General features: G+C 26.5%; 4 protein-coding genes and 1 long non-coding RNA gene across 7 annotated transcripts; 4 read left to right on the forward strand and 1 right to left on the reverse strand.

The window, feature by feature from the left end:
- Window positions 1-1,088: 1,088 nt before the first annotated feature.
- Window positions 1,089-2,133, reverse strand: LOC145828559 (uncharacterized). Its single transcript, XR_014369520.1, has 2 exons — window positions 2,007-2,133; window positions 1,089-1,271 (listed from the first exon to the last, which is right to left on the reverse strand). It is a non-coding gene; the product is annotated as an uncharacterized LOC145828559 (long non-coding RNA).
- A 12,278-nt stretch (window positions 2,134-14,411) lies between these two features.
- Window positions 14,412-15,407, forward strand: LOC145828560 (serine/threonine-protein phosphatase Pgam5, mitochondrial-like). Its single transcript, XM_082936315.1, has 2 exons — window positions 14,412-14,897; window positions 15,183-15,407. Exons 1-2 carry the CDS (start codon window positions 14,412-14,414, stop codon window positions 15,405-15,407), a joined length of 711 nt encoding a protein of 236 aa, XP_082792441.1.
- A 12,778-nt stretch (window positions 15,408-28,185) lies between these two features.
- Window positions 28,186-67,379, forward strand: LOC145830197 (TBC1 domain family member 12-like). 3 transcript variants are annotated; one of them, XM_082938113.1, is made up of 14 exons: window positions 28,186-28,942; window positions 29,370-29,765; window positions 37,933-38,034; window positions 44,962-45,033; window positions 50,849-50,931; window positions 51,087-51,204; window positions 52,934-53,040; window positions 53,135-53,209; window positions 53,600-53,703; window positions 60,675-60,746; window positions 61,690-61,818; window positions 62,178-62,287; window positions 64,082-64,185; window positions 66,723-67,379. In XM_082938113.1, exons 2-14 carry the CDS (start codon window positions 29,374-29,376, stop codon window positions 66,941-66,943), a joined length of 1,689 nt encoding a protein of 562 aa, XP_082794239.1. In that variant the 5' UTR covers window positions 28,186-28,942; window positions 29,370-29,373; the 3' UTR covers window positions 66,944-67,379. The 3 variants fall into 3 exon arrangements, with proteins under 3 accessions (XP_082794239.1, XP_082794238.1, XP_082794237.1); XM_082938112.1 differs by lacking the exon at window positions 28,186-28,942 and having other exon boundaries at window positions 29,226-29,765; window positions 53,135-53,212; XM_082938111.1 differs by lacking the exon at window positions 28,186-28,942 and having other exon boundaries at window positions 29,226-29,765.
- Window positions 67,380-87,355: 19,976 nt separating this feature from the next.
- LOC145828561 (disintegrin and metalloproteinase domain-containing protein 19-like) lies at window positions 87,356-106,481 on the forward strand. The gene is made up of 14 exons (XM_082936316.1): window positions 87,356-87,376; window positions 87,641-87,813; window positions 89,430-89,583; window positions 91,407-91,565; window positions 92,495-92,668; window positions 94,258-94,388; window positions 96,634-96,822; window positions 98,341-98,500; window positions 99,417-99,528; window positions 100,997-101,105; window positions 103,820-104,027; window positions 104,446-104,514; window positions 105,358-105,472; window positions 106,465-106,481. Exons 1-14 carry the CDS (start codon window positions 87,356-87,358, stop codon window positions 106,479-106,481), a joined length of 1,791 nt encoding a protein of 596 aa, XP_082792442.1.
- A 22,517-nt stretch (window positions 106,482-128,998) lies between these two features.
- LOC145830023 (14-3-3-like protein 2) lies at window positions 128,999-139,250 on the forward strand. Its single transcript, XM_082937918.1, has 6 exons — window positions 128,999-129,129; window positions 134,201-134,326; window positions 137,594-137,756; window positions 138,328-138,485; window positions 138,956-139,054; window positions 139,107-139,250. The coding sequence occupies exons 1-6, from the start codon at window positions 129,016-129,018 to the stop codon at window positions 139,149-139,151; spliced, it is 705 nt and encodes a 234-aa protein (XP_082794044.1). The 5' UTR covers window positions 128,999-129,015; the 3' UTR covers window positions 139,152-139,250.
- Window positions 139,251-144,179: the final 4,929 nt, after the last annotated feature.

Below are 144,179 nucleotides of genomic sequence, written 5' to 3' on the forward strand. Positions count from 1 at the left end.
CCTTCTTTATTCCAAAAAATTAAAATATATATTTTTGTAAAAAATGATTTTTTCAAAGTTACAGTTTGAAACACTTTAAGTAACACCTTATTTCACTGTAGTAACTGATTTCATATAGATTGCTTAGACTGTATTACTTAATTTTTAATTTTCTCTTACTTTTTAAGTTTTAATTAAATATCTTAAATATCTTTAAAATTAAAAAAGAATATTACAAACCAGCTTGAGGATTACTTTATATAAACAAATTAAAAGCAATAAAAAACAATTTAAGTTGATTTTAAGAAGTATTAAAGTTTTAGTCTTGAGACTATTCTACGTGCTACTTATAAAATCTTCAGTTTCCAGCTAGTAATTTCAAGGCTTTGCTTGAAAATATATAACAACTACTATGAATCTAGAAAATCTTAAATTATATCCTAATAAATAAGTAGTTCAAAATTTATTTATTATTAAAAACAAAGTATAAAACTGTTAGAAAACATCTAAAATATTTTAGAACTGTTATTTGCTTAGTATTGTTTTTGAGTTTTATATGACAGCTTAATTTTTTCGAAATAGGGAAGTAATATTTAAAATATTTTACAAATACACTACTATTTATGTTGCTAGAGAAAGCAAACAGTTATTACATTTTTGTTTAAACATAGTTTAGCTACTCAATGTTTAAACTACAAAAAAAAAACCTCAGAAGCTAAAAACTAAATTAATCCTATAAAAAATGTTTAAAAAAATTATTTAATCTTACCTAAGTCTCTATTGTAACGATTAAAAACAAAACAAAAAAATTGCTGAAGGTTATTGAAAAATATGTTCAAAATAAATTTTTGATAACAAACTATTATACAGAATTTTATTGTAATAAATTTACTCTAGTTTTATTTAATCATTAATATTAAGGTATACATTATTATAATAGAAACAATTAAGTACTCAAGAAGGTTAAAAAATCCTTTGAGTGTTGACCAATAACGTTTTTTTCTACTTATAAAACCTGGTAAGTATACACAACAGTCAAAAGCTAATAATCACAAGTACGCAGAATATACTCAAATCTTAAACAGTGTAAGAAATAAGCTCTAAAAGGCTCAGTAACAAACCAGTAACTGCTTAGAAACTGTACATTCACAGTACATGCAGGTATGTGGTTCCCAAGAATCCCCGTTTCCATATCGAATACCCGTGTTTCTATCGAGACAAGATGTTTCTGTAAAGGCCTGCGCATTACAAATACCCGAGTACAATGCTATTACAATAATCAACAGTACCTCCTGTTTCGAATATTAGTTTTACTACTAAAAACTTAAATTATTTGTTTTACTTTACATATCGAAAAAGTTACATTACCAACTGATTATTCAATTTTTATCAATTACTTTGTTTATCAATTAAATAAAAAAAAAATCTGTAAATTTGTTTTTATTAAATAAGTTTACCACTGAAAGAATTTTTTTATTGTATCAACTTTATAACGATAATATACAAAGTTTACCATTTATAAATTGTTAATTGAATATAATTAATAAATCGAATCTAAAAAATATGGCCAAAAGACCTGAAATATAGAATGATCTTTTGGTAATCTAAGCTAGACATAATTTTATTACTTTATTAATTATATTCTAACAATATAGATTTAGACTTTAATATTGATAATAATGAAAAATAAGATGAAATACACAATAAAATTAAAATAAAGTAGAACATTAAATTTAAAGTAATTTAGCTTGAAGAGTAAATTTTATTTAAGTGGTAGAAAAAAATGCTTTTAACAATAAATCAGACTTATTAACTTTCTATTATTTGTATTAAATAATTAATCTCTATAAAATTTTGTTTTAAGTTTTATTAGCTTTTTTTAAATATTCTTTTGTCTAATTATAAACAAAGTTTAAGCTTTTTTTACCTGAATTTATATTACGTCTTATACTAGCTTTAGAATTTATTTTAGTTTAATAGTTATAAACTTAATTTTTTCAATATCATATGAAAACTACTTATCTAACCTTCATGTTGGTAGTTCTTGATTTAGTCTTTGTAAGTAGAAGCAAAAAAAAGCTTTAACTAAGTTCGTGGAAGTAAGTTCGTTGACAAATTTGATTTTTTTTTAATGTTAACGAGGAATAAACTGCCAGTTTGCAAACAAAGGTGTTGTCGCAGACACAACAAGCTTTAAGTTTGTTTGCACTAGAAAAAGTTGTTGTAAAACTTTAAAAGATTGCCCGAATACTAATTTTTATTGCTAAAGAAAAGTTTAAGAAACTAATCTTAAACGTAATCTAAAACAACTTACTACACAAATTTCTAAAATATGATCTAAGCTAGATTTATTTATATTTCCATAACAAGTTTATTAAAATTATAGCTATAGTTTAAATATTAGTTTTTAAAATGTTTTACATGATTTAAAAAAGTATTTAATTAGTAAACAAAACCTGTCTAAAATTGTAATTAAGACCATATTAATCTTGTTTTTAAGGAAAAAAAAAAGTTTATGTTTTAAACTACGTATTAAAAAGTAATATAAAAGTTCTTTTTTTTTTTTTATAAAGTTTTAAAATTAATAATAAATTTCTAAAGAGAAAAAATTGTAAAAACTTAATAAAAGTAAATGTATACGAAAAACTAATAATCTGACTACTAATAAAACAAGCAACGTTATCTGACATTAATAATAATAAAATAAAAATTGTTACTTTTTTTCAAAATATATTAGTTACTTTATTTCTGTAAATTTCGATTTATAAAATTAATTTTGTAAAAGTATCGATGATTTTTACAATAGTTCTTAAGTGCTTTGAATCCACATTCATGCTTCTTTTGTTGTTTTAAAATAGTAATAAAATTTATTTAAACCTTAAAAATTTATTTAATTGCAATTTTTTTTACCCGATTAAAAAAAAGTCGTTTAGTAAATTTATTTTTAAACAAGTTATATATTTATTTACATAAATACACATTCTACATTTGACAGGTTTACGAAGTGTTTGGAACTGGTACGGCATGTTCTGTTGCCCCTGTAAAAGAAATAGTATATCAGGATAACAAACTAACATTTGTTGATAACCAGTTTCAATTAGCAACAATGCTTTACAAAAAACTGCAAGAAATTCAAGTAAGTTAATTTATACATATATATATCGTCTTGTCCAGGACTATGTATACATATATAGTCATGGACAAGACGACGTTAAAAGGTATCCGTGGTGTGCGATTCGATAACCGAAAAGTTCTTCATGCATCAGGTCCTACGTTGAGCGCTTTTCCGTCCTTCAATAAACTATAATAACTTTATTAGAAATGTTAGACAATGCAAGCTTGAAATATAGAAAACTTATACACCGATCAACTAAAGATTAACATAAAATTAAAGTATTTAAATTAGTTTGTAGAAAGTTTTATCGTGGTTTAATTTTGAATAAGTTGTATGAATTCGCACATTCAAAAAATCTAAATCACTACTTCTATTACTTAAGTATGCAATACCAATACTTTTATTCAATTTTTATACATATGACATAAAATTTAGTATTTCAAATCGCATAAATCTACTAAGTACAGTAATCTTACGGTTGAGTACGCTTTCAAACACAGCTAAAATCAACAAGTCTTTATCTAAGATTTCAAACACTAAACCTAAACTGAAGTTGTAAAAAAAACTGATGCTTACAGATAAATAAAAAAATACCTAAAACCCTCGCTATAAATATTCTTTCTCTTAAGTCTATTAAAAGTGTTAAATCATTTATTTAAAAATAAATTAAAGATAGACTTGACTTTGAGGAAAGCTTGGTGAATAAAGCATCAAGGCCGAAAACGTTTAACGTAGTGTCTGTTTTATGTGCATATATTCAAGTTATATATTTTTGTTGTTTATATAGCATCGCCTAAGTTATTTTATTATATATGCATAAGAAAAGCAGGCTGCTGTTAATGAAAATTATGAAAAGTTAAAACCTGCTTTTAAAAGCTTTCAAGTATTTTGAAAACACAATTTGCCAACAACAAAAAGAGTCTGCTATACTAAAACGAAAGATATGTTTCAATAATCTAGTTCTTAGTAATACCAGTTGTACTTTCCTATTTTTTCATTAAATTAATAGCTTTAATTTTCCTTAAATGTGGCATTATTATGTTTAAATCATTAAGTATATAAACATCATTTGCACTATTCGTTGTTTTGTTAAATATTTAAATAGTAATCTGTGTGTTTATTAGTACTTTTGAAAGTATTCTTTTTATTTTTCGTCCACTTTCTTTAAGTATGGGAAAATTAAAAAGTTAAAAAATGAACTTTTACCACAAAAATGTTTTGACTAAAAAGTTTATACTTAACCGAAAGTAAGTATTTAAGAGTTGCGTATTCTAAAATCTAAGTTGTTAATGATAAAAGTTGTAATTAAGCCACGGTTAAATTAACTGTTATTTTGCAAGTCTGATCACTTTATTAATAAAAAATAAGCTTTAAATTTCACCCTGCGATAAAAATAATATGTTTAGTGTTTGTTTTGTCAACTACATGTAGTTTTTAAATGTCTTTATTTTGTAATATATACTAAATTAAAAATTTAAAAAAAAATAATAACTTTATTGCACTGTTAGTTTATGAAAATGATAAGTTAATAGAATACCACTCTTCAGTACGCAAAAACTCAAAATGAATGGATTTATTATGTATGTAGATGAAAGCTAATTTCAATTCAATAGATGAACAAAAAAAGAAGAAAAATAAAATAGCAAATATTTGAAAAACAACTTTATTTGGTAAAACAAAACCTTATTTTAGTTTCTTTCTTAAAGAAATTCAAAATTAGTTTTTTTTTTACGTTTTTCAAAGTTAAATTTATAATTTTTTTCTAAATAATTATAGTAATATAAAATACTAATAATTTCATTAATTTTAAACGAACTTTGTTAAAGGATTAAATACAAAATAAGTATAATTGAATCAGATAGAATTGAAAATAGATCACTTATTAAGATTATTGGTTCAAGTTTTTAACATGTATTGCTTATATCGCATTAAAGCTTAAATTTTAAAAATTCTACTCAATATAATTTTTACGAAAGTACTTAGTAACTTAAATTATTAATTTAAGTATATAAAAAAATGACAAAAACGCCTTTAAGTATACCAAACCATGATTTTATTTTAGTTAAAACTTAACCGCTACCTTCAAGTAAGGAAATTAATAGTTTATAAAGCTATACCTACAATTAGTCTTGATTTTAACCTTAAAAATAACTTTTTTTTTTACTATTACTACCTGAATAAAAAAATCCGAACATTTGTTAAATTGAGCACATCTCTCTAAACCAGGGTTTCCCAAACGTTTTTTCAAAAGGCCCCCTTTAAAGAAATTTAAAAAGCTATGGCCCCCTCCAACAAGTTTACTCAAAAACCTACCATTAAAAAACGCCTAAGACCTTTTCTTTTGCTCTTCATCAGCAACTCCAGAATATTTAAAGTAAGTTTGAAATTATAACCTCATGGCCCACTTTAGAAAACCCTGCTGTAAACTATCAGAAAGACCGCAGTAATGACTATATAAATAAAAAACCTAGCTCTAGTGGATATTCCATACTATAATGAGTTGTGTTAAACTTTTTGTATAGTTTATACAACGAACTTAGCATAACACATTGCTATTTTTCTTTTTTTTTTTTCTAATTATATATCTTTTCTATTAAACTTTAGCTAAAATAAGTGTTTCAATATGTTTTTATTGTTACAAGGATATTTTTATTCTCTGCAACTGAAAAAACTTAAGTAATCTAAAAGAACACTTAATTGTTAAAGGTATATAATGCTACTGGTTATTGACGATAAAAACTTATAATTTAAATGTAAAATGTTCAAAATATTAAACTTTAAACAAAAATTTGTGTAAAAATATTATAAATACAAATATATAAAGGCTATAACAACAATAAAAAACAATAAATTAGTCTATGAAAAATAACTAGAATTCGGATAGTATACTGGTTAATGGTTGTATATATAAAGTAGTGATCAACCGGATCCGGATCATAAATTTAAAAGAAATTCGGATTCAGTTTATAGAGAAGAATTTGCTTTTCGCGATCAGCTTCTTTTAGTTAAATACTTAGATTATACTTTTTTGCTTAAAAAACGTGTTTTATATAAATCTTTACTGCTCGTTAGCGCTTTTCAAACTTTTAACAAAACTATTAAGGTTGTTGTTTTCGAAAGTTTTAGAATTATTTATTTATAAGCATTTATTTTAAAGAAGAATGCATATATGAAATAAAATTATATTTCAAAGCTTTGTTTAAATAATAAAAGGACGTATAATATTTAGAAAGTTATTCAAATTAAAATAAAAAAAAATTCTGTAAAATTTTTTAACTACTGATTTTATTAGAAAGAAAACAAAAAGAAATACTTTATGTTTAAGTAAATAGTTTAAAAATTTAATTTTACCTTAAATTTTGGTTTCTAAAAGACTAAAATAATTAAAAGAAAGTGTACCATGTGGATAACAAAAAATTTGATTCCAATTATATAATTTTCGGTATACTAACGTTTCCCTCCCGAGCGCAGTTCCCTCCCGCACGATTCCAACCCGAATCATTTCCCACCCGATTAATTCCCAACCGATCAATTCCAACCCGATTAATTCCCACCTAAATCTATTCCCAATCAATTATCAAGTTAAAATTAATTTATTGTTGTACGAGTTAAAAATTTAAAATGAAAGCAACTCACATCAAAATTGTAGTTTTTATTTTTTATAAAAACAGTTAAAGAATAAATTTAGTGGTGTAAAACACAATTTTTTGATTAAAGTTTTTGAAAATCAAACTGTTATTATTAGTAGTTTTATTGTATTTTTATTCTAATGCAGGTTTTCTTTGTTGATTAAGAACGGTAGTTTTAAATAATCGGGACACGTTTAAAATCCACCCGCGATCAAAATCCACCCGCGTTCAAAATCCACCCAGTCAAATTCAAGAACTGCTTACCGATCGCGCGTAAGGGTTAAGGGTAACACTTATAGTAAAAAAAATATAAAAAATAAATGAAAAAAATGCAAAAATTACATAAAATAAACTATTAAATAAAGAAAATATTTTTAAAAAATCGGGTGGATTTTGAACGCGGGTGGATTTTGATAGTATATAAAATAATCATGGCTCATGGTTAGCAGAAAATTGACTTGTTACTTGTAAAAGGCTTTTGTAGCTAGTAAAATTAAATCCAGAATTTATATAAAGCACATTTTAGTTTTTTAGTATCGAAACTATTTTTTTTAAACATTTACATTGATTTTAACATTGATTTTAAGTTATTGATGCCCACGGTCAATTTTTATAGGAAAAAGGTCTTTTACTAGTAAAAGGCTACCCTTGTTACTTAGGTTTAGCCCAGATCAAGCTAAAAATATATTTATTATTCAGAGAAGCATTTTTTTAAATCTTAGCTTTAAAAGTACCAATAAACTTCATGTGTACTATATTTAGAAAAAAATAAGCTTAATACTTCTATCAATGTAAAGATTGTTTTTTCTAAACAATATGTTTCATTATTTATGTGAAAATGAAGTAAGCTTGAAATAAATTTTAAACAACTAATAAAAACTTGCAGTTACACAAAGACTGTTGTTTCAGATGGTTTAAAAATAAAAGTACAAATACATTTGTGTGTCTTACTATATAATTTATAATAAATAAAACCTAAAAGATATAAATTTTGTTTAACGGCATGTTTATTAATTGTCTTCCATGCTATTTTACACGTCCTCTAAAAACTAATCTAACTTAACATTTACCGCTATCGAACTTTTAAATAGTATTTTTCTAAACATGTGTGTTTTAAAGTTATAACAATTAAGTTATTAACATCAATAATGTAGTTTGAAGTTTGCCGAAGCAAAAGATTTGAAGCTTCAGCTTCCTCTCCTACTGGCAAAAACGCAAGAGCTAAAACATGTTTTATAAACAACGCAAAAAAGCCATCTTCATACGTGAGCTAACTTTAAAAAACTACAGAACGTTTACTTCATTAATGTCAGTTATATAATTTCTGCCTCCAAGACAACAAACCGTACCTTATTTGACTTATTAAAAGTGAAATTTAAATTATGTATAAATTTTTGTCGGTTAAAAACTACCTAGTTTTATTAAAAATACGAATTGCCTTTAATAAATTACTTTCTACCAGTGTTGCAAAAGTTATATGTTTGTTATACCATCTGAAAACCAAGTACCTAATAAACGTTTGCCTATTTGTTTGTTTAAGTTAAAATTTCACGCTTAATTAGGTAATTTGCAAATTTAGAATTTTATTTCAAGAAATATGCACCTTAATATTTTAATGTGTACTGACCAGTTTAATTTATTATATATCATTACACTGATACACTTTATCATTTTAACAACTGTTTCATCTATTTTGATAACAAAAATTTTATTAATTTAATAAATTATTTCAACTATTGAAATAGTTTACCTCTAGTTTTATCAATTGTTATATCTAGTGTCATGGACAAAACGTTAAATTGTATCCAAGTGGTGTGCGACTCGATAACCGAAAAGTTCTTTGTGCACCAGTTCCTAGGACCAAATATTTTGTGCACTTTTTTGTCGTTCAATAAACAATAATTTGGTTGTTTAAGCGATTTTTATACTCGTTTTATTAACAATTAAAATTTTGGAAACAAAACACAAGCAAATCTGCTTAAACAAATAATTATATGTAAAGAACGTTTTTATTTAATAAAATCTTCCTTTTTGTCTTGTTTTCAGGGTCGCTCAGACTCCAGAAAGCCGGTCTAAGCACACCCCGGCGGTTGAGTACAGCTTATCGATATGAACTATAAAAAAATTAATTTAATTAATATTTCTACTTATTATAAGTTATTTGAAAAATATTTAAAAATTGAAAAACGTTATCAAAAAGAACTCATATGATCGAAAAAAGAAATGTGAATGAACTAGTATAAAAATTTTGATTTAAAATACAGTAATCAGCTAACTATGTTCGCACTTTAAACACTTCTCAAAAGTGTATGCCGAACCGGCAGTGTTTACCTATGAAGTTTTAGTCTTTTACTACTTAAGTTAAGCCTAATACAAATATGTTTAAATCTAGTTAAGTTTAAAAGTAATTACTAAAGCTAAATCCCACAAAACAAAAACTTTTATCTTAAAAACAAAACATATTTGCTGAAAATTTGTTAGAAGTTTTAAGTATTTATTTAGTATATGTATTTATAATTATATTAAGCCCATAAGATTTGTTAATCTATCTTATATTTTCTTAAACGCTAAAAATTTACATAGTAAATATAATTATTTACTAGTTTTAAACAAGTAAAGACTTATCGAAGTTTCGATCATGCTTTTATTAAATTGTGTTTATTCAAAAAAGCTAGTTTAGGGCTATAAAACTTTACTTCTGCTTACTTATTTTTTAGAATTTTTTTAATTTATTTTTTTTGTTTATGTTACAATTATGGGGTAAGTAAATGTTAACTGCACTGTTCATTCTGTTTTTATCTAAGTTTTATTAAACCTTTGTGCTAATCATTGGATATTTAGATATTTGCACTAATAGATATTTTTGTTAATCTAAAATTTGTAAGACTTTTTAACTATTTTTTATTCCTATGTTTTACTCATGGCGTATGTAAATTAAAATTGCACTGTTTGTTATTTCGTTTAATAAACTGTAACATGTTTATTTATAACATTTGATTTGATCTCAAATTTCTGAGTTCATAACTAATTTATGAATTCATTTTGTTGTAATTTATTAAAACTTTATGCAGTATAATACTTTTGTATTATGTACTACTTTTTTTTTTTAAGTAATCTATTGAACATAGCGTTTTTAGACTAAAAAGTGCGTACCATACTGTCAGTTCGTACCTAGAAAGTGCGTACCTAGTTAGCAGGTTACTGTATACAGAGCTTGACTTAAAATTAAAAATAACATTTCTTATAAACTCTATAAAAAATGTACAAAAATTTGACGGATTAAGCTAATGCGTAAACTATTGATTTGACTAAACGGATAACACATAAAAAGGTTGAAAGTGATTTGATTTGGAATTGATTCGAGTTTGAACGAATTGGGGTGAGAATCGATTCAGGTGGGAATTGTGCGCGGGTTGGAACTGAGCGGCTCCCATTATTTTATTACAGCTGAAGAGTTGCAACTTGTTAGCCACGCTTTTGAACTGCTTAAACCTTTTTACATAGTAAGGCAACAGTGTACTAGAAACAACGCATTGCTGTCAATTATACTTCCGCATTTTTAGTTTTAAAGCTAAAAGTCCACCACGCCAAAGTGGTTCTACAACTTTAGCAACCTTAGAAGAGAATATAGAAAAAATCATTCTAAAAACGGTTGTATACTACAAATAACAGCTGTTAGTCATAACAGATGTTGATCCAGGGTATAGACTTTACTTTTTTTTCTCATAATCTCAAACATGAGCTTGAAAGGTGGCAGAAATTAGAACTAAAATAGCAAAGTTATCGTGAGATTGGTCAAAATTGTTACTATCCTCTAGTACCGCCTAATTATTCTGAAACTCAATTATCTACTAATAATGTTCTCAATTATTTTTTTTTCGTTTAAATGCACGTTTAAAACAGAAACAAGTACAGCCACTCACGAAAGCCAGCAACAAGATTTAATTGATAAAGATATTGAGACAAAAATTAAGGTTTTTTTTTTGCTGAAGAAAACTTTGTTTAACAAATTAAATAATCTAAAGTCTTATCTTGGTGAATGTAAAACAAGAAAAGATACTAACGTCTTGCTAGGTTTGTAAAGAATTATCTTTCGGCACCTCTACCCTCTGTATATTCTGAAAGGTTATTTTCTGAAGCTAATAACTTGTATGGGCAAAATCAAAAACGATTGCTTCCAAAGACCAATGAAATTTTTTTATTTCTCCATCACAAGTTTAATAGGCTAGAATAGAATTCTTTATAGCTTAATATTGTTGAAATGTGTAAATTTTATTTACTAAGTTTCTTAATTTATTTTTACATATCTTAATAGTTGCTAACAAAGTTAATCTTCATATTTTAGTTCAAAATTTTGTATGTAAAAGTTTAATTTAAGCTTATTACAAATAAAATAAATTTAAGTTGTTTATTCTTTAATCATTTTAACATTTAAATTCTTTATCTTATATATCATACAAAATATAAAATTCAAGTTTAATCGTATAAGTAGCTTGAAATCATATCTTAAATTTTGAAATGTGATTTCGTATAGAAAATTTTTTTGTCGTTTTTTCACAATGTTATTTTTTTGTTAAGGTTGAACATAAAACAGTTTAACAATAACGTTGTGTTTCTTTTTCAAAACGATATACAATTGAACATTTTTTACTGTATTATAATAATTAATATTTATAAGTTTGTTATCTTCTAACACTACAGAAAACTTTAGATATTAGAATCTAGATCTGGATCCTAATTAAAAAAAAAAATTCGGATCTTGCCGGATCTTAATTAAAAATAAGATCTGGATTCTAATTAGTTGATCCGACAGACCACTAATAGAAAGTAAAAATATTAGTTACAAAATAAAAGTGTAAAGATCAAAACTCTAACATGTGTTTACAAACTTCGTTTATGTAGTTCTAATAAAATTAAAATATAAGTATAATGAATTATATTTATCTAATTATATAAAAACTATAATTTATACAGCTGTTTCATACATGAAATATAAAGTTTCATGTACTCCTCAGTAAGCTACAGTTTATTATCATAGTAAACAGAAATTTAGATTTTGAAAATTTTTATAATAATGGTGACGTAGTAACGATACAGTTTGTTGTACAGTTAGCTGAATTTGAAAATAATACGCTGTAGTTGTTAATTTATGCATTTTAGGAAAGTTTAGAAAGGTTATTTTAGAAAAATGTTTTAAGCTATTAGAAATTTGTTTTTGGACTGCTGGAAAAATGTTATAAAATACTCGTGTCTGCCGCTTAAATTTTATTTTGTTTTAATATTTAGTTGGTTCTAATTTTCTTAAAAAAGTATTTTTGATAATGGATGCATATGTTTTGTCTTTCGCTTTTCTTGTTTAGTGTTACGTTCTTGTCTGATTTTTCGATTTCTATTTTTTCTAAGTTACAAAGTTTGCAGCCGAATTTAGTATTGAATTTTGATTTTGTCTTGTTTAATATTTCCCATTTAATTTTGTAGTCTGTACTGTGATCTTTTAAATTCCATATGTAGATCGCTAGCTCTGTTGTGTGTCTTTTGTTAATATTGTTGAGTGATGATTTGTGGTTTCTGTATCTTTGTTTAAAAGTATTTCTTGTGAATCCTATATACTGCTTTGTTGTTTTTTTTTGATGTTACTGTTGCTTTATATATTATATTTGACACTAGGCATTCTTTATTTAAAGGGCAAGGTTCTTTACAGCAATCACAAAGTTTATCTTTTATGGTGCTTTTATCGTCTATATTGTTTTATCGTCTACTTGTACAAACCTTTTATTACTTATAACCTGAATAATTATTTACTTTTTTCACTTTTTGAGATCAATTTAAAAATGAGTAAAAAAGTTTTAAAAACTTAATTTTATGAAAGCATGAAATTTCGTTTCAATTCAAACAACAAATGGTATTTTTTAAAGCCATTCGATGGAGTATAATAAAAGCTGAATTATAAAATAGGGCTTCTATTTTTGCAATAAATGAGGGGTAGCCTGAGAAATATGCAAACATTTGCATAAAAGCAGCAAATAGTTTGCATATTTGCTCAGTAAGCATTTTTTAAAAACTTTTTTTTAATTTATACCTTTATCCCTAACCTACTTTACCCGAACATAAATAAAAAACTAAAAACTAAAGTTTTAATGAATGAAAATAAATATAACATAAAAAAAAGTTATTTTGCTGACTTATTAAATATGATGTGCTACTTTTTGATGGGTTTCACTTTTGCACGAGGGCACTATTGCACGGCGTCACTTTTGCACGAGGAGACACTTTTGCACGGCGGCTCTTTTGCACGAGCGTCACTTTTGCACGTCGTCACTTTTGCACGCAGGGCCACTTTTTCAGGAGTGAACAATTTGGCACGGCGACTGCACGAGAGTCACTTTAGCACGAGGGGACATTTATGAACGGCGACTTTTTTGCACTCAGGGTCACTTGTGCACGGCGTCATTTTGGCACAGCGTCACCTATTGCACGACGCTAAATTTGCGAGGCGACATTTTTGTAAAGCGTCACTTTTGCACGGCGTTATATTTTTACGAATATATTTATGCACTGCGAATAATTTTAAACAATCGGTCAGTTTTGAACGAAGCTTTACTTTTGCACGCTTCTAATTTTTAATTTCTATAACAAAAACAAAAATATATTAAATATAAAACTTTGCTTCATCAACTTAAATAAAATTTGCTATAAAACGCAAATTATTTTAGAATAAAACGTGATAATTTAAAAAAAAAGTTTTAACGTAAATTTTTTATTTATATTTTACTTAGAATAATATAACAACGGACTACGAATCACCTTAATGATATTTTTAATCGTAATTAAAAATAAAGTCGATAAGTACAATTTTTATTTTCTAATTAAAACAATTTTAAATACTTCAAGTAAAAATAAATTGAATTTCGTTAACTTTTAAACAGAAATATATACTTAATCTAGTAGGGCTTTAAAACAAGAATATTGAGACTATTTTTTTTACTTTTATTCTTTTGATGTTAAAGTTTTTTCTTTTTATCTTTGATATGAGTCTGTTATAAAAATTCAGTTTTGATTTTTTTTGTTACAGATTCAGTACTAGCAAGAATAATTTAATCGACTTGCATGCAAAAGTGATGTTCCGTGCAAAAAATTCATTGTGTAAAAATGTCATCGTAATAATGTTACGTCGTGTAAAACTATTGCTGTGAAAATTTTTTACGGTGAAAAAATGTCGCAGTGCAAAAGTGTCGCAGTGCAGAAGTGTCCCTTCGTGCAAAAGTTTCCCCTCGAGCTAAAGTGACTCTTCGTACAAAAGTGTCTCCGTGCAAAAGTAAGGCTCGTGCAAAAGTGATCCGTTCCCACTACTTCTGTGCTTATGAGTTAGCATATTTCTCGCTACCCAATGAGTGGAAAATATATAACTAGTTAAAATTACAACAAAATCTACGTCATAATTTGTTTAAAAACACAACTAACAACAAAACTGATTTTATCATGTAAATACTACGTTAACAAATAATTATTTATACACAAAAGCAAAACAAGCAAGTGTTTAATGATTGACCTAACTTGCAATGTAATGAAAAATACATTGATTTAAACTTCAAGAAGGAATATTTAGGATAATTAATTTGTGGTTTGTTGAATACAATTTTAAGAATATATAAAATAGATTATTTCGATTGAAATAATACTACCGACAAATGAATGGGAAAACTTTGGTGTTAGCTGCATCTGTAGCTTTATCAGGATTCAACAAACTTTTTGTCAATCAATCAAGAGCAAAAGGTGTTTCGAATAGTTTTAAATGTACGCAGAATAATCCAAATTCCGATTGTACATGGAATCGAAACTGGCAAATGAACAATACAAACAACTTTGAACGACATATTTACTTTATCAGAAATGCTCAGTACGAAAAAGTTTATGGCACTAGTATCTTAAGTGAAAAAGGTAAACAGCAAAGCATGAGCTTAAACACTTGGATCTCGCAGAAGGAAATAAAATTTGATAAAGTGATTGTTTCAGTGATGAAAAGAGCTAAAGACACTTGGAGTTTGATCAATACAAATAATGTTGTTGGCGATCAAGCTTCAATAGAAAACTCTGATGATATGAAAGAATGCTCAGTGTATTTTAAAACTTTGTTTTCCGGTGAAGGTATTGATATTGAAAAGAAACAAAATCAGGTAGCAGTTTCCAGTTTTGAAGCTGCATTTAGGTGGGTGTTTATTACAGTAGAAATAATGATATTCGTATTTTAAACATTAAGAGTATTAAAATTGAACTTATCGTTTACCACTATACAGAAGTGCTAATTTTTATCAATGTTATGTATATATTCTTGATTAATTAACAGTTTATCTCTTAACTACGTCTGACTTAATATTACTACATGACGAGTTAAAAACTTATAAATATGAAACTTTTACTTTATTTTTAGGCGTCAGTTTGTTAAAAAACAAACGGTAAAGCACGATGAAAGTAGACCTTACAACGAAATGTATGTTACTCATGGAAACACTCTCAAATTCATAATGTTCCGACTGCTTCAACTGCCAATCATGGATACATTCAAACCTGCGTTCCACGGCGGTATAGTCAAGCTGGTTATAAAAACTGACAGCACAGTTGAACTAGAGGCCTTTTCTGGAGTCCATGTCATGCCCTTTACTGAAGTAACTACAAGCAAAAATTAAATTTAAAACCTTTAAAAAAATCGGAAGTTTTTCTTATAATTACTTTTGTAAGATAGTTTAGATATATATCTCATTTTTGTTCGTAATTTTTGTTCGTTCTATTCTTAGAGCTTTTTGAGACTCCGTAGATCTGTTCTTAAATTTATTTGAGAGCAGTGAAACGCCGTTAGTTGAAATAAAGTTTTAGCACAAGAACATCTGTGATATCTCATTTTTGTTTAGTTAGAAACTTTTTTCAGTTTTAGAAATACTGATGATCCTTACTACCGAGGTTTAAGTAATGTAGCTTCACTTGGGTATCAAAGTTTAAAGAATTCTAAGTATACATTGTTTGGTAATTTCAAAAAAGTTATTTAATTGTAATGTGTTTTGTTTCATATGTATAAGTTTTATAACTTTAATTATAAAACAAGATTAATAGATTGGTTATAATACTCAATTCTATCCAGGATACTGTCACTGTTCGTTTGTGATTTTCTACGGCATCAAGTACAGTCACCTTTCGCGAATCTACGCACATTGTGTCCACATCAAAAGTGCTTAATTAAACGAGAGAATGTAACTAAACAAGAGGTAGTGATTATACCTACTATACTGGCTGTTTTCTTATAATGCATTTGATTAAATACGTTTTATTTTAAAGTGCACATATGTGTACAAAGTTTTCTAATAAAATTTTTTATGCTTTTAAAAAGTTTTTTTTTTACTTTGATCCCACCACTTGTCTTTCATGGTATTAACGAAATATATAAGGAAGGGCCAAGACATCTAAAATATAAAGAGCAAAGCGATAGATTTTAATAGCACCCTTATGGAAGGTACGAACTAAAATGAAAAATATTGAATTTATTTAAAGTCTTTCATCTCCTTTATTTTTCAGAATATCTACTTTTAATTTTCTTGAAATGTTGCTTTAATTATTTTGCCAAAAAAAATGAAATTCTGTAAAAACCTGGAAATACCTGAAATTTGATAATTTAGGCAAAAAAAACTGATAAAACCTAAAGTTTTAGAAAGTTTGAAGAAGTTAAATGTATTCTTAATTTAATACACACAATTAATTTACAACATAAAACATTTTTTAAATTGTTTTTATTTTGTATTTAAGAATTCTAAAATGCGTAACTAAACGAAAGTGTGTAACCAAAAAAGTGCGTCGGTTCGCAAGGATGACTGTAGATACAATAATCGAATGATTGTTTAGAAAAATATACAAATTTTTGATACACATACAAGTTCAAAACGCTTTCAGGAGTTATACTTCCTTTTTCAATAAACTTACAAAACGTTTTAAAATTATATGTTTGTTAAATATTTGTCGAATTTTTTAAACCATCATTCGATTATTTTATCAAGTTTTTAACTTATCTGAATTTTTTATAAGCAATGAAAAATATAAGGCTAATAACTTAAAAACTATAAAATAAAAGTTTTATAATTTTTTCATTAATGAACAGTTATGCACATGTTTTGATTTAAACTTTCTGAAATACGACAGTAAACTTGTTGACATACAAAACTAAGTTACATATTTCAAAGGCTAAAAAGTATTTAAGACATTTAGATATGCTGTTTTTTGATATTTTAAAAAAGTATAACTTAATACTTTTAATAGTTTAATTACAATATCAAAACGTAATTTCAATATTATTTGCTTGCAAAACAGAGATGAAGTACAACAACTATTTTCTTATAAAAATAAAATTAATGTGCTCTGTCTAACTACAATATTTTCTTTTTTCGGAATGTCACTATGTTATTTTTTGGTTGAGTAGTTGAAATGACATATTCACTTTTTGTAAGCTATAAGAATCAAATCTTAAATGTTATATTTAGAAATAATGTCATGATAAAGGACTTATGACAATCTGCTTTTGTATAATTCACATTTTAAATGCTTTAAAAATTTAATATTTATAAAGCTAAATACTTGATACATATAAAATCATTTTCTACAAGTAAATAAGTGCAGTTTACTTTAATTACTATGTAGTTTTTGAAGTAAAACTGCAAAATAAAGTTCAAAAGTTGTGCAAAGTTTAAGTTTGTGTACTTATACGATCATATTAATATATACATACGTTTATTCGATAATCATAATCAATTAAAAATAATATATTAAATTAGTTTTTAATTAGTTTATCCAGAAAAAGACTCATAAAAGTTATACAGACATAAAAAAGTTACTTTGATTTATACTAATTTCAGCTCTTTTTAAGTAGCGCACGGCACAAAAATTAAACTCTTTTGTGTTTACATAAAGGAATCACATGTTGTTATTGCGTTTGGTTATATATTTTATTGTTTTAAACACTAAGAGTTAAGAAAGAAAGCGAAAGCAAATCTACTAAAACAAGTAAAACTTATTTTAACTTGAGGTGTTGCGTGGGGCTGAGCATATAAAAAACTTTTTACATTATTATAAATATGCTAAAAATATTTTTCCGTAGATAAACTTGAGTTTACAAACAATTTGTTGTAACTTTTTTATATCTATCTTGCTGAATTATTTTTTTTGATAACAATTTAAGGGTCTTTCTTAAATGCTTGTAAATTTTCCACTCTCCCGAACAAAAATACCACGCGTCGCCACTGTTAAGGAAGTGTTTTACTAAAGGATATCCCAAAGCCTTTATAAAACTTAGGAATATTTTTAACTTCATTTCTGATTGAAATGATAAAATAAACTATATTTATTTTTCAGTAAAGTATGTTTAAATTAAAATAATTTGGTTACACAAGTTATTGAAAATAAATACAAAAAAATAGTTAGTCATGAATTATTATTTATTACTATCCTTTTTTTAAGTTTGATTATGTTTGAAGAGTACTTACTTGAGTAAATTAAGTTAAAACTTTTAATATAAATTAAAATATGTGGTAAGATTGTACCATCAAATTTCACTAGTTTTATATATATTTTCCTATATAAAATAAAATGTACAAGTACAGGCATCAAACAGAGATAAAATCGTTATCAATCCCTAATGCAGGGATCGGCAGATTCAGATTAAAAATTCCATTTGGTAAAAAGAAGCTATGCAAATAAAGGGATTTTTTAGAACAATATTGTTGATGAGGGATATTAGAATTGAAGTATACTAATCAGGATAGCCAGAACATCGGAAGTAAAGAAATCAGAATAGTAAAAATAAGTTAGCTTGTTTTACCTTAAAATTTTAAGCTCGAGTAATTTTTTGAAGTTTTTCGCATGATATCTGGCAACTTTGACCGAAAATCAGCAACATACTTACTAAAATGAATTGTTTTAACTAACTCTAGCATTCTCTTATAACTTAGCGCCAATAATTATTTAGTATAAAAGCATTATATTACTTATTAGCTTTTTTATATTTTATATCATTTCGGTTACATGCCAGTTCAAAACCCGACAATTTATATATTTTGAATACTTTTGAAGGGCCGTATCTTAAAAATAATAAATAAAAAATATATATAATGATAATAGTCAATAGGATGACACTGATGCAATTTGGTATACATGTTTATTGTAATTGCTTTATTTTTTTATTATCAGAATTTTATATTTCCAAGTTTTTAAATACTGTGGCTGAGGCTAACTATTATAATCAATAAATCAGTGGAGTTAGGTTATCTTGTGTCGGTATAAAAACTTTAGCTTTAGTTTTTATATTTTTAACTATTTATAAACATATTGGTAAACATATAGCTATTGGTAACCATCAACTGACTTACGAAAAAAATCATGTCAATGTAACAACCTTTGTTGTTATATCATTAATAAAAATTCTAAATATATTTGAACTATCACTTTACTTTGTGGTACTCCGTTGAAGATATTTTGATAATGTTCTGGATAAGATGTTAAACTTTTTAAAAGTAGTGTATAACTTGATAACCGAAATGATATTTTGTGCACCAGGTCCTTGGATTAAATCTTTTGAGCGCTTTTTTTTGTCAATAAACAATATCAATTCGGTTAACAAGTACTTTTTGTGATCTACTGTTTAAACTGTTTTTAAATCAATTTCATAAGCTTTCATTCAGTCTATTGTAAAATATAATTTTCATAAGTATTTAATGTAACACTAAATCAAATACTTAAAAAAATCAGCATACACTACTTTGATATATTTATTATCAAGGTATGTTATTAGCAAAAAATGTAGACAGGTCAATAGCTGAATGCATAAACAGCTGTTTGGAACAAACCCAAGTTGTTTAGGTTAAACAGTTGAATTAAAAAAATTATCAGGTTAAAGTAAAAAGTTGATTAAATATTTTTATAGATACAATATGTTCGAAAATTCGAGAAAAGCTATTAGTAAGAGATTTTGGTTTATGTTTTCATGGATTGTTCTTTGACCGTTTTATATTCACTCTAATGATGTTTTATATTTTCTACTATTTTGGGATGACAAATATTGCACGAAAAAATTACTTAATGACAAATGAAGCAAAAATGAAGAAATAGCATGGTTTCTAGATGCTCTGATTTTTTTTAAATAACAATACAATCACCTCTCGCTAATCTACGAATTCGTTTGGTTACGCACTTTCGTTTAGTTACGCATTTTGGATTTATCAAAAAAAAATTTGAAAAGTCTTCAGTATTGTAAGTTTATAGTATGTATTGACTTAAAATGTATCTAAATTTATATATTACTTTTACATGCTAACTATCTTCTATACTTGTTAAGACTTTTTTAAATTATGTTCGTTAATGGTTCGATAAACATTTAATATCGCCTGTGTAGTTTTATTAGTTAATAACAGTTTTATTTAAAGTTGTGAAAGAAACATCATTGACTAATAATCTGACTAACAAAAATGAAAGTTTACAATACAATGAATAATTATCTCAATACAGCAAAATATGGCAATAATATTAAATAAAAATAAAATATTTTTTTCTTATACCATGCGATACAAGTTTAATCTAAGGTAGACAAGCAATAAAATAGAAGAAAGCTTTGTTTACACAAACAGTAAAAATTAAAAAAAAAAAAACTTTCCACATATATGTACAACTGGAACAAAAACTATTTTTGTGAACAAAAAAGTAGATATCCCCAAATAGTATTTAATCAAATGCATTATAAGAAAGCAGCTAGTACAGTAGGTATATTTACTACCTCTCGTGTATTTACGCTCTCTCGTTTAATTACGAACTTTCACTGTGGACATAATGAGCTTAAAATTGCGTTGACTGAATAATAATATTTAAGTTTCTCAAAACTTCCTTTAGGTATGTCAATTATTCTTAGTGATTTTTATGCCTAAAATATACGATAAAAACACCATTTTTTATTCTATTTGCTTGTTGAGGATGCATTTGAAAGTACTTCAAGCAATATAATAAGTGTAAAATAAAAACTCCGTTAATTTTATAGTAGTATAATTATTTCTATCTATACGATTCTTTTAAATAACAAATTTTTATTGAATAAAGAGGCTATCTAAAATTCAGAACTAATGTACTGCTGTTATCCTTCTATAACTGAGATAATAAAACAAACTTAATCACATTTTGTTAAACTTTTATAAAGCTTTATCTTGACTACGTTTGCCAAGCGAGTATTAATGAGGACGAAGCCAGGTCGCAGACTGTCACAATTACTGTTTTTCATGGTTTTGCAGTTAAGTTTAATGCCAAAAAAAATCAATAAACATGTGTATAAGTTATCTACAACTCTGAAAATACTTGTTGACTATTTTTTTCAAACAAGTTATTATATGATTTTTAATCGTATTTTAGTACAGGTAGCGGCAAACTGCGGCCAAAAGTTTCTATAATTTTTGAATTTGCAAATATACAAAAATGTTTATCAAATACGTGGCTTTTAGCTGATTAAAACGTGGCAACTATTGCGACCCGCAAAGCAAAAAATTGCTGTCCAAAATGTACTTTAAAGCTAATACCATACTTTTCTAACAAAGAAAAAAAATGCTAAAAATTTATAGTTAAGCTACTAATATAAAATAATTAAGTCCTGTTTTTATTGACAATGTGAAAGTTTTGTCTTGCATTGTTGAGCTAACATGAATAACGAAATATTTTATACTTCAGAAAATTAAAAGAAAGAACTTATTAGATTACTAACTAACTTGCCTTAATTATAGAAAACCATATTCGATGATATGTAAAAAAAATACTTAGTCAAACAGTTCCACTTAAAGCAGTTTAGCTAAAATTTAATTTATAATAAGCAATAAATTTTATTTTATATAAAAAACAAATAGCAGACATTAAAAATTAGTTTACAACGAGATGAAACAAAAGAAAATTAAAACTACGGTTTTTCCAATGTTGTAAAAATAGAAACCATATTTTATTTATTCAAAAGGTTTTTAAGTTAAAAAAGAAACCCTTCGAGTTGTAAAATTATTCAAATACAGTTATAAAAACGCTTTTGATTGGTTAATTTTGAATAAAAAAGTTCCTAATTCAAGTTGTGTAACTTTCGTAATTATAAGATTTTTATTTAGTTTTTACATTTTTTCTGCAAAAAAAACTTACAAAACTACGTAGTTTTTTAAAAAATATGAACAAAACTATAGATTTAAATTTGAGGTTCTAAATTGAAAATTGAACAAAACTATAGTTGATATCAAGAAGTTTACATATAGTTTTTTAGTTTTATTAAACTATTTCAAACAAAAACCATATTAAATTTAATTTTATTACGTTTATTACAGTTATTTTAAGAAATTGCATAATAAACAGGAAAACAGTCAAAGCTCCTGCTATATACTAATTACTTCAATTTTTTTACAACTGCGGCTCGAAAAATACTTTTTTATTAACATTTTCAAGAAAAGTTGGCTCGCGTCTTTTATAAGGCTGCCGAGCCGGCATACCGATCCCTCAATTAGTAATACTACTTTTTTAGAATTAAATTTGTCTAAAACTACTAATTTCGTATGTTACTTTGGTATTCCAGATGCAATATAACATAATATTTAGCTTTATTGTTCATGGTTTTTTTATGCTTCTTCGGCTATATTAGCTTGAACATTTTTGAATGTTTTCAAAACAATGCGTTTGAGGGGCTAAGATTATTTTTACTAAACGCGTTTAAAAGAATCAATCAAAAAGTATTGCATCGCAGTGCGTGTTTACACTGGTTTCCTGTGCAATCCTTGAAAATACTTGAATTATTGTAAATAAAGCGATCCATTATGGTTTTATTTTAAAATGTTTTAATTAAATTTTATTTCAATATGATTTTTTTTTGTTATTAAGTTAAGTTTATATTTTTTAAAGAACTTTACCAAAAATAACGTAGTTTTATAAGTTTCTTTGTAGAATTTTTTTACAGACTATGAAAAAATGTATATTTATGAAAGTTTTACATTTGGAAAATTAAACTTTTCATTTAAAGTTAGCCGATCAAAAGTATTAAAAAAATTTTTTTGATTATTTTTACAATTTGAAGAGTTTCCTTTTTAACTTTGGAAACTTTTGACCAAATCAGTTTTTATTTTTACAACACTAGAAAAACCCTAATTTGTCATTTAAAAAAAAATCAAATTGTAGAAAAACTGTTCGAGTTTGCTATTAGTTTGTTTAAAAAACATAATTAATTCATGATTTAAACTTGATTTTTAGCTTAATTACATTAACTGGAACTGTTTGAATAAGTAAATTATTTACGTAATAATGCATATTTTTTTTGTTGGACAGACAATAACATCACTTTCACAAAGTTGGTGCTCGCATAGATATAATTGGAAAAACATTTATAAGAACGAGCTTAGCGATCGAGCTACACTTAAACTACATTACAATAAAATACATCTAACTACAATTAAAGGATTTGAAAAAGATTTCACATCAACTTTTTTGGATAGCTCAGACGATCAAGCAGAATTAGATTTTTTGGAAAGCAAATGGACAAATAAACTACAGGCTAGAATTAATATAAACAGAACAATACTACCTTTTTACAGATAAGCAATTAAAATATAAAAATATTTTTTATACACTTAAGCTAGTTTTTATATATTCAAATTTATGCACCTTATTTTTTCAAAAATAGTTTGAGTTCACCCTTTTTTATTTAAACCTCAATTTGAAAATTTCAATTAGTACACGCAACAGTTGCTTTATCTCAACAAAACTAATACAAATGGTATAAACTGTTATTTTTTACTAAAACATCGTAAAACTCAAAATGAATGTTACGTCACTACGTTATGTGTTTTCACTTTTTTACTAACTTAAAAATGCTCTGTTCTGAACATTAAACTCTACTTGAAGGTTATTATGAATTAAAATCGAAACTAGTCGTAGAAGTAAGCAAAAATAAGTATTGCAGATTTCATTTGTAATTTTTGAAGTGTAACTTCACAAAATAATTTAATACGACGAAATAAAAGAAATCTAACACAAAAAGATTATGCAAAAAGAAATAGATTTAAGGTAATTTTTACATTATTTCGTATTCTGTTTTATTATTTAGAAAATTTATTATTAGTTTTGATTACTATTTCGTTTTTAGTTTCTTATATATAAATTATTTCGTTGTTCATTTAGCTAAACAATGTAAGGCAAAACTTTTACATTGTCAATAAAAACAGGAATTTGGTTTATGGTTAAATTATTTTACTAAAAATTAAAGAACTGTACTACTTTTTAAAACTTTTCATTTTGTTTTAATGGTGTTTCCAAAATTTTTAGTTCTTTTAATTTTTTATGTACCCGAGAAATTTTAGGTAAATGCGTAGTACTTAGTTTATTGAACAAATGAAAAAACAAAAAGATGCTCAAAAATTATTTTCGGTTCAAGGACATGGGTATTCAAAAAGACCTCTAGGTCATTGAGTTGCATACCCAACTTTAATCACAATTATAATAAGCTTAAACAAAAAAAAAATCTTAACAGTTAAAACTAAACTCTAAAACAAAAATTTCTATGAAAAATGAGACTCTTAAACTTTAAAACATTAAATATTTTCTTAAAAAAATATATGTAATAGTGACTAACATTAAAGGCTTAAAAAATATATATGGGAAGGTAAAGTTTTAATCTTAAATGTTTTTGAATTCAAAGTTTATCGATAATTATAGCAAATAATTCAACCCTTTATACATTTTATATAATAAAATAACAAATAAATAAATAAAATAAGTTATAAGTTTTAAAAAGTATGTTAAGAATTTGGATTCTACTATGAATTTACTTTAACTTATCAAAAAATAAGTAATTATACAACAAAGCTATAAGATAAAAAAATATATAAAATGCAATATTAAAAAGTATAAATAAATATAATTATAGTAAAATAAAACTGTATCAAAAAAAAATACTATGCTTAAACCAAATAAGAAGAATAGAATAAATATAATTTTTTAAATAAAACTATCAGTTTTTACAAATTTAAATAAATATCTAAATATAAGAGTTTAACCAAACCAAAACAATAATGTAAACAAGCACAAAAACACTTGAAGTAGTAAATCAGTTTTCTTTGTATAAAAAAACAATAATAATCATAAAAAAAGTCAACCTATTACTAAGTTCAAATGTTGCTAGTAATTTTAGCTAATGATTTAAAAACTTAACTTTTTTTTTGGCAAAATATATATATAGATAAATAATTTTGTGTACACAGATGAAATGTAGACTATCTAATGAAACTGTTTACTAATACACTAACAAAGTATTAACGTAAAAAAAGATATTACAATTTATACAAACTAGATCAATGCTATTGAAACCCAATTAATATACTCAAAAATGCAAAAATAACTCAAATGAAAAATGAACAATAGTCTACTGTAAATAAAAAAAATCCTGTTTATTTTACGTATTTAACTAGTTGATAATTAGTTGATTTAATAAATTATCCTTCAGTTCAACCTGGAACATTCAAGATGGCTTTGGTCTTTTAAAAAAATACGTAGGTCTTTCCAAAGCTCACTACCCTGGTGAGCTAGTGATTTATGACCATTACTGTTTTTAAATCTTGGTAAGAAAAAAAATGTTTTTGAGGACCTTGTTGAATGGCTATGTACTATAGTTATACTTTTAAAGTAACACTTAAAATTTACTGGTAAAAAATTATTTACAAATTTGAACATGAAAACTCCCAACTCATATTTGAACAAATTTTCAGCATCTAGTATTTTTTTGTTATTTTCAAATTACTTACACTCTGGAGTCTGGTTGTACTTTTTATTGTGAGTAGTAGACAGGTATGTAATTTTCTAAAGTGTATTATTAAAGAAATCTACACAAAATACTCTTTTTTCTGACGAAAAATGTGCAACCCATTGAAAAAAGTCTAGAATCTAGACACGCTACTGTTGCATCGCTGTTTTGTATGTATGTTTTGTTTACTATAGTTTTGGATTACTTCTTTCTTAAAAAGCTACACCTTATATCTCTCCTGGGTATTTCCAAATTTGTTTACAAGACTAAACAAGTCTAAAAAGTTGTAAAGCTCCATTCTTAAAGTGATAATGCAAACAATAACAAATGAAATTCTACACTAAAAAAACAGGAGATCTGAAAAATGATTGTATTAGTCTAAAGTTTCTGTTTATAAATTTAAAAAAAATGTTCATTCACTGTCTAGTTCAGTTAGTAAAAAAGTTAGATAATTGAGAGGTATAACTGATAAAAACTGTGATAAGTTACAAAGAAAACATTTATCATTTCAAGGGGTAGAATTTGAGACTGATGTTTTTTACAAAAAAAAAAGAAAACAATTTAACAAATCAAATCTAAACTACTTATAGATGTTTTTAGGCTTTGTTTTTCTAAGCATCTATTTAGGCAAATTGTAGTGAAAACTTTGGGAATAGTAGAAAACTAAACACAAATATTGTTCAGTAGAATCATTTCTCATCTAGAAAATTGTCTATTATATAACTACATGAAAAATAAAGTTAACATTTTTTAGTTATAAACTAATATTTTAAAGTTTAATTTTCTTTGTTTTTACATTAAAAACTTTTTTAACAACCATAGAAAATAGTTTGAAAAACATGAATTCTTATGCATATTTTAAGAATATTCTCAGTTCACATTAAGTGCACACTGTCTTTAGAAATAGACTGTGAAGCTATTTTTTCAATTTTTATAAACTCAGGCTGTTTTAAATACACTTAGTCTCGTTTATGGTTACTCATTGTAAACTTATCTCTCAAGTAGTTTCAGACCTGTTTAAAATAATTCTTAGTTTGCTAATTTTTAATTTTATCATGATTATTTATTATTTTATATTTTTATTCAATAAAACACTAAAAATAGGAGTTTTTGTTAATCTCTATGTTGTTGATACATACAGACATGGATATGTACAGTATCCACAGTTTGAGTTTAAAACTAAAAAGAAATTAGTACAAAGATTTTAAATTAGAAAATTAAAACATTTAAACAAGCTAACCAGTTAAGTTTTAATAAATTTAAATGCATAATACTTTATAAACTTAATAATGTGAAAACAATAACATAATTACAGCTAAAAAAAATAATAAGGTAAATAATTATTTTTTAATTATGCAAAAACTTTTTATATTTAAACAATAAAGTTTTACTAACTTTAACAAATTTACATGCAGTTTCTATGATATATAGGTCTAGATCTTTTACTCTTATACAGGTACTCTCAATAATCATTATTTCTAATAATGGAAAATGATTTTAAAAGTGTTTTATGTCTATATCAACATGCAATTGAAATGACATTACATCAGTAATATATTTCCTGCTAGCTGACTCCACATATTTTACATTCAAAATCAAAAAAACTAAAAGTAAAAGCAGCAGAAGAATTTGCATTTTATATTAGAAAAAAAGAATGATTTTACAGACAAAATTTGCTTATTTTGTGTAATAATAATGTCATAATACATCACAGGCAGTTAAAATGTCTTTAAATGTGTGCTTATAATTATAAGCTTTCATTTAAAATATAAATTATAAGTCTAGGACATGTAAAAATTATTTTATTACTGTTTAAGCAGGGTTGCCACATGGTCAGGAAATCAGGAAAAGTCAGGATAAAATGGGGGGTTTAAAAAAAAAGTCAGGAAATTTGATAAAATTTAAGAAAAAGTCAGATTTTGTCAGTTTATATTTACAAAATTCCTTATATTCCAAGGCCTTCAAATGGTTAAAACCATTTAAAAATCCTTTAAAGTCAGTTGAATTGCAAAATTTTCCTAGAGATTTAACAAGTTAATTAATTTCCAATACCTTCATCTGGTATAAATTAGTAAATTATCCTTTATAAAACTGCAAAATTTTTCTATTAACATATTTAACAAGAACATTATTGTTTTAAGATTTTAGTTGTGAAAGTTCGTTATTAATTCAAGTTTTAATTGTAAAAGTTCCTTATATGTCGTTTTGTTTATTTACATACATGTATGCAAGGAAATGCTAAAAAATTGTGTCTTTTTTCAGACAAGCTGTGTTTATAAAGTAATAATACAAGTATTTTGCTGGTAGAGCTGTTTATTGAAAATACATCAATCATACACAGATGGTTAAGGTAATATAATGGAAGTTTGATGATTAAATTAAGCAAAAAAACTGTTGTTTAATCTGTATTAAAATTAGATTGAAAGCTTTATATAGTTTCAAAAGTTAGGTTAAGTATTTTAGAATAAGTTTAATTTAATAGTTTGATTTAGAAAAGTCGGGAAAATTTTGGTAAAAAGTCAGAAAAATGTCAGGAAAAGTCAGGAAATTTGTCTCAGCTTGATCTGTGGCAACCATGTTTAAGTCAAAAAATCAAAAATATGTTATTTTTGTGGTTAAAATTAGTGTTTTGGGCAGCAGTTTTTGTTTTTGCAATTTTTTTTTTTAAAATTCTTTTTAACAAAAAGACATCAGAATCATATGTACTCATATGAATTTTACCATATGACCAAAAAAATGTACTGTACTCCCTACCCCTAATTACATAAACACTCAAGATTTCTAGTAAATTTTCAACATATAATTTTTATTTTATGATGAAAATTTTTATTTTGGGGATTTTGCTTTAATAGTCGTTTGTAAACTTTAATGGCTTTTAACATGTTTGTACTAGGCTTAACGTATGTTATTAAAGACCCAAATTCCCAGGTACGCTCTGCCATTTGGGTACGCACTTTTGCGCTGTGTTCCAAGTAGGTACCTACTTTGTACAACAGATTTTAGTACTTTTAACTACTGTAACATTTTGTTTTTAAATCTATAGCTACTTAAGTAAAGTTAAGCCTTTTAAAAGCATTCAGAAAGCCTTTGATATCTTATCCTATGGTATTGATGCATTGAATGCTGCTTGTACACTTGTTTAACACTATAAATAGGATTTATATATACTATAAACTATATAAAATTTTCTCAAAAACTTTTTCAAAGAAAACTTTATGCTGTACTATTGCAAGTTTAAAATTCTGTGATGCCAAAAGTAAAACAATATCAACAAATAAGCTGCTATTAAATGTAGGTGAAAGATGTATATGAACAGAAGATTAATTCCATGGCATATCTCTTAAATTCTGTTAATAATAGAGTATTAAAAAAATCTTGTGCGTATTAAACTGTTAGGTAAGTACATTTATTAAATCAATAATATTTGTAATAATTTCTTACTAAAATCAACAATATTAATTCCTTATATCTCATTAGTTACATTGATTTTTGCTAGGTGGTTATCTCAGATAAAACTCTTTAAAACAAATCAACTTCTTAAAAACAAGGTTTGGCATAAATTTAATTAATCTTATTTATTATAAATGTTCAGTATTGTTTATTTTTAAAAGAAATTAAGTGGTTTTGTTGTGTAGAACTTATATTGTTAACAAAAGCAGTAAAGTACTTTTTCAGAATTTAGATTAATATAAACAAAAAGATCAAAGTTTGAAATTTCTCAAAAGTTGAATGGAGATATTAAGATAAAAAGTAGAAAAAGCATAAAATGAGTTAGTATAATAATGATTAAAGCTAGAATAATGAATCATGATCATATTTTTAGCCAGATGCCATCATCAACTATTAAAACTAGGTCGCTTCCAGACTTATTCCCAGAAGTAGAAAACACTAAAAAAAAACTTGCAACACTAGAAATTACCTGTGAAGAGGTTGAAACTCAAAACATTATGACAAAAAAAGAAAATACTGACAGAGTTGTTCATACAAGTGTACCATCTAGTCCAATAAAACTAAATGTTGGAATAACTACTAATGTATTACAAAAGAATGACATAGATGACTCAGAAAGTATTTACAAGTCTACAAACAAATTTTCAACCCAAAATAAATTTAATGAGTTCACTGACATATCTTTAAGTAATTCTTCAGATGAGGAAAAAAGTCCTAAAGAAGAAATTGGTTACAGAAGAGATTCTATTGTTGATTCAGTTTTCAACTGGTTAGAATTTAATATTAAAATATATAATTTCTTAAATAGAAGTATTTATTGATTGTTCTAGGTTTTTAAAAAACATATTCTTAGTGTTTTTTAAATAATATTTATATTTATAAAATTTTAATTTGTATTTCTGATGAAGAACATAGTTGCCACACATCTACATTAATTATAGCTATTTTGAGCATTTTAAAGCTTTTTGAAAAACACAGGGTAGTTTGTTGTCAAAACTTAAATAAGGTTTAGATGTTTTACTTAAATACATGTTTTTATGATTTATTTAACTAATTTTAGCTCTTTTCTACATTTTGGTTTTTGTAAAGTTTTTAGTTTTAATTCAGTTGTTAGGTAAATTTTTAGCTTTGCTGCTAGCTTAGTGTTGAACTTCAGACAACTTATATTGACTTTAAGTATATTTAATAAAAAAAAAGACTGAAATACTTGCTTAAAAACTGAAAAAGAAAATATATTCTTATTAAAAAAACTAACTTGTTAATAACTTTAGTTTCTTGTCAAATACATAATTAAAAATATGTAACAATGATAATTTTATTTAAATTAAATGCTTATACCTAGTATTTATTAAACATTTAACTTAGTTATTAAGAACTTTTAACCTTTATAGACTTTATCTTATTTTGTACTACATTTATTAATTTTACTCAGTCCAATTGCCAATAAATTCAGTTGCATATAGAGTTTTCTTTTTGTACCACTACTGATTTTGTGTTTCATAGTTCTTCTATTTTGTATTTTTGATTTGTTCAAATTTATTGGTAAGGTTTGTAAAACTTTTGCACTTATGTATATTAGACTTTAGAGTATGTATAGTATTTCTTTAGATTTATCTGTATATTTTTTTTTTATTCAGGAAATATCATAAAATCACCTAGTGCAAAGTTTGAGGTGATTTGAAGAAACTTTTAGGGACTCTTGGCTCAATTTTCTGAAATCAACTGAACTTGTAAACTGTATGGCACTTTATATATTTGACCTTCAAGTTTTTATCTAATTTACATTCTGTGTATATAAAAATTGCTCGAAAGACAGGTATTTCAGTGTCTATGTTAAGAAACCTTGAAGGTAGTATGATTAGAACAACAATGAGACTTATGGATGTTAATTATTATGGATATTAATTATTTAACTAAATGTGAAGAACTTGGTATAATTCCAGAATTTTTGAAATTCAAACCTCCAAAACTCCTGGTTTATGATAATGTTGATAGATTTTATAGACAAGTTCTGTTAGAACAATTGAAAATCTCTAGAACTCAGTATAATTTAGCTAAAAACAATAAAAATGAAATACTAAAATTCATCCGCAACAAAACAAGTATTAGTCAGTATCACCTTCTCTTGTGTTCTATTAAAGAAAAAAGTACTAAAGGAAAAATATTGGATAAAAAGCAGAGACATAAGAAGAAATTAGCTTCATTGTGGAACAACCAACGTAAAAGTAAAACTCCAAACTGTATTATAAACAATAGTAATCATGAGTTAACAATTAGTGAATCAAATGCTTTAATGTTTGGCCTCAAGCAGTCTATTTTACCAAAAACCATAGATGAAATTAATATTAAGGCTTCAGTCGAATGCCAAGTTAAACAAATTACTAAAAATGAAAACAAAAAATTATCTTATGATGTAACTGAGCAAATTAGAACTAACACTAATTTATTTCTGAAAGCAAGAAAGTTTGCTCAACAAGAAAAAATAAAGCTGTGCACAGAACACTGAAAAATTTATCACAAAATAAAAGCATTAAATGTCTTAAAATGGTTAAAGGAAATGGAATAGTTTTATTAAACACTACTGAATATATTAAAAAGATGAATGTTATTCTTGATAACACAAATAAGTTTGAAAAACTTGATTTTAATTTAAATGGAAATAGTTACAGTTATGAAAAAGCACCTTGGTATAAAAAAGAAAAAAGTATATATAGTTACATCAATAAATACATTAAACCAATTGTGGATGAAAAAGTTTACTCCAGTCTAATTCCTAAAGGTAGTCAACCAGGAAAAATGTATGGAATGGCCAAACATCACAAAGTTGACTGTTCACTTCGACCAGTCTTATCAGCTATAGGTACACCAGAATATAGTTTGTGCAATTGGTTAGAAATTCAACTTTTACCATTACTAAAAAGTTAATGTATTTTCAACTCAAATATTGAATTTATGGATTCTTTAAAAACCATAAAGCCAAAAAAAGCTGATGTTTGTAGGACCTTTGACATAAAAAGTCTATATACATGTGTTCCATTAGAGGAAACAATAAACATAGTAGCAGACGATGTATACTCAATTGAAAGTTTTTCAATATTCAAGTAATCAAAAATAACAAAAGAAGTATTCAAGAACATACTGAAAACTTGCTCACAGAGCATCTTCTGCTTCAATAATCAAGTATTCAAACAAGTAGATGCACTATCAATGGGATCGCTATTGGCCCCTCTTTTGGCCAATTGGTTCGCAAGCAAATTATAAACATGTCTGCTAAATGAAATTCAACCTAAAATGTACACGAGATATGTAGACGACATTTTTACTATATTCTCAAATAAAAAAATGGCAAATGAATTCAATCAAAAATTAAACACTCTTCATCAAGATCTTGTTTTCACAATGGAATCAAGTACATCAAATAAACTTCCATTTCTTGACACAAGTGTTAAACTGGAAGAGAACAGATTTACTACCTCAATTTACAAGAAACCATCAAACACAGATGTTTTTCTAAATTTTAACTTTTGTACCTTGCAATCATGGAAGAAAAAATTGAACAGACATTTGCTCATCAGAAACAAAAGACTAGTGTCAGAAGAATTACAGAACCTAGAAAAAGATAGAATAAAGGATCTTCTTCTAAGAAACGGTTATCCAATTAAATTCATAGCCAATGAAATAGAAAAAAAATCAAAATTTAGAAGATAAACCACAGCTTCCTAAACAACAGTATTTAACAGTTCCTTATTTAAAAAAGATTTCAGAAAAATTCAATAGAAATATAATAAAATTTGAAAACAATTGGCATTAATATTAAAGTAGCTTTCAGAACATCTAAAGTTGGAAACTATTTTTCATTAAAAGATAAGATCAATAAGTTCTACAGAAATTGCATCGTTTATAAGTTTCAATGTCCAGGTGACCTGGATACCCAATATATTGGAGAAACGGAGCGACAACTGTTCGTCAGAACTAAAGAACATACAAAGCCTACAAATAGTGCAGTAGTTTCACATATAGAACAAACTAAAGTCTGTCAAAATCATAGTGATATTTTTAATTGTTTTAAGGTAATTAAATTTTGTAGAAATAGAAAAATTTTACTTGAAGTAGAGGCTATTATGACCAAAAATTAAACCTAGACTTAACCATCAACTAGGTCCTGATAAAGAATCTAGAATTACACTTAACATTTTTAAATAGTCCATTTTTGTTGTAATTATCTATTTTAGTTTTTATGATTAGTTTTTTATTTTTTGATTAGTTTGATTAGTTTTATATTGATTGTTTCTTTAGTTTACTCGTATTTTCTCTGATTAATTAATTTTTGTGAGTATTTATTTTGTTTTGAAAAGGAAATTAGTTAAATTTTGAAAGTATTGCTCAATAAACTGTTTAAATGAAAAATATTTTATTATTAGCAATAAATTGGTACATAAAATCATGTAAACATCTTTTGCTACATTCTGTTTATCTAAAAAATATTTTAAGTGTGGCAACTATCACAAAAACTCCGAAATTTAAGACAACTTGAAGAAAGTTTCATTAGGTTTTTTTTGATATTCTGTAATTTTTTATCATTTTTATTTTTGAGAAAATCAAGAAGTATCGGTCTGAAACTTTCTTTAAATCATCTTAAGTTCTGCTTAATGTGTTTTTGTGAATGTGATAATTATCATATGTAAAACAATTCCAAGCTAAAAACTTGAATATCGAGTTTTAAGGTCCCACACAGTTTACATTGGGTTGTTTTCAGAAAAATTAGCTCAGTCTTTGTAAAGTTTCTTCACCTCAAAATATCATAAAATCACCTCAAAATGTGCATAAGGTGTTCTTATAATATTTCATGAACATTAAAAATTGTAGAGCTGTAAACTCAAAAATCTCATTTTTTATAAGCACCCTATTGTATATGTTTTAATGCTACATTGTTTTTACAATTCCTCTAGAAGTTTATTTTGCAATTTATTTTATTTTTTTTATTTGTAAAAAGATGTCCAGAAAAATTAGTACATAGAAATTTATCAACTATGTTTGCAATGAACAAATCTGAGTATCTCTTATTTTAGCTCAAATACTTTTAAAGTTGGTACTCTTGTTTAAAATGTTAGAAAAACTTAAGCCAACTGAAGCTTGTTTGAATTTTTTACAAAAATCTAGTTAGTTTGAATATTTCTTCTAAATTTCAGGCTATTTTTTATGACTTCAATATTTTTTTCCTAAAAGCTAAATATTTAATTAAAAAAATCATTAATTGCTCTTTTTAACTATTTAATTTTTGAAAGTATATATGTTAGTTAATATTAAAAAAAAAAAAGTTTAGGCTTTTACTACAATTTTTGTAGTAAATAGTAAGTAGTTTAGGTTTTTTTTTAATTATCTTTATGTTCACTAATAGTGATACGAAAGTATTTTTATTCAAAGCATTTTTTTTGTAATTTATTACTAAAACTTCAGGGTTCGTGCGCGTCAGGCTAAATCAGGCTAAGTCAGGCTAAATCAGTTTTTTTGAAAAAAGTTGGAAAACGTCAGGCTAAATCAGTTTTTTATTAAAAAACTTGAGAATCTCAGTTTTTCTCAGTTCAAATGCTTGAAAATTTTTGATTAAAAAAATTGAGAAATATTTTTAAGATTAAATTTAGATGTGAATTAATTCTAAATAAAGATTTAGTTATTAAATTCAAAATCAGTCAGTATTTGTAAAAATAAATGCTTAAAACCTTATCAGGGTTCGTGCGCGTCAGGCTAAATCAGGCTAAGTCAGGCTAAATCAGTTTTTTTTTTTTAAAGTTGAAAAACGTCAGGCTAAATCAGTTTTTTATTTAAAAATTTGAGAATATCAGTTTTTCTCAGTTCAAGTGCTTGAAAAATTTTGATTAAGAAAAATTGAGAAATGTTTTCAAGATCAAATGAGATGTGAATTTATTTCTAAATAAAGATTTAGTTATTAAAGAAAAAATCAGTTAGTATTTGTAAAAATAAACGCTTAAAACACTTGTTTAATCTCTAAAAAATTTTTAAGAGTCTTCATAATTTTGTTTTGAGTAGATTATATACGTCATAATTATAAAAATTTATCAAACTAATACAGTTTAAACATTACAGTTTAATTCAACAACTTAGCTGTTTGTTTGAATTTTAATACTCCTGTAAGCGTTTCATTTTGAATTTAAATAAAACACGACATTTCACGTCGTTTTAATGTAAATCTTCTGGTTATAATGTTTTTACTTAGTGATTAATTAAATTAAACAATTGTATTTAGTAATGTATATAAAGTTTTACACTAGTAATAGATTATATCTAACACTTATTTTAAAACTTATTACTGAATTTGTTATGTTAAGAGCATAGGGAGGGGTCAATCACCTTTTTAACAATTTAGTCTTATTTTATTGAGTTATAACTAAGCTATGAGTTGCTTTTTGCAAAGTTTTTAAGCTCAAAATATGTTTGAGATAAAGCTGACTGAAGTTGGAGACTATAATAGTACTAATCAAGACCCCCCAATACCTAAAATACTTCCAAAGGGGATTTTTTTTACTTTGAAAAAATGTCAGGCTAAATCTGTCTCAGTCAGGCTAAATGAAAAAAATTTTGCGCACGAACCCTGCCTTTTGTTGAATCTCTGAAAAATTTTTAAAAACATTCAATATATGTTTTGAGTAGATTATATACGTCATAATTATGAAAATTCATAAAAAAATACAGTTTAAACATTACAGTTTAGTTCAACAACTTAGCTGTTTGTTTGAATTTGTTTACATCAGCTATGTTTTTCAGAGCTTAGTTGGTTAAACTGTTTGATTTTCTAATTTAAAGGCTTTATACCAAATACTTTTTAGGTTAAAACTCTTAGCAGTTTATTCATATATTTTACTGTGTGTTTAAAGTTATTAGAGATATTCACAACACTAAAACTTAGCTTTAAGATATAAGTACTAGGTTTTGTAGGAGTACAAATTTTTAAATCTGATATGACATCAACAATCACTATATTTATTTCGAGTTTAGGATTTATAATTATGTATCAATTTTAAGTACTAGCCAAAATACTATAAAAAATATTTTTTTACTTAATTTTAATACTCGTGTAAGCATTTCATTTTAAATTTTACTAAATACGACAATGCACGTTGTTTTATTATAAGTCTTCTGTTTATAATGTTTTTACTTAGTGCTTAATTAAATTGAAAAATTGTGTTAAGTAATATATATTAAATTTTTACACTTGTAATAGATTAGATATAACACGTATTTTAAAACTTATCGCTGAATTTGTTAAGGGCATAGGGGGGTCTATTTAGTAATAGTCTTATTTTATTGAGTTGTAACTAAGCTATAAGTTGCTTTCAGCAGATTTTTAAAGCTCAAAATATTTTTGAGATAAAGCTGATTGAAGTCGGAGACTACAATAGTACTAATCAAGACCCTGCAATACCTAAAATGACTTATACAGGGGATTTTCCTTACTTTGAAAAAATGTCAGGCTAAATTGGTCTCAGTCAGGCTAAATGAAAAAAATTTCGCGCACGAACCCTGAAACTTGTTTCATATAATTCAAGGAATATTCTGGAAGTTGAATACCCTTATACTTTTTGTTTGACATGAAAATTCTCGTACTGTCTTTAAATCAAAAACTTTATACAGAACTAATTACAGTAACCTCTCGCATCGTTACGCACTCTCGTTTAGTTACTCATTTTAAAATTCTAAAAACTAATTTTTTTTTTTTAATATTTACTATTATTATTTTTAACATTGCAAAAATTAGGTTCATTGTATATTTTTAATTAAAAGTATGTTTTTAAATACTAACTCACCTCTCTATATATTTGGAATTTGTAAATTTATGTTCTTTGACTAATTGAAAACATTTAGTTATTAGTTTAACAGCAATTTTGTTAACAATAAGAGATTATATTAAGACTCTAAAAAAAACGACTGTGTTAAATAATGAAAGTATAATGAAATTTTAAAACACAAATAAACAATACAGCACTCTTGCCCTATATATGAATAAACATCTAAAAAAGAAAGCTAATGAAACCTCTAGCAAAAAGTATCACTGACACTTAATAAATATACAGCTTACAGTTAACACAAATATGAATTGTTTTTTTAGTTAAGTTCATCTTCTGTAACACAGCAAGCGTTAAAATTTTTCGCACGTTGCCTTCAATTCTTCGTAATGCTCACCAGCACCAGCACACCAAACATTTTTCTTACATTTTATATACTTTTGTTTAAAAGAAGAATCCATTACAGCACCAAATGCATATTTTTGTAAAAGGCTATAGAAACAAAATAAATATAGACACCTCACCATTTTTTGATTGTAAACAAATGCTGAATTATAAATTGAATTTGCTAACTAGAATACAATGTAAATGTTAAGTATCAAATAAGTCACATATAAATAACGAAAAAGATAAAATCTACTAATTATTAAAAATGTTCTACAAGTATCATTGTTTTAAATAAATCTAAACTCCTTTTTTTTAATATATGTATAGTTTTATCTTTTATTTCATATATATAAACCAAATAAACAAATTTTTAAAAGTGGAAAAGTTCCCAATATGCTTTTAACTAGAAGCATTATCACAAAACAGCCATTATAGTAAGTATATTTGGTACCTTTTGTATTTTTACGATCTCTCATATCTTTACGCACTTTTTCTGTGGACACAATGTGCGTAAATAAGCGAGAGGTTACTGTAATTTTGAAAAGTTAGTTGAGTCTTTTATTTTATAAAAAACTTGTAAATAAAAGCCATTGTTAGATTTTATGACCTACCTTATGGCCTTTACTACTAAATGAAATTATCATAATAAAAACTGCCTTTTTATGAGAATGAGAAAATTTAGTTACCATTTTGATACTTTTAAAATATATTATCTGTTAAATTGATTAATTTTTTTACCGTGTTTAGGATGTCACCAGCTATTGATATATCACCAGAAAATAAGGTTGTGACAAATAAAAGCTTTCCTAAAAAAGCACCAACTTCATTCAAACTAAATACTTTCATCAAGTTTGTTTTTTTGCATATGGTTTATTTTTTTATCATGAATTCTAATGTTATAAGTTTTAATTTTTATCATAGATTGTATTTAATCTTTTTTTTGGAAGTGTATATTTTTATGTCTACTAATATTTTTTGAGAAACAATTGTAACTGCATTTAATATCAGTTCTTTTCGTGGTCTGTTTTAAATTATGCAATTTACTGGTTTACAATAATCTAGGTTTCCATTAAGTTTTAATGTTTAACACCCTAGTTATTTTTAGTTTGATTATTAAGGTTAATGACACTTTTAAATTTATTGTCAGTTAGTTTTAAAATTTTATGTTTTTAAAATAACAATTTAAATAATTTTTTTGATTTTGAAAATATTTCTAATATTACATATCATAGTAACCAAGTTTCTATGAGAATTAGCCATACAAATACTCAAGCATGACGTTTAAAACAAAAAAATTTTTTTTTGATTACCCAGACTCATGACCGCACTGTAACATATAAAAAAGTATTTTTATGAACATCATCCTCAACTACAAACCAAACCATTTGGATTGCATTAAGTTCTGTGAAACGCAATTATGCTGCCTGAAGTTGACCCATTTTGTCTGAAGTACTTAAAAAACTAAATATCTTCAGTGTTCTTCACGAGGCCAGCTAAAAATAGTTTGCCCAATTGTATGTTTCACAGTAGGCCCGCTACTGGAGCTAGCAAAAAAAAAAGAATTTATCTTTGAAAATTTTTGGGTAGAAAGCCAAGGTTCTTGCGCATTTTGTGCTTCAAACAAAACTAAAAAATCCATCTATAACTGAAGTTATGTCACTTGGCGCGAGGCGATTTGAAGGGTTTTTGATCAGTTCAAATGTTGATGTTTATAAAAATATAAAATCAACAATAAAATAAAAAAACTTTTATTTTATTACTTTTTTCAGAGTTTAAAAAATACTTATAAGAGTTGTTTAACGAAAAAAATATCTTATGTTTAAAACTTTATTTTGTTAAACAAAAAAAAAATACTTTATTTTTATCAACACTTTAGTAAATTTTTAAAATAACAAAAGTTCTGGGTAGGTTGATAACTTGTATGAATAAATTTTAGAAACCTAAGATATAGTAGATTAAAAAAACACTAACAAAACATCATCCACCAACCCAGTTTTTTTGATAGGAAGCATTTTAAAAAGATTTAGCCAGCGATTTTTCCCAAAACACCGTATAAAATCTATTTGAAAATATTATTTAAATAATTTTAATTTCAAGAATTCTTTTTTATTATCAAAACTATATATTTAGTATCTATTAAACACCTACAAGATGTTAAAAAGCAAAATTCATTAAAAATATAAGTTTAATTTGCATTATTTAAGTTTTAAAATATTTATTATAAAAGTTATATAAGAGCTACTACCTAAAGTCCAATAAATTTTATTTTATTGAAATTATTTTAATTCAATTTTAAAAATTCAACAGATACAACATTAAACTACAATTAAATTTAGTATATGTAAAGATTTATAAATATTGATTTTTTAAGAAAATTTATATCCTATTTCCAGTTTAACGCGATCTGGGGCCATTGTGTGTCTTTTTAAAATACCTAGGGCATAGTTACTTTGAAGCTTAAACCTTTAAGCCTGGATTTATGACAGAATTCTTCAAATTACCTTCATACCCGTCTAAAGGTTGTGTGTCATAATTCAAATAGGTAGGAGCCCTTTTTGCACAAGGGGTCACTTTTGCTCGGATTGACATTTTGGCACAAAGGATCACTTTTGCTACGATTATATTTTTGCATGGCGCAGTTTAAGGCGGATTTGAAATTAGTTTTAGGTAGTTTTAAACATACTCCTGAATCTTACCCTAACTCATAAATCAACCGTAACCCTGACCCTAACATTGTGCAAAAGTTCAGTTACCAGTACATCTTTAATAATAATGTTTCCGTAGTCTATCACTTGATTGAACCCATCCTTTAAAACAGTTCAGGTGAAAAAGTATATTCTGGGTTGCTCTCTAAACAGGCAACAAACAATTAAGTATTCTGTAGTAAACTGTCTTGAACTGAAAAAAGTCTGAGTATCTAAAAAGGACCAAATCAGGAATCACTGCAACATGCTTAATTATGCATACAAGCTAACTTAAATTTACTATGTCTGTATTTACCTTTAAAATAGATTTGCCCAGGCCTTCATCGCAAAACTGGTACATACACATGACAACACTTTTCTCATTCTGATAAGTATTTGCTATCTTTAATCACTGTTTATATATGCATAAATGTATTACATACCTCTTCACTACAATCTCTCTACCTGAAGAAAGCTCATTTTAAGAGACTTTAGTTTTGTGGGTGGTAAGCTGATAACAATATCTAAATCTATGTGGATATGTAAATCTCTCTGTTTTGATTTTTACATTAGCCGTTTTGCATGATTTTTGACTGTTTTAAAATCATGTCATAATGTATTTATGCTTAAATTTTAAACTTTAATTTGAGTGTTTTGTTTTGTGCTTTGTTTTGAACTTGTTTTGCAGTTGAGGAGTGCGTAGACACAAAACTCAAGTTCTGCACGTTTTTACATCTTGTAATAAACTTATATATATAACTATAGATTCAATCTAGTAAGAACTTTTTTTTTGGATGTAGAGCTAGAACTTCGCAATGACACTTATGCACCGTACAGAAAACCAAATTTCCAAGCGACCTATGTCAAATCAAACCACCCTCGATATGTTGTCAACCAAGTACCTAAATCCATCAACAAAAGGTTGACGACCATATCTAAGAATGAGAGCTCCTTTAAAAGAGCGAAACAGCACTACCAGAAAGCGTAAATTAAAGGACACACAATCACGATTTAATTATAACGCTGGTAACAAGAAAAAAACCAAACGGAAAAGGAAAAATATTCTATATTTCACGCCATCATTTTGTTTGTCGATTGAGACAAAAATTGATAAACGGTTCCTGGAAATTGTTAGCCAAAACTTTGGCCCAACGCACCCGTACCATAAAATTTTCAATAGAAAACAGTTGAAAATTTTGTACTCGTGCATGCCAAACATAAAGAGCCAGATAATGTCTCATAATCGCAAAATTTTAGAAGATAAGACAGAGGAACAAAAGCAATGCAACTGCAGAAATAAATGCATGGTGGATGGCAATTGTTTATTAACAAATGTTATTTATAGAGCAACGGTAATAAAATCAGAGAAAAGTAAGCAGTATGTTGGCTCATCAGGTTTATCGTTTAAAAGTAGGTACACACGGCATAAATGTTCTTTTAAGAACACTAAATACAGACTAAAAACTACGTTTTCGAAATATATCTGGGATTTGAAAGATAGAAATAAAAATTTTAACATCAACTGGGAAATTTTAGCACGAACGAAAAATAAATTCAAATTAAAACATGGCTGCACTCTCTGCATTATGGAAAAACACGAGATCTCAAAATTAAACTCTAATCTAGCTTTAAATAAACGAAATGAACTTTTTAGTAATTGTAAACATTTTTGAAGCTTTTATTTGAACATATATGCAATCTTAGTCTCAGTCTTATATTTTTTAATGATTTACTTAGTGATGTAACAATCCTTAAAGTTTTTGCTTAATTTCATGTACACTTTGACTTGAAGGACTCGAGTTTTGTGCTTATGCACTCATCAGCTTCAAAACAAGTTCAAAATAAAGAACAAAACACACAAATGAAAGTTAGAAAATTTAGCATAAATAGATTATGACGTAATTTTGAAACTATCAAAAGTCATACAAAACGGCTTGTGCAAAAATTAATTTACCAATAGACAATAAACTAGGAACAATTCATAAAACTTCAGTGAGTATATATATATATTTGGACAGATAATTGAAAGTGATAAAAGTAAAATTAAGATAAAGAGTTAAATAAAAATTAAACATCTAAAATACACAAAAACCACAGTTAAGTGACCGTAAAATATTTTAAAATTCATTGTATTTCAAGGGGAGCTTTTTCATATGTCGTCAAGACGATATAAATTCACTCTTTTTACTAAGGGCATAGGGGGGTCGGACATTTTTTTTTCACTAAAAATTACATATGATCTTATATAAAAGCTTGAAGTACAATCTACAAGCCAGTTTTTATAGAATTAAAAATTTTTATAGAATTTTACTTTTGAAATACTGTAATTTTTATAAAAATTTTCTGATACAAATGTATGGACTGCAAATTTTTCAGGGTCAATTTTCTCGGAAATTTCAAAACTCACCAAAAATCTATCTTCTTCTTTATTTTTTGAGCTAGAGACCTCAAACTTTCAGGAAACGTTCCTTTCATAGTTTAAAAGACTTTGAATGTTGGAATTTTAAAAATATTAAAAAATGAAAGTTTTAGATAAAAAAACAAAAGAAATAGGTGGTTTTTTTAATAAAAATTTTATTTTTTAAAATTGAAAATTCCTTTATTCAATCTTTTTAAAATTCAGTAATACACTTTCTGTTAAAATTTGAAGAAGATTGGTTGAAAAATGAAGGAGAAGATAAATTTTTAGTGAAATGGTCTTTTTTCGCGTATTTAGGTTGCGCCTTCCATTAGGAACCTATTGAGGTCACCAACTTTGATCGCTCATATCTCGAATTAAAAAAAATTTTTTTAAGTGGTTAAGAATGTCTGAAAGCTCAGATAAAACTCTATAAAATAAGACCAACTTGTAAAAATCAAGGTGGACCCCCCCCCTCTATGCCCTTAAACAACTTTTCTTTTTAAACGCATACCCAACGGCTGTTGATTCTTTTAAGCACAGCCTACGAACAGGGTTATTATCATCTGCTGTTGGATGTGCTCCTTTATCACCTCCCAAATTAATTTAAAATCAATGTTTTTGCGCTTTAGGCCGCAAACATACTTTGAAAGCTCTTCTCATTTTCGTGTACACCACCTTTAAAAGATTTTTTTTTTGGCATACCGGAATCTAAACTGCGTCGAGCATAAGCCGATGTAGAACTTCTTTTCAAAGTCAGAATTAATTTTTGCCTTGTAAATAATGTTCTCCGAACGGCAATTGCCCCCTTTCAAATCATATTTACAGTCACTAGCGCAATTACACTGATATTTGATTAAACTACTTTTGTTTTCCTTTAATTGTGTGACTTGATTAATCTCTCCAAAATCGCCACACACGAATAACTATTTCACATATTATGTTTATTAAAGATCCTTGATTATGAGTTACTTTTGTGGAAGTGTTTTACTAGATTTATAAATTCTTTGCCGATATTTGTTTTGACTGAACTACAGAATCGAGAATTATACAGTTGTTTCAAAATTAAGTTTCTCATCGTAACCGAATTTTTTCATTATTAGTTCGTAATCGTGCTTTGTCTTCAAAAATTTTCTTCGTTACTTGATCTTTTGCTTAAACGTTGATTAATTATATTTGGTATTTGTTTTATATTATTTTTTGGGTGGCTAGAACATTTATTTACATAAATAAGTTTTGCGTTTTGCTTTTTATAAGGCATATATAGGGGAGATTATACAATTTGAGTTCACATCCAGGTATTCAGTCGTCAACATTGGTGATTCAACAGTGACTCGTAACACCATAGACTTGAAGAAGGCGTATGTTTGTTTTTTAGCCTTTCAACTTTAAATCCAGAAGAATTAAGCAGTACAGCTAGATCATCGTCCCTGTACAACCCAACTCTTTTTAAACCAAAAATATTTTTCAACCCGTCCAACAAAAAAAGTCCTACTAATTCACATAACTCTGCACCCATGAACGATCCCTGCGCTACATCAAAAAGAGAGCTGGTGTTATTTGCTCTCTTCTTTCGCCACAGGTTTCCTTGTTCATAAACTACTGATTTACATGCGTTTTTTATTAGACTTAAGTCTTCAGTAGATACGCTTGTATAATTACCGGCAATTTTTAATGATTTTATTACCAATTCTTCGCTGATAGAAGGAATAAAAATCAACTAGATCAAAATAAAAAAAGCTGTACGTTTGTTTTTCCAAACCAGTGAACCAATTTAAGACTTGGTCTGTATCAGTCCACTGCATAAGTTTAGATTTTAAACGTACAGCTTTATTGATGCAGTCAATCTTAACTTACACTCTACGACCTACATCTTAACAATATATATAAATATATTAATCATAAGTAGTGTCCTTACTTATTGACAGGTTATAATACGAACAAAAAAAGTATTTATGGCTGCATTCACAACAATTGACTTAATATGTAGCTACGCCAATAAATATACCATCTAAGGCTAATTGATAATGACAAAGGCCTGAATTTTTGGTTTTGACTGTCTGGTAATCTTGTATAGACTTATATTTCATGAATTCTTTTTTATTAAATTTTTGAAAATATGATTTGTTTATTTTAAAATTTATAGAAAAGGGCGACTATAAGCTTTACAACGTCCACACTTTTAATTTTATTACACTATTTTTAAATTATATTTGTAAAAATAAGTATAATTTTGTATTTAATTTATCATTTCAGAATTGCTCAATACAAGAAAAAATTTAAGTATTATAGTAAATAAAATACTTTCTAGGTATCTTTCTTTAAATGAAATGTATATTTGCTACTAATAAATGTAATAGATTTATAATGTTTCTAGTTTTTGGTTTATTAGAGTTTTAATAAGAATATATTTTGTAGTTTGAAAAATATTTAAAATAAGTTTAAAAAAAAGCTACATTTTTATAAAAGTCAAAACTACGTTTATCTAAAAGTTCTTATAATAAAAATAAAAAATTTAATATCTTAAACTGATAGAACATCGCAATTGAGTTATTTAGTTCAGAAATGCTTTCTAAAGAAAACAACAGCTCTTGTTAGATTTTACAATTATACAACATTAATATTTTTAGTATTTTTTTGAATTTTTTATACAATATCTTAAATGTATTATAACTCTTATAAAATGTTTTTTAGAAACAAAATATTCAAAACAAAGACAATTGAACCATTATCAACAACTGCATTGATTTTAGAAGATCGTCCAAGGTTTTTATACTTGCTTTTTTAATGTAACTCTTAGTTATTATGCTGGATTTTTATCTCCTCAGGCTTTTTATGTCCAGTTATAAATTTTAGCAAAAATATGGCTATTATATTCTCAATTTGTATACAAAGCACGAGTTAGTGCAGGGTTTTTACTGCCACAAGAGACTTGGAAAATCTCAAGTAAAAAACATGGTTACATGAAAGTTCTAATTTGGACAGTTCAAATTCCTAAAAAAAAATTGATGGTCACAACACAAAAAGTAACACAAATTCGAAAAAAATTAGTTGATTAATTTATGGTAGTAAAACAAAAATTTAAAAAAAATTGTTAAACGATAATTTCAAAAAGTAATAAAAACAACGTTATTTTTAAACTTATTTTAGCCATATCTCAAAATTTTTATAATTAAAAAAAAAAGCGTTTGTTGGTATAAATTAGACCTACAACCACTTTGAATTTTTTTTCAAATATGTATCAATGTTTGAGTTGTGGACCTTTAAACAGTTTTTAAAGAATTTGAATTGTCCGAACTTAAAATGTTTTTATAACTGTGTTTTTATTTTTGAGATTTTTCAAGTCTTTCGTGATGGTAAAAACTCTCAACAATAAACATATTTTTAGTAATTTGAATTAATCTATTTTGAATAGTCGTACACCCAAAAAACACAGTGGGAGATCACTTAACAACTTCAGGCTACTAAGATAACTCAGGCATATTTCTATATACACTGTGATTAAGTTGTCACATTTCTATGTTTTTCATGTTTGAAGCTGTATTAGTGTTTTGTGTAGCGATTCTTGAAAGATAGTCCAGTAGGGCCAACATAAAACTTTGTCTGGTTTTCAGTAATGACAGTAATATATATAATAAAACAAATGTTTATGTACTGCTTTGGTTTATTACCTGGTTTCGGTGAGCGTTAGCTGACCTTGTCAAATAAATTCAAAACAGTAAATAACATTTAGACATTGGCAGTAATGTGAATCTAAACTCATTGATGCGTAAAAAAATAAATAAACATTAATTATTCAAATTTTAATGAAAAATGCATAATTAGGTGAACTTAATATTGGTATTAATTTATAATTAAAAATAAAAAAGTTAAAAAAAACTAAATGCAATATAAACGAAAACACAACAAATTCTTAACAAAATTCTGAAAAAAAAACCCAAGAGATTATTAAAATGCTATTAATATTTAAATTTTTAGGTTTTAGATTCATTCCAATAAAATAATAAAAATTTGTTCCTGTGTCTGCAAGAACTCATTACTTCTGATCTTTTATTAATACAATTCTTATCTGCTTGAAGGATCTTTAATGCTTCTTTCAAGCACAACCTGCACGTTTCTACTCTAGGTCTTGATTTATATTCTTTTTCTAGTAATGTCCAAGTCAATTCAAAATTTTTATTTTCGTTCTTCAATGTGTGGATGTATTTTGATAGTTCAGTTGCTTGTTTGTATTGCATATAATTTAGTTATCAATAGGACAGTAATATATATATATATATATAATAAGGTTATTATTCAAATTTGAACACCTTCTACAGAGCCCACTTGAAGGGCTTTTAAATATTTTATTGGAAAAGTACGATTTTAAAAATACTGGTACATAATCATATGAATCATTAAGCTTTAATCATCAATTCGAAATACACCCAAAAGCACTGTATTAAACATAGATGCAAAAGTTATGCAAAAAAACAAAAAAAAGTATAATAGTTATTGTGCATTACAAAATTCAGTACAAAAATGGACCATCCATTTAACTAATCAAACAACTAAAATTCACAAAGACAACAGATAAATGACTATAAAATACTTCAAAGTTTATTGTATTTTAAGAGGAGCTTTTTCATATGTCGACAAGACAATATGAATTCGCTCCTCTTATTTAAACAACCATCCTATTTTTACCGCATACATAACGGCTGTTGATTCTTTTAAGCACAGCCTACAAAAACAGGGTTAATACCATCTGCTATTGGCTGCGCTCTTTTTATCACCTCCCAAATTAATTTAAATTCAATGTTTTTGGGCTTTAGGCCGCAATCATACTTCGAAAGCTCAGTCTCATTTTCGTATACACCACCTTTAAAATATTTTTTATGGCTAGCATACCGAAATCTGAACTGAGTGGAGCATAAGCCGATGTAGAACTTCTTTTCAAGGTCAGAATTAACTGTTGCCATGTAAATAATTTTCTTCGAACGGCAATTGCCCCCTTTCAAATCATATTTGCAGCCACTAGCGCAATTACACTGATATTTGATTAAACTACTTTTGTTTTCCTTTAATTGTGTGACTTGATTAATCTCTCCAAAATCGCCACACACGAATAACTATTTTACATATTATGTTTCTTAAAGATCTTTGATAATGAGTTACTTTTGTGGAAATGTTTTTTTACTAAATTTATAAATTCTCTGCCGATATTAGTTTTGACTGAACTACAGAATCGAGGATTGTACAGTTGTTTCAAAATTAAGTTTCTCATTGTAACCGCATTTTTTCATTATTAAATCATAATTGTATTTTGTCTTTAAAAACTTTTCTTCGTTACTTGATCTTTTGTTTAAACGTTGATTAATTGCGCTGGTGGCTTTAAATATGATTTGAAAGGGGGCAATTGCCGTTCAGAGAACATTGTTTACAAGGCAACAGTTAATTCTGACCTTGAAAAGAAGTTCTACGTCGGCTTATGCTCCACTCAGTTCAGATTTAGTATGCTAACCATAAAAAATATTTTAAAAATGATTTATACGAAAATGAGACTGAGCTTTCAAAGTATGTTTGCGGCCTAAAGCGCAAAAACATTGATTTTAAATTAATTTGGGAGGTGTAAAAAGAGCGCAGCCAATAGCAGATGGTAATACCCTGTTTGTAGGCTGAAACATATGATTATGTACCAGTATTTTTGAAATCGTACTTTTCCAATAAATTATATATATATATATAGAATTAAGTTATTTAACTTGATAAATCAAATCTTTCACACTGAGTCCACCTTAAGGGCTTTATTAATAAAAAAAGGTCTATTTCAAAATGTAAAACTCGAGTCCTTCAAGTTTTACATCTTGAAATAAACCTTTTATATATATTAAAGGTTTTATAAAAAGTTCTGGTCGATAGTGCTCGACAAATTAAATTGGAGCTAAATATTTATCTAATTATATAAAATCTATAATTTATACAGCTGGTTTCATACATGAAATATAAAGATTCATGTACTCCTCAGTAAGCTACAGTTTATTACAATAGTACTACATATGGAATTTAAAAGAAAGCAATACAGACTACAAAATTAAATAGGAAATATTAAACAGGACAAAATCGAAATTCAATACTAAATTCGGTTGCAAACTTTGTAACCTAGAAAAAATAGAAATCAAAAAATCAGGTAAGAACGTAACACTAAACAAGAAAAGCAAAAGACAAAACATATGCATCCATTATCAAAAATACTTTTTTAACAAAATTAGAACCAACTAAATATTAAAACGAAATAAAATTTAAGCGGCAAACACAAGTATTTTATAACATTTTTCCAACAGTCCAAAATATTTTTTTCTAATAGCTTAAATCATTTTTCTAAAATAGCCTTTTTAAACTTTCCTAAAATGCATAAATTAACAACTACAGCGTATTATTTCTAATTCAGCTAACTGTACAATAAACTATATCATTACTACGTCACAATTATTATAAAAATTTTCAAAATCTAAATTTCTGTTTACTATTGTAATAAACTGTAGCTTACTGAGGAGTACATGAAACTTTATATTTCATATATGAAACAGCTGTATAAATTATAGTTTTTATATAATTAGAAAAATATATAGTTATATACACATTGTTGTATATGTATCGATTTAAAACGAAAAAAGTAAATTTTTAATATCTTGATTTATAATACTAATCGTTAAGTAGGTTTTGAATAAAGGTAAAATATATTTATATAAAATTTATAACTGTTCAAAAATATAGGTTTAATCGTTTGCTAACAAAAGATCCTAGTGAAATAACTTCACTGGAATAAAAATAAAAACAAATTGTACAGTAATGTTCCTTTATTTCACCAACATATGTTTCTGTGTGTTAACGAATCAACACACTTAAACTGGGTTTTTAATGGAAAGAATAACTCTTTTTATTATTTCCATTATTATTCTTTATTCTTTCCATTAACAACCCAGTTGAAGTGTGTTGATTCGTTAACACACAGAAACATATGTTGGTACAAAAAAGGAAGATTACTGTACAGTTTCTTTTTATAAAACTTTTATAAATAAAACATATATCTGAGATTTTTTTAGAAGTTACTTGCAAAGAAATTAAAGATGTGATTATCAGTTTTGACTTTATTTAAATACTTATTTAATGTTTGTAATACGATGAAAACCTTGTAAGTAAAAAACTTTAATAAGATATTATCTAGATATACTAATACTTGAATTTTAAGCTTTAAAAAGCATAAAATATCTAAGAACTAAACTTTTGTTGAAACTATAACTTTAAATTTACTTATAAGCAGTGTTTCCACAAAACCTATAATCCTAGAAAAACCTGGAATTCGACAATTTTGGCTAAAAAACGTGGATTAACCTGGAATTTTAAACAATTTTTACATGTCAAGTAGTAAAATTTTGATTTGACACAAATATCTATCATATAGCAATTTTTATAGTCAGAGTCAATTATATTATTATTAAAAAACACATGTAAAGTAGCTTCGGAGTAATTTTTCAATGTTGATATACTATTTATCACAGTTTTTTACTTACACTAAATTTTAAACTGAAAATAGACCCAAAAGCGTGTACTTTTAAAAATTTGGGAGAAATTTTAAAAACTTTGAGAAACTTTGCCAAAAACCAGTGGCAACCCTGTATAAGTTGTTTTCTTTTTTTTTTTACACTTATTAATCTATATACTTTGATACTATTAAGTAGTACCAATAAAATACTAAAGTGATTAGTTTTGATTTTAGAACAGGCTTTGCTTAATTTAATCTATAAGCTTTAATGACTTTTTAAATTATAGATTATCTTTAAAAAGAAGCAAATAAAGTTCTTTATGATAAATGAAAAAATAAAACAATTAAATTTAGGTGTAATATACAATTTCATTATCCATAAAACATTATGACAAGGACTTGGAAGAACTTAGTTCAAAAAAAATTATACAGGCAACTTAGTAAAACACATTAAAAATATCCGTACAACACTTTAAAATTTTCAAAGTTTAGTTTTGTACTTGAATAAGGCAAAAAACTTATATTTTGAAAAGATCTGGAAGATATTCAGAAATCCTGGAAGAAATCTCCCAAAAGCTAGTGCTCAACCTACATCACACTCAATTATCCTTAGCTAGTAAAGAACTCAATTTTTTCAAATAAAAAAGTAAAAATATAGTAGTTAATCTTGTTAAAAAAACCGTTTAATTTTAACCTCGTTATTTTTTCAAAATCTTTGCATTTAGACGACTTGCTTTATGGATAACTGTAAATAATTTTTGCTTAAATCTTTAAAAAACTATTATGATAAAAAAGAGTTTTAAACCAAAAATAAAATCATATAGCTTTGAGTAAAACTTTTACTAAACTATTAAGTTGCTTTGGATTTTTATGTTAGTATAACAAACATAGTTGTTTTTGTCAGTTTTAAAATTAAATAAAAACACAATACTTATACATAAAAAAACAAATTTTTGTTGTATAGAATACAAAAATCTTAAAGGAAATATACTAAGTTGAAATTGAAATTTTGTTGAATTTTTTTTATTAAACTTACAAAATGTTATTTTTTTACAGAAATCTACCGAAAAAACCTTTACTTGAAAGTGAAAAGCACAAGATTGAGTATGAGAGAATGGTAGCGCTAGCTAGAAAAAATGGTTTATAAGCTTTTAGGCTGAACCTATAATTGTTACCTATTATAATAATTGAATATGTTTTGAATATAAATAATTGAAAAAAAAAGTTTTTATATTCAAACTAAAAGTTTTTCGACAGTAAAGAAATAAAAAGCATACCTTAGTTTTTTGTATAGAAATAAAAGAAGTCGAACAACGTCAAAAAAAGTTAAAAGAACAAATAAAGCAAGAAGAAAGTATAGCTCAGACAGGAGTTTACTGGCAAAATGAAATCCTACCTAATTGGAGTCAACTGTTTGTTAAATTTCTTACACATTTATCATAAGAATTATTTTGCCTGACTTTATTGATTTTCAAATAAATTTTATTATTTTTTAAAGTTTAATATAAATATTTAAAACACAGTTGTTTAAAATAAGTACTTAACATGTTGCTAATTAAATAATAGATATATTTGATTATTTGTATTAAAAGCAAGTAAAATTTTCTCACTAAACTTCTTAATTATAATATTTAATTTGTAAAAGTTTTTCATAAAATTTCTAAACTAATATAAGTTTAGCTCTTGTTTTTATAAAAACGTTCCTATTGTGCATTTAGAACAGGGGTCGGAAAACTGCGGCCCGCGGGCCACATTAAAATTTTTGTTCAACTAGTTTAATATACTAATATTTTCGAAAACACAAAAATAAAATTTTAGTATTATATTTAAAGGATATTCTATCGCCCAAATTTTTTTTTATTCAAAAAAATTGTCTTCAAATATGTTTTTAAAAGCACATAAAAAAACATCCCTTTTTGACCTGCCGACCCCTGATTTAAAATATTACTAGTTAATTCCATAGAAGAAAAGTTTTTTTTTAAACTTTATATTGGTTCTTATTTGAAAGTTCAAATTATATACTATAAAATAGTTTTTATAGAACAAGGGGAATTAGTGGTTGCAGGAAAATTTTCGAAAATAAAATTGTTTTTGGGCGCAGTTGTAGCTTTAGTTTTTACTTTTCATGGTAGACTCGAAATATTTAGTGTAATTTTTGATTTTCCCGTGAAATCTATCTAAGACCTTCTTTTTTAGTCTCTTCATTTCAAATCCCAGAATATCTAATGTAAGTTTAAAAATTTTCCTTCGCAGGCGAAATTTGCATACTTGCTGGCCGCAGGTTTAAACTTTCATGAGCTGCAGTTTTCCGACCCCTGTTATAGAACATTAAACTTTTATTAACTTTTGAGATAAAAAGTAAAGTAAAAAGTTTTCGATATAGAAATTTGAACAATAACTTTTTTTATTAACAACTTTCTCATAGTTTTGAAAAATTCAATACAAATTTATCTATCCTTAATTTCCTAAAATTTTCAGGAAATGTTCCATTAAATGTAAGCAATTGTGCAAAATTATAATTATTATATATTAAAAAAAATATATATATACTTGAAGTTTTATAAATGTCTACAATAAGGTTGTTTAATATTATCTTATGATTAGACTGAGAAAGTTTTAGAACAAATGAATTAAAGCTGTAAAGAAGATAGTTTTTTTATTAATTTTTCTAATTAGTTTTTTAATACGGAACATATTTAGTTCTTTTACTTTGTACACTACCTTTTAAACTAATTTGAGTTTTAAAAACCGTAAAAAGCTACTGCTAGCTAAGTTGAAGATCTTTTAAGTAATACCAATTTCCAAATAGGTGCTTAAATCTCTTTAATAAGCTTAAGGCATAAAAAAATTAATCTGTTGGAAATAATTAAAAACAGTCTCATCAAACTTTTAAAATTTTAGTTGTAAGACTTACTTTACAGATATAGTTTACATATTATATTTATGTTGTTATGCATCATTTTCTAAAAAAATTATTTTTTAAATTAGTTTATTTGAAATTATTACAACTATATTTAGATACAAGTTTTAGAAAAGTTAAAGCACAGTTCAAGCATACCTAAATAAACAGTTAATATAAAATAAATGTATATCTTTTAGTTAACTTTTAATAATTTTATAAAATAAACATTTTTTGTATAGATATCAAACAACTAAAGTCAAACTCTTATGGTGGAAAGGACTTCCTCCTAGCGTAAGGGGAAATGTTTGGAGGCTGACTATTGGAAACGACCTAAATATAACTAACGGTTTTTAGTTTAACTTTTACTTTTTTACTAAAAAAAAAAAAAAATTTTAAACAAATTTTAAAAATAAATACTTCTAACTGAGACTATTTGGCAGATTTGTACGACATTATGGTTTCACGGTCTCGAGAGAAACTGAAAATATTAAACAAAAGCTCTAATGAATCAGGAAGTAGTTTTTGTTTTTAATAAAAAAAAATTGATTGTTTTTCAAAATACTTTTCGAGATTAATTTATTTATCTGTATCACCAAATTAGATTTAATTTACACTTATTTTTTTAAGACAGACACCGGTATATAAAGGCAGTTTTTAAAGATATTTTTAGTTCTATACTTCAGATTGTTTGTTACTAACAAGTATTAATTTATGAAAATTATTTAAGTCGATTATAACCACCATTAAACTTTTTTCTGTAAATAATACATACATCATAGCTATAATTTGTACAGTCCATTTATTCGTTTATGATCGTAAACTAGTTGTTTTAAACGACTAATAACAAGTTATCTAAATTCCTAAATTTATTTAAAACTTATTACTGAAGTAGTTAAATTTACTAGTTAAGGCGGATTCTAAATGTCAAGTCTTTGATAGAGAAAACACAGTTGAATTAATACGACTTGATGTATCAAGAACATTTCCAAAACTTTGTATCTTTCAAAAAGTAAGTTTGAAATATTTTTGCTTTAAGTATATTACTTTAAAAAATCTGTTTTTTTTTATAACTTTTGTCAGTCGTTTTATAAAGAAATAAAAAATTCAAAGTATTGTTTTTTTATCAAGCTTTTTTTGATGTAATAACTTATTAATAACTTAATGCACTGCATATACTTTTACAGTGTTAGATTTTATTGTTCAGTATTTTACCTATTTTATTAAAATGAAAAACTGTTCCTGTTCGAAAATACTTTGTTCGACTAACAGCGTTTCGCTGCTTTTAAAATATTAAATAGTAATCTACCGGGTCCGGATCTTTTTTTAAATTAAGATTCGTCCCGATCGGGTTTTTTTAGTAAGGATCCTGAATATTTTAAGCTTTATGTAATGTCAATAAGAACCACCTTATATAAATTAGTTATTAAAATACCACTAAATAGTAAAAAAAATTTAATACAAATATCTTGTTAAAAACACAAAGTAGTTGTCTAACTATATAATTTGTATACTTAGAAAATAAACGTCGTAAAAAAAGACAAAAAATATATATCTATACGAAATCTCAGTTAAATTTTATGATATTATTTCAAGCTACGAATACGACTAAACTTGAATTTTGTACCTTGCATGATGTTCAAGAAAAATAAATTAGATGTTACAACGCTTGATAAAATAAAAAACCTAAATCGAAATTTTCGTGATAAGCTTAAGATTATACTTTATATACAAAAGTTGAAGAATAACTCCTTGTCAATTTAGTTTAATAATTTATTAACAATGTAAAATCTGAAACGAAAACAAGTATAAACATAAACACTAAAATGAGCTATAGTCTAATTATCCTACATCCCCTCCAGCTCATTAAAGATAATAACAATTTTAAGGCAATGACATAGCTCGTCAAGAGGGGATTTAAACAAGTAACAAAAATATTTTACTAAGATGAAACTAAATTTTATGCATTAAAAAAAAGCTCAATTGACTTAAATAAAAAAATCTTTAAACAAGGGATTTATTTGAAGAAAAACAAAACTGCAATAAAACGCACTAAATAAATCCAAAACAATTCAAATTCATGCAATTCCACGCTGAATCCTTCCTGGCTCAGCAATCATCACTATCAGCATCAATTGAACACTCAGCACAAACTTTTGTATAAAACTTTTGAACAAACAGACTTCACTTACTTTGGAGTACTCCACTCTCAAGCTTCCTTGGCGCATTGAAGTCTTTTAAACTACGCAAAGCAAGCGACACCTTATTTGTTTTTTGGGAACCATATGAGCAGGAATGTACCTCTTCATGATCCGCTTCAACCTCACTGGTTTTACCAGTATTGGTACCGTTGGAATCCTCTGTAATCTTTACAAAAGAATCAGGACGTTGATGACCAACATTGCACTCATGTGAGCTTGGTAGATTACTGCTCCAACCATGGGAAGTTTTTGCTTCAATGCTTGTTGAGGTTGGGTTTTACATCCTTAAAAATTTTCTGTTCCTCCGAGTAAGTCTCCGTGAACCATCAACTCTGACTACATACTGATCATGTGGAAGCACCTCCATTACCACTCCGCTTCTGTCCCTTCTACGTGGATTACTGCCGCTCTGGCTTTGCAGTAGACACCTACTGCCAACGTACAAAGGTCGCAACTTTCTAGCTTTGTGGTTGATAGCTCCACTGAAGTCTTGAAATCTATCACTATCTAAGCTGCCTGATTCATAAGAACTCCAAAAGCAATATCTATCTGGACCGTAATCTTCTATCAGATTTCTAACGGATCCCGTGCCACCGTTTCTTCGAACTGAGATCTGTGAATTCCCCAAACCGAAACGTAAAGTAAACTTGGAACGTTGGAAGTCGACACTTTCGAGTTGATTCAGACGGCTGTCTGAGAGTGAAGAATTCTGAAACTCAACCGAACGGACTGGAATTTCTGATGAAGAACTTGTTGCGATTACATAAGTTTCATCTTCATTAGTTTCCTCAGCAACATATTCGGAATTTTCAGCCTTAAACGGATGCTTGCATGGTTCATCATGGACTTTGCTTCCGGTTGGGCAACTGCAGTTATCTTTTTCACTCAAACTTGCAACAACTTTAGAATGCTTATAAAGCAGCTGAGAACCAACACTCGGAAAATCTCTATTTATAATTAGAAGATCAACCATCGTTTCATACGAGAGAAAAAACCCAGTCACTGAGTTACTGACATAAATAATACTGTTGCAGCTAATCACCTCATCCTTTGGAGACATTCCACTGATAGTAGCTCTAAAAGCGCCTATAATTTTTATTGGAATTTGATTAGCAGCCCGAACTTTGACTGATACGGGAAGTAAGTCATTCTTTCCAAAACCAGCATTGTGAAAGTCTTTCCAGCCCCAAAGGTTTGATTGTGCACCAGTATCAGCTAAAGCATTCACCCATGCAAACTTGTTTGTGCCATGTCTAGCAATCTTGACTGATGCACGAGGATGATCAGTCGTTGCCTTGGCTTTACGCAAGGAGTTCTTGCTGAATATGGTGTTATTCAAAATGATTCTTTTACTTGCGTGTAGTGACATTATTTGGGTATCTTGTTGCATAAAATCAGAATGATCAGCTTGGATTCGAACAGCGTTAACCTTTTTTGATTGACTACGCCAACAAGATAGACAATATCTGAAAGGCTTTTTATTTCGGTTATCATTTTCGTTGAAAGGATAGAAAAGCTTTTTACAGTTTTGGCAAGGAACATGGTGGGACTTATCTCCTATATTGACACGTCCCTTCTTCTGACGTTGAAAGGAAGAGACTGCAGATATATTCCGCGAATTCTCAGTTGCATGGCGTCCCATTTCTTTACTTTCAATAAAAGAAATTATATCAAATGATGACCTGGATAAGATATCTTCAGTACTGAGAACTTCTCTTCTTATGTCATCGTCCCCAACGCCAGCGAGCATCACGTCTTTTATTGCTTCTTCATTACTTTTCCCACAGTCACACTCACTGACTGTAGTGAAATTGCAGGTTTCTGCTTTGCTTCGTACACGTGTGGCAAACGTTCTAAACGGTTCATCATGGTCCTGATGTAGGTTCATAAGTTCTGCTCTCTTTACACCAATAGCAACTTTTATGACTGCAATCGATTCCATCAGTTTAGCAACGTAACTTTATGATTTGGCCATCAGTCGAGGATCATTTGCTAACATAAGATCGCCAAGCTTGTCCTGCGCACACTGAAAAAGCTGTATGCTTGCATTTTGATTGCTTATATTCGAACCAATCTTGAATGCCTCCCACCTCCGAATGAAAGCAAGCCATGTCTCTTGGCTGATTCCCCGGTCAACCCTTGGTCGAATCAATTGAGGTGCATTTGGCATTACTCCATTATTGGATAACCCAGAATCTTGCTGATGTTCCTTTTTGTGGAGGTTGAGAAGGCTACTCACTACATCACTGGATAGATCTGGCGTCTGGAATTCGCATCCACGGATTGGGCACTTTACTAAAACCATTTTACTTTTCTCAGATTGTTGATAAGATTTTACATGAAGAATAACTCCTTGTCAATTTAGTTTAATAATTTATTAACAATGTAAAATCTGAAACGAAAACAAGTATAAACATAAACACTAAAATGAGCTATAGTCTAATTATCCTACAAAAGTTTGAAAAAAAGATGAACATTTAGATATATAAAAGTCAGTAATTTAGTAAATAACATTTACTCATACCAACGCTTATGCTACAAAGAAACCTATTCTTGCTTTTTCAAGTTTTTATGACGATATAAAAAAATTTCGCCGGTCTTTGGAAGCAATCGATTCGGTTTTGTTCGTACAAGTTACCAGCTTCATAAAATAACCTTTCAGAATTTACAGAAGATGGTGGCGCCGAAAGATACCTTCTTGTAAACCTGGCGAGGTGTCAGTATCTTCTCTTGTTTGAGATCCACCAGAACAAGACTTCAGCGTCTTTTACTTCTTTAGGTAAATTTTCTTCAGCAAAAGACCTTTAATTTGTGTCTAAATCTCTTGATCAAATGAATCTCGTTGCTCACTTTCGTGAGTGTCTGCATTTGTTTCTGGTTTAAATGTTGAGTAGAAGACAAAACATATTTGGGAACATAATTTGTAGGTAGTTGAGCTTTAAGATTATTACGTGGTGCTAGAGGAACTTGACCACTCTGACCAGTCTCACTACAACTTTTATTTTTTGCTTCTAATTTCAGCAGGCATTACAACCTTCTGTTTGAGATTAGGAAGGAAAAAGTAAAGTCGATACCGTAAAGCTGTTGTGAGTAAAAACTAGTTTTTCTCATAAAGGTTTAGTTGTGTGTTGTTATTTGTTGTATAAAACCTTCTTTTGAAAGCCTTTTCTAAATTTTATGCCAATGTTGCTAAGGTTGTAGAACTACTTTGAGTTGGTGGACTATTCGCTTCATGATTTTACATTTAAAAATATTATTATTATTATAAATTTATTAAAATAATATTATTTATGCATGCGGGTGTAAACTTGACAATCCTTTGTTTCTACTATACTGCAGCGTTACTATGTAAAAAGGTTCGAACACTCACTTCATTAATTTGGCTAACAAGTTGCAATTCTTTAGCTGTAATAATATTATCGACACAAAATTTATTGTTGTGCTGGAAACTTGTTTTTAGTTTTTATAGTCTATTCAGCCTAAGGTAGCTTGAGTTCCACCTTGTTTCACCATCTTGCACAAGTAACCAGGATTTTTGCATTGTCAGTGTTGAATCTAATTCGACCTGAATTTTTAGTTTTTCCTACGCTGGAGAAAAATGACCTAAGTGGCCAACAGTTTATCAGACCTTGGCTATTAACACACTTATCTTAATATCTTTAAATAGTAAATATTTAATTATAAAAGAGTACTGAAGAGTAAACAGGGTACTGAAGAGGTTTTTAAAACAATATACCAACAGATATTAAGCAATCTTAAAACTATCTTGATATTTTTATTTAAAAAGAACTATCTACAGTCAGCCTGAGTTTAAAAAACAAAATCAAAATATCCTGTTTTATCCTGAGTTATTCTGAGATTTTCAAAAACTTCAAAATTTCCTGAATGATTTTAAGTATCCTCTGGCAACCCGGTATAAATCCTGTATGTACAAATGGTTGCATTGACTAAACTTTTATAAGTTATTTTTGCTTGAATAGTTTTATTTTTTCTCAATACTACTACAGTGCATATATTTCTAATTTTCAAATAACAAAGATGTCTTTGAAAATAAGATAAGAAAAACAGACAAGTAATATAGTATTTGACTATTGATTAATAAAATATTCTATGCTTTGACCGACTTAGATTTCAAAACTAATTACCTAATTGTTGAAAACTTTACTTTTTTTTTATTTCTAATGAAATCATTAATTAAAATTTTTTGTAGAAAATTTTGAAATTCTTAATTTTTAACTTTATTCTTAATGATTTGTTCTTTTTATTTTTACACAAATCTTTAAAATTTATTTTAATTTTATATACGCATTCTTCTTTATTAGAATTATTGATTATAAATAAGTAATTCTAAAACTGTCTTCATTGATTTGTTAGATATTTAAAAAGCACTAAAGAGCAGTAAAGAATTCTAAAATAAAAAATTCTAATTAAAACCACAATAATATAAGTATAAAACTGAAAGAAGCTGATTGCGGAAGCAAAGTCCTTCCAAATTAACTAAATCCGACCGGATCCAAATCTTTTTTCGAGTTAAGATCCGGCCGGATTCGGATCTTAGATCTATAGTATTAACTTAGAAATCAAAATGAAAAATCTCAATAGTCTACAAACAACTAAAAGTAGTTTTTATATAAAAAGCAAAAGATTACATAATAAATATGTTGAAACTCCCTAATAAAAATAACATAGAATTTGAAAAAATTTCGATGATATTCTAAAACCAAACACCTCAACGAAATTATGTGATACTAGAAAAAGTTTTCCCATGTATTTGAAAATTTATCATTTCGTTTGAAAAAAGTCTGTACATCACTTACATTAGTGAAATTAAAATACAAATTTTCAAACACAAACTTAAAAATCAAAGTTAATCAATTAAGTATCTAATCAATAAATAAGTGTTAATTCTTATAATGTAAGGTTTTTATTAACCTAGAACTTGAAACTATAAAACTAAAATCAAAGTATATTTTAGTAGTTGAAATAGGATCTCAATTAGTTAAAAAACCTAACATAAAAATAAAAAAACACATAAAAAGATTTCAGCATTTTTTTGATAGAGGTTATTAATAAAAAAACTATATTATTTAATCTACTTAAAAAATAATAGTTTGTTTTTAAATTTCTTTAAAAAGATAAGTTGTGTAACTGCAACATTTTTTAATATAAAATATAAAGATATTAACGTATAAGTATCTTACGTTTTAATTTTAATCAGTTTATATAACTTCTTCATATACTCAAATTGGTTAATTTTTTTATGAATCATAGTTTAATAGTATTAAAAGTTTTATAGTTTTAGAAATTTTCTCTAATAATAGCAATCGTGATTAGAATTCATTTCTAATTAAAAATAAGTTACATGCAGTTTTGTTAAATGTATTTCATAAAATTTTTAATTTTTGTTTAACTTTTTATAATTAAATGTTAATTTTAGCAATACTTAAAGTGATTTCTAATACTTTACATTTTTATTTTAAAGAAAGGAAATTACTAGAGGTAACTCAAATTTTTATTACTTATCAAAGACATAAGCTTTTTTTTTATAGAAACATAAACTTAACTAAGTAAAAATATTTAATAACAAAGCTTTAGTTCTCGTTGAATTAGTTTTTAATTAATTTATATAAGTTTGTTGAATTAAGAAATTAAAAAAAATACATCAGTGTTTACAACATTCTTAAATTAATATAAAATAAAATATCACTACTTAAAGAACTTTTTTTTTAAAGTTCTGTAAATTGTTTTTTTAGTTGTTTAATATTTAATTACTACATCACAGGGAGGTCCTTATTATGATGTATTACATGACATACTAGGAGCATATGTATGTTACCGTCCTGATGTTGGATATGTTAGTAGTATAAACTAATAGTTTCAATAAAAACTTTGTGTGGTTAAGAAAATTATAAGAAAAAAAGTACTTTTTTCTGGCTTTAGTTTTTATTTTTTGTTTTTTTAACACAATTTTTTTTTAATTATGCTATATCTGCTTAGCTCATAGATAAGTAACTTGTTAATTTTTTTTAGTTTTAAAATTTTTAAATGGTATTTTATAAATTTTTTTTAATGTCTCTTGATCTTTTTGTTAATTTTATTTACTTGAAAATAATTTATAATTTTTTTTCTAGATAAAATTTGAAATATCCTAATGATTTTAACCTTTAAAATCCTCTTATACCATCGTAAGCACTGATATTCGTTTTTGTTTTATTGATTTGTCTTTTAATAATTCTTAATTTTTTCTGATATTATAAAATGTCATACTTAAGTATTATAAATAACTTTTAATACAATACATAATTACAATACTAAAATCTTGTAAAATTTTTGAACTTTTTTGAAAATATTTGAAGATAAATAATTAAAAAGTATAACTTTAATTAGTATTATATATTTAATTATACTTAAAATAAAACGCAATTTTTTTGTGAAACAATTTTACCAAAAGTTAGCCAGATCCTAAGTCAATTAATAAATCAAAACATACATGTTTAAGCTAAAAACTTGTAAGCATTTTTACGTCATTTAATTAATCAATTTAATATTAGAGTTGCATAAACGTTCAAATTTATTTATTATAACAGTTTGAAAAAGTGTCGATAACTACTTTTGTTTAGTGGAAAGTTATTTCATTTAAAACTTATTATTTTCAATTAGTTTCACAACCTCGTTTTTTTCAATATTACAAAATATAATACAGTCATAAAGTCTTTGTCAAACTCAATTTTTATTTTGTGTTTACTATACTTCATAACTTTTTTTTATTTTCAGTTTAAAATACTACGATTTTTAAGGTTCAGGGGATGTCGTTTATAGCAGGCATGTTGCTACTAAACATGGAACCGTTTCAAGTTTTTAAAACTTTTGCTAATTTATTAAATCGACCGTGCCAACAAGCATTTTACAGACTGAATGAAGAAATGGTTTGTTTGTTTAGTTTATAATAATGGTTGCTAACAAGTAAATTGATTTTTGTTAGATTTAATTATGCTCATTTTTTTGTTAAACAAAGTTTTTTAATAGATTATTGCTATTTTTATTATTTCAGACTTTTTTACTTAAAATAAGTATATTTTGTACTTGATTAGTAGATTCACCACAGTTTTTTTTATTATGTTAGTAGATTAGATTAAAAAACTGATAATATTTCAAGTAGTACTTATGTATAAGGTATTTAAGTATTGTTGTTTATAGTAAATACAGTTGTAAGCACATGTTTCTGAATAGTTCTCGGTAGTCATTATATAGTTTTATACTCTATAAAAGCTTTTTAAATTTTCAGATGAAGTGTTATTTCGCAACATTCGAAATTTTTTTTGAAGAAAATATTCCGCAATTATTTGCACACTTTAAACATAACAATTTAACACCTGACATGTATCTTATAGACTGGTAAGAATTTTTTTATGTATCACTTTTGTTCAATAAAATTTGTTTTAGTTATAACAGTTTTAAAATTGCGTCAAAGCAGTTTTAGTTTTTAATTATATTTATATTGTGTATTTAATTTATTTTTTGTTAGTTCTGATTAAATTTTGGTTACTTAGTTTGTTAAACGTTTAATATACGTTTTAATTGCCTCAAAAAGTATTTATATTTCTATTAAAGTGTTTCGATCGATTGTAATGGTTTAAGACATTTTAAAAAACTTTTACAGACTAATCAAACATTAGTTTTTTTACAGAGTAATGTTTACTTAGATTTATACAATCAAATAAATTGCTGGCGTAAGCTTAACAGAGCCTAAGCCTGGACTTACATATGTTATAAGACTAGCTCTAGTTAACATGAAGGTTTCATCATACTATTTCAATCTGCAGACCAAAAGCTTTTGATATACTGGGACCCGGTTTCGGTTATAATGAATCTTATTATAATAAATCTTAACTTAATTTCCATGTTTTACCCCTTATTGAAAGGTTAATACCAAGTTTGCCCCTTTTTGGACGATAATTACTAAATTAAAAAATAATATTATATAAAATTACTAAATATAAAAGATCGTAAAGTTTTAAGAGTGTATTCAACTTAAAAAATTTAATTAAATACTAACATATAAATTGAAAAAAACAATCAATAAATATAAACTTACATAACTTGTAATAAAGAAAGTGTACTCCCTAAATCAAGGAAATTTTCTTCCAGGGGTAAATTTACCCTAGGTAAAGAATCGCTAGCTTATTTTGTTTTACCATAAAGTTACTGTTTGTTAGTATGATCAGTTACGTCAGCTTTGTCTCATTGCCATGCAGCGTTTAATACTATATCTACTTGGCAAGACACCTAGCACGCTCGTTTTAAATACGATCAGAGAAAACATCGGCGAAAGTCTGCAGAGCCTAAGCCTAGACTTACATATGCCGTGAGACAAGCTCAAGTTAACATAAGAGTTAGTAAGTTTTCTTTGAATACAATCAAAAAAACTTTAAACATTTTTGTTAACTTGAGCTTGAAAACTTGTCAAGGCTTAACATCTGTTAGACTTTCGCCGATGTTTTCTTTGATCGAATTCAAAAAGAGCGTACCAGCTGTCTTACCAAGTTGGAAATGTGTTAAATGTTGCACGGCAAAAGACAAAAATCTGACGTTGATGATCATGCCAGCAAACGGTAGCTTCATGATAAGTAATAATAAACCGTTTGTAGATATGAATGCGACTGAATTACAGACCGGGTCCCAGTTTGATGAAGGCTTATGGTCTGTTGATCGAGTTGGTATGGTCAAATCTTCATGATAATTTTGATTTATTTAAACTACACCTGCTAATTAAGATTTTTTTATTTGCTCATTATTAATAACCTAATTTGTGATCAATTGTTAATCACAGTAATTAAGAACTGTTAGTGATAACTTGTTTTTTTGGTATGTATAATTTACCTTTAAATTATTTTTTTAATTCATACAAAATTAAATTTATTTAGAAATTGAGGATATTTTTTCTCATTAATAAAGCTTTTAATCTTAAAAGTTAGGCTTTTTTTTAACATAATATTTTTAAAAGAAACATGTTAGTCTTAAACGTAAGTATATTTAACAAAAACATCGGCGAAAGTGTTTTGTTAAGTATATTTAATTTAAAAACTACCAAGTTTTTAAGTATTTTAAATTTTACATCTTCTGTTAAGACAAATTAAAAAGTAAATATATTAACTATAAATTGAAATAAAGCTTGATTTTTTTTTCAAGGATATTTACAATGTTCAGCAAATCCTTGTCTCTAGATACAACTTCTAGAATTTGGGATGTTTATTGTAGAGATGGTGAAGAATTTCTTTTTAAAACAGCTATAGGTTTGCTGCAAATAAATATTACAATAATTCTTCAAGATATGTATACAAGCTTTTGATTTTTTAAATTTTTTGTATATCATTCTTTTTCAATGAACCAATTTTCATTGATAACATCTTTATAAATTACGAAAGTTTTGAAAAACATTGTTTGGTACATTTCATTTTGAATAGTCTGTTTTAAAGCTTTAAAGCATGTAAAATATTAAGTACAAATTGTTTAAAAAAATTTAATTTAAAATATGTTTTTGACACTGACTTTATGGCTCTTTATACTATGTTTTTGTACAATTTAACGATTAAGCTAAGTAAGGGTATGTAGAGTGACTAATTTAAAAAAAAACTGCTTGAAACAACTACTTGTTTAGACTTTAGACTAAACTTGTAGTACTATATAGACATACGAACATTATTGAAAAGTTTAGGTTTATAGCTGCTTTAACTTTGTAAAATAAAAGTCAGTTATAAAATGGCAAAAAAATATATACAGATTAAGCTTCTGCTTAAATTCTAAGTAAATTGATGATGTCCTAATGTTATAGATTTTTATTTAAATTGTGTACTTTTTGATTTATGTTTTATTTTGTTAATAAAGTCACTGGGGGTCTGGTCTAATGGAGGTCAGTAAACATTTGTTTCAGATAAAACATAGTGTTTTGTTTAAACTATATACTGGCACCTATATTTTTTGTGGATTGTCTTTCTACTTTATAAATATATTTTTTATAAATGTATATTAAATCTTCAGCTACATTTTTTTTCATAAGCTAGTTTTCATTTAGTTATTTATATTGTGTTTTTGTATTTTTTATACAACAGTAGCTTAACTTTCTTATTAATTTTGTGTAATGTTTTGTTGGAATTGAAATGCTTAATTTATTTATTTAAAAGTAACTTATTGATGTTTTTTTTTCTTTTTTTGTTGACAAAAGTATTTTATGTTAAAATTTTTTTTTTATTGAAAATAAAAACTTCAGCTAGTTTGCTCACCTTTAATAGTAGTTTTAAACTTTTTTTTTGTTAGTTCAGATTAGTGTTTGTTTATAGTAGCTAAAATATACATTTTCTAAATTTACTTAAAAAAGCTATTAAACCTGTTTTTTATTTGCTAATAGTTTAGACCCCATTTATCAATTTAAAATTTTATCTTTTTGGTGTTACTTTTTTAGTTAAGTTTTATGGATTAGTCGACTAAAGTTTTATTATTTATTACAGCCAATGTTTTCAGATTTAAACTGAAATTAAATAAATACTTTTCAAATAAACAACTTAAGTACGTGTAAATCAACTGTATTGTTAGGCAAAAAAAAAGGTGATAAGTTTACATATATACTCAATCATCCAATTATTTCGTGCATGAAAATAAATAATTTTTTTGATTTAATCAAGTTTGTTGCGCTTCTAAAAAGTAAAGCTTGCTAATTTGTAAACAATTCGTAAATGTAATAAAATACTGAGAGTGTTCAGTCAAAACTTTAGTATGATGTGCAGTTCATTAGAGACCAAAAGTTAAGGGAATAGCGCTAAAAAAACAAATTGTTTTTTTTTTAATTTAGCTTAGGCAAGTTTGTATCAGTTGAAATGTTACCACTTTTGTACAAACACTTGTTTAATATATAATTTTTGATCCTCTGAATCAAAATTATATAGATGTTGAATTTTTTTTTTACAGAAAACTTAGGTTATTTTTTAGTTGGTTTAAAAATGGTAAGCCTGCTAATACTAAGATTACATTAATTTAAATTTAATAGAAAAGAGTTTTTTCTTTATATACACATATTTTAACTAAACTTTTTAATAACCTTTAGGAAGTTTTATATAATTTATTTTATTTAAAATCATGAAGGCATATCATACAGGTTTTTTGTTACGCCCTACGTATTCATAATTTATAAAAAATTTGCTAAAATTAACAAGTTAAGTCAAAACTAGTCTATGTAAGTTTTTTAAAGTACTTCGATTTGTTAACTTTCTTAATTTTCCAAATTGAACAAAATATTTGTTTGCATTTTATAGTAATTGTTACTTTAGGTATTGTTGAAAACTCTTAAGTTTTAAAAAGCTACTGAATCTTTATTTTTTCAAAAACATAGCTTAATACAGTTAATAATACTATTAATCGCAATAGTTATTTTTATATTAAAAATGACTTTTTTTGCATGAAGTTATGAAAAAAGTATTATTGTTTATACTTAAATAGTACTAGACAAGCTCACGTATGCCTATTATATTTATAAGATATTAATATCTTTAAAATAGTTTAAAGATAATTTTGTTTTAATATTTATTATTTTATTAAATATTTCAAACTAAACAGTATTTTTCGACTATTATGTTTAAATACCACTTTAATTACTATTTTTGCAGTTCTGATGTCTTATGTCCCTTAAGTTTGGTTTTTGTTTTTATTTACTTTAGAAAGTTATTTATTTTATTGTTTTTTATTTACTTTATTTTTTTTCTGAAACAAACGAATTAGGTTAAATTTAACGATTTAAAGTATATTTTTAAATGTTTCAAACAGTAATAATTATTATTAGGTTTATTACGACAACATCAATCCCAACTTCTTTGTATGGATTTTATTCAAGCAGCTCAATTTCTGGTCAGGATGCCGCCATCTTGCAATTCTGATGACACAATACTCTTTCACAACATCAATCAAATTTATATGACAACCTCGAGGAACAACAAGAACTGGAGTGACGTATTTAGTTTGATGACGTCATCACAAAAACCTTTCAAGAGTTCACTACGGTAGCGGAAATTTTGTGATTTTTATTTATTTTGCATTGAATTAAGATTACTGGTGTTTTCTATTTAGGTATTCAAATTGAAAATACCAAGTTTATTTTAACATAATTAAATTTCTTAAATTTAAAGTAAAGTTTGAATACCTAATATATTCCAATATAAAGTTAATATATGTTTAATTTTAAATCAATTAAAACACTATCTTAGAAAAATGTTAGGTTTTCAATTCAATGATAAAAAGTTTTGAATAGATATTTAGAAGTCCTAGTTTATTTTAGGTTTTTAGGCTGCTTTTAAAAAAGTACTACTTGAAATTTCTACCTTAATTAGTTTTTTACTAGCTTATTTTATTTCATTTACTGTATTTTTATAGAATATAACTTTTTGGTCGAAAACTAAATTGAAATAATAATAAGAATTAAGTGATTAAAAGTTTTTTAAAAAATAAGTTAAATTTTATACTGCATTTTTTAATACTACAAATTATAAATGCACGTGCTAATTTATATCATTAGACTTTGTACAAAATTTGTACACTTGAATAATTGTAGTCAACAGCTAAATTTTTATATCTTATTTTTCTTAAATTTTTTAATTTAATTTAGTAACTTACTTGCCCTTATAAGTATTTTCTAAATTCAAATATAATTTAAACCTAAAAGGTATTTTTTTATTGGTAAAATAATTACAAAAAAACTGTTTGTGTTTTTACTTTTTTTTTTTAATGTGTTTTCAGATTTATATTAAGTTATTAGTATTTATTGAAACATTTTTGTAAGTTTTAGTTCATCTTTTTTATAACAATAGCTTTTTGATACAGAAATTTCAAAACAGGTTTTTTACTTAACTGACAAAAGTCTAGTTCTTAATCATTTTACTCTTTATCCGTAATTATATTATGTTATTTAATGTTAAAAGGCGGAATATTTTACTACTTGTGCAATTTGAGTTGAATAAAGAATTATATAAAGTAGTTATTGAACTTGTACTTTCTATGATTAGTATAAAATATGTTGATGCAAAAATATTGTTATAAGCCATTAAGAATTGCTAGGACAAAGTTTACGCGTTAGTCTAAACTTACTTGTTTTTAGTGCTTTGTTGTTTAATTAATTTTACTTTTTTTAATTAGTTAACATATATTAAAACAAAACGCACAGTAATTAAATACAATAGAATATGAGAACGACCTTGGTTTTTTAATGAAATAAAAAAATAGACTTTTGAAAATAATGGGACACGTTCAAAATCCACCCGCGTTCAAAATCCACCCAATCATAATCCATCTACAGGGTTGCCACTTACCTGGAAACCTTAAAAAACCTGGAGTTTGACAATTTAGGCATAAAAAAACTGGAAAAACATGGAATTTGAGAAATTTTGAAAAAAACCTGGAATTTCGAACAAAAACCACTAAAAAACCTGGAATTTTAACAATTTTCAAATGTTCAGTAGTAAAATTTCGATTTGACTCAAAAAATCTATCATATAAATATAAAATTTTTGTCATTATCAAAAAATTTTTTAATTAAAAAACATATTTAAAGTAGCTTTACAGTATCTTTTAAATGTTTTTATACTATTTAACACAGTTTCTTACCTTAAACTTAACTCTAAACTATAAATAGACCCAAAAATGTGTACTTTTAAAAACCTGGAAGAAATTTGGAAAACCTGGAAAGAAATTTGAAAAAACGAGTAGCAACCCTGCATCTAGTCAAATTCGAGAACCGCTTACCGATCGAGGGTTAGGTGTAATAGTGATAGTGAAAAATAGATAAATAAATGCAAAAGATATATATAAAAAATTAATAAATAAAGAAAAAAAATCGGGTGGATTTTGCTAATATACCGAAAATGTCAGTTTTTCTAATAGACCCTAATTTTTTACTACTCTCACCTTTATAAGAGAACAAATACAATTGAAAGTAAGATTATGGTTCTAAAAAATTAACAAATTACATTGTAACATATTTAGAATGATAATAAAACTATGTTTGAAAAAAGCTGTATTTTATAAATGGTCCTGTTCAAACAAATACACTTAATTTTTAATATCAGGGTTTATACACGTTATGCTAAATAATTTATTTTTGGTAATATTAGTTGAAGTGTTTTAAATTTAATAATTGCTTTTTTTTTGAGTAGACTATTAAACTGTGAATTTCTAATTTAATATTCAAACCTTCTTTTTTCTTAGGTTAAGGCTCGTTGGCAAAGTATCAGGGTTTGTCAGTATAGTTGCTTAAATTTCTGAGATTAAAAAAGATGTTTTAGACTTGAAATTATTTTTAAATTGTGAATTTGTTTATAAAAAATCATTTGGTCTTTGTAATCTTAATTATCTAAAGCAGGGTTTCCCAAGCTTTCTTTTAAAAGCCCCATTTAAAGAAATTAAAAAGCGAAGGCCCCCTCTAACAAAATTTCTCAAAAAACTACCATTAAAAACGCCTAAGACCTTTTTTTGCTCATCATCATTAACTCCTGAATATCTCTTGTAAGTTTCAAACTATTGCCTTGTGGCTCCCCCTTTTTACGGCTTGATTCCCCTCTAAATTTTCCCACAATATCCAGTATAAGTTTAAAACGCCTAACACCTTTTTTTCGCTCTTCATCATCAACTCCAGAAAGTGTAGTATAAATTTAAAATTATTACCTCCTAGCCCCCTAAATTTCTATTATTTTCTAGCCCCCACTTGGCCCACTTTGGGAAACCCTGGTCTAAATCTTAAGCGTTATTGACAAAGTCTCAGGATCTGTTAGTACAAGTGCTAGAAAATTTTCGAACTACTAAAATAAACTTATTAAGAATAAGTTTGTTTTGAAAAAACTATTAAACTATAAAATTCCTAAAAAATATTTAAATTTTGTAGAAAAGTACTCTCTGGTCTAGCACATTGGTATAATAAGTTTTTAATTTTGAAGAAATAAATCCGAGATGTGAAATAAAAAAGATAAACTAAAACTTAGTAAAAAAACACGGTCCTAATTATCTGATTGTTTTTTTTTGCTAAGACTAAAACTTTTTTATTGAAGAATATATAGCGTTTTAGAGCTAAACAAAGAGATATATGCTCCTTTTTTTGTTAAAGTGCAGTAAAAATTTAGTGCCACAAATAAAACTAACATTTTTCACCTATATTATATAACCCGAGTTTTACTACTAACTTTACATGAGTACTATAGTAATTCTAAATTTGTTTATAAGTAATATTAAAAGGTTCTTTTGTTTCATAGAGTGTATAACTCAGTTAAGTAGTCTATTAACTTTAAAAATTAAGGTTAACAATCCGTAGTTTAATACAACTATAATTTTTTATGCATATTAATTGCAATAAAGTACTTTGTTATACAGCTGTAAAATAAGGAAGCAAAATACAGTTTTAGAATAGATAAAAAGTACATAAACACACGACTACATTTTACATTATTAATTTTAGAAAATATTTTTTAGGTAGAGACGTAAAAAAAAAAGATATTTAGTTCTTTTTGAGATTTAGAATAGTTAAACTGTACTTGCAAAGCTAGTTTTTAAAGCTTTTTTACAGGTTTTTTTTTCACTAAAAAAACATAATGTATTTTGAATTCTTAAATACTTTTTGTTCTTGTTTAACAAAAAGAAAAGTAGTTTATTTCAAATCTAACCAACCTATTTTAATACGTTTAAAATTTAACATCTCTTAGTTGTAAAGTTTAATATCTTCAAGATTTTTATTTTGCTTCACTTTAGTGATCTACCGAATCCGGCCTTTTTGGACTCGGATTCGGCCGAACCCTATTTTTAAAATGAGATTCGGGTTCAGATCCAACCGAATCTTAAATTTTGAAATAAGATTCGGATCCGGCCGAATCCTAATTTCAAAATAAGATTCGGATTCAGTAGACCACTTTAAAATTTTTGAATTTTCTTAACTGTTTATCAAAAATTAAATGAAGTGTAAAACTAGTTAACGATTTCACGCTTGAGTGGATGAAAAATGGTTTTTCACGCTTATAAAAGCCTTACTAATTTTGACTCAAAGTTTTGCATACAGTATAAATCTATGATATATTATTTTTGTTAGACTCTCAAAAAAAATTAAGAACATAGTTAAGGCGTTTAGTCTCAGCTTTTTGGTTAACCGCTCTTTATATTCAATCATATCAAACTCATCGTATGTTTAGTTGTTTATGTTTGCTCGTTGTAATGAGCTGCTGCATGCAACTCGATGACTGAGAGGTCTTTTTGCGTATCCAGGTCCTTGAAACTAAAAAATATTGAGCAACTTTTCGTTTTTGCTCAATAAACCTCTATACAAAAAAAATGCAACTTAGATATGTAAAATTAGAGCAGATGCTTGCATACTTTTAGCTATATACTTTTTGTTAATATTTTATTAATTATTTGATTGATAATTTTAACTTATGACATACATGTCATACTTCCAACACTTTAATATTTTATTTAAAAAACAATGTTCTAAAGATTGAAAAAATTGTTAACACAAAAATCTTAATTAAATTGTAATGAAGTGCTGCTGCAACTATTTGCATTGTTCATTTTTGAACTCTAAATATTTAGAGCTTGCTGCAATTATGAGAAATAAGGCTTAAAATCAATGATGATACATTTCATCAAAAAAATTTTGCCTAGTGATTTATAAAAGTTTTAAAAGCAGCTTATATTTTTTGAGTAAGAAATTTTGTAACATTATTGTGTTGTTCTTTTGTATAACAGATACATAACCAAACTATATTGCCTAATTTGTAAAAAGTAGTCGAGAATAGTCTTTAGTATTGATAAATAAAATTCACTTAAACAATATAATAAATTAGCATAAAAGCATTTTATATTTGTTATGTTCAATTTTAGAAAAACAAATACCAAGCTGCCTACAGAGGGTCCTAAGCACAAACGTGCTAGAAATTCACCCCGTCTGCAGGAAAAGTATGGGCTAGAACGTCAGGTTGACAATCTACCCACAGACAGTCAACCAGACCCAACTGACACTTTGTATGTTGACCCACTAATATCCGTAGCTCACAACTTTTTAACAAATCTTTATTTTAATTGGTGTTTTATTTTTTGGAGTCAAAGAATGTTATGAAAACAAAATTTTAAAGTAATTGAAGTTATATCATTATCTATACAGGGTTGCCAAAAAACCGGAGTTTGAAAATTAAGACTAAAAAACTTAGAAAATCTCGAATTTGAGAAATTTTGAAAAAAATAAACTGGTAAAAACTGAAATTTTGAACAAAAATCGCTAAAATTTTTTTACATGTTAAGTAGTAAAATTATGATTAGAAACGAAAAATCTATCATATATAAAAGTTTTATGTCATCATCACAATTTTTTTTAAGTAGCTTAAAAGTATTTCTTCAATGTTTTATACAATTTAGCACAGTTTTCACCTTAAACTAAACTTTAAACAAAACCAGACCCAAAATGTGTACTTTTTAAAACCTGGACAAATTTTTTAAAACTGGAGAAAATTTGCTAAAAAAATTTAGCAACCCTATCTTTAGCAATAAGTGAGACCGAAGACCTTTATTTGTTATATATCTTAAAAGAATACAATTTTAAATAAATGATTTGGCTAATTTTGACTTGTTTAAGTGCGGAAGTATAGTTTACAAAAACCATATATTTTTAATCAATTTGTTTATTAGCTTTTATTAATAATAGCAACCAATAGTTGCAAAATACTCAGGGTACCCAAAGAAACGAGGGTATTTTTAAATTTTAGAAAAGCTTAAATTAAATATTAAAAAGCATATCTGTTTCGAGGCTAACTAAGGTGGTTATTCTCCTATATTGCCACCAGAGAAACCAAAACCAAAACACTCTGTAAATTTTGATCCAAAAAAGGTTTCAAATTGCTATTCTTTCTTTAAAATAGAATCAAACGCAGCTACACAGGAGAACGAGCAACAGGATTCTATTGAAGAAGAAATTGAAGCAGAAATAAAGGGCTTTTTGTACAGAAAATTTGAATGCAAAAACTGAAGAGGATGAAGTCTTAAACTGGTGGAACTTGAATAGGACAAAATATCCACATCTTGCCAGATGCAAGGAAATATTTTTCTGCACCATCATCTTCTGTGTATACTGAAGGATTATTTCTGAAGCTAGGAATTTGTACGAGCAAAAGCGCAATCGATTGCTTCCAAAGACCGGCGAATTTTTTTTTATTTTATTACCACAACTTGAAAAAGCAAGAACAGTCTTTTGTAGTATAACAGAGACATCTTTTGCTATTGTAGTTCGTTTTATATTTTTAAACAGTTGCTTAAGTTAATCTATATTTCTTTTTTGTTGTGGTAATAGTTAAATCCTAAATGGAGTTTAAAAACTTTTTATTACAATTGTAATTTATATTCTTTTTTAAACCTTTACTACAGTTGGTATTATATTTCAATTTATTACGGCTCCATGTTTTTTCAATTACACTTTGTTTTATAAATATGAATATTTGCAAAAATTTATGTTCTAATTCGTTTATGGTCACAATAAGAACTAACTCTCAAGTTAAACGTAAATTTTTTTAATTTTTGCTTTAAGCATTTATTAAAGTCGATGATTTATTTATTTTGCATATCAAAAGTACTACTTAATTGTAAATGTTGCTTACATGGATATCAAAATGTTGATACTAAGTTTATGGTATGTAGCTCAATTTTTTACCTTGTTTAATTCATACGCTTCAGCTAGTGATTAAAAATTCATTGTTTTAGGACGATCGTATAAAATTGCTATTAACAAAGATAAAAAAGTTAGTTTGCCCTTTCAGTCATTCTTCTAAAGCTAGCAAATTGCTAAAAAAATCCAAATAGATTTTGAACACGCACAAACAAAACAAAAAAACCTTGCTTTTTGTTCAAAAGTTATATACAAGGTCGAACTCAACATATCTAACGCTAGAAATCTGGAAAAGCTAAAATCAAGTGTACGGTATTATGTGGCTAAGTATAAAATCAATCAATATTCGAATATTACACCTGAATAATGGCAATTGGTTTATCACATTATTCTACTTCCCAAACCTTTTTTTCGTAACGAGAAGTGTAGTAAAAACAATGTATTGCTCTCAAGCGTGATCCCGCATGCAAGATCACTGACGAAGTTTGTTAACACTAATGAAAGTTCATCAAAAGTATCAAATGTTTGTAAAACTTTAGCTAAAAATTTGAGGAGGCTAGCGAAAGAAGGTTCTAAACCGATCAGGGGCGTGTTTTGACTGGTTTCCTGTTTCCTGTAAACCCCCTGAAAAAAAAAATAAAAGAAAAAAGAAAAAAAAATCTTAGATTATCACTAAAAACGTTGTTTATTGACTTTGTTTTGGTTAATTGATAAACTTTGAATAATGAATGTTGAATTTATAACACTGAAAGATTGTAAGTTTCCGTAACAAAAAATGCTCGTTTTTGCCCAGCTGAAATAGATTTCAAATAAAGTTTTAATTGTGACGTCATAATAGGTAAAAGTTTTAAAGTAGCATTTTTTTTCTGTGAAACTTTTTACTAAGATGCTCTTAGTTCCCATTATAAATTGTTAATTAGTGTATTAACTTTTACTTAAATACTATTTTTTAACTAGTAAGTACAATTTTACTTAAGAAATGTCCAATATAGTCACTAAAGTTTTATTTTACTTAGTTGATTGTATATTTTAATGTTGTGTGAAGCTTTTAAACCTTTAAAAGTTCAACTCAGAGAGTTTTCAAAATCACTTTTAGACAACTACACCACATGGCAATTTATTCTTTTATCATTTAATGGTATTTTATAACTTTTATTTAAGTTATTTTATTTTTGTATATCTGTTGGCCACAAAGTTGATTCTTGATTTTTGAAATTTTCAACTCAGAGAGAATTCAAAACCATCATTAGAATCCCTGCACCACCAGGCAAAAATTTAATTACTATTTAAAGATATTTTAATTTAATTGTACAAGTCTAAACATTTTTTTAGTGAAATTTCAATTTTAATTAAGTTGTTTTACTTTTGTATATCTGTTGGCCATAAACTCGATTATTGATTTTTTGTAATATTCAACTCAGAGAGACTTCAAAACCATTTTAAAATCCCTGCACCATCAGGCAAACATCCAATTATAATTTAAAGATAGTTTAATTTAATTGTATAAATCTAAACATTTTTTTAATTGAAATTTAAATTTTTATTTAAGTTGTTTTATTTTAGTATATATGTATTGTGTTGGCCACAAAGTTGATTCTTGATTTTTTCAAATATTCAACTCAGAGAGATTTCAAAACCATCATTAGAATCCCTGCACCATCAGGAAAACATTTTATTATAATTTAAAGATATTTTAATTTAACTGTATAAGTCTAAACATTTTTTTAGTGAAATTTCAATTTTTATATATTAAACTACTTGAAAAGATTTTTTTTATTATATATAGATATATAAATGTAAAGAGTTTAAAATTTAAAAAAAGTTGTAAGAATTCCATCTACACTAGCATTTAAATCAAAATTTACAAGTTTATAAACTTTTTCTGGTTCTTTTAGTTTTAATTTATCTAAATTTATACAGTAAAATTAATAAAAAAATATAATACTTTTCTATTACTACTTATATGTTTTTTTATTTCTAAGAAGAAATAAGCATTTTAAACACAGAGCTTTTTTGGCTAAATATTGCGTACTTAACTGGCAGTGCCTACCTAAGAAATACGTACTTAAGCGGCAAATTAAGAATAAAAAAATTGTGAACCCCCTTTGAAAAAAGTCTAGACACGCCCCTGATACCGATAACAACAACTTAAACCTGAATGACAACTAATCATTATTTGTCACAACAGCTATTGATCCACGATATCGACTTTCCGCTTACTCTTCTTACCTCTAAAATAATGTTAAAAAGTAGCAAAAATTAAATGTTAAAATGCATATCTCTTTCGAGGCTGATCAAAGTCGTTATTCTCCTATATTGCCACCAGAGAAACCAAAACACTCTGTAAATTTTGATCCAAAAAAGTTTTCAACTTGCTATTCTTTGTTTAAAATAGAATCAAACGCACCTACACAGGAGAACGAGCAACAGGATTCTATTTAAGAAGAAATTGACGCAGAAATAAAAGGCTTTTTTGCTACAGAAAATTTTAACTGCTTAAACAGTTTTTTTGCTTGTGACCAACGCGTAAGCGAGAAACAGTTGTAAAGCAATAAATTCAATATAACTTTTGTTTTAATTATAGCAAAATTTAAATGCAGAAACTGAGGAGGATAAAGTCTTAAACTGGTGAAACTTGAACAAAACAAAATACTTACACTTTGCTAGCAAGGAAATATCTTGATGCACCATCATCTTCTGTGCATTCTTAGAATTTTTTTTTTGATGCTGGTAATTTGTACGAGCAAAAGCGTTAACGATTGCTTCCAAAGACCAGCAAAAAACTTTTATTTCTCTACCACAACTTGAAAAACAAGAATAGTCTTTATTAGTATAACAAAAACATCTTTTGCAATTGTAGTTCGTTTCATGTTTTAAAACAGTTGCAATTTTTTATTTCTTTTTTGCAATGGTAAAAGTGTCATCATAAATGAAATTTAAAAACTTTTTATTACAACTGTAAAAATTCCAATTCTTTTTTAGGCCTTTAGTGTTGTTGGTACTATATTTCAATTTAATACGGCTCCATGTTATTTTCAACTACACTTAGTTTTATTATTATGAACACTTGCAAAAGTTCATGTTCTTTTTCGTTTATTGTCACAATAAAAACTTACTCTTAAGTTAAACGTTTAATATTTTAATTTTTTTCATTTTTTGTCTTCTGCTTTAAGCATTTATTAAAGTCAATAATTTATCTATTTTCATTACAAAAGTACAAGTTAATTGTTGATGTTGCTTGCACACATATCAAAATACTGAAACTAAGTTCTTGTGTATGTAGCTTGACTTTTATTTTCAGCAAGACATTTGTTTTATTTTTTTGTTTTTAGAATAAGAATGTATTTATCTATTAACACGTTAAAAATCTTTTCAATTTTATCCGGCCGAATCCAAAATTTTTGGAATCGGTAGATCACTACTTCACTTCTATAATATCAAGTTCCTTTTAACTTTAACTTCATTTTTCTGCAAAAAATTCAAACATGTCTTATATGATCTAGTGATCTACCAAATTCAAGATTTTGACTCGGATTCAGCCGAACCCTATTTTAAAAATGATATTCGGATCCTGCCAAATCCTAATTTCAAAATAAGACTCGGATCTGACGAATCTTAATTCAAAACTAGATTCGGATTCGGCCGAGTCCGAAATTTCGGATTCGGTAGACCACTTTAAACTTTAATTTTTAAAAACTTAAATTGAATGTAAAACTAATTAGTTATTTCACGCTTGAGTTGATAAAACAGTGCTTTTTCACACTTATAAAAGCCTTCTCAACTCAGATTTAGAGTTTTGCACACAGTATAAAAACTATGATAAATTATTTATGTTATACTCTCAAACAAAGTTAAGTACATAGTTAAGGCATTTAATATCAGTTTATTGGATAACCGTTCTATTCATTCATCACATGCTTAGTTTTTAATGTTTGGTCATTATAATGAACTGCTGCAACTAAAAAAAAAAGCATCTTAAATATGTAACATTAAAGCAGATGCTTGCATACTTTTAGCTATACACTTGTTAATATTTTATAATTTGTTTAATTGATAATTTTAGTTTATGACATGAATGCTATAACTTCAAAGATTTTAGTATTTTATTTTAAAAACAAAGTTCTAAATAAAAAAATATTTTTACAATAAAATCTTAATTAATTTGTAATGATCTGATGCTGCAACTACTTGCACTATTCATTGATAAACGTTATGAGAAATAAGGCTTAAAATCAATGATGATACATTTCATCAAAAAAATTTTGCCTAGTGATTTATAAAATTTATAAAAGCAGCTTATATTTTTGAGTAAGAAATTTTGTAACATTATTGTGTTGTTCTTTTGTATAACAGATACATAACCAAACTATATTGCCTAATTTGTAAAAAGTAGTCGAGAATAGTCTTTAGTATTGATAAATAAAATTAACTGATACATTATAATAAGTTAGCATAAAAGCGTTTTATATTTATTATGTCCAATTTAAATAATACAAATACCAAGCTGCCCGCAGAGGATAATAAACACACCTACATCAATAGCTCACAAATTTTTAATAATTTTTTATCCTATTTAATGTTCAATTTTTTGGAGTGAAAGATTGTTATGAAAACATTAATTGAAAATACATCATTCTCTTTACAGAGCTGCCGAAAAATCTGAAACCATGGAATTTGACAATTGAGACTAAAAACCTGGAAAATTCTGAAATTTTAAAAACTTTGAAAAAAAACGTGGAATTTTGAACACAAACCACTAAAAACACTGGAACTTAAAACATTTTTTTATGTTAAGTAGTAAAATTGTTGTCATCATCACAATTTTTTTTATTTAAAAACAATTTTAAAGTAGATTTACAGTATCTTTTCAACGTTTTTAAACTTTGTTTTATAACCAGTTTTGTTAAGAACTTGAATTTTATTGATTTCAAAAAGATGTTAAATTTTTTCTGAAGATTTGAAAAATCTCGAGGTGACACAGGACAGTTTAAAGTCACACAGGGCAGTTTTTTGACTTAGAGAGTGACAACCCTGAATAGTGTAAATGTTGTTGGTAGTTTATTTATGATCTAGGTAGATTTTGATCACGCACAAACAAAACAAAAAACCTTGCTTCTTGTTCCAGATACTCAACATATCTTATGCTAGAGAGACTGAAAAAGCTAAACTGAAGTGTCCAGTATTATGTGGCTAAGTATAAAAACAATTAAGATTCGAATATTACACCTGAAGAATGGCAATTGGTTAATAAAACTATTCTACTGCCCAAACCTCTTTTTGTAACAAATAAGTGTAGTAAAAACTATGCATAGCTCTCAAGCGTGATCCCGCATGCAAAATCACTGACAAAGTTTGTTAACTTTTATGAAAATTCAGAAGAATTATCAAATGTTTGTAAAACTTAAGCAAAAATATAGAGAGGCTTGCGAAAGAAGGTTCTATACCAATAACAGAAACTTAAACCTGAATGACAACAAATTACTATTAGTTACAACAGCTGTTGATCCACAATATTGATTTTCCGCTTTCCCTTCCTACCTCAAAAATAATGTTAAAGAGCAGCTAAAATTAAATGCTAAAAAGCATATCTGTTTCGAGGCTAACCAAGGTGGTTATTCTCCTATATTGCCACCAGAGAAATAAAAACTACAGCACTCTGTAAATTTTGGTCCTAAAAAGTTTTTAACTTAGTATTCTTTGTTTAAAATAGAATCAAACACAGCTACACAGGAGGACAAGTAACATGATTCTATTGAAGAAGAAATTGAAGCAGAAATAAAGGGCTTTTTTGTACAGAAAATTTGAATGCAAAAACTGAAGAGGATGAAGTCTTACACTGGTGGAACTTAAACAAGACAAAAAACCCACATATTGCCAGTTTTGTAAGATAATATCTTGCTACACCATCATCTTCTGTGTATCTTGAAAGATTGTTTTCTGAAGCTGGATATTTGTGCGAGCAAAAGCGCAATCGATTGCTTCCAAAGACCAGCGACAAACTTTTATTTTATTATCACAAGTTGAAAAAATAAGAACAGTTTTTTGTTATATAACAGAGACATCTTTTGCAATTGTAGTTAGTTTTACATTTTTCAAAAGTTGCTCAAGTTAATCTATATTTCTTTTTTGTTATGGTAAAAGTGTAACCCTAAGAGGAATTTAAAAACTTTTTATTACAATTGTAATTCCATGTTTTTCAGGCTTTACTACAGTTGGTTTTATGTTTCAATTGATTACGGCTCTATGTTTTTTTCAATTGCACTTTGTTTTAAAAGTATGAGCACTTGCAAAAGTTTATGTTCTAATTCGTTTATGGTCACAATAAGAACTAACTCTCAAGTTAAACGTAAAATTTTTTAATTTTTGCTTTAAGCATTTATTAAAGTCGATGATTTATATATTTTGCATAACAAAAACACAAGTTAATTGTTAATGTTGTTTGCATGGATATCAAAATAGTAAAACTAAGTTCTTGTGTTTGTAGCTTGATTTTTGTTTCAGTAAAACATTCGTTTTTTTCTTCGCTTTTAAAATAAATTATTTTTTAACTAAATATGTATTTACTTATTAACACGTTAAAAATCTTGTTCAAACTTTTTTTACTAACTAAGTCAAAATATAATACGTAATTATTATTTTTAAACTTGTATTGTATTTACATTACAAACAGCTTAAATTTTTAGATTTCCAACTGTTAAAATATTTGGGTTCGATCTCAAGTTCGGATCCGGATTCGGCCGAATCCTAATTTGAAAATATGACTCGGATTCGGATCCGACAGATTTAATATAATAATTTATACTTATTAACTTTAAATCTAAGTAGTAATAATCCTCAGTTGTTGACCACTTATTAAAATTCTTTTTTTCTAACTAATTAATTTTTTTTAACAAATATTTTAACTTCTAACGTCTTATTTTAAAAAATAATATCAAGTTCATGCAATCAACCTTAAGTACTTTCACTAAAAAGTTTATAGTAGGGAAAAGATAAGAGTCACACAAAATTTCATTTTTGCCAGACTAAACATTGTGTTATTAAAATTTCATTTTTGCACTTAAAAAATTAGCCAAAAGTTTTTAAAGTTTTTTTAATTAAATATAATAAGCTAAATAAAAAAGTTACACTCAAGTACAGTAAAAAAATATTTTTTATCTTTTTAATCGTTTTTGTTCAATTTAGTTATTTATTTTTAATTTTTTTTTAATTGAACAAACTCATATTGTTTTAATTTTTGTTTTCAATTTTATCAACGTAGTGTTTAATTTTTTTAATTTATGTTAGAATTTAGAAAAAATTGATGACCATATTTTCAAACAAAGTAAATTTTTTTTAATTATATTTATAAGCAAGTGGGATACATATATTTTAGCTGAAATTTTTCTATTCGATAACTTAAAACATACGCATTAAAAAATTGTTATATTTTCTAACTGTTTTTCGTCAGCTTATACTTTCGCTGTACTAAAAACATTTTAGATGCAGTTAAAAAGTAGTTAAAATAGCTTTGAGGCTTGTATAAAACCTTATTAGACACAATTTGAATTTTAAAAGGTTAAGGCGCATTAGTATCGTTTTGCACAGTACTTAACCACTTATATATAAAAGGGATCTACAAGATTTTTTAGTTTTGGTACGTTTTCCATTTTTGTAAAAGTTTTTAAACAATAATTTTAATCTAAAACATCAAATACTTATACGATCTAAAAAAAAACAAGTACAGTGATATACTTTGTATACTGAATTTTTACTACATCTTATTAAGGAATAAAACCAAATCATCAGCTTTTGATCGTTTTTTCTACAAAGGCAAACACAAAAGTTAAAAAAAACTATGTACATAGAGACATGCTGTTTGCAGACGCTGCTCAAGTTTCAGCTCACCACCCATCAAAATTTTTATTTTTCAATGAATCAATTGCTAGTATATACACTACACAATATTGCCATCAATATAAAGATAGCAACAGTTAATGCACAGTTACAAAAATCGCTTTACATCACTAATAAGGGCTATCGATTAGAAATGGTTGTTAAGTTTACATGCGTGTGATTAAAAGTAAGCAGTAATCTGTTTAACGACAAAGACATAGGCTGCAGATTTGTCAAAATGCTAATAGTTGTTATGATAATTGAGCACTGAAGCGTATAAAATTTTGTTTTTTTTTAAGTTAATAATTTCACTCTCTAGTAAATGAAGCAATGTCTTTTTACAAGTATGATAGACACTTAAATATGTAAGGCACTGCTCATTTTGGAACATGTATTTCATACAAGCTGAATGCTTAAGATATCTTGGATAAAACACAGTTCTGCTGTCTAGATGTGTCATAGACTCTAACTATGTTTGCGATGCTTTATCAACGAAAACTTTCCTTGATTAGAAAATTATGTCGAATGAAGAAAGAAAAGTCATCGATATCCTGTACGGGGACTTAATTGCTACTAAACACAACATCAATCGTCCCTAAATGTGCAAGTAGGGCATAAAGGAGTTAAAAATTAACCTAAATAAATTGTTAGGATTGCTGTAAATGGAGAAATTTCTTGTAATCTAATTACTAAATTCAAAAAATCCATTATAAACTCAAGAAAAAGACTTAAAAGCTGCAAACCTGTTCTTGATAAGACGTTAACAGGTATCCGTGGTGTGCGACTCGATAAGCAAAAGGTTTTTCGTGCATTAGGTCCCAGGACCAAATACTTTGAGCGTCTTGTTTTGTCGTTCAACAAACTATAACAACCAATTATCTCAACAACTAACTACATTGTAACGAAAACTAACTAAGTAGCTTCATGTTAGCGAATAAAGCTTTATTACTGCTTTTGTTTTCAAACCTTGTCCTGAAAACTGTTTCCATTTTGTATTACTAAAGTCATTGACTTATTAATAATGTTAGATAAAAAAGCTTAAATTTAACTTTAATTTTTAACAAAAAACTTTTTTAAAGTGCAATTTTTATATGTCTAGATAAGATTATTGAAAATAAAAATTTAGGTCAAATGGTAGAATTCTATGTAAAACAGTTTAGATTTTATTAACAATGTAAATAGTTAAGAAATAATTTTTGAAATTACTTCAAACTAACTTTAAATAAAATGAAATATTTTTTATTGCATTTGCAACAACATTGTAATAATCTTTTAATTCTTGAATGGTAAGTCTAAATTTTACGTATGTTAAAAATAAATCAAAAATAACGAAATGTGATTTTTTGGGTGCTTGTATAAAAAAATATTTTCAATCAGAACAATTAACTTCTTAACGTTATTTAGCTTTATTCAAACATCTTTTTCCTTTTTGACAGGACTTCCATTCCCTTATTAAAGGTTAAAAAAACATGACATAAACATTTTTTGTTCATTTCATTTTTCTTTAAAATTTTATTGAACTTTATATATGACAATTACATTTTTTTCAACTTAAACTAATAAAGTTAAATTTTGTAAATATTTATTTTTATAGCAATGTAACAAGTTTTGTTGATAAAAAATTAATTTAAAATTTTGTATGCAGAAACATACTTATTTACACATATTACAATTTGCATAATAGTACTGCAGGTTGCTAAGTTGTAAATACAAAACATAACAAGTTTATACCCCATGGATTTTCAAAAGATTTTAATTGAACTTTTAATGATTTTTCTATGGCTACCATCAACAAGGTCTCATTATAGTGGTATGTTATGATAAAAAATTGAAACTGTTACATTATTTAAATAAGCTCCTTACTCTGTAAATCGAGCAATTTTGTATAGTCAACACAAATAGTTATGAAACTGTGACAAACATATTTATAAAAGAACAATTTTCAATTTTTAGAAACTAATAGTTGTTTTTGATTATATTTAAAGCTTTGTGGATTTCAAATTTTTATTGAAAAGTTTAGCTTTTTCATACTCATAGTAAACCAAAAACAGCTAGAAGTAACAATAGGTGATTATTATTATTATTATTTATTTTTATCATTATCTTAACTTATATTTTTGTAATTATGACTATTTGAATAATGCTATTAACAAGGATTTAATTAAAGTTTATAAACCGTTGTGTGCTAATAACTTTTTGATAACTATTAGAAAACATTTTTTTTGCATATCAATAAAACGTCAAAAAAAAAGAGAGAATTTAATGTAAAGATTATTGTTTTTTTAATTGAATAGAGTGATTATATAAAATGCTAGTTGTAGTTTTGGATAATGAGCAGAGTCAGAAAAAAAAAGCTTAAAATATTTGGTCCTAGGACCTAATGCACAAAGAACCTTTTGGTTATCGAGTTGTACACCATGTCTTGTCCAGGACAGTTTAGTTCTCCCAAATCAAAACTTGTCTAGTAGTTGTTATATTTTGACAAAACTGATATATTACGAAGCAGCAGGGGAACATCACCCTCAATTTGCAGAATATCACAGATTAAAAACTTTTGTTAAATTTTTCTCTTATAAATTCAATTATATAAAAAAATTAGTGTTTTAATAAAACAGTTTTAAAATGTCTGAGTGAAAGTTGTTTGAACCATATGCATTCCTTATTTGTTTTTTTTTTTTTTTTTGTTTAGTTTTATAATTATTAAGTTTCATAATGTTTGATACATAAATATTACTTGGATACAATTACACTTAAGTTGGCCTACTATAGTTTGTTTTATCAGCATATACAATTTTGTATACTTACTGGGGATGGTGCTGATAAATGTTATTAGAAACCAGTTGTTTATAAGAAAAATACTAATTTGATGTGCGTTGTCAAAAATGATAGTGGGTTATATCTGTTGGGAGTGATCACATGGTAGGAATGTTTGTGTTTTTTTTTGGTTTAGTGCTGTTGAACACTTCATGGTTACCTTGGCACTTAGGAAAACTCAGGATATTTTTAAATTCTATAAAATCTCAGGATAACTCAGGGTATTTTGACTTTTTTTTTTAAACTCAGGATGACTGATATCCAATTTCAATATTTTGTAATTTTATTTACCCAATTTTGTTCATGGACATGGTTTTAGTGACTTTGCAATGCTCATTATTTTTTTTTTCTAGCCATGCGGCTAGCTCTTCACAAACCTTAGAATTAATATAGTAGTTTTTGTTTTAAATCTGAAATTAATATTTATCATTATTAACTTTATTCATGCGACAATAGTACTTTATGTGGTAAGATTAAAATTAGTCAAATAAAGTTAAAAAAATTCAAGCTTATTTCTATTATATATAGAGTTAAGTAACATAGTTACATAAAATTATCCATAAATATTGATTTTTATTCTCAATTGATTTAAACTTTTAAAGTTGAATCTTTTAAAACAGTGTTTCAAATAAGTTTAGTGAACATCTAATGGAGAAGTATAGACATATAACCTTTCTTTCAATTAAGAAGAATGAAGATTAGGTATAAGTAGTTTGCGCCAGAGGTATAAGGATTTGAAACAATAACTCAGGATGACTCAGGGCAGTTTTTGTCTCAAAGAATAGCAACCATGGGCCTGACACTTGCTTTGAGATTTGAGCTTTATGATTTCCCACACTTTGTGGATTTTAGTCTTGAGATTGTCATTGTGAGTACATTCCTTATTATGTGTCAACAAGGGATTTTTTATAAGTTTTTTTTGTATTTTTGATTAGGTTAATGTAGTTTTTTCAAAGGCTGGTAAAATTACACATGATGTAACTGGCTTGGTTGACCTTCAAATATTGTTTATTTGTATAGATTGATTTTTCTGCAATTTAAAAAGCCTTCCACAGTAGTTTGTAAAAGTTAAAAATAACAATTTGTATAAAAACACAGCTAAGCTAATTAGTTTGCAGATAGTCTGGAAAATACCTATATTTAAGAAAGCTTTGAGTCTGATAATTTTTCATTTGGTAAGAAGTACTTCAAGCCATTTCTTTGATAAAGTTAATGCAGGGTTCGTGCGCGTCAGGCTAAATCAGGCTAAGTTAGGCTAAATCAGTTTTTTTGAAAAAAGTTGAAAAACGTCAGGCTAAATCAGTTTTTTTTATTGAAAAACTTGAGAATCTCAGTTTTTCTCAGTTCAAATGCTTGAAAATTTTGATTAAAAAAATTGAGAAATCTTTTCAAGATCAAATTGAGATGTGAATTTATTTCTAAATAAAGATTTAGTTATTAATGACAAAATCAATCAGTATTTGTAAAAATAAAAGCTTAAAACCTTTTGTTGAATCTCTAAAATTTTTCAAAGAATCTTCAATGTTTTGTTTTAAGTAGATTATATACGTCATAATTATCAAAAACCAATAAAAAAATACAGTTTGAACATAACAATTTAGTTCAACAACTTAACTGTTTGTTTGAATTTTAGTACTTGTGTAAGCCTTTCATTTTAAATTTTAATAAAACACGACAATGTAAGTTGTTTTAATCTAAATCTTCTGGTTATAGTGTTTAATTAGTGCTTAATTAAATTGAACAATTGTGCTTAGTAATGTATATTAAATTTTTACACCAGTAATAGATAAGATATAACACTTGTTTTAAAACTTATCACTGATTTTGTTATGTAAAGGGCATAGGGGGGAGGGGGTCAATCACCTTTTTCACAATTTAGTCTTATTTTTATTGAGTTGTAACTAAGCTATGAGTTGCTTTTTGCAGATTTTTAAAGCTCAAAATACTTTCAAGATTAAGCTGGTTGAAATCGGAGACTACAATAGTAATAATCAAGACACCCAAATACCTAAAATGACTTCTAAAGGGGATTTTCCTAAAATGTCAGGCTAAATTGGTCTCAGTCAGGCTAAATGAAAAAAAATTCGCGCACGAACCCTGTTAATGGCTGCTTGACAAATTTATTTTAAAAGCTTATAATAAATTAGTTTGTTCTTAGTTTAAGAATTCATTCATCTTTAGAATATGTTTTTTTAATATTCAGTAATTGTACATTTTTTTCTTTAAACCATAATATTATGAATTTTAGTAACTCCTTAAGACCATAGAATGGAGCGGAGGTCCACGTTAATTTTTAATAGTTAATCTTATTTTGTAGAGCTTTATTTTAGCTTAACAAAATAACTTTTGAGATATATGTAATCAAAGTTGGTAAACTCAATAGGTTCCTTGTAGAAGGAGCAAAATATAAACACAAAAAAAGACTATTTCACTGTTAATCTATCTTCTCCTTTAATTTTAAACCTATCTTCATTAAATTTTTACAGTAAGTCCATTACTATTATTTGAATCAATTTAAACCAGAAATTTTTTTAATTTTGAAAAAGAAAACTTAAAAAAAAATTTTTTTTTGTTTTTTTTTACCGAAATTTTATTTAAAATCGCAACACTGAAAGTATTTTAAACTATAAAAGAAATGCTTCCTTTAAGTTTGAGGTATATAGCTCAAGAATTGAAGGAGAAGATAGATTTTAGTGAGTTTTTAATTTCCAAGAAAATTGACCCAGAAAAATTAGTTATATTGGAAACATTTTACAAAAATTAGAATATCTCAAAAGTTAAATTTTTTATAATTCTATAAAAATTGGCTTGTAGTTTGTACTTTTAGCTTTCATATAAGAGCTAGCTAATGTTAGTTTTTGTAAAACAAAATGTTAAATCCCTATTGCCTTAATCTTTTACTTATAGTTTTGTATAAATTTTACATACCCAAGTGTTTAGAAGAAAAATAGTTTTCAATTTACAAAATTTACCTAAATATTAAAGAACTTTAAAAAATAGCTCTAGTAACTGCTAATATTTTAAGAATTTTCTGATACCAATATTTTATTTAGTCTTAGATGGTATTTTGAACAATGATTATCAAAAAGTGTTCCCAATTCAGCTTACCTATGGCGAGGGTATCAAAGAAAGTGGTTACAGTTCTAAAAATAAGAAGATAAATACCTTTACTAATGAAGTAGTTATTATCTATAATGTTTTAATTGATTTTTAAAATATCATAAGGCTGTACTTAAGAAAATTTTAGTTGCTTCATTTTATAAATTTTTAAAGAAGTATCAAACTTAAATCTTCCTTACTTTTTTCAAATTTTTTTATTAAAAATATGAAATTTTTCATATTTTAAACAAGTTTTTAAACTACTTGGTAAATAAACTAAACTTGTTTATTTTCAGAACTTAAAAGATCACATTGATTCAGTATCTTTTAACCTCGGAAATTTAAAAGACCATGGAGAAGTCATTTTAGATGTCAAAATTAACAAACAACTGATTTCTCCAGGTTTTTCACAGTCTGTTTTTACTAAAGAAACTGGAGAAATTAAAATCCCTAAAAGTATCAAGGTGCTGTTTTTTTAGAACTAAAATAATTTAACTATCAAAAAATATATTATAGTTAATGTTAATTTTTGGAATTTTAGAGCTCACTTTTATTTTGTTTCTCGTTTTGCTTTTAACAAGGAACGACAATTACTACAGACAAAAAATCATTGTAACTATATTGGAGTTGTCAGAAACAAAGTCAATAGTTTTGTAGCAGTAAGCACATGCAAAGGTATAAGGTTTGTTCTGATTTTGTTTCATATTATGTAAAATGTTTAATAATGTTTTTTCCTACAATTTACTTTGTATCATAGGTGTATTTAGACTGGTTTCTTAAAGATTGTGCGACCCCCGAAGAAAGTATGCAAAAAAATTAGTTAATTAAAGAAATATTAAAAATAAAAGTTGTAATTATTTAATGAAAACGTTGTTTATTTGAAAGTTTTGATAGTTTTTATAGATTTGCTTGTTTGTTTTTACAAAATTTTTAAAAGTTGAATATAAGAATATAATCAAGCAAAAGCAATCACGACATGCAAACATTTCATATTTATCTCTAAAAAATTGTCAAGGCTCCCACTACACTAGACAAAATTTAAAAACAATAATTAACACTGTGTTTTATTTTTTGCCTAGTACTGTTGATGTCTTTTAGTTATACATATAATAATTTCTGGTATTGTTATTAGTATGACTATTAGTTTAAAATTAAAACAATTCGGAAAGTTTGTAACTGGAATAAGTTAAGAAAATAATGTTGAAAATTTGTTTTTTTCACATCTAAATATACTAAAAAGTTTCACGAAATATCTAATGAAATATATGTTTTTGAGTTATAATAATAGTAACTACATTTTAACCATTTTTTCAATGTCTATTGTACTCAAAATTTAAAGATAAGAAAAAAGTGTTGCTTCATCAAGTTTTTAGAAATAAATATTGAACATTTTATAAGGTTTATAGTACTAGAATTCAAAAAATTTATATGTTACACAAAGCATCAAAAAAGGTAGTTTTTTAATAAATATGAATAATTTTTTTAATTGACATATTTTTTTCAATAGTATAATATTAGTATAAAGATACTGTAAAGATATAAGGTAGTTTTTTAATGAAATAAGTTTTTTCACTTTTTGAGCTTAGAAATCTGTTGAGCTTACTGACTTAAACCTCTAATATCTTAATAAATACATTGAATTTTTTTAAGCAATTAAAAACTCTAATATCTAATATAAAACTACAGTATAAGGTCAACTTGCAAAAACTAGTTTTACAGGGTTTTCAAAAAAGCTGTTAAAGTATACTTTATTCTTTAGAAGTAAGTAAACTGAAAATTTTTGATTAATAAAGTACAGAGTATCAACTAATAAGCTGCTATCAAATAAAAAGTAATAAAAGAAAAACTCTCTGTTCCTGGTTTATATAGCTGTCATAAAATTTCATATATGGTGATATATCCTAAATTGATTCAAAGTTGCCTTAAACAACTTTGTTCCAGTTGAATGATTTTGTATTATTCGGTGTCCAACCAAATTAAATAGCAAGTGAAGCTGCTATTCCATTACAGCAAACCTATTTTAGTTATGCTTTGAGTTTACCTAATCTTCACTTGCTATTAATTCTAAAAAATTTCTCGTTACAGGGGTTATATAGAACTAGATGATCTTTACTACATAATTGAACCGATTAGCAACAGCTTTCTTACTGAAGGACACGTAGTTTATCATCCCTCCAATCATGTAATGTTTGAGCCAGAAATGAGGGAAAAAATGCATAAAACCTGTCACCTAAAAGATGTTAATAAAACTAACAACCTAGGTTTTATTTTGTTATTACATAAGTTTATATTTGTTCAAAAGTATTGCTTGGTGTTCATTTTGTTTTTACATTTGCAGCTTATATAATAACTTATATGCATAAAGAAATGTAGTCTATATTTTAATATGTTTTCAAGTGACAAGTTTTCAAACGAAGTTTGTTTATTTTAACGTGTAGAAATTCTTAGACAGGTTTAGTACAAACACTCGAATTAAAAGAGACAGTGAAAGAGAAAACACCTATTTCATTGAAATGTTGATGGTGATGGATGAATATGTTGTTAGTTGATTTTATTTAATCTCGAAAAGGTATTTGATTTAATTGCATAAAAACAATTTTTGTTAATGATTTTAAGTTTATAATCAAGTTTTTTTTAATGTATATATTGTTTTTAACTTTTAAGTATGGACTTAACATATAAAATTAGTTATGAAGTTTTCCTAACTGATATAGGGTCTAAAACTTTAATCTTTAGCTATTTTAATGACAAAAAACCTACAAAATTCTTTACTTTTTGCAACTAAAAAAACTTCTTCTAGTTTATTTTAATATATAAATTTATAACAGATTACTTAGTATAATACTAAACGTTATAAGAAATTTATTTTTTGTCAAACAATGTTTATATTTCTAGTAAAAAATCATTATTATTGTTGGTGTGGATTTTGTTTATGTATGTACATTTTATGTTTTGCTTTCATTAAAACCTAATAATAAAAAAAGGCTTTTGAAATTGCTACACTTTTTCTGTTGAGTACACTTTTTTGAGCCAAAAACTTTGTGTTCAAAATACATTTTTCCATTAAGACTTCTACTTCTTAAGTTCGCACTTTGTTTATATTCAAAGTGAGTACTTTAGAGAAAATTTATTTAAAATAATTCCTAAAATAAATTATTTCAAAATGTTTACTATCTAGCTTTTGCAAACTTTAAAAATCAACTAACTCATGAATAATACAAACAAATTTTAAACTAAAAGATGTCTATAATAGCAATAAAAAGTAAAACATTTTACTGAAATAAGCTGATCGCGGATTGCTAAATTTTTCCAATAAACTGGATCCGGATCTGGCCAATTCTCAGGTTGGATCCGGTAGATCACTAGTTTGGACATGTTTTACTTTTACATATATATATATATATATTATAAATAATAAGCGTAAGTAATATAAATTGGTTCTTCAAAAAGACTCTTAAATTTGTCATTTAAATATATTACATTTTTTTATACATATTATAATTTTCTTATATTAGTATGTTTTAAGTTTAAAAGTTTTCTTCAACTAATTAAATTTGTTGCTATTATACCAACAATGAGCTAATTAAAGATTTATCTTTAATTAAAAACTGCTTTAGTATGTTAGTTGATATGCTACATATTCAAAAAGTTTTCTATAACTTTTGCTTTATTTCTTTTTACCACATAAATTAATTATACAATAGTAAAATACAAAAGTAAAATTTATTTACGATAGATGAAAACAGTTTTATTGCTGAATTTTTAGGAATGTTTTTATATAAAAATTGTGTAATTTTCATTTCAAGTTAAAACTTTTTTTTGTTTTAAGTTTAAAACAAAGTTTAATACTACTTTTTAGATAATGTTTAGTTTAATTTTACTTTCGAAATTTTGTAGGTTAATGAGAAAATAAAGCTTATAGTGCTAATTTTAAATTCATATAAAGCGTCATATAACAAAAACTATCATTCATGTTTTATTGATATTTGGTAAGAACAATAAGTAAGAAATAGTTTGTTAAAATTAAGTTTAAAGTTTAAAAAATAGTTTCTAATTTTGCAGTACAAAAGATTTAGTACAACAAAAGAAAGAGAAGACCATATTTTGGAGATTATAAATGTAGTTGATAGTTACTATAAAAAACTTAATATGAGAGTAGTTCTCTCCCATATAGAGTATTGGAAGGAAAATAGAATAGAGTTAGATACCACTCCTGTTAATGTTAGTTAAAGAATTAATGTTTAATGCTTAGTTTTATACAAACTTTTCTCTGTACTTACATTATGTCATCTGATATAAATACAACCTTTCTTTAAGAAAAGTTCATTTTTATAGCGGTTTAAAACATAGTTTTTGGATGCATATCAGGAGAGACGTGTAATGACGTCATATAAGATATGAAGCAATTTAAACTATCTCAAATGTTATTATGTTTTGTACTAAAGTATGCAGTTATGTTAGAAATTCAAAAAAAAATTTAAAATTAAATAACTAAGCTGGAGATATATTTTGATTTAAGGTATTGTATGTAGGAACGGGTCAAATATGCACTAAGACACTTTTGCACAAAGAGCCATTTTTGCACAAGAGTAAAAAAAATTAAAAGGAAAACTTATTAAAAAAAAAGTTACCAACCAAGGGTAAGGGTTAGGGGTAGCAGTGATATTAAAAATAAATAATAAAAATAATAATAAGTATTTAAAAAGAACTTTAATAAAAACTACTAAAAAGAAAACTAGTTACCGAGGGTAAGGGTTAGGGGTAACAGTCATAGAATAAAAAATTAAATAAGAAAACCTAATAAAAATTATTTATTGGATAAAAAAAACTAGAAATTAATAAAAAATAAATTATAAAAAAACAAAAAAAATTACCGACCGAGGGTAAGGGTTGAGAGTAATAGTGATAGTAATAAAAGACCAATAAAAATTTAAATTAAAAAAGAAAAAACATTCAACTCAAGCAAAATTGACCCTTCGTGCAAAAGTGTCTTTGTCCAAAAATCTCCCTTCGCGCAAAAGTGCCCCTTCGTGCATATTAGACTTCTACCCATTTTATCTTGCTCCTATGACGTCTCCACATATGTACCATTTCTATTGTTAAAATTCTATTGATAAAGTAAAATATTTTTATACTTACTCACATTACAGGATTTGAACGCATTCGTGAAGTACCGGTACAACAGATTAAGAGAACCAGTTCAAACTGCCTGGCATCGAACTGACGTCGCTCATTTACTAGTTGGTAGGGATATCCAGGGTACAACAATTGGTTTCGCCCAAGTCTCTGCAATGTGCACTCCAAGGGGTGGTAGTATCAATCAGGTATTTGAAAGTTTCTAACCCTTTTTTTTCTTAATCTTTTTATTGTAGTCAATATTGACTTTAAGTTATGTGTATATTTGACATTATGGTTTACTAACGTAACAATCAGTAAATTGATTAAACTACAAATAAACAAATATATTTCCTTAATTAAATGAGCTTTTTTTTGCAGTTTACTGATAATTTTTTTTTTGTGTAGCATGTTATACTATAACAAGCACTTGAAATCAATTTATAATTTTTTTTAAATATATTTGATATAAATGAATACTTGTTAGCTTGTTTTATGTTAGTCATTGTTTTAACTTCAAACTTTACAACTTAACTTAAATTTTTGGTACAAATCCACAATAATTCAGTAAACTTTAATTTTATTTTACTTAAAATACTTAGTGATGGATCTTTTAGTTAGCCTATGTTTAGAAAAACGCTTTTGTAGAATAAGTTTTTGCATAAAGTAAGGTAAATTAGGTAGAACTTTCTGACTGATTAAAAGTACGTGTATGTCTTTTTATACTTAAAATTTATAATATTTTGATATTTCTATTTGAATTAATTCATTTTATATGCGCTTTAGTAATTTATAATTAGCTAGTACTTATTACTTAAACTTTCTCTTAATATTTTGGCTCGACAGAAGTTAAAAATATATGTTACAAAAACAATTTACAAAGTAATCAATTTATAAAAAACTGTCGCACGTTTATGTGTTATAAACTAAAAACACTCATCCACAAACTTTTCGTAATGTAGGTTTCTCAAACTCATTTTTGTAAACGATCTCTTGGCAAAAATTTAAACAATATTCGCCCCCATTTATTAAATATCACCCCTTTACTAGTTTATTACCTATTTAATGTTTCGCCGCCTTTCTAATTAACTTTCTCTGATAGCCAAAAACGCCCCTAGATGACGATATTGCCCATTTTGGGAAACCCTTGTGTAGATGCATATACAAAAGTCCGACTTGTTTTTAAATTGTTTGAATTTTACTTCAAAGATCAAGATTTAAACACAAAGTTTTATAAATTTTATTAGGAAAAGTTCCTTTTCAGATTGTTTGATGTATTTTGTTATATGTTAAATTAAATTATTTAAGAGTATGCTTTAGGTATAAAAAAAAATTAAAATATTTACTCTTAAAAAATTTACCTTTTTTTTAATTTTTAGACTGGCAACGAAGACTAACTAGTTAAATAAACAGCTTTTATTACAAATTACTTATAGTCACTTTTTAAAGTGTATTCTAACTAGTTTTTACCTAATTTAATCTATAATGTTACTCTTTTCGATTTTAAAATGTTTTTAACAATTTTATGAAAATTAAGTTTAAAAACCTATAATACAACTCCAGCAAAAGCTTTTACTCCATTAACTCAAATAAAAAAAATAGACACAATATTCTGAATGGATATCTGGTTTTTTCAAGTTTAAAGTACGCAAAACTGAGCCCGTTTTAGTGCAATTAAAACTGTTTTTTATTTACAAAGGAAAAGTGTGTGATATTATATTTTTTAAATTTCATAGGTAAAATTGCACTTATTAACAAAGGGCTGTTTTAATATTTTTTTAGTTTAGTAATTTTTAAGGATTTGTCTTCACCACTCACGGTAGCCAATACACTTGCTCACGAAATGGGTCATAACTTTGGCATGCTGCACGATGAAGATGGCTGCAACTGTGATGCTAATTCCGATTGTATCATGGCTCCTAGAGCAGGGTGAGCTAAATGTGTTCTTCTTGTGTTTATACGACATTGCTTTAACCAGATTTAAAAGTTTCCTATAATTTATAAAGTTTATAACAAGGTGTTAAAATGCTTTTATTTCAAAATTGTAGTGCTGGTAATTTATTTGAATAAATTTTAGACTATAATGATTCAACTTAATCTGTGCAGATTATAATATAAATTTTGTGTTATTTTCTCTTATACCAGGGGTTCCCAACCAGGAGTGCTCGCACCCCTTGGCGGTGCGAGGCAGCACTCCAGGGGGTGCGAGATGGCTTTTCTCTTTGTATGATAAATAAGGAGATTTTTACTCTTTGATAAAGTTTATAAAGTTAAAAAGTACATTTTGTTATAAAAAGAAGTTAGCGCTAATTTTCTGAATAAATTTATTTTATTAATACGTCATAGAGCAAGAGCGCTTTTAGAGAATTAAATTCATTTTACTAATTTTATTTAATAGCTGTTAGTTTAGGATTAACATTTCAGTAAAGCTTTCTTAGAGTTTTTCACCTGTGAATTTTAATCATCTATTCTTTAATTACTTTATTTTGTTAACTGGCCATAAATTGTTTAAAACAGTTTGTGAGCTAGCATTTATTTTAATTGAAATACTTAGATAAAAATTAGTATCTTCAGCAGGTTTTTTATTAGCTGTTAAGAACAGGTTCTGTTAAGTCTATTACATTTATAATATAATCTTTTATTAAGCTTAGTTGTGCAGAAAGTGGTGCTTTAAGATTTAACATCAGTAAACTCTAAAGTTCACAGCAATTATTGTATGTTATACAATTTAAGAAAACTTGTTTTTAGCTTTAGTGAAACCAATTTTTATAGATCACCAAAAATATTCAATGCATCTACTTTTTTCTATTTATGTTGTAAGCATACAAACTTTTTTTGTATTTGGTTTTATACATATCTTTTGACAATTTAAGACTAAATACCTTTTAACTTTTTAAAATTTTAACTCTAACCTTTATTATTTTGAAAACTTCTAGCTGCGAATAGTTTTGAAAACAAAACATTACATAAGCTTAACTTAGAACAACTGATTTTTATTTTTAAGTACATATACTCATAACAAAATTATAAAAAGTCTAGTTTTAAGTTTAAGCCTAATATGTATTACTTTTCTAGTGCTTTTTCCTCACTTCTAATATTTTTTCAAATCTTAGAAAACTAGATGACGAAGTCATAGGCTGAAGCATTGTTTTTGAATGAATTTTATGAAAAAAATTGTTAGTAATTGACTTTTTTATTTTTTAGAATACACTTTACTTAATTAGTACTCAATCATGTCAAATATAAGGAAGTGGAACGATAGTTATGCTCAGTTTGGTTTTACTTGCACTGAAACAGTTGAAGGCCTGAAAAATCCGCAATTCATGTTATGTAACATTGTATTTTCGAACTCAAATTTGCAGCCATCTAAGTTGCAAGAACATTTTAACAAACGACATGGTGGAGCAGATATTTCAGGTCATGATTTTGAGTCATTGAAATCTAAAAGGACCCGCTATGAATCACGAGGGACACTTCCAAAGTTCGGTTTTGTATCTGCTGGCAAACCTCTTTTATTGGCTTTTTACCATGTGGCGTATAACGTAGCTAAATTCAAAAAGCCTCTATAATTGCTGAAGAGTTGATAAAGCCATGTGTGTTACAAATGATAGAAGATGTTCTGGGAAAACAAGCTTCAAAAAAGCTTGAGTTAGTGCCGCTATCTAATAATATTATTTGAAGTCGAATTAAAGATTTAAGTTCGGATGTTTTGGATCAAGTCATTGCTGAAAACAAAGCTAGTTCTTTAAAAATCTCTCTCCAGTTAAGATAAAAATAGATAAACTTGTTCGAATATAGTTTGTTATGTTTTTAAATTTCCAAGTATTTTATTTTTGTTAATATAGTACACTATCATAAAAATTAAAATTTAAATTGTTAATTAATGAAATCAATGATTTTATAATAAAATTATTAATAAATAATTATAGCATATAGTGTTAGGGGTGCAAGATCAAATTAAGAGACTTTAGGGGTGCGGGGCTTCAAAAAGGTTGGGAACCACTGGTCTAGTTGATAGCTAACAATTTTTTTTGCATTAAAACATGTTGCCATACTAAACGACACTTATACTAACGTTTTTATGAGTTAATATTCTACCGATTTTTTTTAAAGAATATGTTGTTCACTATTAATTATATTGCCATAATTTTATATCAGTAATTTAAACTCACAGTTTTCGTATGAAGAAGTCATGGTCACAATGTTCGCTGGAGTATCTTCGCGAGGGACTGCGAATGGGTCTCGGTAATTGCATTATGAACGTCCCAGAAGCTAGGACATTGGTTGGTGGACCCCGGTGTGGTAATGAAATTATTGAAATGGGAGAAGAATGCGACTGTGGAAGTGTTGATGATTGTACTAGGTTATTTACTGAATTTTTATACAAGCTTATTAGTTATAGTATTGCACTAAATTTAAACAAATTAAGAACATAGATGAGGTAAGGCAGGTTCTACCGGTTCTTTTTTCTGATTTTTTTGATAGATAAAGAAAGTTTTGAGATAAAGGGGATTAAAGCTGGAGATCTCAACAGGGTTGCCAAAAAATCTTGAATCCTGGAAAAACTTGAAATTTGAGAAATTTTGAAAAAAAAAGAATTTTGTACAAAAAACACTAAAAAATCTGGGATTTTAGACAACTTTTACATGTTAAGTAGTAAAATTTCGATTTGAAACAAAAAATCTATTGTATAAATGATTTTTTTGTCATTATCAAAAAACACATTTAAGCTTAAACATATCTTTTCAATATCGTTATACTATTTAACACAGTTTTTTACCTTAAACTTAATTTTAAACTAAAAATGTACCCTAAAACATATAATCTTAAAATCCTGGAGAAAATTTGCCAAAAACATTTGGCAACCCTGTCTCAATAGGTTTATTATGAAAGCAAAAATTCAAAGACCAAAGAGTCTTATACATTTAAAAATCTACATTTTCTACTATTAAAACTTTTCAGTCTAATCTTTTTGTAATAAGCAACTATATTGTAAAAAAATCTGGTTTTAAGTAAAAAGTTAAATTAAGTTCTAGTCATGAAATGCTTTGTTTAAATACTGTCATACTTTTTTTAGTTTTTTAATTTTATAGAAATTGAAAGTTAAAAATTGCACTAGTACGTTCGTTTTTAAAACTTTTTACGAAACTAACTTACTACTAAATAATTAAAACTTAAGGTTTTGTATGAAATTTAACCTTTAGTTCAGGGTTTCCCAAACTGGGCCAAGTGGCCCCCTTGGGGGCTATTACAGAAATTTTTTGAGCAGCAAAGGAGCCAAAGAGGAGGACATGAGGTCATAAATTTGAAACTTACACTAGATATTCTGGAGATGATGATGAAGAACAATATAAAAAGGTCTTAAGCGTTTTTAATGGTACTTTTTAAACTCACACTAGATATTCTGGAGTTGATGATAAAGAGCTAAAAAAGTTCTTAGGCTTTTTTAATGGTCGTTTTAAAACTTAAACTTGATAGTATGGAAAAAAAAATAGGAAATTTGGAGGCCACTAGCCATAAAAGGGGGAGCTACAAGGCAATAGTTTGAAACTTACACTAGATATTCTGAAGTTGATGATGAAGAGAAAAAAAAGGCTCAGGCAGTTTTACTGGTATTTTTTGAAAAATCTTGTTGGAGGGGACCATATCTTATTTAATTTCTCTCAAAGGAGGCCTTTTGAAAAAAAGTTTGGTGAATTCTGCTATAGTTCATACTTAAAGCTCACAAATAAGAGCCAGTGTTAATTTTTATAAACAAAATATTAAAACCTCTTTGGCCTTAAATTAAGTTATAGATACCATTTCGTATAGTGAACTTGACTTAAACATTTAATATATGTTTATAATATTTAGTATTTTATTATGACGTTTTTATTAACAGCCTTTGTTGCAATGCTGCGACTTGTAAACTTCGTTCTGGTGCAAAATGTGACAATGGACCTTGTTGTTCAGAATGCAATTTTGTAGAAAGTGGCGTTGAATGTCGAAGTAGTGATAACGAATGCGAATTTCCTGAATATTGCACTGGAACATCTGCTTCTGTCAGTTTTCTTTTTTTTAGTTTATATTGTTTAATGTTATAAATAGTATAAAAGTTGTTTAGAGATAGAAATAAATAAATTTTCAGACTATTTTATTTGGGTCATAGTTTTTAACTTAAGATAAAGATAAAGATACGGTCTTGTTTAATTATATTAATGAGTGTTTTAAAAAATTTCTCAGTCAAAAAAAGTTAACAATAAATAATTTTTGTAAGATATGCTCTAAGATAAGGATAAGCAATGCACAGCCCGCGATGTATTTTTTAGCTTGAAAGCAACTTGTGCATAAAAAACAAAGTTTTGGATTTTTACAACATGTGTTTTGAAATACCAAAATAGTTTTTTTGTACAGAATATTCCTTAATAGATGATTGCTTCAATATAACTTAGCTCATAATCAGTTTTTTTTTAAATTTTTGTAGTGTAAGTTTTCAGAATTTCGCGGTCCTAGAATAATTTTTTAACGAGTCCAGCACACAAAAGAAATCTTTCGGTATGCTTTATCCGCCAACTAGAAAGTTTGCCCACCTCTACTTTAAAACATAACGATTTTTAAATACTTTTAAGTAGTTAAATTTTCTTATCTTATTAGCTATTGCATGCTGTACGTTTTATTGAAAGCATAGTGTTACAACTTTATTGAACTTGTGAGAAGACAAAAGTGTTAATAGGTTTAATACTACCTAAAGGTATTTAGTGTAATTACATAAATTTTGATTCGAAAATATACTGTAAAAAAAACATGATAAATTTTTTTGACTAAATGAACGAAGGTAAATGTTTAAAGGTAACAATTATTTTTTATCAAAACTTATAAATAATCAGTATAGCAATATATCCTACATAAAAAGTTTATGCTACATATCTTAATGATTAGTAATGTTTAGTAGTATGTTGAAATGAGCCAAATTTTTAGTGTCCTGCTAATTTGTACAAAGAGGACGGAACTCCTTGTCAAGATAACCAGTTGTGTTCTGAAGGTGTCTGTATGACCCACGACCTTCAATGTCAAATTATTTGGGGTGAAAGTATGTATAACAAAATATTTACACATTAAAAAAAAAGCTATTCATCAAGTTTATGTTTTAATTTTAGAATATATCTTATCGTTTTAGGTATGTTTATACGTTTTTAGAGTTTTTAATAATTTTTTTATGGTAAAATTCGTTAGTACATAGTATTAGATTTTGATAAAGGATTTCTTTACAAGAGCCGACATATAAAATAAATCAAACAATCAGTTTTTAAAGATAAAGCTGTTTTATTTGTTTTAAAACTCATCCTTGGTATTATTATAAGTAGAAATAAGTAAAAGTATACATAAATGATTTCATAACAAAAATGTTACACTGTAAAGCATTTTAATGTAGTTACGGGTTAAAAGGTTAGATAAGGATATAAAAAGATATACAAGTGTAGTTTTAATATGTGATCTTAATAATCTTCGTGTCTAATTTAAGGCGAATAAATTCAAAATATAGACTTAAAGTATAGCTGTGATGTACTTTACGAAATATTATAAGAGCAAGTTAAAAGAAACTGTATTAATTAATTGATAAACAAGTAATCTAGATTGATACAAAGCATTTAATAATAGTTTAAAAAACTAACAATTTTTTTTCTTACAGTTTGCTATTAAATAATACTATTTCGCGGTTCGTAAATGAAACTTTCTTGCAGAATTATATAAATTAATTTAGTAAATATGATTCTATTACGTTACTAGTATCTTCATTGAACGTCTCGGCATCAATTTACTACGAAGTGCGCTTTTGCAAGTCAGTTAGCGTTTTATAGCAATAAAAAGAATGTAACTCTTTATAATAATTTTTTTATATTTATTTATATAAACTTGTTTACAATACCTTAAAGTAAGAATTTAATTTTAACTATTAAAAAAAAACAACATTTTTATTCACATTCTTTAAAATTATAAAATAAAATATCGTTTTCATTACAACATCATCAAATTGTCTATATTAATGGTTTGTGAAAGCAATGTTTCGCTTAAAGATTACTATAAAATGATGAACTCCTGATGTTTAATTCAATTTTTAACCTATCACTATTTTTTAAGTTTATTTTATACTTTATCGGATATTTTAAGATTTATCTTCAATCTGTTTAATTTTAGAGAAAGTTTTTTATTTTATTTTTAAACTAAAAAAAATTGTGTTTTAAATCTAAAATGTACCTCAATAATTATTTGTACTTAAGCAAACTAAGTAGAAAAAAATATTTATCGTTGAAAATTAAATGTTTTGTTAGTTTTATATAAATGTACTAAACATAAAAAGGTGTAAGTTTATATTTTGTTTAATAAATCAGTTGTTAGTATTTTAATAAATTTAGCGAAAAAAACTTTAATTTTTATTTAGAAAACAAGTGGTTGGTTTGTCATTAGTTATTTGGTTTCGTCTTTTATGTACATAGTTAATCTTTACACATACTCATTTAAAGCATGTTTTGTTCTATATTATGCATAAATAATTTTAGGTGCTAGGAAGGGAGATGATAGATGCTACACTGAAGTTAATAGAATAGGAAATGAAAATGGGAATTGCGGAAGAAATGAAGAAGGCTCTTTTAAGCCTTGCAAAAGCGAGTTTGTATGTTAATATTTGCCTCCAAACAAGAACTTAGTCAATGAAAAACTCACACACCTTTTGAAATACTTTACTTAATTTAGATTTTATACCAAGCTTTAAAATTTTATATTATGCAATGTATTTATTTAAATACTTATTTATCAGATTTTAGGCGTTTCAAATTTAAAATTTTCTTTTAGAACTATTTTTACTAATAATAAATAGAGACTTAATAGCGTAAATATTATGTTGATACACTAGTTTTTAAAGTTGTTTTGTGTATGTTTTTTTTTAATAATAAAAACACCAATTTATATCTAATACAAATACAGGTTATATTTATGAGCTTAAATAGTACTCAGCTCTTATTCCTGTGGTCTCCAAAAACTTCAGCTAATCTGCTTTACTTACGTTACGAGTAACGCACAGTTCTAAATTTATAAATAATGTACGTCTTACTTACAATGGAATTATATTCCTAGGTTTAAGTTAAAATACACTTAAAAATCAATTTAAAGTACTTTATTCAGGGTTCGTGCGCGTCAGGCTAAGTCAGGCTAAATCAGTTTTTTTGAAAAAGTTGAAAAACGTCAGGCTAAATCAGTTTTTCTATTTAAAAATTTGAGAATCTCAGTTTTTCTCAGTTCAAATGCTTGAAAATGTTTGTTAAAAAAAGTCAAGAAATATTTTTAAGATTAAGTTGAGCTGTGAATTTATTTCTAAATAAAGATTTAGTTATTAAAGACAAAATCAGTCAATATTTGTAAAATTAAGTGCTTAAAACCTTTTGTGACTTCTAAAGGAGATTTTCCTTACTTTGATAAAATGTCAGGCTAAATTGGTCTCAGTCAGGCTAAATGAAAAAAAAATCGCGCACGAACCCTGTTTATTAACAAAATAACAATTATAATTGTTCTAAAAGAAACTGTTATAAATCGCTCACTGCACAAGTAAATCTATAAAAAATATTTACGATTATAAAAGATAGAAACGACTAACAGTCTTGACGAAATAGTTGTAACACGAAGGAACTTACGGCGTTTGATTCACAGATCGGTGTTCTTAAATTCGTAGCTACTTCATTCGTTGAACTTAATTAAATGGCTTGTAGATCATGCGTACTTAATTGGATGATGCGATGATCGTCACTTAAAAGCGACTTACTGCAGGGCGGGATGATGTAAAACTAACGCGTATTTGTAAGACAAACGCGTATATATACGCAATGTAAAAAACTTAACTCCTTTGATTAAACTAAGTTGTTTGTTTTTTTGGGAACTTGTCTTAAAAAACTTTAGAGAATGTCTATTTTTGGTTCTAATATAAATTATATCTTAAAACTATAATGCCTTCGGCACAATAACAACAAAGTAGCCATTAGAAATTGAATTCTGGAAATTCTTCAAATTTTAATACTTAGCAAAAAAACTTGAAGATCGTAAAACTTATTACTTTTTGGAAAACCTAAAGTTTTGAAATGATTTTTTATTTCAATCAAAAATTTTAAAATGACTTAATCTATTTTTTTAACAAGTTTACTTAGTTTCTGATAAATTCGTAAGATTAAAATTGTTTAATTTAAGAAACAACACATTATCAACCGTAACAATGCATTTTTATACTTTTGTGTTTTCATATTTTAATAAAAACGACTATAGATCTAGTTTCCAAAATAAAAACAGTTAATCAATTGTCTTGCACAAATTTAGGTTTTTAATATATAATTTATTAAAATATCAAAGTTCATCGAAAATAGTTTAAAGTTGGCGTGCAGTTAATTTATAATCTTTGATTTATATGTACAGTAACCTCTCGCTTATTTACGCACATTGTGTCCACAGAAAAAGTGCGTAAAGATACGAGAGGTCGTAAAGATACGAGAGGTACCAAATATAATTACTATAATGGCTATTTTCTAATATTGCTTCTAGACTGGGTACTTTCCCACTTTTAACAATTTGTTTACATTATTTATAAATATTAAAACAAAAGATAAAACTATACATATATAAAAAAAAAGGATTTAAATTTATATGAAATAATGTTACTTGTTGTAAAATTTTACTAAATTTAAAAATAAGTAGATTTTATCTTTATCTTTACTTATATGTGACTTATTTGATACTTAACGTTTATATTCTATTCTACTTCAGGAAATTCAATTTATAATTAAGCATTTGCTTACAATTAAGAAATGGTGTGGTGTCTAGTTTATATTAAAACTTGTTTCTATGGGCTTTTACAAAAATATGCATTTGGCGCTGTAATGGATTTCTTCTTTTGAAAAAAAATATATAAAATATAAGATAATGTTTAATAAAAGTTGTTTATGTTAGTACAACTTTTTTTAATTTGACTTTTGCGCACATAAGTATGAACTTGTCTTGCATTGTATTAAAGATATATTATTGGATTTTTTAGGTAAGAATGAAATTTCATGCCATAAGATTTTGAGGAATAAAAATATTTATTTTTATTTTTTGAGTTTTTTAGAATTCTAAAATGCGTAACTAAACGAGAGTGCGTAACGTCACGAGTGCGTAAAGATGCGAGAGGTTACTGTATATAATATAATGTAAATATAAAAATAGTTTGAAATTTTATACTTATACCACTAGAATTTTTATTGAATTTTATTACTTAAGGTTGAAAAGTCTAAACATTTTTACTCGTAAGCGACTTTAGTATGGACTGGTTTTCAAAATATTATTTATTTTAAATTTTTAACCAGAAACGCGTTGTGTGGTAAACTAAACTGTCATTTTGGTGAAAACTTTCCAGTTTTGGGTGGCTTGATAAATAGATACACATATAAGAACACAGTTTATAAGGTTGACGAGAAGTGCAAAACTGTGCAGTCTGTAATGGAAAAGGCTGGTGAAAGTGACATCAAAGATGTTGCTTGTGTCCAACCAGGAACTGCTTGTGGCAAAAACATGGTATTTTTTGTTGTTTTAAAAAAAAAAATTAAATAAAGTAAAATAACTTAGTAAGTAAAACTTCATAAGTAAAACTAAATGTGCTAACAAAACAATAATGCTTAACACTTCTTGTTTCTTGAACAATAAATTAAAATTAAGAACGTAAATAAAAATTAAGATTAACGTCACATGTTTTTGAGTATTACTTTTATGGATAAGTTCTTGTTTCAAAAGTTTTCATGTAAAGTTTGTAAACACTTTTATTTATCAGGTATTTTGACTAGGTGTTTATTTTTCAAATCTGTGTGCATTTTATTTTTGGATACTAAGTTTTGTAACACTGTTCTAGTCAAATACAAATATTTCCAATACTACATATGATAGCCAAATTTCAAACCACAAACATGAATCAAGTTAACATTGTAAGATTTTTTAGGTTTGTGATGAAGGTGAATGCAAAGTAATGGAAAGATTAACTTGTTCAGATAAGTGCAATGGAAAAGGAGTAAGTTGTTTTTAAATTGAAATTCTGAAATAAAACTATATATCATTTTGATACATATTTTTTAAGGCCAATTTAGTATTATAAAACTATATTCGATGAAGTTGTTGAAGATAAATATTGTTAAGGATTGTTAAAGGGTTGCCACATTCAGAACAACTCAGGCTAGTTTAAAATTTTGGAAAGTCTTAGGCAAGTTTCATTTTTTTTAATATTCTTGAAAAACACAGGCTGTCTCAGATAAGTTAAATTGGTTAGAGTTAGAAACTCAGGCTAATTTAAAGATTCTTTCCTTATGTTAGTCTTTAATCGGCTTTTAAATGTGTTTGAGTTGATTTTATTGTAAATTTTTTGATGTTCTGTAGTTAACCTTATGTGTACTATTTCATCTCTCTTAATTTTACACTATTAATTTTATTTATTCGGTAATGTTTTCTTCTAGATGCTAGCTCTACTTCAGTATAACAAAAACATTTTTACCAGCCTTTTGTAAATATAAATTGTTAAAGCATACATATGCAGTTCTGTTCTTAGTATGTTAAAAAACAGATTATGTGTATATATTCCATAAGCATGCACATGTTTCTCAACATCTAGAAAACTATGCACAGTAAAATGATAATTAAATTCGGAAAATATATTATTAAAATTAATTTCAAGGTTTGGTTCTCTTTATAATTGCATAACATAATAAAGCTTATTTCTGACTATTAAAAATTAGTTGAAAAATTAAAAAGACTTATAAACATTTCAAAATTGCGACAAAAGCGGAAAGTTATTTTCTTTTTTAGCCTTAAAGAGTGGCAGCCCTTTTACATATTTAACAGAGAGTATTTTAATTTTCAGATGTGCAACAATCTCAAGCAATGTCATTGTGAAAAAGGATGGGAAGGCCAATTTTGTGATAAGATAAGCTCTCCTGGAACCAGCTCGATGTATGCAACTGGCCAGAATCTTATTAGTAAGATTTTCTTTTTATATTATTCTTTATACCTTTTTGATTTTGAGTTACGACTAACATTATTTCTTTCATCGGAAAAACTAGATTTAAAATAAAAGCTTTAATTAGCTTTTGGTACAACTTGATTTTGGAAAACTTATGTAATAAATTAATAAAAGTTTACTCTTTTTTTTTCACCAACTCTCAGAACTATAATTTTTTCGAACTTAATTGTCTAAATTGTTTGTAAAACACCAAGTGATATATATTCTACAAATTTAAATTTAAATTCTCGAGAAACTATTGTTTTGAATGTAAAATTTTTTGTGATTAAAATGGTTACAACCCTTATAAATATGTTGGCTTTGAGCTTTTAGGTTCTCAAAAAGTTTAATATACAAGTAAATATTAAGTGCCTAGAACTCTTTAAATCACTGTAAAATAATTTAGTAAAAGCTTACAGTTCTTTTTCGTAAAACCAGGCTATCTTTATTGTTCACCCACTTTAAAATAAAAGACGAAAATTAAAGTATAAGGGTATACTATCAAAATCCACCCAATTTTATTATTATTATTAATTTATTTTGAATAATTAATATTATATAAATATTAATACAGACTTTGTGATATATTTTAAAAATATTTGGCTGTATGAACGAAATGTGAGAAAAAAATCATTTATGTAATAGAAGATAAATTTAGATGACTCAGCTGCACAGTTAACTTAAGTTCATCTTCAAACACTTTAATAAATCAGCAAGTAGTTTTATAACTAAATTTTAATTTTTTCTTCTTTGTAGTATTATTTTATCTATTTTTCACTATCACTGTTACCCCTAACCCTTACCCTCGATCGGTAAGCGGTTCTCGAATTTTATTGGGTGGATTTTGAACGCGGGTAAATTTTGATTGCGAGTAGATTTTGAACGTGTCCCGTAATAGTTCTTGAGTTAGTTGTTATTTTACTTCTTTATATTATTATGACTGTCTTTGTATCTTCTAATTAACAACAGGAAGTGCTAGGTTGTAAACAATAAGATGTATTTACATTCTACAAAAAAAAGCTAAAATTATGTTTAACTAATTCTTTAAACCCAACTATTCAAACTATTTTCATGTTCGCGAGTGGATTTTGAATGTGTCCCAGTAAAAGACTTTAAAGTAAAACTTTATAAAAATGTATATACTTTTTCTGCTTAGCCTATTCTTTAAGTTTTTGCAACAAAATTCGTTGAAGTAGCAATAGTCAGTGATTATACTTGTAAAAATATTTTTTAAGTATATTTCTTGTTTTTATATTTAATAGCTCGTTTTAAGCTTATTTTATACAGTCTAGGTATTTAGAATGAAAATAGTTTGAATAGTTGAGTTTAAAGAATTAGTTAAACATAATTTTAGCTTTTTTATATGGAATGTAAATACATCTTATTGTTTACAACCTAGCACTTCCTGTTGTTAATTAGAAGGTTCAGAGACAGTCATAATACTATAAAGAAGAAAAAATTAAAATTTAGTTATAAAACTACTTGCTGATTTATTTAAGTGTTTGAAGATGAACTTAAGTTAACTGTGCAGATGAGTCATCTAAATTTATCTTCTATTACATAAATGATTTTTTTCTCACATTTCCTTCATACAGCCAAATATTTTTAAAATATATCAAAAAGTCTGCATTAATATTTATATAATATTAAAAATTTTAAATGTCTAGTATCATAAATGTATTGCCATCAAGCTTTAAAACATAATGCAGTATTAGCTTTCCTTTTTCCACTTTCTTAAACTAATATTTGATGTACCGGTACGTTTCAAAAAGCACCATCGATAATAATAAGCGATCTCAAAGCATCACAGCTTTTTAAAATATATTACATAAAAAAAACAACCAAAGTTAGACCATCAGGTAAGTTTTGAAATATGATAATTAGAATTATCCCGGCTAAAGACAATCAAAACTGCTAGAGCTCGGTGCTATTTTGATTAACGTTTGTATTATTTCAGAGAATACAGCTTTCCAACTACGTTAAGTGCATCTTTGTTTAAAACTACTTAACCTAATCAACTCTTCAGTTTTGTGTATTTATTATTTCTTTTTTCAGATTGCTGCTTTATAATTTTTTTGTGCGATCTAGTTGAGTAGTTTAATGAATTGGATTGTATCAGTGCTGAGTATTGTAAAAATATCGTTGTTGAAGTAAACATATGTTCATAATTTAAACAATTTTATTTATTTCTCTCAAAATTTTGAATTAAGGCAATCTAAGAGTTGTTTGTATTTTATGTAGCTCAAGTTTTTATTTTTTTCTAATAATCTAGCAGTTCAAGAAGGTTGTTTTATCTTAAGTGAAGTTTTTGCATTTTATGCTGATAGTTTTGTAAATTTTGCAGATGTTTCTATTAAATACGAATTTCGAAATACATAACTTTTTTAGAATAGTTTTTCATTAAGACTGAAACTTAGGAAAAAATAGCCAATTACAGTAAGATCAAAGATATAAATTAGATAAAGCAGACACTACTTTTATTTACACGTGTTTAGGACTTGAAGCTTTAAGCACCAAGTCTTCTTATTATAAAAATTAAATGTATGTAACAATAGGTTTTTAATTAAATCTATGTACTCGACAGGAGAGATAAATTTTACTTTTTTTGAACATTCTAAGACAACAAAGTTAGTAACAACTGAAAGAAGTTCACCCAATACTAAAAAGTCATCTTCTGAACTGTCTAGCACAACAAGTTTAGAAACAACTGAAAGAAGTTCACACAATACTGAAATATCATCTTCTGAACTCTCTAGCACAACAAGTTTAGAAACAACTAAAAGAAGTTCACCCAATACTGAAAAGTCATCTTCTGAACTGTCTAGCACAGCAAGGTTAGAAACAAGTGAAAGAAATTCACCATTTGATAACAAAGTAACCCAAAAAAATACAGCATCTTCAGCTACCTTTGGAACAACTCAATTATTTTGTACGTTTCTATAATTTTTAAAGTTTAAGTAAAATGACACTAGTAGTTATTTGTTTTTTATTTTATAAAAAATGTAATTATATAAACTGCAAAAGTTTTAACAAGCTAAATATTTTTTTAATATAACTTTTAATATATTGAAATAGACAAAATACTTTTTGTCTCGACTTTTAGGAATCTTTTTTTAATAACTTGTATGATTATTCAAGGAACATATGCAACTTAAAGTCTGAAAAAGATAACTCTTTTTTTTCAAAAGCTTTTTGACAAAATCTTTATATTATTTTATCTAGTGATAATGAAGTTGAAATTGTGTAGTATTAAAATTTAAGGATCTTTTATTTCTAATAAGATGTCATGTTTAATTTGTTTATAATTAAAACATTTAATTAAAAAACTAGATCTTAGTGTGCTTAATTTAAACAAGAGTTGAAGCAAGAATATCTTGATCAGTTAAGAGTAAAAGTGTTATTTTTAATTTGAAACTATCTGAGTAAAATGTTTAACATAAGTGTCTATTCTTTGATTTTTATCTATTCCAAACTGCTATCACTCTGCTTTCATCGTTTTAAAACTCATTGCTTTCTATAACTGGGTTCTGGCAGGGTTTGTTAATATACAGATGATCGTATATCGCAATAATTTTATAATTGCTACTTTGGTCTGCAATCGTTCCGAAAAATTTAGGTGATATTTTGCCTAAATAGCAGATGCTCTGATCAGGGTTGCCACTTTACCTGGAAAAACCTTGAAAAACCTGGAATTTGACAATATAGGCAAAAATAACCTGGAAAAATCTGGAATTTGACAAATTTTGAAAAAAACCTGGAATTTTGATCAAAAAACCTGGAAAAACCTAGAATTTTTAATAATTTTAATATTTTCAGTACTAAAATTTCAATTTGACACAAAACATTTATCATATTCAATATATTGAATAAGGCTATATTTAAGTAAATTAATATGTCTGAATTGGATATAAAAAGTATCATTGAAAACTGCAAAGTTAGTAAAGCAACAGAGGAAAGTTTGCTACAACTAGGAAGAAAAAATGATGAAAAACTCAATCAATGGAAAAGAAATCCATAACTTGAATAGTCAGTATGAAACTAAAATCAAGGAACTTGAAATCAGTATCCAGAATACACAAAAAACTCATGAGGAGGTTTATAAGAAACAAACTACAGAAAAGTCTCTTGATCACCAAATCAGTTCACTAAATGAAAGTTTTATGAAATTTAAAACAGAGTTCTGCAAAAAGTTTGATAATTTTGAAAAGAAACTTTCAATGTATGCAGAAGCATCAACAAACTCCTTTCAAAAACAACCAGACTTTATCAGTAACATTGACAGTAAATTGTCACTAGTAACACATCAAATAAATGCTGAAACTGAAAGGAAATTGAAAGAAAAAAAAGCTTTAAATGTCATAGTATTTAATATTCCCGAAAACATTAGCAATACATCAGTTTATACGGTAGAAAATGCAAAAAATGACCTCAATAAAATACAAATTTCTCTAGGTTCCAACAAGATAGCTGAAACTGAATTAAATACATTATACCGTATCTGTAAATACAACTGCAATAAAACGAGACCAATAATTTTGAAACTACTGACACAATCTAGCAGAAAACGACTATTGAGTCTAAGAAACCTTAAAATACAGCATCTGGGAAAACAAATTAGTATCTACATTAATATTGATCAAACAAAATCAGAGATGGAACATTTTAGAAAATTGAGATTTGAACTAAAACAAAAACAAGCAGAAGCTGAAAGCAAAAATTTGAACATAAGATACGTTATAAAACAAAACAAAATAGTTGAAAGTACTCAACTGGCCTTTTGGTTTAACGCCCAGGATCTCTGGGCCTAATAAGTCAAGCTTCAACACTGACATGCACCTTAAATCATCTAGTTTAATCTTTAATAGTTCTAATACTAAGGCCTCAGGCACTGTTTTTTCTAATAGTTTAACCTCTAGTAGAGATTTATTTTTAAATGTTTCATATACAAATATAAGATCTATTTTAAACAAGATAAGCTTCATTGAATTTTATATGTGTACACAAAATTTATATTTATTTTTTTTTAACTGAAACATGGTTAAATTCAAATGATATTGATTCAAATTTTTGTCCTCTAGGGTATAATATAATCCGTAATGACAGAATAGGCAGGGGAGGAGGCGTTGCTGTTATATTTAAAAACTTTTAAAAATTAATTGAAGTAAAAACTAATTTTGTTTCATCTGATGGTTTTGAATTTTTATGTTTTGATTTGATTCTTAAAGGACTCAAATTGAGATTTTTATGTGTCCCTCCAAGTTCCTCTAAATCTCTAGCTGTTGTTTCTGTGACATAATCGACTTAATCAGAAACCTTATTCCAAAAAAGTCTCCTTTTTACATTTTAGGTGACTTTAATTTGCCAAATATAGACTGGAATATCCCAAGCACAACCTACAATGACTGTCACAAATGTTTTAATGAATTTTGTTCAGATAATCTCCTTACACAACTTATTGACTCATCTACCCATAACAACGGTAATGTCCTCGATTTACTGCTTTGTAATTATATGGCATTAGATAGATTAAGTTTCATTTGGTTGATTTACCTTTAACAAATATAAATGATCACAATGTTATTTTGTTTGGGATAAGTGTTCACAAAAGTAAAAAACCATCTCCTAAATCACTCTATCCAGATTTTCGTAGAGCAATTTTGAGAATATTAATAAATTTTAATCATAAATAAATTGGAAAGTTCTTTTTAACAACTCAAAAAATCTACAAATGTTTTATGATAAATTTATCAAAACAATAAATTTTTCAATCAAACAATTTGTGCCTTTAATTAAACAAGACAGAAAAATGAAAACATATCCTTCTGATATAAAAAAAGCTGTTAAGGGAAAAACTTAAACTCTACAAACAATGTAAGTTAGATAAGCAGATGATACAAAAATACAAAACTGTATCAAAAAATATGAAAAAGCAGTAAAAGTGTTCAACATAGAACATGAAAAACGTTTTTGCCATAACACAAACTCAAAAAAATTCTACAGCTAAGTAAAATCAAAGCTCAAGTTTACACCTTCTTCACCTGTATTAATTAATACAAATAATTTTCAAATAATATCAGAACTTTATAAAGCCTCTTTTTTTAATAAGTCCTTTCAAAAGGTATTTATTAAAGATTGTGATGACAAAAATTTTAAACTTGTTAGTAAAAAGTGTTTGGAAATGAAAAACTTCTTCATAAGCAATGATGAAATAATTAAGTCTGTTAATCATTTAAAAGATAAAATAATCAGAACGCCTGAAAACATCCTTCATATTTTATTAAACGTACTATTTATTCCCTAATTCTTCCAATTTCACTAATTTTTAATTGTTCAATAGCTACATCCTCTTTACCAAACCAGTGGAAAGTCTCATATGTCATACCAGTGCACAAAAAAGGTAGTAAATACAACCCTTTAAACTACAGACCCATTTCTTTGACAAGCAGTTTTTGTAGAATTTTCGAACATATAATTTCTCTAAAAATACTTGATCATCTTTTTTTAAATAAGCTAATTTCACATAAACAGTTTGGTTTTCTACCTAATCGATCATCTAGTTATCAACTGTTGAATTGCTTACACTCATGGTTGGTTTCATTTCTAACCAATAAGTCAACTAAAGTTATTTACACAGACATTCAAAAGGCTTATGACTCTGTATCCCATTTTAAACTAGTAAAGACTTTAACTCAATACAAAATTCATAAAAGTTTAGTTAGCTGGTTCAAAGAGTTTCTTGAAAACAGAACCCAAAAAGTAGTTATTGGTAACACTTTTTCAGAGTCTTTACCTGTTTTCAGTGGAGTGCCTCAAGGAGGGGTTATTGGCCCACTTTTATTTATAATTTATATCAATGATATAACTTTAGAAGTAGATGTTGATAGCAACATAAATCTCTTTGCAGACGATACAAAAATTTTTAGCCATTCTAACACAATTCTACAAAAGTCTTTGGATAAAATTTATCATTGGCTAGAAGAAAGAAAACTAGTTTTAAATCCTAGTAAATGTCAGGTTCTAAACATTCAAAAGAATACATCTGGTATCATTTCTGAATTTAGAATAAACAACATAAGGTTACCTTTAACTAAAGTGTTTAAAGATCTGGGAATTTTTATTGCTGAAAACCTAAAATGGAACTACCATATCAATTACGTTTATCAAATTGCATCAACTATTTCTTTTCAAGTTTTAAAGAGTTTTAAGTCTACAGATATAAACATTCTAAAAAAAAATTATCTCGTTTACATTCGTCCTAAGTTAGAATACAACACACCAATTTGGTCTCCATACTTGAAGAAAGATATTAACCATCTTGAATCCATTCAAAGAAAATATACAAGAATAGTCTTCAACCGTTGCAACATTTCATACACATCTTATTTTGATAGACTCTCAAAACTTGGTATTAAGTCTTTAGAGTATAGAAGGATTGAGTTTGACTTAATTACTTTTTTCAAACTAATTAATAGTGAAACTACAATTAATTTACAGTCTATTTTTGAACCTCATAAATGTACTTATTTACTGAGAGGTAACAACAGAAAATTTACATGCAGACATAATTTCAATAATAATGTTTGGCATAATTCTTTTTTTTTATCGTTCAGTTGAATTATGGAACAAGCTTCCAAACGAATTAGTTTCTTGTAAAAAAGTTGAGCATTTTCGGTTAAGGTTTAAAAAGTTTGATTTAAATAAATATTTTGTCAGCAAAATTCATAAGTATTTTTTTTTTAATTTCTTCATTAATCACTAGTTGTATTTGTCTAATTTGGTTTGACCTATAGCTTTATTTTATTAGCGGCGCCTTTCCTCTGTGTATAACAAAACCTGTTCCTTAATACATATTTAATTGGCCTGTTAAAGTGCTTGGGGCCTTGGGTTTTTAAGTTTTGTTTATAGTCAGTGTTCTCAACATTTATCAGCTACTACGAAAGTCCAACAAACGCTGAGTTATCTGAGTATTAAAGATTTGAAAGTAAATATGAAGCAGGCTCTCCTAACAAAAGTGAAACACGTTGTTCAGATAAAAGCGGTTCTAGTTATACGAATAAGAGTGAAACAAGTTGTATGAATAAAAGTTAAACCAGTTACTCAAGTTAAGGCTGAACCAGTTGTTCAAATAATGTGAAGCCAGTTGTTCGAATGAAAGTGAAACCAGTTTTGGAGTGAAACCATTTGTTCGAGTGAAGTTGGAGTAGGATATTGTTGTTCTCTTTTCGGAAGCACCGGAATTATAAATTTTGTGTTATAATTTTTGTGTTTCTTTGTTAATTTAAAACTTTAATTAGTTAAACTCAGTTTTTTTTCATTTTTAATGTACAATTTTGGTTTATTTTGTCTTTTTGTTGTATGTCTTTCTGTATAAGTGGCCTAGGTTTTGATGCCTGGGTCCTTCGTATGACAATAAACTTACAATAATAATATAAATAAAAAATTTTTGTCATCATTAATTTTTTTTTTTTAAACACGTATAAAGTAACTTAACAGCATATTTTAAATGTTTTTGTACTATTTAACACTGTTTCTTTTATAGAAATTAACTTAAAACTAAAAATAGACCCAAAAATGTTTACTTTTAAAAATCTGGAAGAAATTTGGAAAACCTGGAGAAAATTTTGAAAAAACGAGTGGCAACCCTGTCTGATCAACAGATCAAGTGTATTTATGTATGATATTTGCATCGATATACCCGAGAATTTGTTTTGGAATTTAAAATAGTCGGATGATTTTATACTGGTGAATGCTGTTTAATTACTACAATGTATTTTTTTAAATTAATGAGCACTAACTCACGTAAGTTGCTTTCAAGACTTTAACAGAAATCAGTGTGTTGTTGCATTTAGAAACCTGCGTATGTTGCTTATCTGTATACAGTTGTCTGTAGTCGATTTAAAAGCTGTTTTATTACTGTTTTCTGTAAAAAGTAGTTTGTTGTCAATACAGATAGATCTTTATAAAATAAACTGTAAGTAAGGGTGCAGTACAGTGTTTCCCAATCTTTTTTTCATAGCGCCCAACTACCCTTAAATACGCCTAGAGCCTTTTTATTGCTCTTCATCTTCAATTTCAGAATATCTAGTGTAAGTTTCAAATTATGACCTCATAACCCCCTTTTGCAGCTTATGGTCCACTTTGAGAAACCTCATTGTAGTGTATTCATTTCATAGTTGAAGTTGTTTAAGCGGTATTAGTTTTCATGAGAACGAGTATATCATCTAAAGAACTTGAATAGAAATGAATTTGTTTATTAGAGGTTGATTGTAGTTAAGTAAAGTACGCTCTTATATCTCTCTTAATCTCAAAAATTAATAGGTCGAAAAAAAATATACGTGTTTTACTTTTGCTTGTAGCTAGCTACAAGTTTAATAATATTTATTATTTTATACAACTGTCTTTTCTGAAGTAAACTTCTCTAAATAGTTTTTTTGTTCAAACAAGTTACACAGAGTATCGTTAGTAATAATAAGTCATTCTATTTTAACAAGGTGGTAGTTTTGAATTTAGTAACGCTTTGGCTGTGATCTTTTACTATATCGTTTGCTCTTATTCTGGCTATATCTTTAATTTTTTCGTTTATTCATTATAATTTTTAGGCATCTTAATCAAATGACTGTTGATTAGTTAGTTGATTGCCACACTAACTGTGAATTCTTTATTTACTTTTTTACATGCTCAAAATCTACTTTTTTAGCTATTAGCTTCATAAAATGATTAAATGACAAAAAAAATATTATCAGCTTAGTTACTTTGAAAAAGTTTATAAAATAAACTAGTATAGATCATATTCTGATTAAAAATATGTTGATGTTAGCTATTGTTTAGTCTAAAAAAAACTTAGTCTTAATACTATAACGTACGTTTTTTACGGTAAAGTACGCACTTTTTCTTGGGATCGATTTCCATACCTTATCGATATCCTTCTGTAATTTCAACTTCATTACCATACGAAAGATAAGGATTCAAAGATTTTTTTAAATTCTGTGAAAATAACAAGAAAATGATCTGAGAAAGTTTTGATGTATAAGCATCTGAAGCATGTGTAACCAGTGTTTGTTAAATACTAAACATAATTGAAAAAAAATATTTCTCTCTAATAATTTAAGTTGGACGTAGATACAACAAAAAAACTTTCTTAAATAATAACAAAATCAGCATTTTCATTAGATTTACCTCAACAAAAAAGCAACAATGTATTGGTGCAACTGTTTTAAATAAATATTGTTTTGTTAAAACTTTTGTTTTAAATTGTTTACTCTGTTATTATGTTTTATTTAAAGAACTTAATGTGGTTGATAGTTTTTATAGAAATTTCCGACTAATTTAAAATTTGTTTTTATTTTTAGTACGTTTTAACTTTTGACTTGTACTTTTTTAGTTCGTCAATGACATTAAATAATTATTATAGTTATATATTATTGTTTTAGTTTAATTTATTTACTGATGAAATTTTAAATAATTATTATTCCTTGTCAAGTACAATATATAAAACAGTGCATTAAGGTAATTGGTCAATACTATTGAATATATTTTGCTATAAGAGTTCCACTTGAATTTTTTAGTAATTTGTTTCAGATTCTCAGAAGCTCAATACTATGTTGTCAATCTTTTACTTGGTGTACTTACCAATTGCAATATAATAGAGGAAATGAAACAAGTGATAGCAGCAGGTCTTTTTTATTTTTTAAAAAGATCATTAAACTGTTTTGTAACCATGGTGTGTATTTTATTTTATTACGTATAGTTTAAGAAACATTTAAAGTATTATATTTTAGTTGTAAAATATTGCTCTTTAAAGTTAGCCTTGATATTTTTAAACTTCTCTAAAATGTTAAGTTTTGTCAGTTTAGTAGGGTTGATAAAAAACCTGGAATTTGACAATTTAGGCAAAAAATCCTGGAAATTTAAATTACTTTTACATGTTAAGTAACGAATTTTCGATTTAATGTCATAATTCTGAAAAACTTTTTGTACCATTTAATTATTTTTTAAATAACATTTAACTAGCTTTACAGAGTATCTTTTCAAAGTTGTTATACTATTTAAGACGTTTTCTTAATTTAAGTTGAATTTTATACTGGAAAAAGGAGCAAATAACTTGTTTTTTTAAAACATGAAAGAAGTTAACAAAACACTGTATAAACTGTTAAACAACCCTATGTAAGATTTACTATGAGTTTAAAAAGTTGATAAAGGAGCTAAGTTTAATTAGGTATACTACATTTAAGCTTGAAGTAATTCCGAATAAAAAACAATGAAGACATGTTTAGACGTACATTACCAGTAGGTTGATTTTTAATTTTTTATAAATTAGTAGCAAAAATTTTAAAAAAAAAGTGATTTGTATTTATTTTAATTAGACTTAAGAAAATTGTTGTTACCTCGCGGTTAGAAACTATACTGATAACCTTAAATAACTAAAAAATGGTTCAGTCTTTTTATGGGTAGAATTGCTACAATCAAATCCTCCCATAATTTGATCTGACGTCATTTAGGTGTTGCTGCAATTAAGTGAAATTTTTGTACTTTTAATTTGTAAACAAACAGCAAAAAGTGTCTAGGCCTCTAAAATGTTGGGATCATGTTTATGCAATGTAAACAATACTGAAATAAATAAAACATTTAAAAATATTGCATTAGTTAATTTAAAGTGTTAAAAATTTGCTTAAAATTAAGTTTATGAATGTTTTCTTACAATAGCCAGATCACTTGAAAATTTAGTGTGTCACTTTTTTATAAGTTTAATTTTGTCATAAAAATTGATTAATATATTTTTTCTCTTTTTTCATAATATTGCCAGTTTTTATCTCAAATTATTAAAATAAAAATTATATTTTACTTTATACTTTTTTTTTACAAGAAAACCTAATTTTCACAATTTATATAAATTGTATGTAATATTTTGTACTTTTTTTACTAGATAAAATATAGAAAAGAAGTAAAAATTTCAGCAGCAAAATAGGAGACTAGATAACAGAATTTGTCATGACTTAATTGTTGTAAAATATAAAAAGTAAAACAGTTGGTCTTTTAGGTTAAAACATTTGTTATAATGCTCATTAAATAGTTTTTATAAAAAGCTAATTTTATTTTGGGAACAGTTATTACACAAATTGATTATGTGATTTTTTGTTCTTGTATGGTGAACTTAGTTGCTTAATAATTTGCGTTTATTAATTTTACCATACTTTTTGGTTTCTAACTTTGACCTGAATATATCAAAAACTAGTTTGAATTTTGTAAAACAGTAAAAATCAACTTATACCTTAATTCAAACCCTACAAAATATGATTATTTACTAATTTTGTTTTACATATTTTTGCAACAGGTTTCTTTTTAAAAAGCTATGACACAAGAAACTTTTTCATTAATTTGTAAATGGAAACATTATTTTAGCCTTGAAGTAAATAATAATTTTTGCCTACCTTACGCGGGTGCGTACTTATTATAGAAAACTTTAAATATAATAGATTAATGTGTATTAAAAAGTTAGTACGTACCTTACACGGATACATACTTCTTAAAGTGCGTACCTTATCAATGTACTTATTTTGTTAAAAGAACATTTTAAAATTATTATTTAGTGTAGACTAGATTGCTAGAAGTTTTTATATATATATGTACTTTTTTTCTTTATAAAATCTTAAATAAAAAAACTATCCATAACCTTTTATTAAGTCTAGCCACTACTTCTGTTAGTTTACAAATTACATAAATATACTTATAAATTAAACAATTGGTATATGTCTGTTCAAGTTTTATTTTTGTTTATAAAATCTTAAATACAAAATCTATCCAAAATATTTATAATATTCCAAGCCACTACTTCTGTTAGTTTACAAAATATAAATTACATAAATGTACTTATAAATCAAACAATTGGTTTATGTGTTTTCAAGTTATTTTTTGTATATAAAATCTTGACTACAAAAAATATCCATAATATTTATATAAAGCCTAGACACTATTTTTTTTTCATTTAATTGCAGCAACATCTAAATACTACCCCTAATTTTAATGACATCACATCAAATAATGGGCAGATTTGATTGCAGCAATTCTACACATAAAAAGTCCTACCGCTAATAAATAAGTACAGCGCTGAAATTTTGATTACGTCAGGTGTTTTACGCTAACACTAAATAAATATATCAGAGAAATTAGTAAATCGAGTAAAAACATGTTTTATTGTTAGTTTTTTAAATTCCTTAGTTATACTTTTATAAGGTTGTTATCAACGGCCGTAAAACTATGGCTTGCTGACTAAATATGGTTTGTCAAGCAGAAAGCTCAAGCCCACGAAGTATTTTTCATCACAAAACGAGTTACGTAAGATCTTTTAACCTACACGTATGTTTTTTAGTTTTGAGTAAACCGGTAGGACTTTTTATGGTATTATTTTATGGGTAGAATTGCTGCAATCAATTCTTCCCGTAAATTGATGTGATGATCAATTAAATGAAAATAAAATACCGTCTAGGCTTTATATAAATATTATGGATAGTTATTTAATTTTAAAATTTATATACAAGCCAATAAAAATAACTTGAATACACATAAACCAATGGTTTGATTTATTTGTACATTTATTTAACTTATATTTTGTAAACTAACAGAACTAGTGGCTAGACTTATTAAAAGATTATGGATAGTTTTTTTATGTTATATTTAATAAATAGAAAAAAACTTAAATAAATTTAAACAAATTGTTTGATTTATAAGTATATTTATATTTTTAAACTAACAGAAGTAATCGCTTGGCATATTATAAACATTTTGGTTTTTTTTCTTAAGATTTTAATAAAAAAATTAAAGTTGAACACACATAAACCAAATTTTTGATTTATAGTTGTTGTATACAATTTATGTTTAGTAAACTTATAGAAGTAGTGGTATGGCCTTATGTGTACTATTTTATGTGTAGAATTGCTTCAATCAATTATGCCCATAATATGATGCGATTTCATTTATATTATGGGTAGTGTTTAGATGTTGCTAAAATTAAGTTGCTGCAACTAAATGAAAAATAAAATAGTGTCTAGGCCTTATATAAATATTATGGATAGTTTTAAATTTATAAACAAACAAATAAAAAATAGCTTGAATACACATAGACAAAAAGTTTGATTTATTTTTACATTTATTTAGATTATATTTTGTAAACTAACAGAAGTAGTGGCTAGAAATAAGATTTAATGAGCATTATAACAAATACTTTAACCTAAAAGACCAACTTAACAACTGTCTGTTTTACTATATATATTTTACAAAAATAAGTTAAGACAAATTCTGTTATATTGTATCCTATTTTGCTGCTGACACTTTTACTTCTTTTAAAATTTTATATCTTGTAAAAAAATATTTCATACAATACAAAATACATAAAATGTGAAAACTATATTCTCTTAAAAAAATATGTTTTATAACATATAATTTTTTACTTATATAATTAGAAATAAAAATTGCCAATATTAAAAACAAAAATAGAAAAAAAATATTAATCAATTCTTATGACAAAATTAAAAGTGACACACTAATTTTTCAAGTGATTTGACTATTTAAAAAAAACAAGCATTCATAAACTTGACTAAAAGCTAATTTTTAGCACATAAAATACTAATGTAATATTTTCAATGTTTTGTTTTAGTCAGTATTGTTTACATTGCATAAACATAAATTTAAGTTTAACATTTTAGAGGCCTAGACAGTTTTTGTTTGTTTACAAATAAAAAATACGAAAATTATTTCACTTAATTGCAGCAATTAATGAAACTAGAAATAACCCATAGTTTTGATGAAATCAGCTAAAATTAAGGTCAGATTTGATTGCAGCAATTCTACCCATAAAATACTACCCATAAAAAGACCTACCCTGAGTAAAATGTTGTCCTAATTTCTAAATTGTGGTTACTTCATTGTAATTTGGCTTATAATTTTTTTTTTTAGTAGATACTATTATAGGAAGGTTTTTAAACATATTTATATACCATTTGCAACTTATTATTAACAGATTACTCATTTTATTTTTTATTTCAAAAAGCTTTTCAAAACTATACTAGTTTCATTTTCGAGTGATAAATGTTGAATGAATTGGAAAAAATGTTGGTTAATAAACAGTTAAAAAAATAAGTTTAAATTATGACGTTTGAATAAATTCAAATAATTACAAACTTTAGAGTTTTGCAAGTAAATCTAAAGTAAATATATGATAATTAATAAATTGTTAATAATTTTGCTTTTCCATTTAATGGAAATTATTTAGCTAATGATAATAAATTGAAAAGCAAAGTTATTAACAATTTATTAAATAACATATGTTTACTTTAAATTAATTTGCTAAGTCTCTAAAATTTGTAGTTATTTGAATTTATTCATACGTCATAATTTAAACTTATTTTTTAAGCTGTTTACTATCCAAATTTTTTTCAAATTCATTTAACATCCTTCACTTGAAAGTGAAACTAGTATAGTTTTGAAAAGTTTTGTGAAATAAAATATAAAATTAAATGATTAATCTTTAAATAATAAGTTGCAAATGGTATATAAAAAGTTTTTTAGTAAAATTTTATTAAAAAAGATGGTTTACTAAATCCGTTACGTTTACGAGGTTGCCAACCCTTATTTTTGGTAAAAGGTTCTGCTGAAGTACAACTATTTGTCTAAATACTTTAGTATATTAATGCAGTTTTAAGTCAACAGTAGTACGCTTTTTATATTAAGTAATGGTATAGGCTTAATTTTACAAGCCATAAAGATAAGAGTATGTTTTTTAACGATATACTTATTAAGTTTCACACTTCAAATGAATCAAACAATACTTACTTATTACTGGAAATTTTTGTTAGAAATAGCTTCAAACTGTATCTTCAACAACTTTTTGCAATGTTCTATAAAGTTTAAGAAATATAAGAGTTTTCTTTTTGATATGCCGACCAATTGGTTTCGATGTTTCAACTCAGAGAGTTTTTTAAACCGTAATAAGGACCTTACGCCATCAAACAACACGTTATCTTGAAAACTTATCGAAGCTCAGTCTTAGTTAGAGTTTCTGTAATACCCACTGGCTCTTATGCTCATGTTTTTATATAACTATATTTTTAAGATACGACTTTTCTTAATTGTCCTTGCAATACTTAAACTGCTTGAAATTATTAAAGTCAAAAGATGAAGACAGTAATATATATATATATATAAACAAATTCTACAGTAATCTTCCTTTATTGTACCAACATATGTTTCTGTGTGTTAACGAATCAACACACTTCAACTGGGTTCTGTAAAAAAATAATTACTATAATGAAAGAATAGAAGCATAGAATAAAGTGGGTGTATACATGTTTTTCATTAAAATAAAATAATTTTTACAGATAATAGGTAAAATACTTAATATTAAATCCGACTGTTATAAAACTATATAATATTTGTAATTATTAAGTCTAAAACAAGTAAAGTAAACTTATGTTGGTACAATAAAGGAAGATTACTGTACAATTTGTTTTTATTTAAATTCAAGTGAAGTTATTTCACTAGTATCTTTTGTTAGCAAACGACTAAACCTATATTTTGAACAGTTAGACAAAAATATATATTGAGTTTAAAATAGTGATGTACCGGACTCACTATCCGGGTCCGGGTCCGGCCGGATATTGCCATTTTTGTCTGATATCCGGATCCGGCCGGACTCTAATTTGAAAAAAAAGTCCGGATCCGGTTCCGGCCGGATTCTAATTTGAAAAAAAAGTCCGGGTCCGGTTCCGGCCGGATTCTAATTTGAAAAAAAAGTCCGGATCCGGGTCCGGCCGGATCCTAACAGAGATCCGGCCGGACCCGGATCTAGTTAGTAAAAAAGAGCATATTGAAAAATATTTTTTAAAAACAAACCCTATGTTAATTAATAAGAGTCATTTTCGTCACTTAAAATTAAACACCTACCCCGATTGGCTCATTTTGTACACGTGACTAATTTACACTTGTTTACATTAAAACTATGAAATAAACATTTTAGAAATACAACTCTTTACAAATGTTGTAAAATTGAAAACTTTGGAATGAATACTTGCATTATTTGTTGTTTAAAGTTGAGCTCAGAGAATATTTAGAGTTAATACGGTTGAATGTACGAGCCAATGAGAATCATATGACGAAATGTTTCAAACTAAATACTGGTGCAACAAAACATCAGAACATGACAGGCAGTTTATATGAAAGCAGTTAGTTAGTTTTGTGAGCAGCTTGAAGCAACAAAATATCTTGAACTTTTTGTGAATGCTTATTGTAAGTAGTGTTTTGTTTTAAAAGTGAATATTTCAACTGGTGTTTGATTGTTTAAATATTTAAGCCAGGTTTATAGTTTAATAGTTTATGAAAAATTTTACAGTTTCTTGTTTACTAAAAGTTTTATTTAATTTTTAGTATATTGTTTTAAGTCTTTTGAAATAGATTTAATAGTTTCCAGTTTTTAAAGTGTTACCAAAGTAATTAATAATTTTGTATATGCTAGTATTTTTTGTTGTGTTTTATGTAAAAGATTAATCAATCAAAACTGTCGTGTCTGATTATAGAAAGTAGTCTCAGTTTGAATTTAGTATTTGTTAGATATTAATTATATACGGTAGGATTTAATTATGATGGGTACTACTAAAAAGTTAAGTGTACCACAATCAGTCCACAACTTTACTACCAAATTATCAACCTTTGGTAGCTGTTATCTGATTATTAGATAAAAGTAGTTTTAAAAACCTCATTCTGACTCAGGCTTGTTTATACTCACTCTAGCTAGTTTTATTGACTTAAACAGTGGCAACCCTGCTAGTTTGAAAATTTTTGGGAATTTTAGAAAATCTTGGACTGCCTGCCTCAAGCTAGTTTAGTTTTTTTTTTTTAAAAACTCAGGCTAGTTTTCTTTTAGATTTTTAATGAGTTTGAGCTGATCTAGTTTTCAATATTTTGTAATTTTCTAGTGTATTTTGTTCATGAACTTGATTTCAGATTTTTAATTGTAAATAATACCTAAATTTGTAAACCTTGTGGCTAGCTGTTCTACTTATTATTAGATTAAAGTTATTTTTTTTAGTTTATAAAAACCTCATTGTGACTTAGGCTAGTTTATACTAATGATGTACCGTACTCACTATCCGGGTCCGGGTCCGGCCGGATATTGCCATTTTTGTCTGATATCCGGATCCGGCCGGACTCTAATTTGAAAAAAAAGTCCGGATCCGGTTCCGGCCGGATTCTAATTTGAAAAAAAAGTCCGGATCCGGTTCCGGCCGGATTCTAATTTGAAAAAAAAGTCCGGATCCGGTTCCGGCCGGATTCTGATTTGAAAAAAAAGTCCGGATCCGGGTCCGGTACATCACTAGTTTAAAATAACTAGCGATTTAAAATATAACCGTCAATAACTACTTTATTACTCTTTTACTTTTCACTCAAATATTCTTTATATAAAACAATAAGACACATTGTAAGTACGATCAGTTTTAGAAAAGTTTAAGTACATAAAAACAAAATACAAACAATAAAATAGTAATTTAGTTATTTGAACAGCTTTTTTCCGGTGCATAACTTACTAAAAATATATAACAGAATGCATTTCATTTTCTTTAAATTTATTTAAGTACTTTCAAGTAGGACTCGTCAGAAATTGTTTCCTACTGGATTGGAATGAATACAAATTGAAATAAAATTATACTGCAGTTTAGAGCAGACATGTTAAAAAGCTCTGCTTTGTTTACTCAAGCGTGAAATTACTAACTTAAAACAAACCAAAAATAAAACACTTCATTGCTGAATTACCATAGTAACTTTTAGCATTTTAACATCTCTGGTTTAGAGTTTTAAGATATAAAATGACGTAATAATCAAATGTTAAAAATTAAATAAGTGCTAATGCTAAACAAATTTGGTATACTAATAAAACTCGGTAGAATTAAAACAATCTAAATAAAGAAGCGATAAAAATTTTAAATTAATACTATGCTTAAAAATAAAGTTTATCAAGAATACTTTAAAATTACTAATATAAGGATTTAAAAAGTCTAGTTTGGTAAACGAAATTTTTCTGCTTACATAAACTGGGCCTTATAGATTGAATACATAAGGCTTCCAGAATATGCAATTGAAAAGAGTTCTCCGCTCTCACTAAGACTGAAAAATTGTCCTTTTTATAATTTTTAACACACTCAGGATTGTCCAACAAATGTTGCCCAATCGCCGAGAAGTATTTTTTAGTTGGTTTCTCAGAACGGCCATCAAACCACTTTTTCAAGACTTTCGGAACATGTTGATCGATTCTTACATGAAACCTTTGAGATGTTTTTCCCACGTAGTCACTACCACAGTGACAACTAAATTTATAGATGATGTTACTTTTTTCATGGGTGGGAGAAACATCATCTATAAATTTAGTTGTCACTGTGGTAGTGACTACGTGGGAAAAACATCTCAAAGGTTTCATGTAAGAATCGATCAACATGTTCCGAAAGTCTTGAAAAAGTGGTTTGATGGCCGTTCTGAGAAATCAACTAAAAATACTTCTCGGCGATTGGGCAACATTTGTTGGACAATCCTGAGTGTGTTAAAAATTATAAAAAGGACAATTTTTCAGTCTTAGTGAGAGCGGAGAACTCTTTTCAATTGCATATTCTGGAAGTCTTATGTATTCAATCTTTAAGGCCCAGTTTATGTAAGCAGAAAAAGTTCGTTTACCAGACTAGACTTTTTAAATCCTTATATTAGTAATTTTAAAGTAATTAGTGTCTTGTTAAACTTTATTTTTAAGCATAGTTTTAATTTAAAATTTTTATCGCTTCTTTATTTAGATTGTTTTAATTCTACCGAGTTTTATTAGTATACCAAATTTGTTTAGCATTAGCACTTATTTAATTTTTAACATTTGATTATTACGTCATTTTATATCTTAAAACTTTAAACTGCAGTATAATTTTATTTCAATTTGTATTCATTCCAATCCATTAGGAAACAATTTCTGACGAGTCCTACTTGAAAGTACTTAGTAAATTTAAAGATAATGAAATGCATTCTGTTATATATTTTTAGTAAGTAATTTAGTTCTAAAGTTTTAACTTCTTGAATTTTTTGATTATTTACAATGTCAATAAAATTGTAACTTGCCGAGAGATATTTGAAACTAACTAATATAGTAAGTGTCGAGATAATTTATAAAACAAGGTTGTCTGCAATTTAAGTGTTTTTTTTTTGAATTTTAAACAAACATTATTAAAAAGCTTAAAAAACCTGGAATTTTTAACAGTTTTTACATGTAAAATGATAAAATATTGATTTAATACAAAAAAATCTATCATATATAAAAACAATTTAGAGTTTTACTTATTATAAATCACATTCTTATTACAGTATCCTTTTCACAGTTTTAGACATCATTTTACCATAAATCTAATTTGTTACTAAAAACGGACAAAAAAACTTGTACTTTCAGAAACCTGGAAAAAAAAAATCAAATTATAATGGCAACCCTGGTAAAAGCATTTGCTTATATTCTTACTTTTCTCTTTATATACTTTTTGTTAAGGTTTATCGGGTTTCTATGTCTGAGTCCAACGCTTGCACAATAACAACAAAAATAATTTAACTGATAAGCTTAAGCATTTAAGGAAATTATTGAATTAATATTAACTAGCAGTTTAAAGAAAAAAAAAATTCTACATAGTTAAAAAACGATATCAGACATTATTTCTAACTTAGCATGTAAAAATTTGTAATGGTAAAATCTTTATTTGTTGATAAAAACATTTATCTACAGCTGTTTTGGCTTTTTAGCGTAATATGAAAACTGGGAATCTGTCTAAATTGCACGAAAACAAAATTGCACGAGGGGACTAAATTGCACGAAGCCAAATTTTCACGAGGGCACAAAATTGCACGCAGACGATTTTGCACCAAAGTCAATTTTGCACGAGTTACATTTTTGCCGAGAGTAAAAGAATACAGAGAAAAAAAACAATTTATTTAAAAAAAAAGTTACTGACCGAAGGAAAGGGTTAGAGGTATTGTTACCCAGACTAGGAGCCTCACTGATTTCCTTCGAAATTGCCTCGGTCTCAGGCTCGACAATCTCATCAGATTCCAGGTTAGCAGTAGTCTCGGAACAACTCATTTCGGTGCACGAAGGTGTGCGTGGCACTTTCAAGACTAATGCCTTTTTTAGGGGTTTTAAGGACATAACTATATAATTTATATAACTAAATATAATAAAACTAAGTAATGTTGTTTTATTATGTACAAATAAACGCAATGACAGCTCACAATAAGTCTAAACACTTAAAGTTAACAATTAGAAGGAAAACGTGCTCTGGACTCCCTCCTTGACGTGTCACTGGTCTCCGGTCGCTCAGTTTCTGGCACTCGATGTTGGTCCGTCTCGTTTACAGAATCTTGATGAACGTGGCTTGATCTTCTTTCGTTTCCTTTCCGTGAACGGAACGTGGCGATAAAATACAATATAAATAGGCACGATGATATAAATATGTATAAATATTACAATACAAGTACAATAGTAAGTAGATACGATAATATAAATATGTATAAATATTACGACAGAATTATTTAAAAGTACGAAACAACTTGTTCGTAGAAGTGTAGCTAAGGTTGACGCCACAGTCTGTGTGGGCTTGCTCGATAAGATGAATGTTCAAGTTTGTTTCCTTGAACGCTGAGGACTCAATCGTGGAATTCAGTGTTCAAATTGATCCAAAGAAGTTGTCTGCTACAGTATGCGTAGGCTTATGAGTATGGCACGTTAACAACTCAAATCGAGTTGTTCGCCCCGTCGACGTTGTTGAAAAAGAAGGTTTTCTCGGGTGTCATCTAGCTTTTCCAAGATGGCGACTTATGTTCAGAGCGCCAAGAGAAGGTTTTTCCAAAAATTAGCTAGCTTTTCCAAGATGGCGGCTAACGCTCAAATTTGCGAGCAGCAGAGTGTCGCTTCGTGCTTGTTTCGAGGTAAATGACCTGCTTCACGCTCTGATTGGGCGTATTTATAGTTTTCCGATTCTTTTTCTAGAATTTTCGTAAATCACGCGATCTCTCATTTGATTCTCTCATTTTCCTGGACTTTGGACTGTAGATCACTTGATCTCTCATTCGATTCTCTCATTTTCCCTTAGCCACACCCATAAACAAGCTATTTCCAGTTCAATCAAGAAATCAAAAACATAAATCATTTTAACTAGCACTTATTTTGTTTGTGAAAAATAGTTTTTTTTTGGGAATTAGTTTTGCTATATTTATTTGTTGTTTTTTTTAACGAAAACTATAATATCAAGTGAAAAACATTAATTTTATTAAATTATCAAAATTTGGACACATAAGGGAAAATGAAATTTTGCATAAGTGTCCTACAGGGGTAACAGTGATAGTAAAAATAAAAAAATAACTAACAAAAATTATTGTTAAGAAAATAATAAAAATAAACAAATCGAAAAAAAAAAGCTACCGACCGAGAGTTAGAGGTAACAGTGATATTAAAAAGAATAATAATTTTTTTTTTAATTCTAAAACTAAATTTAAAAAATAAAAACAAAAAATTAAAAAAACTACTTACCGACCGAGGGTAAGTGTTAGGGGTAAAACTGATAGCAAAAAAAAAACTATATTAAAAAATGAAATAATAATTTTACCCGTGCAAAATTGTCTGCTAGTGCAAAAGTGTCTTCGTGCAAAAGTATCTTCGTGCAATGTTATCCCCTCGTGCAAAAATGTCTTCGTGCAAAATTATCTTCGTCCAGCTTTGTACGCTTGACAAATTTGACAGCTACCCTAATAAACTAGTGCTATATCTACAAATTAGCTATATTTTTTTGATGATTTTTGTTTTTGTATTGAGGTTAAATTTGTTTTTTTTTAAACATAACTAGATGTTCTAAGAAATTTAATATAAATCGAAACTCATTTTTTATTAGAGAAAATTTTTATTACAACAAATTTTAAAGTTTGCAACTATCTAGAAAAAATTAAACACTCAAAAAAGGAGTTAATAATTCGGATTTGAATCTACGTTATGTCTACTTCGCTTAATAGTTTAATAAAAGTTTAATACAATATTTGTTTTTTTTTTTGTTTTTAATTGCAAAGTTTTAACTAGGGACTTAAGCAAATGTGATTTTTTTTAAGTTTTAGCGTTAGTTTTATACAAAAAAGAAACCTTCTCAAACATATTGAATTTGAGTTATTTTATTTACGTTAGGTAGCACGTTAAGATTAAGTCACGTCATAGTAATATGGTAGTGACGTTAAATTTAAACGTTCATAGTGATTAATTTTCGTTGCGTCACCACAAGCTCATTATTTTTTTTACTGTTATGCAATAATAGTGGTATACATTATGTTTTAGTTTTCTTTTAGTACTACATTAAGCCTAAGTTTTTTCATAATAAAATAAATGTTTTAATTGAAAACCTTTTTTGTATACATCAACTTATAAGATGCACATTGTAAAATTCAGACGTTTTACTTTTAGAGAGTTGCACAAATTAAACAATGGAAGATTTACAAATGGCTATACTATCAGAAATTTGCAACCGATCAGATGATATGAGATTGCACATGAAAAAATATATTGAAAGTGTCACGAGTGATCTTAATGACTGGCAGGTAACTTTTTTTAAGTTGGAACAGTTTAGATTTTTTTTTATTTAACTAAAAACGGTATCTTTGTTTATCGAAAAATTAAACCTACCAAAATAAATAGTTTTTAGTTTAGTAAGTTGATAAAACTTTTGGTTTGTTTATTTGTTTATGCTAAAGTGCTTTAACATTAAGTGTTTTTGTTTTTTTAATTAACTTATTAAAACTCTGAAATATTTTTTTTTGAAAAAATGCGGTGAAGACAATTTATTTTTAATGATAGTTTTATAATAACAGAGTTGCCATACATTCAGAATAAGTCAGGCTATTTTAAATTAATATGATTTTTTTTAACCTAGGCTTAAAAACAAAACGAAAAATTTTATTGTAACTAATGTACTTATATCAAATCTAAATATTCTAATTTGAGCAGCTGTTGATTTTTAAAAAGCGATTATTTTATACAAAATTGTATTTATTTTATATTTTATAAAGTTATGTTGTTAATCTGTAGGCATAAACTAATGTTTAAATTTTATGTTTTGTGATTTTTTTTATTTAATTTCGTAAAAAAAAAGTCAAGTGATTTTATTTCAAATACTGTGAAATACAAATAAAACATTTTTTTATAGAATTAAGCATATAAAAAGTGAGAACTTAGAACAAATTATTTATGACTAAATTTAAAAAAGTTAAAGTACTTGTAATCATATATCAGTTTATTTTTATTATAAATACTAAACGAACTTTTAAAAATTATAGAAAAAAATTATATGCAGTTTGCGCAAGATGTTTTTATGTACCTTAGCAAATATTTATTTTAATTTAGTTTTAGATATTTAATATTCTTTATAAAATACAACTTTAAAATGTATTTTACTTTAACTTTTTACATAGTAAAATATTTTTTTATAAACTATCGGAAAAAAATATAACAATACCTTGGTTAATGAAGTTACTAATCTTGAAATTATAAAATTTAAAGTTTGAAAATTGTTCAAACAAATTAAACCGCCGTTATAAAACAATAATAATACTTTAAACACTCATAATAACAAAATACCTTTCGCTTTAAACATTTGGTTAAATACATTGTTGTTACTTTCACATAGTTTTATTTTTAAAACTTTCCTATAAATGTGCAATATTTTTTAGATTTAATATGAACAGTAATAATATAATAATATTTAAGTGTATAAAATCGTCCTTCTGGTATGTCAACCGTTGTTTGTGATTTTTTTGTCTTTATCATTTACTATATAATGGTGATAACTTTACGATAAGTTATAATGACACAGGAAAGAGCTCAACTAATTTACTATATATAAATTTATCTATAAGTATGAAGAATTACTTTCTGTTTTAATGCTTTTAACTTGTTAATAAACAGTGATCGATCTGCGAATATGTTAAAAAATAAATCACAATATAATTAATTAGATAGCTCTACATCATCTCCCTAGATCATTTAAAGCAAAAGTAAGTATATCTTTTTTTGTAGGTAATCGAACAAGATATAAATAACTTACTAAAAATAAACTAGTTCATAGATAAATATATAACAAAGTTCTAACATAGTTAAACTTAAATGCTTTAAACTAGACTATCAAATGAATAAGTATAAAAACGTTCAACATAAATAAATGTTTGTCCGGACAAAAACAGTTAAACTTTAATCTCGATTGTTTCTTTTACTGATCATTCCACTATTAAACCTCCCTGGTGCACAAAAATCCTTGTTTTGACTTAAGGAAATTGGTACACTAATTCCTGTTGAGTTCAATCAAATGGTTTGGTAATTAACCATTGCTACCATGGAACGCCTTTAAAACAATACAGGTTGAAAATGAAATGTACAGTCTAAGAAACTTTCTAAACCACTAATTAAAAAAAAGTTGAAGATATGGTATTACCTCCACTCAATTATCACTCAACTCCTGTTCCTTTTTCGTGGATGAGCCTTATTCTTACTTTGCAGTAGGCATCTATCACCAACACAAAGTAGTCACAACTCCCTGATTCTTTGGTAAAGCGTTTCTAAGTTCTTAAAAAATCTCGTACGAAGCGTTTCTTCTTTAATTTTTTATGCTTTCCACATAGGTCGAACTACAGGATTGAAGAACTTGTCTTGTTTGATCAAAAACAAAGCTTATCGTTAACGGTCAAATATAATCTTGGCCGGAAAAACTTAAACAAAGCACGCAAATCAGCTTGGAGTGGAAAAACATTTATTCACAAAGGCTCGTTTTCTGCAGTTTTTTTTTTGTGAGGACACTTAAAATGTCGAAGCAGCGTACGTATTTTTCGTTATTAGAAGGAGATCAACCATGTTTTTATACGACAAGAATAACCCACTCAAAAAATTAATGACATATACTACTACATAGCTTCTAACTAATTCTTTCTTAAGAGACATTTCACTAAAAAAGAATTTTTTGAATCCTTAATGATGTTAATAAGAATTTTATTGGTGGCCTAAATTATGATTTTAATGAATATTTAGTCTTTCTTAAATCACTGCTTGGAAGTTTATCATCGCTAGAGATCCAGCATCAGCTAAAGCACTTGGCCATGCAGACTTGTTTGTGCCATTTAGCAGTTTTAACCGGGCACATTGCACAAGGATTATCAGCTCTTTCATTTACTTTATGTAATGTGCTCTTAACGAATATAGTATTACTTAACCTGATACTTTTGCTAGTTTGTAATTACCTTATCTTTGTGGTTTGTAGCAACATATCATAATGATCTTTTTGTACTTAAAAATTACTAACTCTTTTACTATATAAAAGTTTTTGTTTAATTTTATAAAAGGTATATTACTCCGTACTACTTTTTCATTGAAAGAGTAGAATAGCAGGCAACAACTCTGCCAGAAAATATTTTTATCCCTTTTGTTGAAGCGTCCCTTTTTCTGACGGTAAAAAGAGGAAACTCCTTATATAGTTCGTAATTTTTGAGTTGCATTGCAAGTCATTTCCTTGACTTCAATTCAGTTAAATATCTCAAATTATGACCTAGATATGTATGTTCAGTGCTAAGAAGTATCGTGTGTCATCGTTTCTCATATCTGCAAGAACTACATTAGTTACTATTTCTTCCATGCATTTTGCTTTGGTCTCTATTAGCTAGACAAAGATTCTTCATGGTCCTGATGCAGGCTCAAGCTCTTTCAACACTAATCGCAAATCAAATTTAGGGGACTAACTCCATTAGTTGAGGTAATTAGAAAACATAAGTTTACCTTGCTTTTCTTATGCATACTGAAATAACTGAGGTCTTACACTTTCCGTGCTTATACTTGACCATATAATAAACGCAATGCAACTACTGATACACGCTAGCCATGTATCTTGACTTATCCCCCGGTCAACCCTTGGTCGAGTTAGAGTCAATGTATTTGTAATAACTGCATAACTAAATTAACTGGATGATTGATCAATGAACTTTGAGCGTGCTTAATTTAGTGAGCAAAAATTGCTTGATTTATTTGATGTTTGATATCTACAACTCTGAATTAGACCCTTAATAACAACCATGTTTATCAGCTATTTGGTATCGTTAATGAAAAAGAACTTTTTTTTTTAAATACGTTGCATACAACTAAAAATAATAATGTGTAAATTGTGAATATAATAGATAACAAAGTACAACAAAACTGCAGATAAAAACATTTACCAGTTTTTATTTAGATATATAGCTTGTTATAAAAGTTTAGTAATTATTTGCCTTAAACTAAGTTTAGATTTTTAACTGTAAGTGTTTTTCGAATAATTTATAGAACTACTAAATATTGATAGATATCAACTGTAAATAAACAGTTAAGATCTTTATTTTTTATGCGTAAAATTAACTCATATCAATAATATTGCTTATAAAGTACTAAGATAAAAAATTGTTAAATATTGAAATCTCAATTTCACGAAGAAAAATTTTAATAAAAATATTGTTTACAACAACTCTGTACTATACATTTATACGGAAACGGTTCAAAATTGCACGAAGACAAAGTTGCACGAGTGCACAAAATTGCACGAAGATACTTTTGCACAAAGACAAATTTGCACGAGGGGACAAAATTGCACCAAGGGTAAATTTTTTACGAGCTAAATTTTCCACGGAGGGTCATTTTTGTACAAGAGTAAAAAGAAAAACAGAAAAAAATATATATAAGAAAAAAAAAAAAAAGGTAAATTAATTAAAAAAAAAGGAAAAAAAGCTACTGACCGAGGGTAAGGGTTAGGGGTAACAGTGGTAGTAAAAAATAATAAAATCAGAAAAATAAAAACATTAATTAAAAAAAAAATATTTAAAATTATAGTTTACCGACCGAGGATAAGGGTTAGGGGTAACAGTAGTAGTATAATAAATAAAATAGAAAACTAAAAGATAAAAGATTAAAATAAAAACTAAATTTAAAATTCAACCCGTGCATAGTGTTTGCTCGTGCAAAAATGTCCCTTCGTGCAAATTTGACACTTCCCCATTTATACAGTCTTTTAACCGTTAAGCATCTTATTTTCCCAACCACGTGTTTATGTAATTTACCTTTTTTAGATTTTCTATTACTAAATTTGTTATAGTTCTAAAACTTGATTAATCAAAACACAGACTTATTAGTCTTTTAGTTTGTTTTTTGACAAATTTACTATTTAGTCAACAAAAATTTTCAGATTATAAAAATTAGTTTTCACCTCTTAGATATAATATTAAATTTTTAAGTAAAAAAACACTAATGTGTAAACTTTACAAAAAAATGTTTAATTCAAACATTTAGATATTATGTTAATTTGAGAATACAATTTTAAAAAAGTAATTAATCAAACTTTGATAATTTAATTCATAATATAACATATGTATGGTTCTCTTTTTTGTATGCTAAAAAGTATATGCTTTTTGTATTAAGTACAAAACTCCGTAAAGTTATTTTGAATTAATAGAAGTTTTTTAGCTTAATGTAAACTAAATATATTTTAAAAAGCGCAATTTTAAAGATATCGTTTAAGTAATGTTCTAAATCTTAACCAAAGTAGTTCAAAAAACAAAAAATCATTGAAAAATTCTATTCAGCTAAAACATAGTACTATTTTAATAATAGAGGGATTTATTTTCAATATGCTACAAAGAGACTATGATGAAGAGAAGAAAGGCGATAAAAGTTCTTCAACATACTTTTACTGTGAGCCCAGAAGACGAACATCTTACTGTCCAATATGAAAATACTGTTAGCAGCTTGATTGCAACTATTTATTAAAGTAGAAGCTATAATAATTAAATCTATTTAAATATATTTTCTCTGCGACAAAATTATGTTTAGAGAAATACTAAAAGAAAAATGCTCGGTTTTTTTTATTTATACAAAAGAAATCATTATAATATCATCCATAGTAGTTTTTTTAAACATTAACTTGTTTTTAAATTAGTTAAGATAAGTCTAGTATCAATCTGCAATGTTTTACAGTGGTCATGTTATATTTTTCTTAGAAAAAATATCATTCAGCAAACTAAAGTTTTCTCACAGAGCTCGTCAGTGCATTAAAAAATAATTAAGAAAAAAACACATAAAAGTTATGGAAAATAGATTATTAATTTTGCAATTCCTTACTGTTACGAATTACTTTTTTCTGGTGCATAACTTATACAAAATATATATATAGCAAAACACATTTCATTTTTTCTTGAACTTATTTGAGTACTTTCAAGTAAGTCAAGACATACTTGAAAGTACTCAAATAAATTTAAGAAAAAATGAAATGTGTTTTGCTATATTTTTTGTTACGAATTAGTAATATTAAAAGTCATCATATTATCGTTATTATAATGACGTAATTTCTGGAAATTACGCGTTTGCAATGTACTTTCTTTGAGTTTTAAGTTTGGTTTAAAAGTAAGGAGCTATTGAATATGCTCAAGAGTTTTTGATTTTTAACAAAAATTTTTGAGCATCTTCGATTTTCGTTATTGTTTAATAAAGTTACTATTTTTTTTAAACACTGCTTAAATTATTTTCAAAAAACTTTAAAAGTTAACAGCAAAAGCAATATTTAAGTTTTGAAATGAGATCAGCTGTAAAAAAGCTCGTATCGTTTATTTAAATTGTCTCTCCTATCAGCTTTGTCAGTCGCAGTTTCTTTAGGAAGCAGATGCTGCAAATATGTACTGTGATTTTTTTTTTCTTCAGTGTAATGAGTTACTTTCCAGTCTATTTGTAATTACTGTTGTTATTTTTTAATTTCCAGTTATGATAAAGGTTAATATCTTTGTTTTAAATATCTGTTGTGGTTATACCACCGTTTTTGTATGTGCCACCTGTTTATTTAAAACATTTTTTTGAACTGTTTGTTGAGCTGATTGATGCTTTATGTATTACGTTTTCGACCAAAAATATGTTAATTAGGCACATCTCTTCTTTAATCACCATTTGCAAAGTATCTTTTTTTCTTCATAACTTTTATTTTTTAAGTATTTCCGGTTGTGTCTTTGTACTTCTTTTTGAAAGTTATTCATTAAAATATAAGGTATTTTTTAACTGATCTTATTTATTTTTTTGTTTATATTATGGTTCTGGTTTAAATTTTTGTCTAAAAGCTAAGTTTAGCTATATGTTAATTTGTGTAGCTTTTTCGATGTTAGTTTCAAATGACTGGCAGTAGAGTGGGTTTAAATAAAATATTTTCCTGATCGAGCTGGTTTATTTTTGCCTTTTGTGTCTTGATCATTTGTGTACTTAAGTTCTTGTTCGAAACCAATGTTATAAAGAAGTATTGGTAGATTGTAAACTTTAATTACTGCTACTAACATTAGGGGTAGGGAGTACTTGGGTGATGTTTGCTAGACACATGAGGAGTCTTGATTTGGATGTGTTTTGGTCTAATTAAGAAGAATTAAAAAAAAAATCAAAAAAATTCCTAAAAAAAAACTGCACCCCAAAAATCACATAATTTTTGACTTTTCGACTTAAATAGTAATAAAGTCACTCATACATGTCCTAGACTTATATATTATATCTTAAATAAAAGCTAATAATTATAGGCATACCTTTAATGACATTTCAACTGCTTTTGATATATTATGACGTCATAATTACACAAAATATGCAAATTTTGTCTGTAAAATGGAATTTTTTCTATAATAAAAAGCAAATTCTTTTGCTGGTTTTACTTTTAGTTTCTATGATTTTGACTGACGAATTCTGAAGTCAATCAACCAGAAAGATATTACTAAGTCATTTCAATTGTTTGTTGATAAAGATATAAAAAACACTCAAAACCACTTTTAGATATTATGTTTATTGAGAGCACCTGAGTAAAAGTAAAATAATTAGACATATATTATAAGAACTACATGTAAAATTATTAAAATTAGTGTTATTTTATTTTTTCATTATAAAGCAGGGTTGCCACTGTTGGTTGCCACCAACATCTTGGTGACTTTTAGTCAAATGTAGTAATCCGACGTAGTAGGTCTTTATCTTCTGCTGCAATTACTGCTCTTTCTGTATTGCAAGTTGGGCAAATCCTACTTGCTCCGTTGGGTGCATGTTTGACCTTTGAAACAATACTCCACTCCATGTTTGGCCTTTTACCGTACCTGTGAAAAAAGCTCCAGACATAATCCGATAAACGCGTGCTTTGTTTTTTATTTATGTTTTTAAAAGTATGTTTATGGTTAGCATATCTATCCTTGAAACTATTTTGCCCAACTTGCAATACAGAAAGAGCAGTAATTGCAGCAGAAGATAAAGACCTACTTCTGAATAAGCGGCAAGATTAACGAATATTTGTCCCCACAACCGACGATTCTACTTTAAATAACTCTGTCTACTTACGTACTAATTTATTTCACAACACTCTCATTACAATCACATACACTTGCAAGTTTAATACTTCATGTTTTTAAGCTGTATAAATTATTGACCAATTTGTTAAATTTATTATGACGTAACATTTCTGCACAACTCAATTTAATTTTCATTCTAAAAACTTGCCTATTCTTAGAGCTTTTTAAGGTTAGTGAGGTTTAAGGTTAGTGCCTACTTTTATTAAATTTGTATTTTTTGTAGACAATTTCATAATTTTATGTTTTTATCCCAAACTTTGTTTTTAAACCATAAAGTTCATTTATAGTTACTACCTACATAAACACTATACATAACTATACATGCTTTTTCTGCTTTTTTTCTAATGTGTGTTAATATTTTATAGACTCCGTAGATCTGTTCTTAAATTTATTTGAGAGCAGTGAAACGCCGTTAGTTCAAATAAAGTTTTAGCACAAGAACATCTGTGGTATATATTCCGATAAGCTTAGCTTATCAGGATCTCCAGGATTTAACGCCTTTTAACGTTACACCTTATAGATATCTAAGTTATATAGTTTGATTTTATAGCTATAGACTAAAATATATTAAAATGTATGTTTATAAATTTATGTCTCTTTACAAGCATTAAAGGTTTTATTTTGATATGTAATGTAACTTTAAACTACCTAGATTTTCAATGAAATGTTGGAGATTCAGGAAGAGGTTGTTGATTTAATCGAAAGAAAATTAGAAGTTCTTTGTGCAGACATGATGGGAAAAGCTTTTTATACCAAGATGAAAGCAGATTACTACCGCTATATAGCTGAAGTTGCACGTGGCGACATCAGACCGAGTAAGTTGTCATTTCGATTAAAATCTTACTTTTAGAAACATTAATAGGTAACTGTCTATTTTTAAATACTAGTTTTTTCTATAATAGTTTAAAGGTTTCCACCCAGAAATTCGAATCTATATTGTTTTTTTAGTTGTACATTAGTATAATTTATTTTAGTTTTACTTATGAAGATTTTTTTTTAATTTTTGCGCGTATTGTTTTATTAGATAATATTTTATTATTGTTCAAGATAATTTTCAGTATATATCATCTGTATAACAGCCATATAGTATAAAATTAGTTTTATTTGTAAGTATTTATAAGTCCTTTTATTTTTTGTCAAAAATTACGAACTCTTTAAATCGAAAAACTAAATAAATCATCACAGCTAATAATTAACAACTTTTATAACACAGATAAACCTTTACTACGACACAATATTCTATATAAATTGTATAGTTTTATTTGTCATTGTCAATATATATAATGAATATGTAAGAATATATTTTTTGTTTGATAAGGAATAAGTTACATTCATTTCTAACATAAACATTGCAAGAAAATTCAAAATTTTATTTTATATCTACAGCTTATGCAACTAAGTCAAAGGAATTGTATTTAAAAGCGATGGATCTTGTAAAAGGCGACGAAATGACAGTATTGCACGTTGGACTTACACTTAACTACTCAGTATTTTTATATGAAGTCATGTTTGACGTCAAATCTGCATGTAAAATGGCTGAGCAAGTTTGTTTTTAAAATTTATTACTTTTTTTGTATACTTTTAAATATGTTTTTAGCCTATTTTATCTTGAAAGTGTACTTTTAGCTTTAAAAACTAGTTTCAAATAAAAACTGAAAGCAATAATATATACTTACACAAACAATTTTTTTTTTGCGAAATATAAATAATTTTTATATCAGTCTTAATTTTTATGACTTTGTTTTAGAATTTTTGAACTTAACATATATCAATATTAGTTTCAAGTTTTCAAATACTTTTTTATGTTAAAAGAATATACAAACTGACACAAGTTGAAAAAAATAAATACTGTTCAAATTGCTTTAAAAAATTTGTATTCCAATATTACTTTTTTCGTTAAAATCTTTACTAGCAAACTAATACAAAGTAATTTTTGACGTTTATTTTAAATATATTGATCTCGTAAAGTGTAAGATGTGTTTGGTTTTAAAACTTTCTTTTAACCTTCGTCTAGGCTTTAAAAACCGCAGTCAACTGCTGTAAAGATTCGAGTGATGAAAAAGCAAAAGATTATCTTCAAGAACTAATTTCACTGTTGACGGATAACGTGAATGTAAGTTTTTTTTTAAATATCGTTTGTATTTTTATTATTTATTAATTTTTAGATCTGGTCGCAAAAGAAAGAAATCACCAACAACGACATAATGTAGGTACAACAACGATTTTAACTGTTTCTGCTATTTTAAAATTTTGTTTAGTTAAAATGGTTATTAATCATATTATGCCAATCAAACTTTTTTGGACGCAAATAGGATTAGCATTATAGTTTTTTTATGTATAACTTGCTAAAAAGTTATTAAAGTATAGTTATTTTACTTATTCGACCAATACATTAAGTTCTCTCTATGTTTCTGTTTAACACAAAAAAAACTGCCACTTTTTTATTTTGTTTTTTTTCTCAATATATTGATTGTTTCACTTTCTTCAAAGTTAGGTATTATTCAATGTTACACATTTTTTGATTTAAGTTTAAATTTTTATTAATATACAAATTAATATTTTATTAAATGTAACCTAATTTTTCTAAATATTTAGAATACTTATTGCAAATATTTTTTTTGCAAAAGTATTTTACAGTTTTAAGCATCATGTCAAAAATTTAAATAAAACTCTTTAAATTCTTTTTTTTTTAAGTTTTAAACTAATTATACAAAAGAAACGAAATCAGAGTAAGTTTAATAGAGATATTTCAATAATAAGTGTTTAAAGAGTTCTTAGGTTTGTAAATAAAGTTTATAAATAATTAAAGTTATAAATATTCCAATAATGTGGTATCTTTAAGTTTAAAAGGTTTATAAACACAATTTTTATGTGGTTAGTAATTTAATACACCACAAAAAAAGTATTGTTTCTTTTATAAATTTTTCACTTATTTTAAATTCACATAAAAATTAGTTTTAGTTGTGCATAAATTGATATACTCTTAGTTTATAAATACTAGTTTATAAAGCATTGTAAAAAGACTCATTAAATTGTTAAAAACTGATATAAATTCAATTTTATGCTGTACTCTTTCAGCCAAGTATAGGTTATGTTCGATTACCTGAAAATTACATTTATTTTTTTGTTAAATTTACTAATCTGATTATAAAACGCATACCTAAAAATACTTAACACTGTATTTTCTTTAAAATTTTTAGAGTTGAAAATTTTTCTATAACTGCTTGATGTATAGTTTTACTTAAATACAAACAAATTAAAAAAATAAATAAGTAAACACACGTATTTAGCAGTTGACCTTGTTTTTATTAAATAATAAGGTAAGTATGATTTAGAAGGTTTTGTTATTTTAAATGTCCTATGTCATTTTTACAATGAAACAAAGAACTTTACTTTTTACTTTTTTTGTTTAATCAAAAACCACTAATCATTCGATATGCAATATCCAAACACCTTTATAAAATACATATTCAAAAAGTTTGTAAAAAAATTCTTTTATAAAAAATGGTTTCTTACTTTTATAAATAAAGATAATAAAAAAACCTTAACTTTAGGAGATTTTTTCAGGGTTGCCACACACTCAGGGAACTCAGGGAATTTTCAAACTGTAGAAAATCTCAGGGAAACTCAGGGAATCTCAGGGAAACTCAGGGAATTTTGGCATTTTTCTTTTAACTCAGGGAAACTCAGGGAAGTTTTGATTTTTTCTCTAAATTTCAGGAAAGTTTTTGAAAATTTCAGGGAAATTTTTTTCTAGATCTAGAATGAGGTTTAGTTAATCCTCAATATTCAATATTTTGTTCAAAAGTAGTAATTTTTATTATTTAAGTGGTTATTTAGAATTTTTTTAGCCTTGCGCCTAGTTCTTCAATATTCTTAGTATTAACATTGTAGTTTTTTTAAGTTTTAAATTTATATTTACTTGAGTAAAATCAAACAGTTTAGAGAAATGAAAGTTGTTGTTAACTATTCATTGAAAAGTTCTAATAAACTTTTTATTTTTAGTTACTTATGTAGTTTAAAAAACACTATGTTGTACTATTAGTTCTTATTTTTTAAATAATAAAGTTATTTGTTATTTGTTTACAACTACTTGTTTTCAGTAAAAAAAATTAAAAAAAAAAGCTACTTGAACTAAATAATGAGCATTTTCAAAATAAAAGTTTTCACAAAAAAGATGTAGAGTTAGGATGTGCTGCTTCTACTTTAATTTAAGATTTGCTAAATCAAGGTAAAGTTTCTAACATTTTGTTCAAGTCATTTCACAATGAATGTAAACTTTTTATATTTGCTATAATAAAAAAAATTAAAACAAGAATGACTGTTGGTTTGAACTTTTTTAAGAAGGGCTGCTGTTTTAAATCCGGCATGTCTAATTGGAATGGGTAAAGACCGTTGTGTCAGAAACTTTACAAGGTTGGTCCAACAACTTGTCAGCATGAAGATACTAAAAGCAAAAGAGGGTGATGACAGCATTAATTAATAAATTGATTTGTTAAGTTCTTCTAACACTCAAATACTTTTTGAAAATTTTCTTGAAAAAAGTCACAGTTTAGACACCTTTTATTTTGACACACTCGATATCCCAAGCAAGTATAAAGATTTAACAAGAGACCTTGAGGCTGTTTTTGTGCTTCACAATGGCCAGGCAAGTGTTGAACGGGGCTTTAGCTTAAATAAGGAAGTAATATCAACTAATATGGGAGAGATGACAATAAGGTCCCGAAGAATGATCAAAGATCATCTATATGCAAACAGTCTAGAACCAAGCACAGTTGAACTAAGTTCTGAATTGTTAAAATTTGTAAAATCTTCTAGGGCCCAATATTTGGCATATCTTGAGCAACAGCGCTTTGCTAAAAATGTTCCAAATAAAGGTGATGCTTTGAGCAAGTTAGGAGAACAAAAAAGTAAACTTACAAAACAACTCAAATGTTTGAATGAAGACTATGACAAATATACTGCAGATGCCAACAAACAGTCTGATTTAGAATCAATGAAAGAATTATTAGCAAGAGGAATAGCTGCTAAGGACAACGCAAATAAACTTGAAAATAAAATTAAAACTATTGATTTAGAAATTGCATACTTGAAAAAACAGTATTAAGATTTTTTTATTAGGTAATGTGAAATTGTTTTAAAATCAAAATTATGTTTTCAGTTATTTAAGATAGATTGTGTATGAACATCTAAAAGACATTAAAAATTTTTTATTTTAGATTATTTAGTATCAGTTGTTAGGTATTAAGTTGTACTTTGATATGAGATATTTCTTTAGCTATTTCTTTTAACTTTCTTTTTGCAGGTTTTTTTACAATAATTTTAAGCTTTTAAGTTTTATTTACTGCATTCAGAACAGTTGCTAGGAAAGACATACAAGTCATAATGAAGTTATTATGTATGCATTTAAGTGAGTTCTTCATGTGAAATTATTATAGTATAATTAAATATTGTCAATTAAAATGTCAAACAAATTAAACTTTATTCTTTTATGTAGAAAGTTAACTAACAAGTTTACACAAAGTTGTGCAAAAATTTAGTTTTTAATTTTTAATTGGTTTAAACCTTTTAAGATTGAGTTTTTGAAAACAGTTTTTTCATAAATTTAATGCAGAAGCATACACATAAAACCTTCCTTTTATTATTAAAGAAGAAAAATGAGAATGAGGTATTAATAATTTGTGTTAGAAGAGAAAATTTTTTATTTAAGATTTGAAAAATACTCAGGAAAACTCAGGGAAATTTAAGGTTACTCAGGGAAATCTTTGGTCACTCAGGGAAGATTTTTTGGCTCAAAGAGTGGCAACCCTGTTTTTTCTTTGGAATTAGTAAAGGCTATTAGTTTTTTTTATTGGAGCTGATGCTTCTTCGTATAACATCTTTATAAAGATTTAAGAATTACTACTATAACAAAAAATAACTTTCTTTAAAAATATTACTAAAGATTATTTAAAAAGTAAAGTTTTGTTTTAATAAAAAAAATTAAAGCAAGTTAAAGCACAACAGTAAGTTAGTTTCGTATGCTATAAAATTTACTTATGATGATAAAATAACTACTTTTAGTGTTAAACAAAACTTAAAAAACAACATACTAGTTTATAGAATAATATTCAATAACTAAACTAAAAATTTGATAAAAAACAGTCGTTACTAAAACAACATGTTTAAATACATATCAATGGGAATAAGTTAATTTAACCTTTTAAGTATGGGAACGGGTCGAAATTGCACGAGTGCACAAAGTTGCAAGAAGCCAAATTTGCACGAGGGTAAAAAGTTGCACGAGGGAACAAAATTAACAAAGAAAATTTTGCACCAACGGTCAACTTTGCACGAGTTACAGTTTTGCACGAACGTAAAAAAAAAGTTTCAAAGCAGAAAAACAAATTAAAAGATAATTTAATTTTAAAAAAAGTCATTGACCGAAGGTAAGGGTTAGGGGTAACAGTTATAGTAAAAAGAAAATAATAAAAATTATTATGAAAAAAAAAAATAAATAGAAAAAAAAAGCTATCGACCGAGGGTTAGAGTTAGCGGTAAAAGTGATAGTAAAAAAAAATATTTTTAATAACAATAACTTACCGACCGAGGGTAAGGGTTAGGGGTGAAAGTAAAAAAAAAAAAACTTAATTAAAGTTAATAAATAAATAAAATTTAACCCGTACAAAAATGTCTCCGTGATTTTTCTGCTCGTCCAAAAATAACCCTTCGTGCAATTTTTTCTTCGTACAATATTCTCCCCTCGTGCAAAAGTATCTTCGGTAAAGGCAATTTTGTTCACTCGTGCAAATTTGACAGCTACCTTTTAAGTATATTGTAAGTTGAATTGGTTTATATTTAATAAATAAACTGTTTTATTTTTATGGAAGTTTTAACTCGACATAAGTTTACACGTAATAGAAGGTTTAACTAAACTAAAGAAAAGTTAAACTTTAATTTTTACCACCTTCCAATTTTGAAAACTTGAGTTTCATTTAGCAATTTAACAGAACAAAGTTAACCATAAAATTTAGTTAGTTCTAACTTTTACATAAAAAAGTAAGTTATTTTGTTCTAAAAGTAGTCGCCAGGATAGGAAGAATATTCATATTTTACTTCAACAACCACTGCCTTCCTTAATCTGATCATTCATTTGTCGAAAAGATGTTTTTCTATCAGAGTTTACCTCCATCAATAGGTAAAGGTAACCCATAAAGGGGTAAATTGGGATTAGCTGTGATAACAAAAAATAAACTGAG

The sequence above is a fragment of the Thalia democratica genome, chromosome 2, assembly GCF_965202585.1.
Source record: "Thalia democratica chromosome 2, ktThaDemo2.hap1.1, whole genome shotgun sequence".
Taxonomy (NCBI): domain Eukaryota; kingdom Metazoa; phylum Chordata; class Thaliacea; order Salpida; family Salpidae; genus Thalia; species Thalia democratica.

What these genes read in the sequence shown, in the direction of transcription:
- LOC145830197 (XM_082938112.1), top strand. Translation starts at nt 29,329, where the DNA reads ATGATTAAAGCTAGAATAATGAATCATGATCATATTTTTAGCCAGATG. An exon ending in CGACCTAAATATAACTAACG is followed by an intron (nt 53,041 to 53,134) that starts GTTTTTAGTTTA and finishes ACTATTTGGCAG; the next exon opens with ATTTGTACGACATTATGGTT. An exon ending in GACATGTATCTTATAGACTG is followed by an intron (nt 62,288 to 64,081) that starts GTAAGAATTTTT and finishes TTTTTTTTCAAG; the next exon opens with GATATTTACAATGTTCAGCA.
- LOC145828561 (XM_082936316.1), top strand. Translation starts at nt 87,356, where the DNA reads ATGGCGAGGGTATCAAAGAAA. An exon ending in TGGCGAGGGTATCAAAGAAA is followed by an intron (nt 87,377 to 87,640) that starts GTGGTTACAGTT and finishes GTTTATTTTCAG; the next exon opens with AACTTAAAAGATCACATTGA. An exon ending in GCACTGGAACATCTGCTTCT is followed by an intron (nt 98,501 to 99,416) that starts GTCAGTTTTCTT and finishes CCAAATTTTTAG; the next exon opens with TGTCCTGCTAATTTGTACAA.
- LOC145828560 (XM_082936315.1), top strand. Translation starts at nt 14,412, where the DNA reads ATGAATGGGAAAACTTTGGTGTTAGCTGCATCTGTAGCTTTATCAGGA. An exon ending in TTGAAAAGAAACAAAATCAG is followed by an intron (nt 14,898 to 15,182) that starts GTAGCAGTTTCC and finishes CAAACGGTAAAG; the next exon opens with CACGATGAAAGTAGACCTTA.
- LOC145830023 (XM_082937918.1), top strand. Translation starts at nt 129,016, where the DNA reads ATGGAAGATTTACAAATGGCTATACTATCAGAAATTTGCAACCGATCA. An exon ending in CTGTCCAATATGAAAATACT is followed by an intron (nt 134,327 to 137,593) that starts GTTAGCAGCTTG and finishes TAAACTACCTAG; the next exon opens with ATTTTCAATGAAATGTTGGA. An exon ending in TGTTGACGGATAACGTGAAT is followed by an intron (nt 139,055 to 139,106) that starts GTAAGTTTTTTT and finishes ATTAATTTTTAG; the next exon opens with ATCTGGTCGCAAAAGAAAGA.